General features: G+C 34.7%; 13 protein-coding genes, 2 long non-coding RNA genes and 2 pseudogenes across 39 annotated transcripts; 7 read left to right on the top strand and 10 right to left on the bottom strand.

The window, feature by feature from the left end:
• Positions 1–3,367: 3,367 nt before the first annotated feature.
• On the bottom strand, positions 3,368–6,078 carry LOC125219473 (Serine carboxypeptidase S28 family protein). Of its 2 annotated transcripts, XM_048121450.2 has the most exons (9): positions 5,661–6,077; positions 5,379–5,565; positions 5,152–5,285; positions 4,958–5,070; positions 4,632–4,872; positions 4,410–4,562; positions 4,056–4,135; positions 3,901–3,950; positions 3,368–3,673 (listed from the first exon to the last, which is right to left on the bottom strand). In XM_048121450.2, exons 1-9 carry the CDS (start codon positions 6,048–6,050, stop codon positions 3,546–3,548), a joined length of 1,476 nt encoding a protein of 491 aa, XP_047977407.1. In that variant the 5' UTR covers positions 6,051–6,077; the 3' UTR covers positions 3,368–3,545. The 2 variants fall into 2 exon arrangements, with proteins under 2 accessions (XP_047977407.1, XP_047977408.1); XM_048121451.2 differs by lacking the exon at positions 4,410–4,562 and having other exon boundaries at positions 5,661–6,078.
• A 15,339-nt stretch (positions 6,079–21,417) lies between these two features.
• Positions 21,418–26,832, bottom strand: LOC125221296 (vacuolar protein sorting-associated protein 41 homolog; annotated as a pseudogene). The gene is made up of 9 exons (XR_016130876.1): positions 26,627–26,832; positions 25,792–26,065; positions 25,510–25,688; positions 25,139–25,399; positions 22,971–23,090; positions 22,814–22,894; positions 22,663–22,723; positions 22,175–22,256; positions 21,418–22,096 (listed from the first exon to the last, which is right to left on the bottom strand). The product of XR_016130876.1 is annotated as a vacuolar protein sorting-associated protein 41 homolog (transcript).
• An 8,333-nt stretch (positions 26,833–35,165) lies between these two features.
• Positions 35,166–35,630, top strand: LOC125217540 (RING-H2 finger protein ATL57 pseudogene; annotated as a pseudogene).
• A 9,777-nt stretch (positions 35,631–45,407) lies between these two features.
• LOC125219487 (uncharacterized) lies at positions 45,408–50,447 on the bottom strand. Its single transcript, XM_048121471.2, has 8 exons — positions 50,304–50,447; positions 48,972–49,918; positions 48,467–48,585; positions 47,391–48,257; positions 47,009–47,306; positions 46,434–46,599; positions 46,185–46,290; positions 45,408–45,949 (listed from the first exon to the last, which is right to left on the bottom strand). Exons 2-8 carry the CDS (start codon positions 49,752–49,754, stop codon positions 45,832–45,834), a joined length of 2,457 nt encoding a protein of 818 aa, XP_047977428.1. The 5' UTR covers positions 49,755–49,918; positions 50,304–50,447; the 3' UTR covers positions 45,408–45,831.
• Positions 50,448–52,761: 2,314 nt separating this feature from the next.
• On the bottom strand, positions 52,762–53,606 carry LOC125219864 (uncharacterized protein At1g08160-like). Its single transcript, XM_048121949.2, has one exon. It carries the CDS (start codon positions 53,465–53,467, stop codon positions 52,868–52,870), a length of 600 nt encoding a protein of 199 aa, XP_047977906.1. The 5' UTR covers positions 53,468–53,606; the 3' UTR covers positions 52,762–52,867.
• Positions 53,607–57,456: 3,850 nt separating this feature from the next.
• Positions 57,457–66,685, top strand: LOC125222030 (uncharacterized). Of its 11 annotated transcripts, none has more exons than XM_089062492.1 (21): positions 57,463–57,694; positions 57,834–57,958; positions 58,421–58,473; positions 59,694–60,725; positions 60,804–60,890; positions 60,963–61,164; positions 61,299–61,407; positions 62,040–62,162; positions 62,304–62,385; positions 62,827–62,886; positions 62,979–63,031; positions 63,501–63,667; positions 64,050–64,263; positions 64,554–64,611; positions 64,724–64,780; positions 64,875–65,120; positions 65,620–65,687; positions 65,779–65,835; positions 65,918–66,011; positions 66,091–66,231; positions 66,350–66,685. In XM_089062492.1, the coding sequence occupies exons 4-21, from the start codon at positions 59,700–59,702 to the stop codon at positions 66,428–66,430; spliced, it is 2,925 nt and encodes a 974-aa protein (XP_088918618.1). In that variant the 5' UTR covers positions 57,463–57,694; positions 57,834–57,958; positions 58,421–58,473; positions 59,694–59,699; the 3' UTR covers positions 66,431–66,685. The 11 variants fall into 11 exon arrangements, with proteins under 11 accessions (XP_088918623.1, XP_088918618.1, XP_047980380.1 ...); XM_048124420.2 differs by having other exon boundaries at positions 57,464–57,694; positions 58,421–58,541; XM_048124423.2 differs by lacking the exon at positions 57,834–57,958.
• A 4,705-nt stretch (positions 66,686–71,390) lies between these two features.
• LOC125221297 (zinc finger protein ZAT5-like) lies at positions 71,391–72,459 on the bottom strand. Its single transcript, XM_048123419.2, has one exon. The coding sequence runs from the start codon at positions 72,331–72,333 to the stop codon at positions 71,668–71,670; it is 666 nt and encodes a 221-aa protein (XP_047979376.2). The 5' UTR covers positions 72,334–72,459; the 3' UTR covers positions 71,391–71,667.
• A 7,775-nt stretch (positions 72,460–80,234) lies between these two features.
• Positions 80,235–89,743, bottom strand: LOC125222287 (uncharacterized). 7 transcript variants are annotated; one of them, XR_016137424.1, is made up of 5 exons: positions 89,667–89,738; positions 83,901–83,960; positions 81,940–83,789; positions 81,791–81,859; positions 80,235–80,961 (listed from the first exon to the last, which is right to left on the bottom strand). It is a non-coding gene; the product is annotated as an uncharacterized LOC125222287 (long non-coding RNA). The 7 variants fall into 7 exon arrangements; XR_016137423.1 differs by lacking the exon at positions 89,667–89,738 and adding an exon at positions 84,050–84,148; XR_016137422.1 differs by having other exon boundaries at positions 81,940–83,960; positions 89,667–89,743.
• A 518-nt stretch (positions 89,744–90,261) lies between these two features.
• Positions 90,262–92,934, top strand: LOC125222288 (uncharacterized). The gene is made up of 3 exons (XR_016134459.1): positions 90,262–91,786; positions 91,897–92,502; positions 92,696–92,934. It is a non-coding gene; the product is annotated as an uncharacterized LOC125222288 (long non-coding RNA).
• A 2,770-nt stretch (positions 92,935–95,704) lies between these two features.
• Positions 95,705–100,624, bottom strand: LOC125222286 (magnesium transporter MRS2-11, chloroplastic-like). Its single transcript, XM_089063360.1, has 13 exons — positions 100,226–100,624; positions 99,956–100,028; positions 99,705–99,775; positions 99,267–99,352; positions 99,082–99,172; positions 98,477–98,545; positions 97,855–97,935; positions 97,596–97,758; positions 97,439–97,484; positions 96,920–97,000; positions 96,712–96,794; positions 96,301–96,344; positions 95,705–96,213 (listed from the first exon to the last, which is right to left on the bottom strand). Exons 1-13 carry the CDS (start codon positions 100,487–100,489, stop codon positions 96,118–96,120), a joined length of 1,248 nt encoding a protein of 415 aa, XP_088919486.1. The 5' UTR covers positions 100,490–100,624; the 3' UTR covers positions 95,705–96,117.
• Positions 100,625–103,688: 3,064 nt separating this feature from the next.
• Positions 103,689–105,471, bottom strand: LOC125217561 (recQ-mediated instability-like protein). Its single transcript, XM_048119078.2, has 4 exons — positions 105,260–105,471; positions 105,076–105,193; positions 104,921–104,982; positions 103,689–103,961 (listed from the first exon to the last, which is right to left on the bottom strand). The coding sequence occupies exons 1-4, from the start codon at positions 105,377–105,379 to the stop codon at positions 103,854–103,856; spliced, it is 408 nt and encodes a 135-aa protein (XP_047975035.1). The 5' UTR covers positions 105,380–105,471; the 3' UTR covers positions 103,689–103,853.
• Positions 105,472–108,888: 3,417 nt separating this feature from the next.
• LOC125185158 (UDP-D-apiose/UDP-D-xylose synthase 2) lies at positions 108,889–111,687 on the top strand. Its single transcript, XM_048081651.2, has 9 exons — positions 108,889–109,353; positions 109,713–109,805; positions 109,919–110,026; positions 110,231–110,345; positions 110,431–110,564; positions 110,666–110,767; positions 110,850–110,942; positions 111,064–111,199; positions 111,279–111,687. Exons 1-9 carry the CDS (start codon positions 109,084–109,086, stop codon positions 111,389–111,391), a joined length of 1,164 nt encoding a protein of 387 aa, XP_047937608.1. The 5' UTR covers positions 108,889–109,083; the 3' UTR covers positions 111,392–111,687.
• A 564-nt stretch (positions 111,688–112,251) lies between these two features.
• LOC125217804 (protein PYRICULARIA ORYZAE RESISTANCE 21-like) lies at positions 112,252–113,076 on the bottom strand. Its single transcript, XM_089063170.1, has 3 exons — positions 112,945–113,076; positions 112,789–112,870; positions 112,252–112,546 (listed from the first exon to the last, which is right to left on the bottom strand). The coding sequence occupies exons 1-3, from the start codon at positions 112,957–112,959 to the stop codon at positions 112,416–112,418; spliced, it is 228 nt and encodes a 75-aa protein (XP_088919296.1). The 5' UTR covers positions 112,960–113,076; the 3' UTR covers positions 112,252–112,415.
• Positions 113,077–114,067: 991 nt separating this feature from the next.
• Positions 114,068–119,187, top strand: LOC125185168 (BTB/POZ domain-containing protein At3g44820-like). 4 transcript variants are annotated; one of them, XM_089063063.1, is made up of 6 exons: positions 114,068–114,414; positions 114,657–114,843; positions 116,116–116,185; positions 116,447–117,658; positions 117,748–117,877; positions 118,118–119,187. In XM_089063063.1, exons 2-6 carry the CDS (start codon positions 114,797–114,799, stop codon positions 118,669–118,671), a joined length of 2,013 nt encoding a protein of 670 aa, XP_088919189.1. In that variant the 5' UTR covers positions 114,068–114,414; positions 114,657–114,796; the 3' UTR covers positions 118,672–119,187. The 4 variants fall into 4 exon arrangements, with proteins under 4 accessions (XP_088919189.1, XP_088919188.1, XP_088919187.1 ...); XM_089063062.1 differs by having other exon boundaries at positions 114,068–114,568; XM_089063061.1 differs by having other exon boundaries at positions 114,068–114,843.
• A 582-nt stretch (positions 119,188–119,769) lies between these two features.
• Positions 119,770–128,402, top strand: RAD5 (DNA/RNA helicase protein). 3 transcript variants are annotated; one of them, XM_089062440.1, is made up of 20 exons: positions 119,774–120,499; positions 120,773–120,906; positions 121,047–121,182; positions 121,356–121,409; positions 121,489–121,638; positions 121,719–121,870; positions 121,959–122,043; positions 122,136–122,408; positions 122,531–122,677; positions 122,845–123,000; positions 123,429–123,496; positions 124,072–124,194; positions 124,281–124,380; positions 124,454–124,566; positions 125,456–125,734; positions 125,861–126,061; positions 126,964–127,057; positions 127,170–127,241; positions 127,473–127,571; positions 127,711–128,402. In XM_089062440.1, the coding sequence occupies exons 1-20, from the start codon at positions 119,930–119,932 to the stop codon at positions 127,831–127,833; spliced, it is 3,129 nt and encodes a 1,042-aa protein (XP_088918566.1). In that variant the 5' UTR covers positions 119,774–119,929; the 3' UTR covers positions 127,834–128,402. The 3 variants fall into 3 exon arrangements, 2 of the variants coding, with proteins under 2 accessions (XP_088918567.1, XP_088918566.1); XR_016134452.1 differs by lacking the exons at positions 126,964–127,057; positions 127,711–128,402 and having other exon boundaries at positions 119,770–120,499; XM_089062441.1 differs by lacking the exons at positions 126,964–127,057; positions 127,170–127,241; positions 127,473–127,571; positions 127,711–128,402 and having other exon boundaries at positions 119,770–120,499; positions 125,456–125,730; positions 125,861–125,994.
• Positions 128,403–128,736: 334 nt separating this feature from the next.
• Positions 128,737–132,826, bottom strand: LOC125222299 (GABA transporter 1-like). Of its 2 annotated transcripts, none has more exons than XM_089062439.1 (7): positions 132,808–132,826; positions 132,129–132,359; positions 130,301–130,398; positions 129,818–130,004; positions 129,600–129,730; positions 129,294–129,527; positions 128,737–129,219 (listed from the first exon to the last, which is right to left on the bottom strand). In XM_089062439.1, exons 2-7 carry the CDS (start codon positions 132,244–132,246, stop codon positions 128,839–128,841), a joined length of 1,149 nt encoding a protein of 382 aa, XP_088918565.1. In that variant the 5' UTR covers positions 132,247–132,359; positions 132,808–132,826; the 3' UTR covers positions 128,737–128,838. The 2 variants fall into 2 exon arrangements, with proteins under 2 accessions (XP_088918565.1, XP_047980780.1); XM_048124823.2 differs by lacking the exon at positions 132,808–132,826 and adding an exon at positions 132,490–132,800.
• A 4,277-nt stretch (positions 132,827–137,103) lies between these two features.
• LOC125223960 (glucomannan 4-beta-mannosyltransferase 2-like) lies at positions 137,104–139,510 on the top strand. The gene is made up of 7 exons (XM_048127284.2): positions 137,104–137,480; positions 137,549–137,647; positions 137,816–138,068; positions 138,144–138,254; positions 138,329–138,465; positions 138,541–138,654; positions 138,724–139,510. The coding sequence occupies exons 1-7, from the start codon at positions 137,184–137,186 to the stop codon at positions 139,285–139,287; spliced, it is 1,575 nt and encodes a 524-aa protein (XP_047983241.1). The 5' UTR covers positions 137,104–137,183; the 3' UTR covers positions 139,288–139,510.
• The last annotated feature ends 3,054 nt before the right edge of the window (positions 139,511–142,564 follow it).

The raw sequence follows: 142,564 nt of genomic DNA, 5'->3' as shown, positions 1-142,564 counted from the left end.
TCTACTTTATTCTCTCTCTTATTTTACTCTCTCCTCTTACCACACAAAATATAACTGCATAAAATCTCGTGCCGTCCAAGGAAGGGGTCATCTTCCTTGGGACGGAGGGAGTACTTATCAGCAACACGGTCCTAAAATATCCAGAACTTCTAGTTGTTTCCGATGACGGAGTCCTTGGAAATCCTATATAATAGTATATGGTTCTTAATTCCTGTACTAAAGAATGTTAGTATATGATTCTTAATTCATGTAATAAATTGTCAGCAATTTTAATATCAGTTTGAAAATACTACTCCCTGCGTTCTATAATAGATGACACACTTTCCTTTTTTTAGTTTGTCCCATAAAAGATGTCACATTTCCTTTTTTGGAAAAAAGCTCCCTCTCACATTAATATAAATATATTATTTTCTCTCTCCACCTAACACACAAAATAACATCACCTAAAATCTCGTGCTAATCTCAAATGTGACATCTATTATGAGACGGAGGGAATATTATATTAACTAGTGTGAACCCCGCGCTATGCGCGACCTAAAATATTTATTTTATTAATTTGGGATTGTAAATAAAATAAGAAACAACATAATTACATAAAATAAAAAAAAATAAAAAATAATATACTATGTCCTTAACAATATACACACTTCAATACTAAAATACTATTAATATGAAATAGACATAAAATATTTATATACAACTAAAAAATATTAGAAGGACAATGATACCGCCATAAAAAGAGAAGAGATAAACAACCTTTATTATACAATAATACGAATAGCAAAATGAAGAAAAAGAAATAGTGAGTACAAATCCAACCAAACATACCATATCTTGTGTTCTTCATCTTCTTAATTTGCTTTCTCTCGACATTTCGTTAACTTTGAGTGTTTTCCTACTTTAAACTATGAAAGTGACGAAATTGACAACGAATATGAAAAGCATTATCGATACAAATATTATAAAAAATATCTATTATAGCTAAACTTAAAAAAAATAAAACTAAAAAAGAAAAAAATAAACTAACACTAAAAAAAATTTATATATATGAACTAACATCACTCAAACAGAGAATGATCAACAAAATAGCATTTAAAAGTGTTGTTTTTATTTCACTTTCTCTCACATGAGTATCTCTCCACGGCCTATGTCTCGGGCTTCAGGTCGTCGCCTTTCACTCTCTCTCTCACAGGATTATATATCCACCGTCTTTGTTACTCCTTCTCCATTGACATAGTTATGCTGAATTCCATGGTTTTCAGTTTCCTTCCTATAGTAAGACCACTGTGTCAGTAACATAATAATTATACAAAAAAGTGGATAGAATAGATTGAACAAAAATATGCTACTATTGATAAAAGAGCATGAATCCTGCTGATCATTTATGCAATGGGTGAAAGCAAGAAGGAAATGCAAATGGCGTATATTTATAGACAAAAAATATAAAACAAAATATTTGAAACCCACCCATTAGTAGCCATAAATTATTTGACCGTTACTTTACATTTATATAGAGTAAATATTCATATTAAAATCTTGCATTTTTGTAGAAAGTCTTCTTTAAAAAAAACTTAAAAGTTCGCACGTTAATTATGATAAATAAGTTTTAGAAAAAGTTAAAAACTGAATAATTAATTTAAAATTAATTAATGGAGTCTAGGGCTTTATAAGTAACGTGTTTCCTTGCAGCACCCAATTTGATACCAAGAATTAATGCACATAATTATTTTTATCGTTACTTATCATTGAACAAAGATATTAATACTCTTAAAAGTCAATGTCTATAGAAATAAAAGGAAAAAAATTAAAAAATACATTTCATTTTGTAACAAAAACATTTCTTATAAAGCCATGACTGCACCAATCAATTTTTTAAATTAATTTATAACAATAGAATATAAATAATTATAAATAGCATTTAATATAGTTAACAATATAGCCATTAAAATATGCACATTTTATTGCTTTATATGTTTCATAATTTATTTGACATTTGAATATAATATCTGCAAAATTTAGATATCTATTAATCATAATATAATTTGGCGATCATGGATAACGACTTAATTTATACCAACAATTCCAAAAACTCATGTAATAGCTCAATTTATACCAATTACTCCATAAATATTCATATTATTCCATAACTTATAAATATTGCAGAATAACACCAAAACTTATAAATATTTTAAAAGAAGATCAAAACTCACCTTTTATATATGTATAGATAGATGTGACAGGCCTAATTCTAAAGGTTTGTTTTACTAATAATATGAGCCCAGCTCAGCCCATTTTCCTTCAACCGTACCCAATTTCTCAACACAGCTAGATTGAAGGGCCAAGAGTCCAGACCGAATTTCATTTAATTAAATGAAATATTAGAACCTACCAAGTTGCAATCCCGTAAGTTAGGATAAGGAATACTAGTATTGTATTTGTAAGCAAACTTACAAAATTATTGATTTCATACCTATTGATTTTATCCCCTCCAAAACTATTTCTTGAATTCGCTACTGCTCCTTGTAATTAAATCTGTGGGTTGTCAAATAATTAGAGCCTAATGTGAAGGCCAACAATTTACGGTTTTAAAGTTCTTGCACTCTGTTTCTATGAAGTGAATAATATTACTTCATTACACATTTAAGATTTTCATATTGTTTAATAGTATTATCTTTTGTTTTTATAATATATTGCGCCCCGCGCCCCTTTAACCATACCAAATTATTAAAATGATTGTGTTAATAAATAAAAAGTACTTTGTTATTTTAATATTTCCATACCAAAAATTGTATTAATTCTTTCTATAAGAGTGTCATCATGATCCATGATAACGTACCACTATCATACAATATGGATGACACCTTGTGTGCTCTATAACATGCGCGTCCCAATATAATTATTAAAGGCACTATTTAACATCGAAAAAGCATACTACTACTCCGTCCCAACCTAAGCGAGATGTTTCATTTTCACACATATTTTGAGAAAGTAATAATAAATAGGTCAAATGGAGAGAAAGTAAAGTAAGAGAGAAAATAATCTTCTACGTTATTCTTTTTTACTTTACTTTCACTCACCTTTAACTATTTATTACTACCTCCGTCCATAAAAAAAATAGACAAAGCTGTAAATGACAAGGGTTTTAATGCGCAATTGGTAAATTAAGAAAGAGAGGGAAAAAGGTGGTGGAAGTAGTGTTGATAGATTGTGAGATCCACATTTAGAATGATGTGTAGGTTAGTATTGATCTAAAACTTTCCATATTAGAATTAGTCTAATTTTGATACACGACCCAAAATGGTAAAATTGGTCTATCTTTTGTGGACGAATGCAGTATCATTTTTTCAGAGCACGTGCGATGTATTGCTTAGGCTGAGACGGGAGTATTATTCATCAAGTGCATAGCGAAATTTAGAACTAAAATCATTCTTCTACAAGTGTAGGAATTAAGTACTGCATAATTTTGACTATGACGATTAAATTACGTACTTATATAGGAGTACATCGTTATTTTTCACAACAAACTTAGCTTGATTGTCCATGCTTTATGACTTCAGATCGGCATAATATGTCGTAAGCCATTCCTCCATAATCTTAACCTCTGTTTTCCTTTGTGTCACCAGCCATTCTGGATCACTCTCTTTTGCTACAAGTATATCCAAACAATGTGAACCTGCAATATATACCCACCCACTCTATTATAAGATGACCTCAAATTTTATTCTCCAATTTCATGTACACCATATAACTATAGTCTATATATAATGACTTGAACCTCCAACCTATTAATTGAAAGGGAAGCATGCATCTTACTATCTATGACGCTCTTCACCTTCACTCAATAAAGGTTAATGGGGTCTCAATCTCAAAGACATTGAAAAATAATTAAAAAGAAATTACCATTACGTGTAGTCACTGTAAGGATACTTTCAGATATGTCTTCTAGCACCCTGAGAAAGATGGTAGTAGTATACAATATCTGAATTAGTTCAAATACTATATGAAATCATTAAAATTAATAACATTAATATATAACGAAAAATTAGGCCATTTACCCCCCGGTACTGTATGGATCTCTTAGGCCATTTGAGAAAATAATATTGCTCCCAAACCGCTTAAGTACCAATTTAATATCCTGTACACAAATTTAGCTGGAATTAAATCAATAAACCAACTGCTATCCTCTTGCCGATATTATAATTAGAAAATTAGTTAGAAAAAGTTACAGATGATATCGTAAATTATTGGTTATTGTCTAATAAAACAATCTTGAATCTTGATAATTACAACAAAATGTATAAATTATCTTATGGTTTTTAGTTCAAAATATTTTTAAAGTGAGCAGCATTTTAGGATATAAACCTATAATTTATTTCTTATAATAAAAATCAAACAAGTCATAATCTCACATGGCCCCCGTAATAAGTAGTAATCCAATAAGGTCGAGGTGATACACCAAACAATTGTTTGCAGCCTTTAATATATTCAGCTAAATCATATGGATCAGCTTCAAACATTGTGTCGTTTGCTATCCCAATCGGTATCACCAATTCGCTACATGTCTACAAAAAAAAAACAATATTCAAATCACTAATTAATACTAGTATTATCATTCAAATTAACTAACTCACTTGCCATCTCCAGCCGACGCTAGTTTGAGTGTGGCGGGTAGTCATATTATAACAACTTCTTTTCCCACGATAAGACGCCATGCCCGCGAAAATCCGGCCGATAACGTCGCTTCCCTTTTGAGCTCCGTCGATCCCTCTACACACCTCCGTCACCGGATATTCTGGCGGCGCGTTGTATTGTGCTGCCTCCGAGTACATGCCTTCTAAGTAATACTTCAAATCCAATGTACTCGTCAAACTCCTGAAATTACATCACTTTCTACCATTATTTCTTTTATCACTACTTTTATATATATGTATATTAATGTGTTAGTTAGTTTAGTTACGAGCATGTCTTGAATCTTCGACTAAGAATGGAGAGGCCTCCATCTTTTGATGCAATTCTGTCGATTTCAGACCATGATTTTCTAATAGTTTCATAACACTTGTGGCTAACCTCCTGCATTAAATAAAAAATTAAAATTATTTTGAACACTTGTATATTACTAATTTTTACTAAGATATAGTAGTATATATATACCTTGAAGTCCTTGGATACAAGCGAGAAATATGCATATGGTGAGGTGATGTTCTCAAAGTAAAGAATAGGAGCTGATGAAGCAAGAGCACCCACAGCAATGTGTGGATATTTAAGTCTAAACCACGAAGCTAGCACTGAAATTTCATTCAAAAATTAATATTAATTGCATCAAGGAAATTTTAATGTACTACAACTATTATGGCGAAAAATTATACTACTATACTCACTTCCACCATATGAGCCTCCAACAACAATAACCGGAGAATTATGCGCAGAAAATTTTTTCTTGACGTGTAGCACAATTTCTGCATAATCCGCAATTGCTTGAGCTGAATTGAAATATCCGCGTGTTGTTTCATTTTTCATGGCCTCCTCCATCGTTCCATATGGGATCGATTCCCCATAATATCGATGCTAAAAATAAACCAATATGATCATATAGATGTGAAACCACGATTCTTTAACCAATAAAAGATTTACTAATTGTATGTAATGGAGTATATATTGACCTCAATGTAGAGAGACATGGATTTGAAACGAGGAGCGATTTGAGAGAGGAAGCCGATTACAGAGAAGTCTCCATCGAGTGGCGCCTCAGCTCCAAAATAGGCGAAAATGGGGGAGTTGGATTCTGGGCCGCCCCAATGTTTGGTGCTGACGACGTATTTTTGGTTGAACGTTGCATAGCTCTGAGGTGCGAAGTTGAAATGATCAAGTGTTTGCCGGTAATAATATGTCTTCAGATCCTCTGAATCTGCTTCCGATACACTACTCAATGCTTCTTTGTTGTATGGGGAAAGTCTTGGAATTTTGTGTGGAGATATTGTTGAAACATTTTGGAGAAGAACAAGGACAAAGAGAAGGTAATGTTGGAATAAATCTCTTGTGAATGTTTTCATGCTCAAAAACTTTCTTCATTTTTTTTCAATTTCAATTCATGCTACTATTTATAGACAAGCATATGTGTCTATAATTAAGCAAAATGAGTACACTAATTAATTACTACTACTAGTGAACTTTTTCATTTGTTTTACTCATTTCATACACACGAAAGCTTTCATTTTCTGGACGTCCATACACACTGAGTGTTAATTATTTACTTATTTTTTTAATTAGATAAGTTGTCTCGGCCGTCTAACCCAAGTCTTAGTGTTGATTTTTTGCATGTGCGAGTGCCACACACAACACGGTTTAATTTTTTTATTAAAATAATTTAATTTTGCATCATAGACATAAGGCAAAACTAAATTGTATACAATGCAATCCGTGGAAATCATCTACATCATCCACTAATATTTTTTTATCTCTAAAAGTGAAAGGACACTTGTGCTCCTCTAGTGTCCCACTACAAGCAGTGGCGGAGCCAGAATTCTTATACTGGGGGCCCAAATTATTGCTAAAATATGTTGAGTGTTTTATGTGTTTACGACGCGGAAATAGCTTCGGCATAAGTGGTATAGTATGTGCGGGAAACGGATAATGAGATAAAGAATTAGAGCATGAGTAATAAAATTTAGATCTATAGTAACAAGATCAAAATTAAAAAAAATTAATTAACAAATTTTTTTATGATAAAGACTATTCTAATTTATTTTGCTAATAATATATTTATGTATTTATGGAATGAATTAATTATTTTCTTCTATTCTAGATTTTATAAATAAAAAGATACGATTAAAACTTATTTCTAAATAATATTATATGAAATATTTATATATTCATGGAATTAAAGAGATAGGAGTAATTTATATTGTTAAATAATGAAAATCATTTAATTGTAATTACAAAAGAAAAATTATACAAAATTAATAGCTACGTGGTATAAGTACTAAGATTAAAAATTACTAGAGAAAATTAACATGAAAAAATTGTTTATAGTATAAACTAAAATTATTAGCTATAAGATTATAGCATACAATTACTAGAGAAATTACCAAGAAGGCATAAAAAACCAAATAATATTATATGAAATATTTATATGTTCATGGAATTAAAGAGATAGGAGTAAATTATATTGTTAAATAATGAAAATCATTTAATTGTAATTACAAAAGAAATTTTATACAAAATTAATAGCTACGTAGTATAAGTACTAAGATTAAAAATTATTAGAGAAAATTAACATGAAAAATTGTTTATAGTATAAACTAAAATTATTAGCTATAAAATTATAGCATACAATTACTAGAGAAATTACCAAGAAGGCATAAAAAACCAAATACAATGGAAAAGCCAGAAATGGGATTCGCACCTGCGCCAGTTGGAATAATGCACCTATAACTTCCCAATTCAACTCTACTACTGATAGATTTATTAATCACTGTATACCTATATTATATACTCCCTCCGTCCCGGCTAAGATGACACATTGCTTAGTCGGTATGGGATTTTAGGAGTTATTGGTTAAAGTGTTTAATTGGAGAGAGAGAATGTGGGTCTAAGTATTAAAGTAGAGAGATAAAGAAATATGAGTATTTTAATAGGAGTGAGAAAAAGTAGTTGAGTGTATTAATTGGAGAGAGAAAGTTACCAAAAAAGGAAATATGTCATCTTAGTTGGGACAAACTAAAAAGGAAAACGTGTCATCTTAAGCGGGACGAAGAGAGTATAAGAATAAGGCAAATGGGTGAGGGGCCCACGGCCCCCCAGCCCCATCGTGGCTCCGCCACTGACTACAAGTGAGGCGTTTCTTTTTGGCCATTGTTTTGCGAATATGATAATAAATAGTTAAAGTTGAGAGAAAATAAAGTAAGAGAGAGAATAATATAGAAGAGAGTCGTATATACATTATTATTTTAATTACTTTACTTTATCTCAACTCTAACTATTTATTACTATCATTTTTGCAAAACAACGTCCGATTTAGAGCGCCTCACTTGTAGCGGGACGGAGTGAGTATCATGTGTGAAACTAATATAGAGTAAAAGTTGCGATTTTTGGGGATCCAATGGCCCCTCAGTAATCAGTGTAGGTTGACCTCTGGGTATATGATTACATATGTTTAATTATTTGGATTTGGATAGATAAGATCAGGAAGATAGTGTATACTTGAATCAGTAAATCAAGCATAAATTATTTTACCTGATTAGAAATATTTTGGATTTGGTACTTGGAAATTGGGATCAAAGGAATGAGCACAGAGTTTCCCAGTACCTAATTTTCAGCCAAGTTAATGTTTTGTTAGTTTTGTAAAATCCTTAAATTTGCAATGTTAATCAAGTCATCACCAAGTAACGGTTATCATTAAGGTATAATTTGTTTAAACAATCTTGTACTTATATTTTAAAAAATGTATATACTAGTAACATTTTAGAGCATAGTTCACATCTTTCTCATTCGTGAAAGGATTGAAATTTAATAAAGTTCCTGCTCTTTTTATATACTCCCTCTATCCTTAAAGAATATGCACTTTGGGATAGGCATGAGTTTTAATGTAAATTAGTAAAGTAAGAGAGAGGTAGAGAAAAAAAATAATTAAAGTATTGTTAGTGAAAAATGAGTCACACCTTATTAGAGAGAAATATTCTTCAAAATTAGAAAGTGCATATTCTTTGTAGGACGGACTAAAAAGGAAAAAATGCATATTTTTGTGGGACAGAGGGAGTATAATTTAGTAAGATGAGAACATTTTTGGAAGAAGTGAAATGAAATGGGCAACAAAGTTAGAACAGAGAATATATTATTTTGGAAATCATAAAATGTTAATATAAAAATTGGAATTTGTAAATTTACCAGACTAAAGCAGGCTTTGATTGAGGATCTAAAAACAATTTTCTCATCTAGACGGACAGCAAAAAAAGGTCCGGTAGTGCACTATAACTAATTTCGATCATATATTAATTTCTCAAGTAATAGTCGGTCTACAAGTGCCAAAAGAAACTTGATAATAAGAATAGTATAAAAAAGATTGCAAAATATTTTTCTCCAAATTTGTACGCATGGGAAAAAAGTGGACCATGCTTAATTTTCAAGCAAAATTCCACTTCAAATGTATGGTTTACATTATTCTTGATCTCCTGCTTGTGAATTTTTTGTGATTAGTTTTATTTTATCAGTATCTATTTTCTCTCATCACATAGTGATAACAAAGTGGAAATGGGACAAGAGAGTCGTTCCATCAAATTTGACCAATCAAAAACGCATTGCTCTTATGAAAATGATGTTAAATTGATTTTCATTTCAATTAATATTATATTTGCTCGTTTAAATATCACAATCAGGAGTTTAAGACGAAATTGGAGTCCATGTTTTATGTAATTCTATGGTTGTTATGGCATCTTGGTATTGGATAAAAGAGTAGTGCTCAGACTTCCCATTTTCACCGGGTCGAGTGATTAATAGTCTTCGCATTCTTAAAACTCGGTCGGTGGAGGACTGGAGAGAACCAAAGGAGGAACGAGCCATCTTTACCACTTCGGTCTTTAGCCAACTCTCCACAGATAATTGGTCTCCATTATTAACGGTTGATTTATTGTTGATTTGTGGTTGTCTTGTCACTATATTGTGGGTTTGTTAGTTTTTGTGTTAACGTTCTATTTGCTGGTTTATTTTGGATTTTGATTAATACTCACCCTCGTCTGCGAATAGAAGACTCATTTCTTTCATTTTAGTCTGTCTGCAAATAGGATCGATTCACTTATACCATAAATGGTATATGTCACACTTTCCTTTTTAGTTTGTTCCACAAAAGATGTCATATTTTCATTATTGAAAAAAATTCTCTCTCACATAAATATTATATTTTCTCTCTCCATTTAACACAAAAAACAAAACTTCCTAAAATCTCGTATTGTCTCACACGTATGACATCTTTTATGGGACAGAGGGAGTAATAGAGTCAAACATTCTACTAACTCATTTCATATGCATTTCATTTAAAATTAATACGTGAGATTCATATTCCATTAACTTTACATTTCTTGAAATCAGTGCTTCTTAAAAATGAGATTCCCAGTTACAGAGATGAAGTATTATTCTTGTTCACTTTCATGCCTTTCACTCTCTTTTCGCTTTGAACATTTTCTTTTCAATAAAAAAGATCGAAATTGGGGTCAGTTCTTCTAGGAGAACCAATATATTTCCTTGACTCTGACAATAAAACAAAAATATTAACGCGGTCAATACATAGTTTTACGGAATAGTATATGATTTGGACATGTTCAAATTTGATTGAATCACTATCAAGCAAGGACAAAATTGAGGTTGAAAGGGGGACTACACCTAAAAAGTTCCATTCATATTTATTTGATGAATTCTTATCTTCATATGCATTAAAATCATATTTGAAATCAAATAAGCAACAGAACTTCTCAATTAAAATAGATCGACCGAGTTAATTGTAGAAAATAAAAATGTATACACTCAAATTTGCAATTTTTCACATGATTTTTAACGTTACAGACTTACCGTTAGAGGTTCAATTTTTTAATATTTAAAAAAGTTTACAGCATCCGTACATGAATACCCTATTTGCTTAGCTTTGTATACTACTCTCTCTGCCTTATATCATGCTATTGATTTATTTTTTGCATTATTTTAAGAAAATAATATTCCCTCCGTCCATAAAAAATAGACTAGTGGTGTCCATCAAAATTAAACTAAGTCTCAAAAATGGAAACTTTTCAACCACAACTAACCATACACATCATTCTAAATGTGGACCCACAATCCACTAACACTCTGATACGAGCATTATTTAGTTAGTCAAATTAGAAATTTGCGTATCTTTTTCATATCTTTGTTTTCTTGTTCATTAAGTTAGTTATTAGCATTATAAATAGGAGTTAATGTAATCATTTGAGAAATCAATCAAAGAATATCAATATTATCGTTCATCCTCTTCTCCAAAGTGAGAAAACCGTCTTGCTCGACGGGCGAGTCGGGTACTCGCCTGCAACAGATATTTATCGATCGCCGATCTACGGACGCCGATCATCCCGATAGGAGGTCTATCCTATCAAATTGGTGCTTTCATTGCGATCTCACCCTCCAAAACACTAATCGAATCACAGTTGCGTCGCTGTCCGACGAGAATCCACCGCGCACAACAACTAGCCACACTGATCGAACCATAACTACGTCTCTGCCCGACGGGAATCCACCCACGCACAGCAACTAGTTATGCCTTTCCATCGCCGCGAACCAAAGTTGCGTCGTTGCCCGACGGAAGACGTTCCGCGCACAGCACCAGATTTGGTTGTCGAGTCCCGCCTGTCCGCCGAACTCTAGCCGCCGGACGACCCTACTTCCGCAGCCCGACATCACACCTCCAATGGCCCACCAAAGCTGATGTTTTCGACTCTCTTCATGGTGCCATAGTTCCCACCTTGTGGACAAGGTGGATTTCAACCGTAAGGAATTGATACGAGCATTATTTAGTTAGTTAAATTAGGGATTTGCGTATCTTTTACATATCTTTGTTTTCTTGTTCATTAAGGAGTTATTGTAATCATTTGAGAAATCAATCAAGAATATCAATATTATCGTTCATTCTCTTCTCCAAAGTGAGAAAACCCTCTTGCTCGACTGGCAAGTCGGGCACTTGTCCGCGATAGATATTTATCGATTGTTGATCTACGGACGCCGATCAGCCTGATAAGAGGTTTATCCTATCAAATTTAGATATTAAGAGCGCTCTCATGTTAACGGAAAATTTCCACTTCTGCAAACTCCAACGCTCACTCTCCTGCGTCCCCAATAAGGATCGGTGGCTTAAGATCAACTGGCACCGAAGTTCCCCGTCGGCAGTTTAGGGATAGGGTTTGTGAACTTGATACGCATGCCAATGGGAAAATAATATTTCATTCATCGAGAATGCGAAATTAATGAAAGCCCTATTTATAATCTAGGGACCCTAGGGTTCGTTCGACTTAACCAAATCATTCGGGAAAGAACCAACAAAGAAAACCCGAACGGAGCTTATAAAACGTATTGGATTTTCTTGATTACAAGAGATAAACACTAGTCGGGCGTAATACAACACAAAAGAAGGAATAAAGAAAAAGTAAAATGAAATTAAATAACAATGAAGAATTTGAAACAATAAACCGTAAATGCAATAGTAAATCGAGTTGAGGAGTCCTCTTTCAGCAAGACGAGATACGCCCCGGTAGTGCTCCCAGATTGGCGTGTCGTCCCCAGAGATAAAACGACTTTGTCTCTGATGAAGCAGCACCGCTATCAACAGAGCTCCGACGAACTGGATGGAGGTGAGGGCAAAGCTTCGACGGAAGAACAATGCACAAAAGGGAGAGGGAGCTTATGAATGCAAAGAATGCTTGAGTGTTGAGATTTCAAGTATATCTTGAAATGTCTTGGTGTCTAGAATGCAAGAGAATGCACCACTATTTATAGGTCATGGAAGGATGTAGAGTCTAACATGCTATTAAGGCTAATTTGTAACGGTCGGCGGTTACAAACGTTACAGACGTTACAAACGTCAATCACGGAGCATGAACCTGGACGGATGTATCTAGATACCTCTCATGTAGTTGTTCATTCCAGAAATGTATCTAGGCAACACGATCAATGTGCACGCATTTTACGAAGCTTTCTCCGTATGCTCATTTGCCACATTGTTTTATCTACGTGTCCCAAATAAGATTAATTAATTAATTAATTACATATCTCCATATATCGTGACAACTTTAATACTCCCTCCGTCCCACATAATTCGTCCCACTTTGACCGGGCACGAGTTTTAAGAAATGTAATGAAAAGTGGGTTGAAAAAGTTAGTGCAATATGGGTCCTACTTTTATGTATTAGTTTTATAATAAAATGTGAGTAGAAATGAGTTAGTGGAATATGAGGTCTACTACCAAATATGGTAAAAGTGAAATGGGACAAATTATGTGGGACGGACTGTAATACAAAAATGGGACAAATGATGTGGGACTGAGGGAGTATATTATTGATCACTCACAGAGAATCGGTTTAGAGAAAATGAATATACCACAATCATCTACTCGAAGCGTAGATCGATTATAAATTATTTAATTGTTTCAAAATTAAATATCTGTCACTTGTACAACCTGGTCAATGCATTGACCGGACTACGATCCCAATAATTCCTCACATGAGTGGAAATAGCCAAATGCAATATGCATTTAGACACAAGCTCAACCCTCAAGATGTATATAAGCATAAAGATAGGTAGTTGTTGGCTTTGAACCATCTATAGTCAACACCATCGGATACATATGCGGCCTAGTAGCGTGATGCTTTGAACTATTCCTCCACGACGTGCACTGAGACAATGATGTTAACACTTAAACACCTCAACCTCATCTGTTCTCACTTTTTGTGTCCAATGCGGCCTTGGACACCACTTTGGATTCATAGGTGTGTTATGTGAAGCGGCCACACTTCACACTTACATAGGTGATTCCTAGACGAGTATCTTGCCATACTCGGTCTCCTTGAGAACTCATTCTCCTCGAGATCCTTTAGGAATTATTAAAAGTCAAAAACCTAACCTCACCACTAGTCAAGTTTTTCAACACTCTATTGCTCTCTAAATGTGGATGATTGTTTCACACGAACTCTCATAACTTAGTTTTCCTATTGAACCAAGTCCTTGGGATCTCCAGTCATCATGATTGGGTTACCACTATGATAATTCTTTAGTTTGTGGATTTCAAATCCATTCCATCTAGCAGTTTATTCAATTGATCACAGTTTAACCATTTGGTTAGCGGATCCTCTAGATTATCTATTGACTTCTCATAGTCAAATGTAATCACATCTGTTGTGATCAAATGTCTCACGGTATTATGTCGTCGACGAATCTGTCGAGACTTACCATTGTACAAACCATTGTTTGCCCGTCCTATAGCAGCGTAGCTATCACAGTGAATCAACACTGGAGGCACTGGCTTATACCAACATGGAATATCTTCAAAGAAGTTCTTAAGTCACTCGGCTTCTTCACCATCTTTATCTAAAACTATATATTATGATTCCATGGTTGAACGGGCTATGCATGTCTGTTTCGTGGATTTCCACGAGAAAACACCACCTCCAATAGTAAATACATTTCCACTTGTTTAAAGTGATTCTTTGTTATCGGATATCCAGTTCACATCACAGTACCCTTTAAGTACTGGGGAGGGGGGTATCTTGAGAATTGTAGCCCATGATTTTGAATATATTTCAAGTACCTCAAAATTCTTACAAGAGCTTTCCAATGCTCCTTGCTTAGATTGCTCGTGTAACAACTCAACTTATTCACGACGCAAGCAATGTCAAGTCTAGTGCAATTAATCAAATACATAATGCACCAAACGACCCGTGCATAGTCTTCTTGTGCAACGGGCTTGCCCTTGTTTTTTCTCAAGTGAACATTGAGCTCTACAGGCGTCTTAGCCGCCACGCCATCATAGGCGTTGAATCTCTTTAGTACTTTCTCAACATAATGAGATTGTGTCAAGATGATTCCTTCGAATTTTCTTAGATTTTCATTCCAAAAAATCACATCGGCTAGACCCATGTCCTCCATGTCAAAGTTTCTCTTTAACATGGTTTTGTATCATTAATCACTTGCGTGTAACTGCCCATGATTAACATACCATCCAGTAGAAACACACTATAATGTATCCATTATTAGTGTTCTTAATGTAGACACATTTGTCACATTCGTTGATTTTAAACCCATTTGATAACATCACATTATCAAATTTCAAGTGTCATTGCAGTGACGCTTGTTTCAATCCATAGAGGGACTTAACCGGTTTGCATACCTTTCTCTCTTGTCTAGGTACTACAAAATCTTCAGGTTGTTCCATATAGATTTTATCTTCAAGGTCGCCATTTATAAATGCAGTTTTAACATCCATTTGATGAATCTCAAGATTGTGCACAACAGCAATCGCGAGAAACACTCGACTTGATGTAATCCTCGTTACATGTGAATAGGTATCAAAGCAATTGTACCCTTCCATTTGCTTAAAGCATTTGACTACCAGTCGGCTTTATATTTATCAACTGTTTTATCGACCTTAAACTTCTTTTTAAGGACTCATTGGCATCCTAAAGGTTTAACACCTTCAGGTAGATAAACCAGTACCCAAGTGCGGTTTAGCAAAATTGAATCAATTTCGCTTTAAACTGTTTTTCTCAATGCGGCCTGTTTGGGCTAGCAGATGCTACTTTTATTGACATTGGTTCTTCATCTAACATGAAAGCATTGTAGTCATGACCAAAAGACTTTGGTGTTCTGACCCTACTACCACGTCTTAGTATTGTATCATTTGGATCGGGCCTTGTTCGCTTGAGCGATTTTGGCTCTTCATCCATTGATTTAGAACTAGTGGTTTCATTCTCAATTCTCTTCTCAGAATTAGATACAATATTTTCCTTGTCTTTGCGAGGAAATATATTTTCAAAAAATATGTCATTCCTTATCATTTTCAAGAAATATGTCATTCAAGAAAGTAAAATAAGAGAGAATAATGTAAAAGAAGACTTCCTCAGTATTTTACTCTATTTTACTTTATTTTTACTTCATTTATCATTTTTCTAAAATATGCGCCAAAAACCAGTCAATCACTTGAGCTGAGACGAATGGAGTATTACCCTTGTAGTTTATGACACAAATTTAAGATGTTGTAAATGAAAAAGGAATAAGTCATTTTATAAATTGATACCTTATAAAAATCATGTGAATTTTTGGTATATGACTAGTGCTGTAAAGGTTAAAAATTAAAAAATATATATTTGTGAATATGCTTAAAAAAGTTTGGTTGTACTAATTTTTCCCCTAAATACTGTTAAAATTCAAATATCTTGTCCCACATTGGCTTGGTAATGATCCTAGCTCACCTATATAAGTGTGGATAACCCTCCCCCTTATGAGACCTTTTAAGGGGTGAGTGGTCCATTTCTAATATGGTATCAGAGCGGGCCCAAGTCGATGATGGATTTATTTCTTTATCTCTTCTCTTGCCTACCCATGTGATGGAAGTCCGATGTGTCATTCCGGCCCACACGTGAGGGGGCGTGTTAAAATTCAAATATCTTGTCCCACATTGGCTTGGTAACGATCCTAGCTCACCTATATAAGTGTGGATAACCCTCCCCCTTATGAGGCCTTTTAAGGGGTGAGTGGTCCATTTCTAATATGGTCATGACCAAAATACTTCATCATGATCCAACTTAGTAGCTTATTTTGTTTCGGCCCTCAAACATGCAAGTTAAGCATATACTATAACTTTAGAGGCCGAAACTTATCCCATTTCTTGCAAAACTTAAACCACTTAGGCAACTTGTAAAACCACTATTCTTTGTACATTCTATCTTTCCATTCTATAACTCAAACTCTTGTATTGAGATAAACAAAATCTTGAAGGAAATATGATAGTAGTGTTTTTGTTGCCCCATGGAAGTTGGAATCAAAACTATTACCTAAGACAAAGAGATTGATTTGGAATATGGGATCACATGGGGAGTTTAAACCCTTCCTTCCTTCCTTCCTTCTTCTTCTTCTTCTTCTTCTTCTTCTTGAGGTTGATCATTTACTTCAACAACGAAATTTTGAATTTTGTAACTCTTTATTGTCCTTCGCCTAGTAATCTTTTGCAACTTGGGCCTCAGCCTTCCTTTGTTGCCTTTTTCGCATTAATGTTGCACATATTCATGATCTTAACTTACTTCGTGAGGCAGGAGAGGGGCAAGAAAAACCTTCTTCTGGCCCCACGTCAAAGAGAATTTATTGTGAAACTAATCAAATTTCACTTGGTGATCCCTCTGTTATTGTGCACCCAACGAAATATGAGTTGATTGTAAAGATAGAACAACACATAATACCTTTTCTTCATACGTACCAAGATGAGAATAGTAACCATCACCCTTTTTAACCAAAAATCCCTCTAACTCTTTTTGTGGGACGTTGTTAAGCATGCTCCACGAGAGGTAGTCATAGTTTTTCAGCAATAATATCACTAAACGCATGGGCTAGCGTCTTTCCCTTGATGGCCACACTACAAACTTTATCTTTGACTATAACAACTCATGTACAACACATTCTCTCTTTGCCCAGTATCATACTCCCAAATTTGCTCTTTCGAGAATCTACTTTGGAAGACTATAGACATAGTGTAGCATGCCAAAAAAATCGTCAAACAAGTACTCCCTCTGTCCCAAGATATTAGACTTGTATACCACTTTGGGGTGTCCCAACATTCTTGTGACATTTCTATTTATGGTAAAAATTTACTTTATTACCAACTCCACTTACACCACTAAACAACACCTCCTAAATTCTTGTGCCAAAAGAAATGAGTCTAATATCTTCGGACTGATGGAGTATTATTTCAGGTAGATAAATTTTCGAATGAAAAAATTGTCCAAATTTTTATTTTTTTTACTGTAATTTTTTTTATAGAATTAAAAAATTATCTAAAAAAGTTTTTTATTTTATTTTATTTTATTTTATAAAACACGAAAAATTCCAAAAACAAAGAAAAAATTGATAAAAAAATCACCTTGATCAAAACTTACTCATGCTATCAAATGATATGATCCTCGTCATAGATTTAAAGCTTGACGAGGAATTTGCGAAGAACGCGCCAGAAGTCTTGTAACTTTGGATGAATGACACCATAAATGAGATGAATGAACCGTTTGATAAGTCATGATATGGAGAGTAATTGCGCCATAAACGATTATGAATGATCGTTTGATAAGTTGGATAAAATAACTCAACGAATTGTGAACTCAAGAGAGATAAAACTCATAATTATATTATTCTCCAAAGGTGTGTCTTTATATAGGCGAAAATAAATCTTAAACTCAACAATGATGTCTTTATAGGCAAAAGTAAATCTTAAACTTATAAAAAAAATAAAACTAAAAGAAAATACAGAGAAACTAGAATGAAAATATACAAGAAAATAAACCCCAATTCGGTAAACGAAAAAATAATTAATACTACTATCTTTCTATCTACTAATTCTACTAACTAGGAAATATACGAAATAAACTTATTTAGCCTTAAGTCTTGTATGCATTACAAAAAGCAAAAACACAAGTAACATAAACTAATAAACATATGAGTTATTTACTTAAATCTAAACAATGTGTATAAAGTATGTGGGCACTGGAAAATACCAAACAAAAGACTTTACTATAATTTTTTAATATAATTTACAAAAAGTGATAACTATATATACGCAATAATACTCCTTCCGTCCGCAAATAGGAGTCTCGTTTTTTCTATTTAGTCCGTCCGTGAGAAAATGTCCCAGTTCATTTTTACTATAAATGGTAATATGGTCTCACACTCCACTAACTCATGCCACTCACATTTCATTTAAAACTATATACAAGTGAGACTCATATTCCACTAACTTTTTTCTATTCACTTTTTTTAATATTTTTTAAAATTTGTGCCGTCAAAAGATGAGACTCTTAATGATTGACCGACGAAGTAATACGCAATATAGCGAGTTATTGTTGAGCTTAAAAATATATAAAGAAAAGCACACAAACGTGCTGACTAATCATGAATTCAAATTTATTTCAAGCTCTAAAACATGTATATGAATAAAAATATATGTGTGGTGAGTCTGGTGACCTAATTGTTAAAAGTAAGTGGGAAAGCAATAAAAAGTAAGTGGGAAAGCAATTGCTTTAATGAATGAGATAAGCTTGTCATTGTATACGAAAGAGAGATTTTAATTTTGGGATAAAAAATAACATGAAACTATAACTACCAAAATTTGCAAGTTAACGACTTTTTGGATGAAGACTTAAATTTTGGGACATATGGGACATGAAACTATAATTATGGGAAGAGCGAATTTCAAATTGGTCTCTGAAAAATAAATTTTGCTCTTTGAATTTGAAAAATTAGGGCCATAGATCTTCGGAGAACTTAAAATATTACTCTATTTATCCATGATTAATTGACACCAATTTTTCTTTTCCGTCTGTCCACAATCAATTAACACCCTTAACTTTTACTTTTGTTAATAATGGACCCTACATTTTACTATATTACATTCACATTTTATTATAAAACTATATAAAAATATTTTACTAACTTTTTCAACTCATTTTTCACTATATTTCTTAAAACTTGTGTTAAGTCAAATGGGCTCAATTAATTGTGGACGAAGGGAGTATTAGAGATCATTTTTATCTTTGTTTTACCTATAAGCTTTAAAATGGTACAAATGTCAAATTCATTTACACACGTGGAATTAAGATTGAAAAAAAACTATTGAACTTTGTGGCACATGAAAACTACAACCTTACGGGTTGATACGCAACTTAATTGGGTCAATCTGTTTAACCCGCCAATCCTAATGGGATAACCCATTTTTATATTCAGATTGCAAAATTGCAGTCCTTATACACTAATTTATCGGACTATTTCAAACATCCTGGATTAGAATGACATCCTTACAAACTAGTAATAAATGTCATTTTTGTAAAAACAAAAAAAACCATCAGCAATAATTTCCTATTAATTTAAGTTGACTCAGAAACCCATCATACCATTCATACTTGTATCATTTTTCCTCGCAATCTTTCAAGAATGCAATTACTCCATAATTGACGTTAGTTTATGAAACATGATGACAAATGACAGTTGTCAATTTAATCACACTTTTTTGAGCTAAAATAAAATTGTTGGCCGATTGCAATTTTGGTCACATACAGATAGCTTCGTAGCATGGTCCATCCATCATTAAATATTCCATTTTTTCTTGTTAGTCCGTCCACCAATAAATATCTCATTTTACTTTTACTATATTTGTTAAGCAGATCTCACATTCCACTAACTCATTTCACCCACATTTTATTATAAGAGTGAACTACCCTAATAGTCTCCGATCTTGTCGAAAAATACATAAACGGTCCTTAAAAATATTTTATAATAGCATTTTTGGTACCATAAGATTAAAATAACCCCAGATACCAAAATTGTGAATTTTTAATGTTTGAGGGTATTTTGGACCTTAAATACTACTAGTATACTATTTTTGTAATTTTAGTTACTAAAAATAGATTATATTCATTAAGTTTTAAAAATAAATACAGCCATAAAATGTAATTATACTTTATTTATTTTTAAAATTAAATATTATACGTTGTAAAACTCATACAATCGATACGAGAAAAAAAAAATTAATATAACTTTTTTTAATAAAAATATTAAAGTGAATTATAGAAAATTCTTTTTGCATGAGGGATTTATTTTAACTAAAAAATTTAATTAAATTTTTTTGAATTTGAGAAAAAAAATATTATAATAAACTATAGTAATTTTTTACTTATAAAATGTTACTTAAATTTTTAAATGTTACTATACTTAAGTGAAAAATAAATATTTTAATTAATTAGTTAAAATATAGTATAGTGGAAAAATATTTTTATGTGTATCTACCCTAAATTAAATCAATCTCTTGCATGTAACATTTTTAATATTAATATTGTAGTAAAATAAAGTAACTTTTTATTATAAAGCTCAATTTATACCTTATTCAAGTAATTATTGAATTATAATTCAAAAGAAAATGTTTTATGTTGTAAAAATATAAATTAACTAGTGTACTGGAAATGCAAAATTTTTCTGTCCGAAAAGATGCTTTATATATGTTAAAAAAATTGCAAGACTGAAGAGGTACAAAAATTGTGATTTCCAAAGACAAAAATGCCCTCCATGGTATTTAAGGGATTTTTCAAATGTAGAGGGGTATAAAAAGACCGACAGGTAATGTAATTTTTAGGGACCAAAAAGGCTATAAAAATTTTTTGGGGATCATTGGTGTATTTTTCAACAAGATCAGGGACAATTAGGGTAGTTCACTCTTATTATAAAACCAATATATAAAGTAGACCCCCACATTCTACCAATTTTTCTACCCACTTTACTTCATAATAAAGCCAAACAATTTCTTAAAACTCGCGCCGATCAAATATGGGACATTTAATGATGGACATAATCCTTGTATCCACAAAAAATAATTTTGTTTTATCATTTTAGGTATTCACAAAAAATAGTCTCATTTTAAAAGTAGAATCACTTTTTCTCATCCCTCTCATTTTATGTAATTTTTATCATTTCTTTTTAATTTACTAATTTTTTATTAAAACTTGTGTCGTCCACAAGTGAAACTACTTTTAACTAATGGAGAGTATGCAAATATTTGTTTTGTCTTATCATTTTGACATTCTATACAAAAATATCTCAGTCTTAATCTGAAACAATGGGATAATTCGATGACATAAAAATTTTGAAACAATAAGACGAAATCGTATATCCACGTAAAATAACATAACGTTGATTAGAGTTTACAAATACTACAAATAAAAATGGGGAAACTTTCACACCAGGATAAAATTCAACTGAAATTAGGTAAATGTATGCCGCTCAAGGCAGATTCAATCTAGAAAAAGAATCAGTGGTAAAATGTTAACGACACACGAAGGCACATTTCCTCAGATATACGAGGAAGACAGCAAATTAGGGATAGGCTCGTACGATATGCACACAACACCATACATAAGTTTTAAGTACAAAATATATGATGCTCGACAAGCAGCAGTCGTGTACACAGGATGCAACGTACCCAGGCATCGTTGACGCATGACATCATCATCATCATCCGTTTTCCCTGAGAAGGGCGGGTTGCTGGCTTTGTTTGTCTGCTAATCGAAATTATGGAATCCGAGAGGCACGTTTCACGGTATGCATGACAGCAAAAGAAAGCATATATGGCCACATCCTGTATGGAGAATGGGTCGAAGCAAATGCAACACCTTGTGCCACACCTGCTTTTTGACTTGACCTCTATGGTCCCTGACGCTGACAGATCTCTTGGCTGGCCGAGAAGCCCTGTCTCTTGTTGCTTTTGTTGTGGGACTCGTCTTCTTCATTGCCCAAGTATAGCTCGCCTTGCTTCCTTGTAGCACTTGATCAGCAGGTTAACGCAATCTGCCTGCACATTTATCATAACTAATCCATCAATCATGAATAGCGATCGTCCCCTGGAATTGTGAGTGGATGAGATTATTACTTTGAGAATATCGTTACACCCATGTCTGAGAGAGGTTTCAGTCCTGTAGTCAGTGATGATTTTGACTAGACGGTATCGCAGCCTGAAACAAAATGCATTTCAATTCAATAATTTAGTAATTGAACGAATAGAAGTGAGTAGCAGTGATTAAGTAATTTGACTACACATGTGCATTTCATTTCAACTAACAGATCGGATAAATATGCTTTAGTCCATGGATAGACCCCTTGTTCTTAGTCTGGTTTTTTCAGAGTGCCTTTTTTTTGGATCCTTGTGGGTGAGCTGTTGTGTTTTGCATAATTCTTGTCGATGCTACAGAGACTAAGCTCACCAATCATAAAAAAAACCCTTGTTCTTAACAAAGTCATTGGATCATTTATATCCTCCTTTTAAATGTGCTACACTCCGGAAAAATGAGAAGTTTCACCTAAGTTTCAGGTTGAGCACCAAGGACAAATCAAAATAAATAAAAGTTGGAACCAACTTACCGAGGTATCTCCAATAAAGGGGATCAAGATTGCCAACAGTATTCTCCAATAATACACCTACCTGCGAAAGATGAGACCAAGCAAAGAATTCATAGCTTTTCTTGGTGCAGACTCATGTTTCATTGATCAGCAAGCTCGGTTTAAAACTTACCATATCAGGTTTGTTCATACACTGCTTAATTAGCTCTTCCCAGAGGTCATCATCGTGTTGATTACTTACAAATTCTATGGCCTGCAAAAAATACCAGATACTTAATCTAAACTCTGCTTCAGAACTCTTTCAAATATATGAGTATCAAGGTGAGCACCTCTTCTATGTCACCCAATTTGTTAATGATTACTGTCAATGCTTGTTTTGCATTTCCCATTCTCCCAAGTATGAAAACTTGCTCCTTAAAAAGTCCTCTTCTGACACATATTTCATGAGCCTGAAATGAAATTTGCATCATTTTTGGATGAAACAATCGAAGAGAACGTACCCAATTAAAAGTCCTCCATAGAAAGGGAAGCAGCATTTTTGGATCATAATCCACATACAGTTCAACCTTTTGACAACCATCAGAAATGGAACCAAGTTTTGACAAACAAATTCTATTAACAAAAGGTCACATTATGTGTCATAAGGCAAACAAGAGATAAAGCAAGTAAGCATAATAGACAGACCTAATCAAGAAGCCAAAACTCTTTCTCAAGCTACTTTTACATCATTCATGATGAATTCACATTATAACAGATATTTACCACATGGCCAAACAGTAAAATCAACCGGAGAAGAATCAGATTCAGAAATAAATATCAGTAAACAATGAAAAGCAATCAGTTCAATCAACCAAAAAGAAAAGGTTAGATAACGCTTAACAACAAGACAAACTTCACCATGTACTAGTTCAAATAAATATCAGTTGGACCCATAAGTGTCTTCAGGGTAGTCTAAGATCATTCGAAGGAAATTAGATGATGAATGTTACCAGAAATGAACTGATAATTAATAACGGAAGAGAAACTAGTGGGCTAAATATGACAGTCAAATACAACATCTTTTATGTTGCTTAGTTTGTCACAATAACTTTAAATCACATCCTCTGCTTGTTCTAGTTCATCAGCATAACTTTAAATCATATAGACACCCTTCCTTACGCGACCACAAATTTCATAAGTTAAGCCCTCACTACTTTGGCCCTTGCATAATTCTTGACAGAATGGGCACTGTCACTTACAAAATGTAGCTCCCAACTTCTTCGAAACTACATCATGTGTTTCACGTTTCTCAGCTCAAGCGCATCGTGGGAACTTATCATACCATATCCACTGATCTCCCTACAGCTGGAAAATCTTCCTCGATTGATTTGAATCAGTAAGGATTTTGGATAGGAGGATAGAAATTATTGTATGATTAATGCCTTCAACACCCTCAATTCCAACCATGAGGTCAAGTGTTTATTTGGGGAGGAAGATTTGATGTGTTGGAACAGAAGGAAGCATTGGAGGGGAAGAATTGGAGAAGTTGTTGAAAAAGGCAGCTGGAAGTCATTAAACTGTTAGAAGGTTAGCAGCAGTTAATTAGTTAGAGCAGTTAAATATCGTGGCAATTGTACTAGTTAGAGAGTTGGTATAAAGTGTCTATCATCCATTCATTACGCTTCTTATGAAATGAACTAGTCATTTCACACCATTCACTCTTTTCTTAGCTCTATCTCTCTCCGCACAAACATATCACCTAAAATACTTCTCGCCCGGCCACCACCTCTCCCATCAGTGGCATCTCTGAGCGGTAATACCTTGCATCATAAATTATGCACCAGAAGGATTTCACCACTTGAATTAATGTGTTCTATAATATTTACAAAGCCTCTTTTTTAGATTACTTCCAAGCACAAGTGGAGTCCTTAATGGTGAAATTATCACTATCATTTTATATTTACATGTGAGTGCAGCTAATGATGCCATAAAAAACATGAAACCTATTTTCTGAATTTCTAATAAAACAAGATGGAATCAAAATAGAAGACATAGCAAGGAAAGGTCCTCCTCGCCCTCCCGGGTGCATGAAACTACCAGCAAAAGATGAGTATAAATCTCTTCCTACAATAAGTCACCAACTAATGAAACCCAATATGGATGTATGGTCAAGTGAGAGATACCAACGCCATTGTTGACTCTCGTCAAAATTGTTAACATCTACATATCAAAGAGAGAGCAGAAAAAGCAAGCATCACTCTTCTTGGTGTAAAAAACAGTAGCATGCTTATTAATTGGACAAAACAAAGGCACGAAGAGGGAGGGATGGACACAAACATAATTTGCAAGTTTAAATATTACCACTAGTACACAGTCAACTAGCTCAAATATGATGGATAATATGCATCTCTAAATTAATGTATAACCCACATAACGAAAGGACGTAGAAGACCATGCACGAGTAAAAGTAAATCAACCAGATAACTCCATCAGGATTTAATATACTTAAGGCAAATACCTGACGTGAAGGAGCTGCACTGCTGAAGTCCTTCTCCCGATCTTCTTCCACAGGTATATATGCCAGAACAACCAAAGAGTCACCAAAAGGTGCAATGCCTGAAATGTAATAGCTGGTTTGAAAAGATGCCACAACATCCACCTTGTTCAAGATAGACAATTGCAAATGATTATAAGTGACATTGGCACCTCTATTCTGATTGTTTCTTATTGATATTATTTTAATCGATGTTCCCCACCCAATGACCAGCAAATTGTCATCCTGAATGAAGTGCAAAGTATGTGTAAGAACTTAGCTGTAGTTTTTGTTTCTTCAAAGCATAACAGCAGCTGAAATTTTATAGCTATCTCCATAACCGGTATTCACTTAACTGCCAAACTAAATGGGGAAGCAGAAGCTCAGGACGTGGGCTTCCTCTTGGTCTTTCTATGAACGTCAACAGTCGATCGTTAGCGGCATCATAAACTTTTACACCTGTGTCATTAACCCAGGCGATGAGATTATTTCTCCACTTGACTGAATGAATTGGGCCTTCCCCGGAGTGCAAAACCTGGACAGGGAAAACGATTCATGAAAGAACAAAGTTTTAAATACTTTCCAGGGTTCTACAAGGAAGAAACCGAAATAACATATATAAAAAAAGATAAATAAACCTGGTTTCGATAGCCTATCCATTTCTTCTTGTTATAATACAAATGCCCAGCTAAACCTCCAGTAACAAATCCTCTGGATGCTTTTCTCATGTACTCCGGGTCTAAAGCAATTGCCTTCATAGAACGATGATACTCAAATTTGAATCTTTCCTCAGTAAAAAGATTATTTATTAGTACAACAGAACCATCATCGGAGCAGCTTCCAATAGTGAATACGTTCGATATCGAAGCAAAGATCATTAACTGCTGCAGTATGAGCAATGAATTCTTTAACCTGGAGAAGAAGAATTAGTTAGAAACGCTGCATATATCTCCTGGTTTGTACAATATAAGGGTGATAGAATGATGAGGGAATAAAACATATCCATGTCTACCTGAAAGAGGAATACTAACTTGCTCATGGTAACACAGTTGAAATTGATAAACAAAATGATAAAGATACAACTGTCCATTATAATTCGTGTTCATAGTCAACTCAATCAATTGCAGGGAGAAATAAGCTGGAGATTACATGCAACTCTGGACGCATTTTGCAGTGCCAGAACCAGTAAGCATCAAAAAGCTACGTACTCCAAAAATTGCTAGATAGCAAGTTGTAGAATAGGTTATTGCTATCAAAGCTGTGGCTCTAGTTCATTATGGTCCAGCTTTGTGTACTCAACTTCTACTTTAATTGACTCTTTAATCATCACACCAGAACTGAAACATGCCAACATTTCAATACACTCTCACGGGGACGATTACAAAAGCCACCAATCTCAAGCAAAAAAAAAATATTATAAAACCATTCAAATTACACAATTCAGTAGGATGAGAAATTCCAACTTAGACTCACTTGCATCCCGAGGAAATCGAGAATGTGAGTGAGTGCCGAGAGCGATCGGCAATGCAGGAGGCCGTCACCGCCGTCGCTTGTAGGAGAGTAGGTACGCTTCCGCCCATACGCCGGTACTTGAGGCGTGGCTCCTCCTCTTCTTCCTCTTCGTCAGAGTTGTCTTCTTCAGATTCCTCTTCGTCGGCGACATTCTGGAAATTTTTTATTTAGAAATATGAAACTTGAATGGTTGATTGAAGATATGTATACAAGCATTTTTTATACTAAGGAGAAATTCCAATTTAGGCGAGATTTCATATCATCAATGCGATCGTGAAGATAAGACAATGATTCAAGTGCATGAGGAAAAAAAAGGATATGCGAGAAGGAGATAAAGATGGATCGAAGATAAACATGAAAAGCTTACTGCGCCGTGCTCGGAACATCCAAGCAGCCTACAAGAAGCTCTTGACCACTAGATAGGAGAGAAAATAGTTGATTAACAACTGCTTCCACACTCCCTAATAATTTTGATCAAATGAACATTTATGCAAAAATAAAAATACTACTCCAAAAGTAGAATGGATTAGCTTCATTGATATACCTTGGAATGATTATTTCATTATATATCCAAAAATATTTATAAGTTATTATTCCCTTTGTTGTATGCTACTTGCACTTTTCTATTTTGCATAGTCTCAAACTATTTACAGTATTTATATTTTTATTTAAAATTAATATATTTAATTAATAGTCTATATTAGAGTTTATTAAGTATTTTTTTATTAAGTGATTTGTCATTATTTTTAAAATATTAATTTGATTATACTAAAAATTAATCATAAATTTACAATCTAAAATGAAAAATATACTACTACTAAATAAGATGAGATGAAGGAGTATTATACTTTCATTATAGCTGCTGCAGAATTCGTTATCATATTTCATTACACTAAATGTCAACATCAAGGGGATTTGAGTTTGGGCTTGATCAATGATTTCTTGTGAGCCTGTGTTTTTGAAAGCCCAATTTATATTGCAGCCAGTAATTCGATGCCTTATAAAAATGTTAAGTCTTTCTTATTTCTTTTATATAAAAAAGAGTTTTTTTTTTCTTCTCTTATATAAAGTGTACGCGTACACTATGTGTTACATAAAATAACGGAAGATAACGATTAATAATAATAATAATTGACATTTTATAGTATATACTACTATATGATATCCCTACGAATAAGCCACATTAACATGAATTTTATATACTCTAAACCATAATTTTTTTTATTCGAATCACTAGTATAATTATCTTTAGAACAACAAATAAATCTTGAAATTGCATCGACAATGTAGCTATTTACAATATTATATTTTGTGTGATGGATACTCATGCGTATATTCACTATTCCACGAAGTTTAAAGAAGATAATCATGCATGTAACATAGTCTTAAAATAATGATTTTTTGGGGCAAGATTCGCTTCCAAACAAATACACAAAATCACATAGCAGCGTTATGTTCTTGATAGATAATGATGTGGTTGTGAATTGACTTGTGGTAGAATTTATGGATAAGCAATGAATGAATGAGCGCGATCCAATTCTATATTCGAGTAGTCATGAATCAAAGTTGAGCGAACGTAACCTCTCATTCAACTAATACGATTCATACTTGTAGTAGTTATTACATTGAATAGTTAAAAGAAATAGTAATATCATTGGTTGTTAAAGAAGAAGTATTCAAACTTTATGTACTGTCCACCACCCTGTTGACAAACCATTATGATTTTATATAGACTGCAAAATACAAATCTTATTAGGAAATTATAAAGCCATCAGAAATAATAAATCCCAATTTATTAAACAAGAATACGTGACTTAAGAATAAGAATAAAAAGATAATAATCAAATTGCCTATTTAATCTTACCTCCATCGCCCATGTATTCATTCATTAATTTTTCATGACTTCATCTTGATATGTGAGTCTATAATTGCAAAACAGAGCCAGCTGTTAGAAATATTTTAGATATCAAAACTGATTTGTAGTTTCATTTAAAATAATCAAGACAATTATAATTGCAGATCACGATTTCATGTTGGCTGTTGTCGTACATATTCTCCTTTTCAAATAAATTCATCCATTTTCAATTTTCAAACATAATCGTTATTATCAAAATTATAATTATTGTGTATACACACATCAAGTTGTCGTAATACTCCCAAAAATAGTCGTGGATGAAGAAACGGTGTGGGGATGGAAAATAAGGAATATTTTATTTGTGAAAAGGAATTCCATGCCTACCAATTTATACAATACCACGCCTCTCTCTACGTATATAAAAAAATCTTTGCAAATTCAAGAGGATCCTATGCAAGTTTATGCATATGGACAATCTAGAGAGAGGGATAAGGCCACACTTGCCGTTAGATTCGGAGGATGCCCCTTCAATTCCTAGACTTCAATAGCCCCTTTCCTTTTTGTCGTCGAAATATATTTACTGTTATAGATGCCAGTAAATATAAATTGTGTTTTCGGTAAAAATTTCAAGAATTTATAATGAAGTAAAGCTTCAATATGATTTTTACTTTAGGCTAAGTTTGAGGTAATCTACGTTTAATTCTTTTTTTGAGGTGGGTCTATTAGTTCAATTACGTATATACTCCGTATATATTAAATATTTGGTGCAACTGTTTTTGGACAATAATATAACTAGTGAATAGAATGGTGGGAAAAAAACAAAAGAAAGCCATGTATTAAAAGTTAAAACCCTATATATAATAATTTTATTTCTCATCCGTGAATTTCATACACCTTTTCCAAATACTACTACTATAACTCTAGACGATAGGAGTATTAAGTAAGATAACAAAAAAAATATATAAAAGGCCATATATACCTACACAATTTTTTTCATTAAAATAAAGGGTAATGGTCGCGCTTCAGTCCCATAAAGTACTCGTCATTTAATTTTTAAGAATAAAATATACTGAAAAAAAATTTCGACGTCACAGTTAAAATTATAAGTCAATTGAGTAATTGTTGTGTGATTAACATATGCTGTAGTTGTCACATTGATTTCAGATTGCTAGGATTTTTTTATTTTTATTTTTTTCATGACAAAAATAGGTAATAATAAATGATAATTATCTAAACAGTGGGATATTTTCAAGTAAGTCTAGAATAAAATCGACCATATACTGTAACAAAAGTATTTAAATATGCATGGGACAAACATCTACTACTTACCTAAGGGTGAGTATTTGTTTGCCATATATTGCACGAGAGGGAGGGAATAAGGATAGATACACAACCCTATATTTCCGCAAGATAGGATGTACTGTACTTACTTGGGACTATTTATTAGTACTTGTCAAACCCCCCTAAAAGCTGCAAAACATATCTCGTCAAAATCCTCTGCAAATATTTCAACCATGTCCCAGGAAGAGCAAGATCAAGATCAAACACAAGAAGAAAACCATGGGGCAATCGAAGTTGGGTACGAAACTCCAACATCGGAGGAGCACAAGATTCCGCCGGTGTGTTTGAGATGCCCGCCTCCCGCGCCAAAGAAGCGGACCAGAATTCTCTTGGATAATAATAGAAGAATTCGTAATCGGAAACTCATGTTAAGTGGTGAGCTTCTAGATGTTGAATTTCAATCGTTCCTCTTGCTGCGATCTCAACCTCAACCTCAACCCCAATCCCAATCCCAACCCCAACCCCAACCTCAAACCCAGTCTCCCCCGATGCCGGAGCAGGAGCAGGAGCAGGAGCCCGAGCCAGACCAGGGTACAAGTACGAACTAGATACGGGCTAATTAGTGAATTTTATTTGATTTTTAGACGAGAGGTATATATATATATATTTAATTAATTTATTTATTTTGATTAGGTTTTGGAGTTTATGTGAACAACTATATATTACTAGTATACTCCTAGTAATTACGTATTCTTTTCAGTAGTGATTTTTTGGAATTGATCAACTATATATATGTGGTAATATGAAATAGATATTGGAGCATTCTCCAATTATATGTATGAGGGAACTTATGTAATTAGCTAAGTAGAGATTTTATATGCACACTAGTGATTTGAATTTGAGTTTCTTCACCCTTTATCTTTTCCGTACGTGCTGATTTGCGTAGATCAGACTGAAATAGTGTTTTGGGAGGGACGAGTCTTCAAAGGGAAAACTGTAATTAAGATTGCACTTCTATTCTATCTATTTGAGGCTATGTATATTTTTGTCTATATAGTTAAGAATGGCCAGTTTCTATCTTCGAGTTCGAGTCAGAGATAGAGTAAATCAGTAAATCATAGTAGAAAAAAATGAAGGTGAGCTTTGAAAAACAGAATCACATGCACAAACGAAATTGGTTGTTTGTTGATGCTACATTATTACCTACGCGTTACCTCGGATTCCATTGTCTTACATCCACACCCATTCTCAATCTGACTGTAAAAATCACCCCAAATATTTTTAGCAAACTGTTACTACTATCTATACATATTCATTATATGTAACTAAACAAAATTTCTAAGAATATTTTTTAATCAATTAAGAAAGAAAATTTGTATTTCTAAATAGCCATATCATTTACTGTCCAACTAAAATTAAAGACCCTTTTTTGCATTCTCGGATTGGTTATTTTTAGACAATATCTGTACCCATGTATTCAGATAATATGGTTGAACATTCAAGTACGACTAATCCATTCGTTTGGACGTTTTTAAGGTTGGCTTGGTTTCATAATTCAGTTAGTTCTACCGTCGTTGACAATATTACGGGCAGTAGCATCCATCAGTAGTTTTCATGCTAAAAGTTGTCTTAATTAATAGGTTTAGTTGTGGGGTCAATTGAGATTAACCGTTCCGTTTGACAAATGTAACAAAAAGACGTTATTATAATTAAATTTGTATGATGTGATATCTATATAGTAGTCGGCTATACATCTTAAACGATGTACTGAATTAATTATCCATCATATTGACTTAGTTTTACAAGGAACTCGTCATCAAACTTTATCTATGTCACTATGTTCACAAGTCTTATTAAATCACACTCTTTCCTAGTCTTTAAATACCTAAATATAGTCTATAACTAATTTAAAATATAACAAATCTTATAAGTATCTAATTAAATCTTGATACATAAAATAATATAGTTTGAGTTCCGTGTGGATGAGTGCGTGCGTGCTTGTTTTGGGAGAATCTTCAATTAATGCAGATTTGGATTATGCTATAGTTGGCAACAAGCAGTACACACTACCGTTTTGGCCTCTTGGATTGCGACTGTTTTGGCCATCTTACTTTTAACAAAAATTTTCTTCTAAATCTCCCCTTTAGATTTTACATTTTCAGGTATAGTCAAAGTTTTACTTTCCAGTAATTAAAATTTATTATGGTAGAATTAAGACTTAGTATTTCCTTCTTCAGTTTTTAATGTATAGATCTATTTATAAGGGTTAATCAAGAGTTTAGAGTTCATTATCATAATATATAGTACTAGTCGTAGAGTTATAATTATTTTATTTTCTCTTTAAATAAGTATAGATAGTATAAAGTACTAACTGTTTTATATAGATGATTTGAAATTAATAATCTATCGAGAGTACCATGAATCCATGATGCTAAAATTAACCAATATACTAGTAGTAGTATATTGTACTTCTAATCTCACGATGTTCCTCTAACTCCTGAACTCTAAATCTCAGATCCTTTATATTTGTAATTTTTGGTGAGTAATTGCGCATTGAAGTTTTCCACCAAATGGAGTATTATATATAGTGTATGCACTTTAAGTCTCGAAAATTTAATCTCTTGAATCTCAAAAATTGACATTCTTATACTTACATAGCTATGATTGTTGCTGGGAAATGTGATTGAGAGTCTGGGAAATGGATCTTTGGTTTCGAGGAATAAGGCCACTCGCAATATTGTACAATCATTCTGACCGATGAGATCGTGGCGATCGTCATCCCTATTGCAGCGCACTGCGCATCCGCCGATCTCCCGCCTGCCCTACACATAATTGGGCGTGCCTATCAACGCTATTGCACGCGACCATCGATCGTGCCCTAGACGTGTTTTCCATATTTTTTATATTTTTTCCTATTTTTCATTCAATAAATACACCCTTTGTGTTGTTTTGATATTTTATTTTATATATATAGTAACATAAAAAATTTAAAAAGATACAAATAGTAGTGATGTGGAAAATGGGGATGGGCGGACTTATAAAGCATACTATTGCAGGTGTATGAAGTAGAAGATAAAATGCTAACGTGACGAAGGAAAAAAAATGGAGATGAGCGAATTTATAGGAAGGACTACTATGAATGCCCTAACTGCAAATTTGATACGAAGCTAAAGTATTGTAGGCAATTAAAATAATAATTAAGTACAATATATTTTTATATTTTTCCATATATAGTTCTATGGTCTAAATATACCATGTTGGTGATCTGATTTGGATCATTCTCTGGTTTGGATCAGTGTCTCTTTCATGAAAATAGTCATATTTTTATCTGAATTGTTCCTTCTTGATTGAAACTACGTTGTTGTAAAAAATGTCCTCGCACCAAACTAAAAAAACACTACAAACTCAATATAGATTCCTAAGATTTAAGAAGAACAAGTAAAAAAGTACTCCCTCCGTTTTTTAAAAATAGCAACTACTTTCATTTTGGACTGTTCCTTAAAAATAGAAATTTTAGAATAAATTTATTTTAGGACATGGACCCCACAGTCCACTAACTCTACTTTTCTTACTTTTTCTCTTCATCACTCTTACTTTACTCATTTTTCTTTTCCTCTCTCTTACTTTACCAATTTTTTTCTCACTTACTTTACCAACTATGCATTAAAACTCATGTCATTTCAAATGTTTCTATTTTTTAAATACGGATGGAGTAAATGAAATTGGGCTCAATCATATACTCCATGGTACGGATTGATTGAATTCACCATACATACCAAATCCGTACACAACGGGCCTTGACACTCCATACATAGGTTTGGTGTGCACTGTATGAATTTGGTCAATTCATACCAAACCTGCTCGTGACTAGCCTTGACATTGTGCTTATAAGTTATGCATGATAAGATTTGCCCGAATTCAGACCATGTATATCAAACTTAGCATAATATGAATTCAATTCATGCATTTCATTTATATCAAACTTGTATGGTGTAAATTCTAACCATGCATGCCAAACCATGAGAATTTGTTATACTATAAGGTAGGAATCGATTAAAATACTCATTCCGTCTGCCATTAGGAGTTTCGACTTATCATTTTAGTCCTTCCGCCATTAGAATTCTGGTTCATTTTCACTATAAATGGTAGGTACATCTCACTTTCCACTAACTCAACTGATCACAATCTATTAGTATAAAACCAATGTATAAAAATGGGTCTCATATTCTTCTATTTTTTTCACACTCATTTTCCTTTATAATATAATCCGAATTTACATGTGCGCTATCTAGATGGATAATAATTGCGAATACTAAATGATGTTTCTTGTTAGGTTAGTTTGAATATTGTAACCAAGTTTTTTTTGGTGATAATAGTTCAATATTTACAATTTTTCGAAAATGAGTCTAGAGCCTACAAGTTTTTTTTTGGTGATACTAGTTCAATATTGTACAAACTCCAAACTCCTCAACATAATATTAACATAGTTTCAACACAATGTCAATACAATGTAAAATTTCAAGATTTTGATATCAATACAGTGTCAACACAATGTCAACACGGCATCAAACGTTGATATTGTGTTGACATTTTTTGTTGCTATTATTTTATCATCTGTTGGCATTTTCTAACGGTCATGATCATAGTTTGGAGTTTGTACAATATTTAAAGTTTGTATTTGATTACATCCCTAACAACTCGTATCTAATCAATGAGTAGGGTAGGTAGGGATTTGTTATATATCACCGCGTGATTATTTAAATACGATAAATCTAATAAATCACAAATTTTAGCATTTTTGTTAGATAAGTGAAAAGAATTCAAAGATCGTATCACGATGGACTTAAATTTGAAATCTTGATACAGGACATAAATCACTCTATCACTACGTCAACTCTCATAGTACAACATAATTATTACTCCCTTCGTCCGTGAATAAGAGTCTCGTTTTTTCATTTTAATCCTTCTGTGAATAAGAGTCTCTATTCACATTTACCATAAATGGTAATAGGGTCTCACCTTCTACTAACGCATTCCACTCACATTTCATTTAAAACTAATTTATACAAGTGAGACTCCTATTCCATTAACTTTTTTCCACCCACTTTTCTTAACATTTCTTAAAACTCGTACCGTTCATGAATGGGACTCCTAAATCCTAACGGCGGAAGGATGGAGTATTACAATTACTACTATTATTATTATTATTGAATATACTACAAAATGTAATTATAGTTCAGTATAGTACAACAAATAGTACAATAGAGTTCAATATATAATGGCGCGCGCTTTGAGCCCCTCGCCGGCAGTCCCCACCATCGGAAACTGCGGAGCTACATACTCGACCACCACCTCCATACGTTCATGAACCCAGTTACGTGCAGAAGGCTTCTCCAACCAAATAATGGGCCAACCGCCGCAGCAAGTCCCCGCGTCATGGACAACTCTGCCGCCGCCATGGCCGCTGCATACAAAAGACAGCTGGACTCCTCCATTGCCTTGACCATTATTGTCCTTCTTACTGCCTTTTTCTTCATAGGATTAGTGTCCTTCTTAATCCGCCGTTCGTCCGCCGAGGCACGGCCGGATGAGCAGGGAGGCGCGGCTGAGGCGGTGGCGTCACTGCCGCTGGTGACGTACACACAGCAGCAGATGATGGAGGAGTGCCCGATCTGCTTGAGCGAGTTCGAAGAGGGAGAGACCGTGAAGCTCATCCCCTATTGTGGTCACGTGTTCCATGCCAAATGCGTTGACACGTGGCTTCATCTGCACGTGACCTGCCCCCTCTGTAGGTCTGACCAACTTTTCAAGACGCCTCAGCAGTCTTGATTCCAATTATTCTACGTTTATGTTGTCTTTCTAAATCATCTACTGTTTCTATATTGTGGGTTGCACATAGGGATGGTGTTTTTAGAGTAGAAATAGATCCACGTGGCACATGCATCGAGAAATATATGAGCTAGTGCAGAATAAGATCATGTACTAATATTAACGTTGATGGTGCATGAAAGATTCACGTACAAAAGACCTATGTCAATTGTCATACAAATACTCATTAAGATTAAGGTAGGATTTTTATATACTAAACCCCACCAATCACTCATTCAAATTTAACCAAAAGATTTATCACATCTAAATGACTAAATCAACGATTTTCAGTTTCTAATGAATTATCTTATCACCAATTTTTATCTTTTTTATGTTACAGAATTTACTAATACGAATATTTATATAGCACTCTCTCCATCAACTAATAGTTAGCTCACTTTGAATGAGCGTTGGACATGTTTTATGAAATGTAATGAAAATAAAATGAAAAAGATAGTGGAAGGTAAATTTTATTCTTATAATAAAATAAAAATGGGATAAAATTAGTAGAACGTGGTCCATTTCTAAAAGTAGTAAAAAATCAAATTAGATTAATATAAATTTCTAATCTTTATAAATTTTTACATTATTTTAATCAATATATGCAAAATTAATTCATAGCGCCAAACCGCACAACCAACGCGAAGTTCATTATTAGTTTATTTTAGCTTATTTTATAAAGCATGAAGTAAAATTATCTAAAAAGGAACTCCATAATTTTAAAATTTGGATTTTCTAAAATGAATTAAAGATGAAGGTTCAGGGGTTTTGACACTTAAAATTAGTTTGAATTTAATCATAATCCTTCCACTATAATATTATGGGATATTGGTTCCTAAAATTGTAAAGGAATTTTCACAAGTGAAATTAAGTATAAATTATTTTGCAAAACTAATGGAATATTTTGCAAATTTCATACCAAACCTTAGCTTCAGCATTTTTCAAATTAAATCCAAATTTACAATGCTACAATAACCTTTCACCCTTTCAACAATTGGAACAAAGTCTCTTATGCGAAAGTTATAGGAACTGAAAATTGATTGAGTAGTTTTGAAATCCATTGTCCAATTTGTCTTCTTATATTTTGTCATCGCATGTCAGAATCGTCTCGAAATTTGGTGTGGTAGCTTTGAATCTTCCCAATGGCTGAAGTTGCAATTATTTTAGGGAAGCAATTATTCCTGCAAAACTGGCCAATTACTTTTTTTTTTCTATGTGCTCCCTAATTAGTACTAGTACAAACTTAATCATTAATTTAAATGCTACCGTCATGCAATTGTCCGATCCAATTATATTTTTTATTACACAAAATTATCGGCTGAAATCCAAAAGTGCACATTTAATCAGTACGTACTCCAATTTCTTACTACCTCCCTCCATCCCGACTAAGATCGTCCCGACTAAGATGCTACATTTCTTAATCGGATTGGATTTTTAGAGTTTTTTGTTAATGTATTTAATTGGAGAGAGAAAATGTGGTGTAAATATTACATGAAGGGAAAAATAGAATTGAATATTTAATTGGTGAGAGAAAAAAATAGTTGGGTGTATTAATTGAAAAGAGACGGAGAGAGTATAGTAGTTTTTTGTAATATGCGTATTCACTATATTCACAAAGGAACTATAGTTAAAACTACTCCCTACTCCGTCCCAAATTAAAGAATATGCACTTTGGATTCAGCAAGAGTTTTAATGCAAAAATTGGTAAATTAAGAGAGAGGTATAGAGAAACAATAATGAAAGTATTATTAGTGGAGGGGTCTCACCTCATTAGAAATAGAATAATTTCTAAAATTAGAAAGCGTATATTTTTGTGGTACGAAGTAAAAAGATAAGTGTATATTTTTATGAGACGGGAGAGTATATTTAAATCGCGCAACTTAAATGATAAAAATAAATTAATTTTTGACCATGGAGTTAGTAAGAATGTAAGATAACATTTCCCTTATAACTAATAAGTTAGGGATTTAATAGATATGAAACCAATATTAATCCATCTACGGGGTACATCAAATGAATTACTCCACTTTACTAAACATAAAATGAATCTACTCATTATCTGCATTAAATATATCTATGAGTACACCTCCTATGGGACTGACATCTTGATGTGTTGGCAAGCATATTGAATTGCAATTGGTATCGATTATTCAGTTCTATCCAAACCATCCAATCCGATCCAATGATTTCACTACGTACATACCATATGAATTATGACATATCCATTTCCATTTCCATTTTTATGACCAAAGAAATTTGCAGCCTTATTCGAATGCAAACCAGATAAATAAACTCCACTCTCATATAATAATAGTGCGAACCAAATAACTAGCTAATCAAAATTGATAAATCATCTATAAAATTAAATACGACAACTTAGAGCTGCGGTTAAATAGCTTAAATTAATTATAAGGCGCCTATATATGATGAACAACTCCAAAATAATTCTGTTACTCTACGACAATCGGTTAAATTCAAGATCATTCACAAATTCACAATCTTAAACGACAGTCAAACAATAGTAAAGGTCTTACAACATAAAGATTAAAACTAAACTTATTAATTTAACTATATTTCAATCTTCAATGTTTGAATAAATACTAGCTAGTACTACAATATAATATTAATTATGTCACTAAATCATGAATTTAGATCAAATTTTAGTTAATTTTATAACTTTTTAAAAAAAATTAAGAAAAATTATGAAATTTGGATTTGTTTTCAATTATGACGCCAAAAAAAGTTACAGTAGCCTATTTATAATATATATATTGATGGTGTATTTAACCAAATGACGTCATTTTAAATAGACGACATCAGATAACTTACAGGAGTTGTGCATGACTTTTGAGTATCATATTAGATTCAACTACACCTAACTTTTTGCTATGGAACAATTAAAAACAAATTCAAATTTCATGTATTTTTCTAATTGTTTCTTAAAATTGCGGGACTGATCTGAATTTGACCAAACTTCATAATTTTTCCAATCTTATTCAATATTAATTCTAAAAAATAATTTTACATATAGTCTTGTTTATATGATATACAAATCATTACTTATATTTTTGTTATAAGCTAGTTATAGACTATCCCATCCGCCCCACTTTAGGAGTCTCGGTTTATCATTTTTTGAATGTCCCACTTTAGAAGTTCCGGTTGGAATATTCCATAAATGGTAATAGACCCCACATTCCACTAATATTTTTTCACTCACATTTTATTATAAAGCTAATATATAAAAGTAAAACTCACACTCCATTAACTTTTATATACTCCCCTCCCTTCCAGGTAGAGTCATTTTTTTCATTTTTGGCATTCCATAGTAGTACAGTCATTTCCTTTTTTTTAGTAAAAGTATCACATTTTCTCACTCTTACTTTTTCTTATCTTTATTTTTATTCTCTCTACTTTTTCCTCTCTTCTACCTTGTATCTTTTTATTTAATACATTGCACACATTTTTCTTAATCTCCGTTGTGACATCTATGATCCAAAACATGCATCATTTTATATATTAAAATAGTTTTATTTATCATTACATTTTTTTAGTATTATTTGCATAATAAATATTATATCTACGTATATTACTTTAAGTATTATATACTTAATTTAAGTGTATACATATGTAATAATATACATATGTGAATGGATGTTCTTAAAACTATTATTTTTGAATATTTATATATACACGTGTTCTTAGTATATGTACATAAATAAGCAATAGTTTGTTTAATTAGGAATATAGGTAGGAGCACTACTTACAACATGTTAATTTATAAACATTTGTATAATTAGTTTTACTAACTATGAGATATATATAAAAGTTTTATGCATGGATACGTGTAAGAATTTAGCAACTCTCATCATGATTTCTAATTTCAAGAATTATTGGAAATGCAGCTTAGGCCAAATGGATACACATAACTATATATTATTAGTATTAGTATCATCATTCCTGCCGTAATATTTATAAGTTATTCTGAGTACAAAATTAATTAGCATAAATATTAATTGTTTTATAGTATTAGTTAGTGCCTAAATAAGAATCGGTCTATTACACCGCCATATGCATCTATATATTTACGAGGAAGCTTAGGTTTGAAAGTGAGTAGAAAAATACGGAAGAAGATAAAGAAAAGAAAAATAGACTTGGAGGGTCATAGTGCAGGAGGCGGAATTGGTGTTAAGAGCACTCCCAATGGAGTTCCCTTATTTCTCCCTTATTTCTCCCTAACTCCTGCCACATCAGCGCCACATCAGCATCACATTTTATCCCCAGTTTTTAGCCAACCCCTACAATGGTTTCTCCCTTATTTCTCCCTTATTTCTCCCTAACTCAACATTTCATTTTTACATCATCACTAATTTAATTGTTTTATTTTTATATATAATAAAGCTAGCTTATTTAATTTATAAAGATAAATCAAATAAATAGTAATAAAGTTCGTTGTATTAAACACGGGTACACATTACAACGAAGAAAATTAAAAAAAAAAAAAGTACACGAATGGAAATAAAAAATCAAAAAAAAAATTCAAAGAAAAAAAAATTCAAGGGCGGTGGGCGCGGTTTCTATTTGCCCACAATTCTTCGATGATATCGTGTTGTAGTGCTTGATGGGCCTCCTTCTGGTGTATGTCCATGAACGCCTGGAACCGTTCATGTTCGTTGTGCGGTACACCCTGGCGGGCGGACTCGGTTGAGACACCGTGACTCGATGATGCAACACTTGGGTCGTTGGTGACGTCGAGGACGCCTTCGTGTTCATCTTCGATGATCATGTTATGCATGATGATGCACGCATACATGATATCGGCAATATCCCCCTGGTAGAAAAAGCGCGTCGGACCCTTTACCAGTGCAAATCGCGATTGGAGCACCCCAAATGCCCTCTCCACATCCTTGCGCGCAGACTCTTGCGCTCGGGCAAAATACCTTCTTCTATCTCCGAGTGGGCATCTGATCGTCTTCAGAAACACGGGCCATTGCGGATAGATGCCGTCAGCCAGGTAGTACCCCATGTTATGCACATTGCCATTGGCCGTGAATTCGATGGAGGGGCCTAATCCGTTGATCCGCTCGTTGAAAAGGGGCGAGGAATTGAGAACATTTAGGTCGTTGTTCGACCCGGCTATACCAAAATAAGCATGCCAAATCCAAAGCCGTTGGTCGGCAACGGCTTCAAGAATGATGGTGGGATGCGTACCTTTGTAGCCGGTAGTAAACTGGCCTCGCCACGCGGTTGGGCAGTTCTTCCACTGCCAGTGCATACAGTCGATGCTGCCGAGCATCCCCGGAAAGCCGTGGGTCCTCCAGTGCCAATCCAGTAGGAACTGGCAGTCAGCTGCGTCCGGCGAGCGAAGGTAGTGCTCCCCAAATATCTCTCGCACGCCCTGACAGAAATTCTTCAGGCACTCGTTGCCAGTCGTCTCGCCGCATTGCAGATACTCATCGAACATGTCGGCGGACCCTCCATATGCCAACTGCCGGATGGCAACAGTGCATTTCTGTAGGGGCGATAGTCCGGGCTTCCCTGCTGCGTCTCGCTGGAGCCGGAACTCGGGGTAACGCGCGGACAACGCATTAACAATGCGCAGGAAGAGGGAGCGGCGCATTCTGAACCGGCGACGAAATACATCTGCCGGATAACGTGGTTCCTCCGCGAAATAATCGGCGAACAGCCGATCGTGCGCACCAGTGTGGTTGCGAGGGATGTATCGGCGCCGCCGGCGGATTGGCCGTTGGGGGGGTGGCTGCTGCATTCGAGCGATCTCGCTTTGTATGCAGCGGGAGATATAGTTGTTGATTGGGTTGTTGGCGAAACCCGCTACATCCCATCCGGTGGGAGCGGGAGGTACCTCTTCTTCGGAAGAAGAATGTGATATTTCCTCGTCGGACTGAGCACGAGACGATGAATCAGAACTCATTTAATAAAGATGGAGAGAAAAAAGATTGAAAATTTGTGTGAATGAAGTTTGTGGGTGATGAATGGAGGAAGAGGATGAAATATTTATAGGGGTGGGATAAAATAGCCGTTCGGCCAAAAAAAAAAAAAAAAATTTTAAAAATCGCCGATTATCGCCGAGCGTCGCCCACAGTGGCCGGCGATCGCTCGGCGATAATCCGGCGATAAATCGCCACTCGGCGAAGCAACGGTAACATTATCGCCGAATTATCGCCGACTTCGCCACAATGGCCGGCGATAATTCGGCGATAATCGGCGATTTATCGCCGAGAATTCGCCACCTCCATTGGGAGTGCTCTAAAAGCAAGATTATCTATCTTAATCAGGTGTGTATAAATCACACTTTTAATTTTACACGCGTTATATGGTTAATTGTTATGTATTAAATTGAAGTGAATAATTGGATTATACGATGTGATACTGATATGATATGTGTTTAACTGTGATGATGGGGATGTATGCTTGGTGCAATAAATATATTAATAGTATATTAAATTGGAATTATTGAGTGGAATATGATATGGATATGTGATTGGTGCAATAGATATGTTTTGCATATGATATTAGAATTAATTGAATCATTTGATTAAAGAGGATCAATCATGTCTTGGATCTGAAATCATAGTGGACATATTGGAACCTTCGGGTCAATCATATTGGGACCTACGGGTCAATTCACAGTGGGACCTACGGGTCAAATCATAGTGGGACCTTCGGGTCAAATTATAGTGGCATATTGGAAATTTCGGGCAGATACCAGGCTTGAACTGTCACAGAATAATAAAATGAACAGAGGGGCATATGCATATTTATATGGAATTATTTTAAGATTTGTTGATTATTGTTTTATATATTGGTTAAAGAATATGTTTGATTGATGGGCAGTTGAATTAAAGGTAAGGTTTATATACACTGAGTTGTGGCTCATATAAACCATTAATATTTTTCAGGAATAAGATATCAGTGAAGTTTTTCATTGACATGGGTCGTAGGAATTGCACATGTTATCGGGGTCGGCAACTGATGCGTTTTAGCAACCTTCTCCTCCTCATCATATTTTTGCATGTAGATAAATGTATAGTATATAGAGTGATGAGAGGGTCCCACTACTGTTCAGAATATTTTGAATATGTATTTGATAAAAGAGTGGTTTTGAAATTTTATAATATGTGTGCTTTTGAAAATTTGAATTTATTTATAGTAAGTGCATAAGTCATAAGGGTTGAGGTGTGACATCCGTGCCAGAAAAAAAAATGCATCCACTACTATTAAAAGGATGAAGTATTAGTTTTATAATAAAATTTGAGTTTAATGAGTTAGTGAAATGTGAGTTCTATATATTAAAAAGAGTGAACTACATAAATGTTACCTGATCTTTCACTTTCGCACATAAATGGTACATGATCTTTATTTTATATCGTTTTTGGTACTCCATGACAAAAATAACCCTAGGTACCAAACATGTGATTTTTTTGTTATGAAGAATATTTTTGGAAATTTCAATTAAATAGAACCAAATATGTAATTTTTTTCCTTCCATTCTTATTTCTTTTTTTCTTCTTTAGTTTATTCGTATTCCTTTTTTCTTCATTTTCTTCTTTCTTTTTAGTATTTTATCTTCCTTTCTTCTTTCTTTTTTTTCCTTAGTTTTTGTTTCCTCTTTTTTTTTTCTTTCTTTTTTTCTTTTTCTCCTTTCTTTTTAGTGTTTTATACGTACATCTAATTGCATTCATAATATAAATCAATAACAAAACACCTAATTAAATTAATTATTTAAAGTAATTTAATCAATTAAATATTTTTAATTTAATTATTTATACTTATTTTAGGGTTCACCTAACTAAAAATATTCAACTCTTTATCATTACGAATGCCATTCACAATTTTAAATTTTGATTAAGACTATATTGATTAGTTATTAATTTAATATAAAATAATAATTATTTATTAATTACTACTAGTTTTTACTATTATAATATTATTATTATTATTATAATTAAATATAATTAATAATTATGACTATATAAATTTAAATGATATTAAAAAGTAAATTAATTTTTAATTTATAACATCAAAATAATAATAATACTATTAATTAATAATAATAGTATAAAAAGTGAGAAGAATGAGAGAAGGTATTATAATATCACTTTTGGTACTAGTTTTGTCAATTTTCAAAATACCTTTTATGACACAAATGGAAAAATGAATTTGTTTAGAGGGTATTTTGGGATGAAAATTGAATTAGGTATCAAAAATGTGATTAATAGGTACCAAAAACGATATAAAATAAAGATCAGATACCATTTATGTGGGAAAGTGAAAAATCATGTACCGTTTATGTAGTTCACTCTATTAAAAATAGTAAAAACAAAATGAGATATTTATTGGAGAACAGATGAAAAAGAAAAAAATTAAATATTTAACGACGCACCGTTTCGATTAATGGTAGTGATTGGATGAGATCGTTCCTATCTGTGCTCTCAGCAGAATCTCAAACAGTCACAATTATGAAATTCTATCATTTCCACCAGCTGGATTGCTGAAATACAACATGACATAATAAGCAACATGGAGTAGTAATTAAGTATGATAGCGACCCGATCACGAATATTTCCCGTGTCTGACATGAACTACATAAAATAAACAATTATCTCTAGAAATCATATATAGGTAATACATAAATTAGGAAATGTAACTACGATATATATATAAATTAAAGTATAATAAACAATTTCATCGTGTTTAAAGGATAAGATGTGATAATATCAAATGGTGACGCAAACACAATAAGTTTTGATGAGGTATTCATGATTTTAAATGAGTTTAAAATTTAAAATCATGAAATAGTTAGATGAAATTTCTAGGACTATATTGTTTGTAGTGATTAAATCCACATCCGTTATACTCGATCAATATTGTGCTCCGATCCTATATAATATAGTAACTTGCAAACGATATGTATATATGAAATATAGATATTTGGAAAAAGGTTGACAGCCAAAAAATATTTGGTGGCATAGGAATTTGCATGATGGCCACGTCGCCGTGTGTGCTCCGGCTCAGAATGATGGACCACACCACACTTAAATTCTTCAATTTTGATCTCATCTATAACTATAACAAAGCAACATTTAATTAATGGGACAAAAATTCTCCAATACATACATGACTTTCACACCAGCCAAGTACTCTAAATATTCTCTGTCACTATCTGCGATTCGAATTGCTCTTATTATCAATACCTTCATCAACTAATCAAGTGCACTTCGTTTCATGGGCGTAAAATTGTTATCCCCAACTCAAATCCAATTTGTAAATGTAAAATCACTTTTAAAATATTGTAAATTCATAACTAACCTCTTATTGCTACAATTTGAACTACCACCAACTTTTAATTCAAACTTATACTCATTGCTCAAGTATTTGATTTTAAAATATTACTACTAGCAAGTACTAAATGTTCATCGCCATCAAATATGTCGTTACTCGACCTAGATTCACTTCGGTTACCAAATCTTAGAGTTCGACCCATGTAAAAATATTTTCTATTAAAGCCCATCAAATTGTAGTATTGTTATTGAGAATAAAACACGTTTAAATAGTCTCTGGGCAATGTAGGATGCAACTTGGATAAAAATTTGCAGCACTTTGAAAGTTAGATTGCGATTTGAACCTGAAGCGGTAATTTGATTTGCATTTAATTTGATTAAAAATCATGACTTTCACTTTGAATATTTTTTATGCTTGAGCTAAAAAGCCACCATGGAATCAAAATGAAGACTATAATTATTTAAGAATAACAAACAACTGAACAAGTATCACCATTTCCAAACTGCTTTCATATAATAATTTTACAAAAAATATACATATGCATATATTCATGAAAGTACATTTGGCATCAATTCCGGGCCTTGAACGGCCACCTGAATCGCCTCATCGATATACTGGCCATGAAATACTTCCAAGAAATGACTGTAGATATGCTTCAGCTCTTGTAATAATCAGGGACAAATCAGATGAGTCGTCTGCTGAAGAAAACACCAATTGATATTCAACTCTAGTGTGTAAGGTGTTACCTAAATGCTTGTTAGTATATTTTCAGATTTAGGTTATCTTAGTAGGTTTGTAGACCAGGAAGGATTTGCGTGATTCAAATCCTATGCAGTTTACATGTATGTTGAATTTCCTTTCTTTACTGGATGAAGAAGGCGCGTACAGCCTCTACTGCTGGAGCACAACACATCGGACACTTCCCGTGAGACTGGACCAGATTTTCTGCACAATTTGTACAGGTGCACATGTGCCCACACCTGTACGAATGTTTCAAACCATCAAATTACAATAGCTAATGTTTTCAAAAAAAATGTTCTATGAGGAGTCATAGGTTTCAATCAACGGTGTTCTCAAGAACGATGAGGCGTGTTACAGATTTATTTGGAATCGTGTTAACTGTTGAATATAGAATATTGGATAAGATGCAAATCAGGTGGTATTTTTGTAATGTATTTCTGCACAACTGAGTGTAAGCAGGTTCATCTTGCATACCTGTAGAGCAAGGAATCAATTTTACTGTGCTGACATACGCAGCAAATTCCTCTCTTGACGTGATCCAGTTGAGATTCATCATGAACCCTGTTATCCTTGGGTGCATCTGCATCACATAGTATTGTTTACAGGTTAAGTAACCAGACATGGGAGTACTACATTGCAGGAACAAGAAAAAAAAAAGAAAGGCAAAACAACACAAGATCATTTTATATGAAGGGTGCATCATAGCTGGGATTACAAGCTAACCTTCTGAAGAGATTGGCCGATTTAAAGCTGCAGAAACCTCTTGATGCAATAACCGCTGCAACTCTATTTGCAAATCCATGCAAGCTTCAAGCATACCTTTCATATTGTTCATCCTTTGCAGAAGCCTAGCCATGTCAATCCGTAATATATTGATGACCTCCCACTCCTGACAACCATGTACAGAAAGGGAGGTCAGTGGAAGGCATAAAAGTATATGATTTGACAAACAGAAGGAACATTGGGGTTGTCGGATAGGAATATTTTATGGCAAGTCAGAATCAAATCCAACAAAGTATCAAATAAATAGTTGATCTGCCTAACAATAATAGAGAAATTGATGAATCAATAACCTACCAATTTAATATTTCAATTTTTATCATGAAGTGATCTTCTACCAATAACATTTCATTTCTATCATCGGGGTCTAAATTCCGTTGTCTTGAAAATCTCTTCATAAACATATAAACTGCCTTCAAGAATTACTTTTGCATGAACAAATAAAAAATGCAATAAATGCATGCAATAACTGAATAATGCAATTATGGGAACTAATATAAGTAATGATCTTTGCTTACTGTTCCAAACTGCTGATTTAAGTGATGGCGTGCACAATCTGTAACTTGCAAATCTTCATCCCACAGTTGTTGTGATGCCTCAAAAAGTGTTGAAGACTGCATAAATGAGTTTCTCTCAGATGGAGCCAGAGATTGCTCACTATCTACCTGTTCAGGGTCTTGCTCAATGTGAGGAGGAAAGGATGCACTGTCCGGTTCCCAATCAACAGAAGCATGACCAAGCCTTTCCATGTGAGACTGTAACACGTGATTTAGACTCTCACGGAAACTGCTATGAAGAAGGCTAGATACACATCTCCTGAAGCAAAAAAAACAATTTAATCCAAACACCTTCATTGATTATGGGATATCATTTTGATACAATAGTGATTAGATAGCGTACCGTCTGAAAAGCTCTCTTAGTTCCACAGTGTTAACTTTATCATCATCTGGGAAATAAGCAGTTGCAACTTCTCTAACAGATTCTCCAGCCTCACTAGAAGGCATGTCTCGCCAACTGTCAATAGCCTCTTGGCAATCATGGCCCAGCCAGTCATAAGATTCTTGCATCTGATCTTGCTCTTCAACATTGTTACCAGATGGTCCGGGAAATGATTGACTAGAGGCTCTTTCTTGCCAACTTCTGTCACTGTTTTGTCTGCTACTGTCGGCCCATTCAGTAAATGCAACAGTATTTACATTTTGCGCCATACTTTCATTAAATGCAGTTACCGACCCTTGATATTCTTCAGGTGAGGCATCATATGAATTGAATTCCTCATTTGTGTTTCCTTCCAAACCAGTAGTATTATCATCTACTTCATGAACAGAAGTTTCACCACTTGTGGATTTATAAAAGGATCCACTGCAATCTATGTCTGCAGATTCTAGCAAAGATTCATTTCTAAATGTGAGATTCATATCTTCATCTTCAGCACGACTACATGCTCCATGCTGTCTTGCTTCAGTCACCAAAACTAACTCCTCTATACCACTAGCACTTTCAGCACAAACTGACACATCTTCTGGGCTTCTTTCATCAACCAAAACAGGTTCCTCTGCTTCATCAATTACTTCAAGATCCTGCGTATTGCAATTCCCACCTACCGTGGTACTTTCCAAGTCTGCAGCTATATGATTTCCAGTAACCGTCCCTTCAGTGCAAGTACACTTTCCTTCACCCTTATTCCCATCATTATAACAAGAAATGGACCCAGCACTGTTCATTGAAGCAGAACCTGCATTGTCCAACTTGGAGAGGAACCCTTCCCTATATAAATAAGTAGTACTATGCTTTAAGAATGAGATCGGTAATGAAGTAAGCAAAGATACATATAAAGCTACTATCAAGATATCGAGTTGAACTTAATTTAGCATACACTATAAAGCTGATTTTTACATGTTAGACAACATAGAAGTTTTATAACAGCAGTTATCAATTTGAGATCTCAGTATCTTAAATGGATTGATAAAAATTACCTAAGATCCGATACCGTCTGTCTTTGTCTAAGAAAACCCAGTTCAGTGGCAGCCACTGAATATGGTCTTTCATCCACCGCAGAACTTCCATTTCTTAGGAACCTACCTCTTAGAAGCGCCTGCAGCGTGGTTCAAAAATTAGTAATAGCACATCAGATTCTATACTACTAATCAGATACGGAAAAGCTTTGCATGTTCAAAATAAAAATTAACAACCTAAAGCGATCTAGTATACTTACAGGCTACATGATCTATCTTGCTCAATGTAAAATGTAAATTAATTATTATTGTTTCTAAAGAGAGGTTTTCAGTTGAAATGTCGCATCCAAACATTAAAAAATCCCTAGTGAAGCTGGGAGTAGGCAAGTGACTATTTTTTTGCACATTAATAACCCGTTGCAACACAAAAATTTGAGGTATCCCAAATAGCTAGATCATTGAGTAGGCAAAGCATCCACTAAGTAGGAAAATACGTACAGCTTAAACATACTATCAATATTATCACCTGAATGCGATTATGGTAAGCAAAATTAGACACAGGTTTCTGCTCTGACAGGCATAGAAGTTCTCTTTTTCTTTCACTTTGAGCCTTTACGAGAAGGTCAAGAAGAGTCTGTCTCCCATATAACCTACGAAGGGGCCTTCGTGCACAAAACTCTGTATGGTTAATCACCAATCTATCACCCACCTGCACAGTTTGAGATGCAACTTCAGAACCTCCCTCTCCAGACGATGCACAGCCACTTCTCTGCTGGGAAGTATTTGGTGCTCGTTCCCTGAGAATCCTTACCCTTTCAGATTCAGTATCTCCAACACATTTCCGTGCACGATTTTTACTATTAAATCCATCAGATGGATGACGCTTAGGAGAACTATTCAACCACTCTCGAAAAATTTGCCTCACCCTTTCCCGTTCAATCTCTCTGAAGTCACTAGATTGCTCTGATATTACACTATTATTATCCTCATGTTCACTCTCCGAACCACCACTAAATCCTTGGTTTTCAGACTCGTTAGAAACTTGAGACATAGCATCAACATTCTCGCTCCTGTCTCCTACAGATGTGACTGTGCTTCTGCACTCAGAATCGGAACCGTTTCTCTGTTGCCTTGACCTGTACGATTGACTGAACGAATGTTCGCCCTCAATCTCCCGCCACATCTGAAAGAGAGTGGATGGCGTTGTGCTACGCCTACAATGGTCACCATCCCACCTGCCTGGGTCTCTTTTCAGTGGCTCACCAGACCAAGCAAAATCCGGGACATTGTGTAAACCGGAAACGGCCATATCTAAACCTGTTATCACCGACAAATGTAACTCACAGCTTTGATAGAGGTTTCCTACCTCAAATAGACTACACAACTGAACAGAATTAGCACAAAGCCACTTCTAATAATCACAGCCAAAAACATCCTCAGCTCAATGTAACAATCAAACTACCTGCAGAAGATCTGCGGAAAGAAGAATATACATCATTATTCACATTCAAATAAAAATAGCAAACTCATACTAAAATTGTAACAATGAATCCACCCTAATATGATTGAAAAATCAACAAATTGAATTTAAAATAAACGAAAATAAAAGGTTGGTAACTAGCAGATCCATCTCTCCTAACAAATAGAACCCCACACCCAACAACACCAATTGGTAAATCCTTCAACAAGTGGAAACCCAAAACATATGGTGTTGAGGAAAAGCTAACACTGATTTTGAACCAAATTCCTTAACAAGAAGTTGGCAAATACTAAAACTCCACGGAACAAAGATACGACAGCCGCAGACACAACCAAGTTCTTCACACAACAAAAAGATCGAAACATACATCATTCTCACCTAATACTATATAATCCAGCAGCTTTGATCTACAAAACCAGTCCTTGACAGCAAATGTAACAGGATGGCGGAGAGGAATGATCAATTGCACAAAATAAATAGCAACAGCGAAAAATTAGGGGGTGATGATGGGACACGGCCGCGGCGCCATTTAATTTGTAATTAATTTATTAACATTTCGTTTTGAAAAATTTTCCGCGACTCTAACGTCTATTTTCCCCTGGACCGCCGCGTCTGCTAAATCACGTAATTAGCCTTTTGAGGACATGGGTTTAACGGTGAACATAGGAGTATTATCGTAAAGGATGTCTTTTAAATACCCTTATTGATTTATTTATTTATTTTGGTATTAAATTGATTTTAAATTGCGATTTAAATTCCTACATCACCCCAAAAATAAATAAATTACCAAAATACTGGGGTTGGGACACTTGGGTTGTCTGTGTTTTGTTGTTGTCATTTAGCATATCATTGAATCGACAGCAATTTGTGTTAAATTGCGATTTAAATTCCTACAGCACCAAAATTAAATAAATTACCAAAATATTGGGGTTGGGACACTTAGGTTTTTTGTACTTTGTTGTTGTCATTTAGTATATCATTGAATTGACAGCAATGAGTGTTAAATTGCAATTTAAATTCCCACATCACCAAAATTACATAAATTACCAAAATATTGGGGTTGTCATATAGCATATCATTGATTGAAAGAAATTTTAGTTGTAAAAAGTAGTACTAGTATCTAATATGGTTTGTTGGAGAGATTTCATGAAAAAAAAAAAATGACTCACTTCGTAAATCTATTAGAATTTGAGTTAAATTTGCTGAACTTTCAAAATATGAGATCGTAGCATCCAAAAATTCCGGAATAAGAGAATTTCAAATTTTCATCTACTTTCTCTTCTTTCGAGTATGAGAGAGAGGAAAAAAATGGATAAAGTATAAAAGAGAAGTTCTCTATTTTAAAAAATGAGAATATTTTTTATGAATATCCAAAAATAACAAAATAAGACTATTTTTTATAGACGGATAAATACTACTACTAGTATATATTACCTATATATTTTATATTTCATTCAAAATAAATATACTTTTGTATCATAGTATTATTATTATAGAGTAAATGACAAATGTGGTCATAAATATATGGTCGTTTTATCAATTTGATCCTGAAGATTATTTTTTTATTATTTGGTCCCTCACAAATGAACTCGGACCGGAATCGGTCCTATATTAACAGAACCGTCTAAACTCTAAAATAGACTGTCAATGACATTTAAGCAGGTTTTGACCAGAATTCAATTACTAATTATAATTAGTTACATTTAATTAAAGTTCTTAATTTGTATTAGCAAAAAAGTAAAAGAAACATAATATATGAAAACAAATACATCCAAAATTAAACCTAATCGTTCAAACCCTTTGCAACCTTCGCCGACTCAAAACCCACCGCCTGAACACCCCCCGCCTCAAAACCCTCATGTACGAACTCCGACTCAAAATCAAGTCTAAACGATCAGTTTCGGTCTCACCCAACGACGGTGAAGAGGTCACGACATCGTCGTCGTCCTCGATTGAGTCGATTGGCTTGCATCACCTAAAAAATTGGCAATCTTTTCTCTCACAAACAAAGTGGAGCTTCCCTTTACTCGTTTTGACATTGCTTCTCACGATTCGGAGTGAAGCAAGTTTCTTGCAATCACAAAACTCGTACCAGAATCGGAGGTCGCGACCACTGCCACCGCTACTCTCGCCGGACCTTCTGTTGTACAAAGAACGCTCCATAACTTGTTCACGAACTGCAGCCGTCGCCGGAAGAGAGGAGAATGAAGAAAGGAGAAAATTGAATGAAGGAATGAGAATGAAGAAGTGTTCTTCGTCATTTTATGTGTTTTTAACAATTACATTATTATTTTTCTGAAATAATTAAAAATATTACTCCCTCCGTTCCATAATAATGGAAGCGTTTCTTTTCGGCACGGAGATTAAGAAAAATTGTGTTAGGTGAGTTAAGTAAATGGAGAGTAAAGTAGAAAATGAAAAAGTTATAGAGATGAAGAGAGAATAAAGTAAGAGAGAGTAAAGTAGGTGTGGAAAAATGTGTTGACTTTTACTAGAAAGAGAAATGACTCTATTACTATAGAACGTACCAAAATGGCAAAATGACTCTATTATTATGGAACAGATGGAGTAATTAAAATGGTTAATTTTGGTCAAAACCTGATTAAAAGACGTTGACCGTCTATTTTGGACGGTTCTGCTAATTTAAGACTGATTCCGGTCCGAGTTCATTTGTGAGGGACCAAATAATCAAAAGGATAATGTTCATGACCAAATTGATAAAACGACCATATGTTTAGGACCAGACCTTTATTCATTATTATATAACTATATTTTGTTTTGTAGTACTAGTATATTAACAACATTGAATTGAAATCATGCATTTAACACTCAAAGCTCGTCAAATCCAATATCAGGCACTCACAAATTGAACAAACACTTACAAATTGATATTTAAATAAAAAAGTAGTAAAAAAGAATCAAACACAACAAATGAATTAATCTCAATTATCCATATCCGTGTGACAGACCACCCTCTGAAAACCCCTGTGGAAATTAAATGGCACCACCACCGATTCACAATCCACCTTGAGCGTCCGATGTATCTTAAACACCCCAACCTTGAGCCTAATCTTGGCCCGAACCTTGACGTTCAAGTTCACCTCCCCCGCGGCCCGCTCCATCCTCAAATCCCGGGCCGTGGCCCCGTACACCGTCGCGTTCTTGGCCACCAGCGCCAAGTCCACGAACGTCACGTTCCTCTTGGGCTGGTGGAACGGGTGCACGTTGTTCACGGACAGCTTCTGATCCTCGTACCACACCGTTACCTCGATCCGGTCGTAGTAGAGCGACACGTGGCGATTGGGGTTGTTGGCCCTGAGCGCGAAGTCGAAGTCCGAATTGAGCTTGTCGTCGGTGAGGTTGAACCCCTTCACCGACCCGTGCTCGATTGAGTAATGGAGCTTCTTCGGCTGCACCGACGCCCATATGATCAGGACTGCCAGCCCCGTCATGGCGATCAGGGCGATCACCACCAGCACCACGCATTGGAGCACGGGGCGCCGCGGCGGCGCCTGCCCCGGCGGTAGTGGGGTTTGGGGCATGCTTGAGAGGATTTATTTAATTAGGGTTTGTTGAGATTGATTGGGATTGTGTTGTTTTTTGGGGCTGTTTGAGTTGGTTTATATAAATTTGAACAGAAATATATTCCTTCGTTGTTGTGATGCATTGTTTATATGTTTCTTTCACTTTCTTGTTTTGTTTTATGAAGTAGGTTTCTTGGATGAAACTCAAGAAATATACTACGAGTATGAAATTGGGGGTGTAATAAAAGGGGATAGATGATGATGAATATTCTTATCTTGTAGAGTTTGAACTTTAAAGAAGAGGTTGGAATTGCTTCATGATCAAGGTATTCTTAAACCATCTTTAATTAAAGCTCTTCTCTTTTCCATATTTTCATTTTTAGCTTTTTTATGTGCTAAAGGAATGGAGTTTTCTTAAGTGTTCGTGGATTGTTTTTTCAGTTGTGTGGTTTTCTCATTCAATTCAAGTTTATGGAGTATCATTATTTGAATAGTTAGCAGTATGTTTTACTAACGGAGTATTACGCTTAGGGCCCGGAATCTAATGCAAAAAACTGATTTTAAAGTAAGCATATAATGAATAATATAAGCTTACGATTAATTCAATGAATATAAATGTAATGCATAACAAAATTATGTCTAATGTAGTGTAAACTATAGATTGTTGTGATGCAAATTAAATGATTGTGAATAAAATAAAATGATACTATTAATTAATATTTACCCAAAATTGGGCAAAATCGAGACTTACGTTGGGGAAAAAACAAAAATATCATTCATGTTTGTAGCTTTCGCAAATGAAGGAGAAAAACCGAATGCACACTCATCTTATGTGTGATGCATATTATAGATTGTTATGATTCAAAGTGAACGAAATAAGATAACACTATGAAGTTATTAACAAAGAAAATAATGTTATTAAAAATAGGCAAACTCGATATTTACTACTATGTGACTATATAATTCATGGCGAAAAATAGGATGTACAAATAGCTGAAAATATTATGCATGCATAAAAGCTTTTATAAGAAAAAAATTAATGCAGAACTGACTTATGTGTAATGGTATAGTACTTAGTAGTATTAAAGATTGCTGTGATGCAAATATTATCACGATAAAAATAAGATATTGTTATAATAATACTATTAATTAAGGAAATAATATCATGCATATACAAAATTTAAGGAAATAAAAAATATCATACAAAAAGGTTAAAACCCCAACCTTAAGGGCCCCACACATCCCGGTTCGACAGTTTTACGGGGGATGTTAAATCAGGGTCTGCAGTAACCCGCTAAGGGGGAGGGCCTAACTCATTGCCTGCCAGAAGCCCACCTCCCAAGGCCTGATCACACTAGTGAGATTTGATCATGCCCAATCATACAAATCTACCCTTCCAAAACTAACTGCGGTCTGCCCCTGCGGACTGGAAAACAAAAATATGATAAAAGAAATAGATGTCGATACTCAGGAAAAATATACTTACCTTGTACTCCTTCCATCCCACAAAAGATGTCACACTTGTGGGATGACACGAGATTTTAGGAGGTTTTGTTTTGTGTGTTAGATGGAGAGAAAAAATATAATTTTTATATTAATGTGAGAGAGAATTTTTTCCAAAAATGAAAATGTGACATCTTTTATGGGACGGGGGTAAGAAAATCTGTTAGTGGCTTGTAAACACGACAAGTTATTTTACAATTATACCCTTACTGCAAAATTTACATGATTTAAAACATTATCTCATTTGCATATTTTGGTATATTAGATTTAGAACATCTTCGCCCATTTATACTAGATTCAAATCCATTTACATGTAAATATATTACACTAAATAGTGGATTTTCTCTAACCATTTACATTAAAATAAAAAGCTTAAACTTAAAAGAATATTTTCTGTTTTTAGTATAAACCTAAATATGAATATATTTTACTCAAAAACCAAAAATGCTATTGATTTTGAAATACCATTAGAACTAATTACCTATACCATTTTGAGTTTTACTGTTTTAGTGTATTAGATGATCTAGATCGCTATATCTAATGAACAAAATTGAATACTCCTTCCGTCCCACATAATTTTACGCAGTTTGACTTGACACGAATTTTAAGAAATGTAATAGAAAGTGAGTTGAAAAAGTTGGTGGAATGTGGGTCCTACTTTTAAAGTATTGCTTTTATAATAAAATGTGAGTAGGAATGAGTTAGTGGAATATGAGGTCCACTATCAAAAACGGTAAAAGTGAAATGAGTAAAATTATATGGGACGGACTAAAATAAAATACTAGATAAAATTATATGGGACGGAGGGAGTACTATAATGCAAAGACATAATAATTCGTAGTACTTGTTACTTTTGCGATGTAAACCGAAATGCCAATTACAATGTAAAAATATTACTATTAATTTTCCAGCGGATACTATATCAGTGCTATAAAATATATCAATATCGATTATTTAACTATATTTTTTAAAAAGTACTATATGAACATGATATAAGCGTATTTAAGGGAGTAGAAAACAAAATGGATATCGGGTATTGGATACCCGATATCCGAACCGAAAAAGTCGGGTAATTGGATACCCGAAACTCGAAAATCGGGTTTCGAATCGGAATCGGGTATTGAGAATTTTGGATGTTCGGGTATACCCGAATTATCCGATTTTATTAAAAAATTAATAAATAGTGTGTTAATTCTAATTTGCATATTCTTACTTATTTACAAACCCAAATATGAAATACTCCATCCGTCCCACATTTGTAGTAACATTTAGTTATGACACGGATTTTAAGGAATTGGTGGAGTGTGTAATTAATGAAGTGAGAGGTGGAGTGTGTAATAAATGAAATGAGATGGTGGAGTGAGATGATGGAGTGTGTAATAAATTAAGTGAGTTGATTGAAGGTGGGTCCCTCTTTGACTTTTTGGTTTTTTTATTTTTATTTTAATTTATTTTAATATAGATAATGACATTTTGGTGTAATTTTAGTAAATAATGGGGTAAAATTTTATGTGCAAATATGGTAAATTCCAAATGTTACTCCAAATATGAGACGGACTTTTATGGCAAAATGTTACTACAAATCTGGGACGAAGGGAGTACTAAACCGTCCGCTTGCTAATATATTAGTTCTAACGTTTAAAGTTTAAGTAGTTAAATATTAGTGTTAATGGTAATTAATTACTGACTTACAAACTAGCAGCTGACACGCCTCCCTCCCCTCTTCTACTCTCTCGCCCGCGCCTCCCTCCGCCGACACCCACCGCCGGCGCCGTCTCCTCTCCTAGCGCTGCCGCTCCCCTCTTCTGCCTAGCTCTCCTAATTGAAATTGAAATTGGGATTGGATACCCGATTATTCGGGACTGGATACCCGAGTCGGGTATCCGAGTATCCGAAATCAAAATCGGATCGGATATCTGATACTAGATTTTGGGAAATTCGGGATCGGGTACCCGAAATTTTCGGATCAGATATCCGCGGATACCCGATTTGACCGGCATGGTCAAATGAACTCAAAATTAGTTGATTAGTTCAATCCACTTCATCCCTCGAAGTCAACACCCATTCATTATATTTATCATCAATAGTATCCATGTTTTAAAAGTAATCGTGGTAATCGTAATTTTTTCTTAAACTTATTGTCGATTAACGTATGATTGATTATATGGAAAGTCGTCTCAATCTAGCTACTACCATAATGTAATTAATACTCCTGTGTAGAATAAAAGGGTCGTATATACTAGAATAAATAATTCATTATGATAGGCTAAATTTTGCACTTCCAATATGATAACTTTATTAGTAGATTCCTAAAATGGAGTATCTGAATAATAAGAAAAAAAGCAAATTTAGAACACAACTAGATTGCCTACCATTGTTACCCATCTGTGTCGAATCAAATTTTTGATCGAAAATGAGAACTTAGACGGCCGTTGCCCGTTTTTAGATTTTAGTATGCTTTAATCTTTATTTTCTTATTTATAATTTCTTAGATTTTTTACATCCAAAACTAATACTCCTACTCCAATAATAAAATTAAATGGGAATTGAGTAATGAGAATGCAAATCGCTGCAGAAAGGCAGAAACCCTTCCCCCTTTGGCCTTCGGCCCTTCCCCGCTCGCATCCCCACCGCGTCGCCGCCACTGTCGCCGGACCTTTTCCTTTCTTCACTGCGACAGTCCTACCCAGACCTCATCGTTCCGCCCCCACTAATTGTTTGAAGTAATTTGTCAATTTTCAGGTAGGTCTATATGTTTCAATCTCGATCTGAATACAAATTAGTATTTTGGAAGAGTTAACTTCAAAGAATAGAGCCCCAAATCAAATAAATCAACAGAAAAAATTCCAATTGATTCAAAACTTGTTTGAATTGCAAACAGTTACGTTCATTGCTAGGAACAGTGAGTTTCTAAGACACGTCCGAAAAATTCGAGATGCTTCCTACTGCACTGGTTTCAATTCATAAGGGTGCCTATAGTAATCTGTTATAGAATTTGCTCTGCAGGTACTTGTTTATCAATTGCTGCTGTAAGCATGTATGAAGTATATCTTTTATTTATAGTCTACTATTCTCAATGTGGCTATCGTTCTGTAAGCCTAAGAACCTTTAACCTAAAATCGCCGAGTACTCGTCTAGGATTAGAGCACAACAAAATAAGTAAATGGGATTTTTTTAGGCTGCCCTCTTAACCTACGCCCAAGCTGCGTTAAGCTAGGTTAGGTTGAGGCTGTAGTTACCTGTTAAAATGGCAAGCTAGCTTGCTCCAGTCAGATAGTTCGTTATGGCGGTCGGCAGGCTGGCCTGCCCCACTAGCTCAATTTGAGAACCCTACTCAATGCTGCAAATTGTGGAAATTTCTGTTCAATTCAATCATTATCTGCAAGTTCTACACTGTGACTTCCGCTAACAATTTAAATTCCCGAATATCTGCTAGGATAATTATTTAGACGGTGTTACTGCTAACAGGTGAAACAGAGCCCCTTGGCCTCAAGGTCCAACTATTCAGCATGTACTAACTGGTGGGTATCTGGGAATTTTGACTGCAAACCAGAGGATATCACTGAAATCTGTTATAGCAAAGAACTAGGTTTTGAATTTCTGACACCTCTCTCTAAATTTCAATATTTCATGCATTCTCATCACCTCAATTTTGCATTTTTAGAGATTCTAATATTGTTATTTGTATCTGTGTGTTTAATAGTTGGGTTTTGTTCTATTTATTGCTGGTGTTCTGATTGTCTTCTTTTGAGTAGATCTTCATGCATTTTTTAATTTTCACTTTTCAGTAACTCTAGGAAGGTTATGTTGATCTTAGCAATATATCGATGTTGAAAATATGCTGGGTAGCTTGATTAGGATTCTGATGTCCTTATTGTTTTTTACTGAGGTTAATAGGAGTTCTTAATATTAATCAATATCTTGGTGAAGTGAGAACAATATATCCTTGTATCGTACCACATATATGGTATTCATCTTCATTCTGCGGCTTGTGCTGAAGAATGAGTTCTGAAAATGAAACCTAACACAATGAGAACCTTTGATGGACCTGAAAGATTATGGTAGAGCCGTAGCATGCTCTATAGTCTATAGCCACTGTGCTACAGTTACAGTTGAACTAAGTACTACTAGGCTGGTCTTTTGACCTTATTACATAGTATTTGATAGAAAGGAGTAGTTATCATTGGAAAATTAGAAACTGTTTCACTTATGTCTAATACCATGTTGCAAGGTAGCATGAAATTTGTTTTGTGCAACTTGTTCATGTAATTTATGTTAAGACAGCACAGGCAAGGAAGTTGTCATCTTGAATCTTTCTGGAGTATAGTCTATGCCTGATTAGATTCAGTTTGAGGCCCCACATTTTTATTTTTCCTTAACCGGAACTCTTAGTAAAAGCAAGTTTTTTTGAAGACACTCTCAGCCAATCCTGTGATGGAAGAGTGAGATGTACCAACAAGTAAACGTGATTCTTTATTGCAACCTTTTAGTTCTTGTGTCTGTATTTGTTGATTTTTGTGGTTCATTAGTCATTACATAATGTCAACATACACAACTATGAGCACATAATGTTTCTTTTATTATGAAATACTAGGTTAACATGCTAGTTCAGAATCAAGAAAGTCTTGTACTGTTCTCACATTATTTATATTTATGATTTATGATTCTGCCAGTCTTAGCTTGTTGGTAGGAAGTACCCTCAATTGACTATACTTTCTGTTACTTTTGCATTTCAATGTAGAAGAATATGGATACCAGTGACATAGTGGTATCATCTATTCGTGCTGGGATGAAGAGGGAGTTTGCCTACCTGATGAAGGCTCAGTCTGAAATGGGGGGGCTTCCAGCAGGCAGGAGAGTAACCAGGTCCCAGGGAGGCGGTAGTTCCAGCAGAAACTATGTGGTAAGTGGTAATAAGATTAATAAGAAAATGAAGGTGTATGCTTCTAAGAAATCGAAAAAGATTGAAGAAGAGAAACCAGAAACAGATGATGTAGTCAAGTTGGAGCCAACTAATGTTTTGGATAGTCAAGTTGTAGTTGACATTGAATCTGATATGGGCAACTGTTCAAGAAATTTAGATGCTGACTTAGTCAATGCAATTGGCGATGAAACAGAAGAAAAAGTAGGTGCAATAAATTTAGATGTTGAGTCAGTTGCTGTAGTGGTCAATGGAGCAGAAGAGAAAGTCGGCCCAAGAAATTTAGAGGCCGACTCAGTTGCTGTAGTGAGCGATGAGGCAGAACAGAAAGTGGGTGCAAGAAATTTAGAGGCTGAATCAGTTGCTGTGGTGAGCGATGAAGCAAGGCAGAAAGTGGGCGCAAGAAATTTAGTGGTTGGCTTAGTTGCTATAGTGGGCAATGAAGCAGACGAGAAAGTGGCCGCTGATTCAAGGGAATGCATTATCCAGCCTTTGTGCACAGATTCACCTGTGGATCAGGTTGGAGGTTGTGATAGAGTTTCTCTTCATAAAGATGATATACAACTAAGCAGTGTCTCTGATTTGGGATATGAGAGTACTGCAGAGCGTACAAGCTTGTCTTTGGCAAAGCCACCTAGGAGATTTACACGCTCAGCTTTGAAGATGCAGGATGGGGCGATAGAGTTAGGATCGGTGGCTGGATCTGTGGAGAGTATGACTACAAGTCCGTCAAAGCTTGAAATGAAAATGTCAAAAAAGATTGGGTTTAAAAGGGCCCCGATTAAATTAAAGGACCTTCTTGAGACAGGATTGCTCGAGGGTCTTCATGTCCGCTATATAAATGGATCAAAGGTAGTCATATTTGACAATTAGATTTTTCCATGTTAACTTTTTATACGGTTGATGACATCTTTTCTTTGAAATTTCCAGGGGAGGAGGAGGCCTGAATCTGAACTTCAGGGAGTTATTAAGGGGAGTGGGATATTATGTTCATGTGATGAATGTGAGGGGAAAAAGGTAAATTTTGTTGATCATTGACTTGTGTTGATCTGAATGATTCTTTTCACTAACTACTAGTTGTTGGTGTAGGTTGTTACCCCTAATCAATTTGAATTCCATGCACATAGTAGCAATAAGCGTCCACCAGAGTATATATATTTGGAGAATGGAAAAAGTCTTAGAGATGTGCTTAAAGCATGCAAGGCTAATCCTTCAGATCCGCTGGAAGGTGTCATCCATAATGCAATTGGCCGGTCAAATTATACAACCGCCTTCTGTCTCAATTGCAGAGGTGATGTCCGTGTTCATTATTTTTTGATATTTCATAGGTTGCTTATGTGCTTAAAAAGGATATTTAAAATTGTTTATTTTTTGATTTTTCTCTCCCTCTTTTCTTTTTCCTTCACCAGCTTTTTATGCTTTCAGGGTTGATTCCTGAAACTGGTGCTGGCCGAGCAATGCTTCTTTGTGACTCCTGTGTGCTACCAAAGGAGTCTGTCCCCAGTCAAGCTCAGATCAGTGATGTCACCCTCAGGTAGTTCCATATGTAGCTAGGTTGAGAACTAAACTGGAACAACATTTTGTTTGGCATTCTTTTTGTAGAATGAATGTTAGCATGGTATCCTTAACATTTTATGAGAACGCAAGGACATCATTTAAATTTAGAGAATAAATTTAGATTGTTAGGATACATTATTTACTTTTTCCATAGAACCTGGATATTGAATGCAGAATGCAAGGACGTGAAACAAAGTAGCAGGTGATATAGGGAAAAGGACACTGCAGAAATTTGGTTTATCTCTATCGTGAAGATAATATTTTCTTAGATATAAAACATTGATAGTGTTTTGCTCAGATCGGTGCTGTATATGATGTTAACATACCCAAACACTTATGTTGTCTTGTGGAAAATAATGCAATTATGCTTACCTATAATTTAAATAGTTGATGGTGTGATAAAAAGACATGTAAGTTTAGGCTTCCAAGATGAGCATAGAGTTGGTCTGTGCAAAATGTGTCATTGTAGGCAGATAGGCTTGAGTGTTAATTACTTCTCCTTTTAGCTCATGACGGTGGTATATCTTCACAATCAACATACCCTATTAGCTAGTTATTTTATCTTGTTGTCAGTGTGTATTGATATGGTCTTTTCTGATGATAATTTAGGTCTCCTTTAGCTGTTTCACCAGCTCCTGTGTCTTCTATTTGTCTTCCTGAAGTTCTAGATAGTGTTCAAGCTTCTCCACATAGCCAACCTCAAGCTAAGAGTCAGGGGAAGCTGACACGGAAGTAAGTTCCATTTGATTCTGTAGTACTACTATGCATATTCTTTGGATTCAGTCACAACTGCTGGCCATCTTCAAATTATGCATGCGTTTGGTATATAGCTATCTCTATTACAATGTTAATTCTAGTGTTTCCTCTCTGCAGGGATCTGAGGATGCATAAGTCTGTTTTAGCAGAAGATCTGCTCCCTGATGGCACTGCTTTGTCGTATGTTATGCATGGAAAGGTGAATGGGTACCACCATTAACACTCTTCATAGACCCCTATTCTTTATACTCCCTCTGTCCCATAAAAATATGTGTCATATGATATGGCACGGGAATTAAGACAAAATTGGTAAAGTAAGTCAGAGTAAGAGAACCGTAGTTAAAGTAGTGTTAGTGGAGAGTGGAACCCATATTGTTATTAGTGTTATAATGGTGGTATAAGTTGTAGATAACTTGATGTATATGGGTAATATATTAGAATAACGTTCCATAAATGGAAATGCCCATATTTTTATGAGACGGACGAAAATGGAAAGTGCACATATTTTTATGGACAGAGGGAGTATATTGTTTCCAGAATGTTCATGGACAGTAAGGTAGTTCTAGCTTTCTGGAAATGATTTAATGATTTTCTTTTTAAATGATTTTTCACATTCTCGTCAATTACTCCTCCTGAGCAGATAAGGCTTGAGGGTTACAAGAAAGATGGTTCAATCTTCTGTTTCTGTTGCAAGAAAGTGGTATGTTTCTCTTTTATTTGAAAGTTGAAACTCAGTTCTTGTTACCTCTAGTCACTCACCTTTAATGATGCTGCCTTGCTCTTTATGAAAAGGTGAGCCCCTCCCAGTTCGAGGCTCATGCTGGTTTTGCTTCACGTCGGAAGCCGTGAGTATTACTTTTCCTCTTGTTTCATAATTTTATGGGGAAACATTATTGCTAATAGCACTTGGTCATCCGTATTCCGTAGCATTCAATACTTCCTGATCTGTAGACTGAAGCTGTTGTATAAGCCGTTTAATAACTCTCTTCATTTCAAGTTGATTGCGGTGTTTCTTTTTGGCACATGATTTAAGAAAGTAATGTTTAGTGAGTTAAGTGGAGAGAAAAAAAAGTAGGAGAGACAATAAAGTAGATAAGTGAAAGAGAGAATAAGTAAGATTATAAGTGTTGAATTTCGGCAAAAGGGATACAAATCGATTAACTTTGGACAGAGGGAGTATATCACATTTTTTGAGGCCTAGTAGTCGTATCTGAGACAACAAGAGGACGAGTCGGGTGCCTGGGGGACAAGTAAAAAATTTTAAAAACTTAATTTCTGGTAATTTTTGTTAACTCAGGGTTGCTTGGCTTGCAGGTACATGAGTATATACACTTCCAATGGAGTTTCTCTGCATCAGCTATCCCTTGAACTTTCCAGAAGTCGTAAATCATCTACTGAAGAAAATGATGATCTTTGTTCTATTTGTGAGGATGGAGGAGATCTGTTATGCTGTGAAAATTGCCCACGAGCTTTCCACATTGGTGAGGATATTTCAACAAGTTAGACAACTGTATAGTATATTCTGCTCGGGTTAGTTTCACGTGATGACGGTGATTGTATAATATAGTATATAATCATATTGAAACTGCAGTGCTTTGAAGTTCAGTCTGTTATGATATGTTGATTTGTCCTACTATATTAAAAACTAAAATACGGTAATCACGAGAGTCTTTGTATTTGCTCATCTTTTCTTCTCTATCTCATTTCCACCTGATTTTTAGATGATTGGTTTTTCTGCTGAAGTTAATGCCTAAATGATTATGTTCATAACTTGCTGCCTGCTACTAAACCCGCAATCCTTCATTGTTCAATTCCTTCCTCCTGCTTCTTACATATCTATTTTGGTCTCTTGGTTTACTGCAGAATGTGTTGATCTCTTGAATATTCCTCAGGGAATATGGTACTGCAACTACTGCCAGAATATGTTTGAAAAGGAAAAGTTTGCAGAGAATGATGCTAATGCAATCGCAGCTGGTAGAGTCCCTGGTGTAGATCCACTAGAGGACATCACCCGGAGGTGCATTCGTATTGTTGCAAATGTTGAAAAATATATTGGGGGTGGATGTGTTATTTGCAGGTTGTTTATCTTTGGCATTTATATTTCTGCTTTCACTTTTCTTTTCCTGTACTGCTTATATTTGGCATCCACATCAAACCTTTGAGTGTTTTCTTAATGAGATAAATGTGCCTGGAATCCCAAAAAAGTGAAATGCTTTTATAAAGCTGAAAAACATGTTTATGTGTAGAATATTAATCTAGTGATCACATGATTCATAACGATTATTATGGCATCCATTCTATCCAAAGACCTCTATTTTGGTTATCTTTTCTCATTTTTTCTGTTTTTCATTTATGTGGTTCTTGCAGAGTAGATGAGTTCAGCAAGTCAGGTTTTAATGACCATACAGTTATGATCTGTGATCAGGTATTAGCCTTTGCTCTTATATATTGAGAAAGGTTTGGAATTGGAAGTCATGTCAAAATGCTTGCTGTTTTGTTAATGGGAGCATGATTAACTATGTTTATGGTTTTTGTAGTGTGAGAGAGAATATCATGTCAAATGTCTAAGGGAGCTAGAGATCGAGGATTTGAAGGTTTGCACAGTGATTACCTTTCTTTCGAAGTTCCCAAAAATCCTAACGCACCATGTGGCTTAATTAGGACTAAGGATTGCAATCAAAACTGCAGGCACTTCCAGAAACTGAATGGTTCTGCAGCAAAGAGTGCAGCAGTATCCATTCTATACTTCACAAGATGATTGGTGATGGTGACCAAATGCTTCCAGAAGCTGTCCTTAATGTCCTGGAGAAGAAAGGCGATGGACAAGGTTCAGAGGAGAATCCTAAGCTAGATGTGAGATGGAGGCTACTCAGAGGAAAAGTATCTTCAGAGGACACCAGGGTTTGGCTTTCTGGTGCTGTCACTATATTTCATGTGAGTACCTAAGTCATTTGCTATTGCTTCGATCTTTGTATTGTTTACAGTATTTATGTACCTCACGATTCGATATGCCATTCCCTGTTAATAAGACCTCCATCTTTACTAATTTTATGACTTGATTTCTTAGAATTGTTGACACCATGTGGTAGATTTTTCTTCCCTGCATATGATTGCTACTCCCTTTGGCCTTTATTGACGTTACAATTTGACGATCCTGGAAATTGTTGTTTTTTCCTATGTTTGAAATGCATGCATTCAATAATTTTTTTCTATTTATTTGCCATGTCACCGCCGACATGATGATAGATGCTCGTATTAACAATATCCTTGGGCGTCTATAAATGTTGGGGGACAGGCTTAACTGCAATTTTATCACATGTGCATATAAAAAAATGCTACATATGTTGTAATGTTGCTTTCTTCTGGTGGCATTGTTCTGAGCCTAAGTAAATTACCTGAGTGTTGTTGATCACTGTGACCAAAATTTCTTCAGGACCGATTTGATCCTATAGCTGATGCCAGCACCAGCCGCCTCGACCTTATTCCAACAATGGTTTATGGGTAAATGAGTCTCATACTTCTCACATGGCTTATTTATGCTAAGACTTTTTATTGATTGGACATAGCTTCAATTATTGCTGATTATTTGCAGGAGGAAATTCAAAGACCAAGAATTTTATGGCATGTATTGTGCTATATTGACAGTCGGGTAAGAAATATTATAACTTTCCATATGCTTTTTATCTCCTTAATTATATGTTTCCTTTTGAAATGAACCATCATTTCTACAGCTCTGCAGTAGTATCAGCTGCCATAGTGCGGGTTTTTGGGGAGGAAGTTGCAGAGCTTCCTTTAGTTGCAACAAGGAGTGATTGTCAAGGAAAGGTGGGTCATTTAATGGAGTCGAACAATATCATCCTTTTGCTTTCTCAATCGTAAGACGATTTATAATATCCATCTACAGGGATACTTTCAGGCGCTCTTTGCCTGTATTGAGCATCTTTTGCTGTCACTCAATATCAAGGATCTGGTGCTTCCTGCAGCAGATGAAGCAGAATCACTGTGGAAAACCAGATTTGGGTTTGAAAAACTTGACCAGGAAAAGGTTAGTTAATTACTTATCTTAATTATACTACTACACATCATTGCATATGTTCAAGGCCAACAACATTGAAGAAAGGCTTACTTTCTACATTGGGTGTATCTTCTCTCTTGCCTCACAGTTAGATGAATACAAGAAGAGTTACCAGTTGATGATCTTCGAGGGAACTTCGGTTCTGCACAAGTCAATGTCAAAGTCTTGAAGTATCAACTGGAGTGTATGTAGCAAGATTTTTGAAGAGATGGTTTTTCCCCAGCGTAGGCCATTTTAAAATTATTTGGATGGTTTTGTTCATCTTATAGAATGTGAAAATGCCAAAGTACATATAGGTATACTTACACCTAGGTAGGCTGTAGCTCAATTGTTTATTACAGGATTATGTGGTTGGAGTAGAATCATCTCCTGTGTAATTTCCATCTATTTTTGTTCTACTACAAGTCTTTTTTTTTTCTTCTAATTATCACCATTCTGTCTTAATTCCTTCTTTAGCAGGCTCCCAACACTTTTTATGAAAGTTTATCAAGCAGCATTTTATAAGAATATTCTTACAGCATCAAAATATAAATATAGACTTGTGCATCCTTGATTAGAGTTACAATATCCTTCCAACCTTATGCTGCCACGTGACAGACATGTAACATGCAGCATTGTAATCACTTCAATGCAATACATATTTGTGAAAGTCGTAGATGGATTTCTGCAGATTGCATTATAGTTATATGAAGATTAACTATAATAAGGTTGTATTTTATATATTAACTATAATAAGGGTCTATGAAAATTTGTCCCGGTTTGATCGGGCACGAGTTTTAAGAAATATAATGGAAGTGAGTTGAAAAAGTTAGTGGATTGTGAGTCCTATTTTTATATATTAGTTTTATAATAAAATGTGAATAGGAATGAGTTAGTCCACTGCTAAAAATAGTAAAAGTGAAATGAGACAAATTTTGGGGGACAGACGGAAATGGAAAAATGGGACAAATTTTCAGGGAAGGGGAAAATATTTTATATTGTTGAGTTTTGCATTTTCATTAGAACTTTTTTAAAAATAGGAACTCTTTCCTTGTTGGTCCATCCTCTAAAAATAAAAACTTTCTATTTAGGAAATTTCTTTTCCTTTAATGAAGTGAGATTCATTTTCTCTAAACATACTTTCTTTCCACCTCGCTCTTACTTTAATAATTGTGCGTTAAAACTCGTGTTTTTTCAAGAGTTTTTGTTTTTATGGAATGAAGGGAGTATTAAATATCATCCCATTTGGGGCATGAGATATATATGAAAAAAAACCTCTAAGTTGATCTTCCATTCTGAAAATTTCGAGTATTGTTGTTATATTTTGGTGTATGTTCCCTTTAGCCTAAAACCGTTCTTTCAATACTTAAGTTGGTTTGCTATGCTAGTTATTGCTTTTCTCTTAGACATGCTTTTAAATCTTTGATTGCATCACTCTAATTGTTGGAATTTTATATTGAGATTGAGTGGTTTCTAGCCACAATATATCTACGAGCCTTCCGAAAAGACATTAATGGTGAGTGATTTTGTAAAAGGGACATAAATGGGAAGTGAACACTTTTCTATAAACTCGACTTCTTGTTTTAAAAAGACTCAAAAATCAAATTTTGTTATAAAGAGAATCAAAATGTAGTTTTTTTGGTAATTTAATTATCACTCCTACCACAATTTCTTCATGCATTTTTTTTATGTGGGATAGAATATAGTAATTTATATATATGTAGGACCAAAATATATGAGATGCTTTACATTTTAAAAAAGAAAACACTTCTTATGGAGTATTCCAGGAGTTGAAAATAGAGTATGAGGTAATGGAGTTATTTTTCATTCTCATGATTAAGACTTTATAAGACTTCTAACGGGCAGAATTTTAAAAATGCCTTACAAATATATTAGTAGTTGGAAATATGCCTTAAATTTTCAAGACTTCTTATGGCGAATTAAGACTTGCTTTTACGAATATTTTAAAGACAATTGCTTTTTCTTTCGTGATTCTGTGCATTTGTATTCCACTTTCAGAAAATTATGAATTTGATTGATTATTATCATTTATAAAAATTTTATAAGATGAATTTGACTGATTAATTATCAATTTTTTTTACTAAAAGTCGTATTTTTTAATTGTGCATCAAATTAAATACTTACAATATATAATTTTGAATTAAAAAAATTAATGAAAGTTTGACTCCATATACCAAAAAGTAAAAAATGAACTGAAGTGTGAAGTGCTCCACTATTGTGGCTGTGTGTACACAGATAACTTTTATGGAGTATGTCTAAGAGGATTCGTAGTGCAACGTAACTGTGAAGTGATTATAGTGCTCCGCTGTTATGACTTATGAATACCACTGACTCTAAGAACCTCTGCATAGTTACTAGACTACGCCACACTACACTACACTACTCTCTCATACACACACAACAAATACCTACAATTCATTTGGTTAATTTATTTGGGAAAACAAAGATTAGCTTAATACAATCCACTAATTTTGTCTAACAGGGAGTTTGACGTGAATCCGGGTGTCCTAGAGAATAATCGAAGAACCGGATTTGAGGACAAATCCTTTCATAAAGAAGGAGAGGATGATGTGAATCCGAGTATTCACAATCATAGGATGCAACAACATCGAGGGCCATGGGTTGATTGGGGTCCGAAAAGAAGGTGGAGATATGACAAGGAGCCGAGCTTGATTCGGAGGTCTGACTCAAACCAGAATTTGCCTATCACAATGATGTCCAAATGCTGTTCTAAGACCACCATTATCTTAAGAGATCTTCGCGTGAGTACCTTACACGTCTCAATCGGAGCTCGGATGAGGAAGTTATGGCCGTTTGACGAAAGTCGCGCAGAGCTGCCAAAAATGCCCGGCCACAGAGAAAACGCCCGGTCAATGCCCCAAAACGCCCGGGCGTTTAGCCCGAAAATGCCATTTTTTAAGATTTTAAAGACTATTTTCCCTATTACTTTTGTTTAGTATAAATACTCTTTTGTAGGGTTTTCATTCTCAGCTTTTGAATATTTGTAAGAGACAATTTCTCCATATTTGAGAGCTCACCTTCTTCATCTTTTGAAGACTTATCAAATTCCTTTGGGTTGCATTCGATCTTTTGCCGGGCTAAGGTTGATTGTAAAGGTATGCTTGCTAGTTCTTGTGTTGCTAGTTTGTGGAGCCATTAGGTGTTTGTATGTGAAAGTGCCTTTGGGATTTCTTTCTTGTTCTTCACCTAAATCATAACACTAATCCATCCTCTATCCTTTTATCCATTTTTCTTGTTCCATTTCTTGGTTTATCTTATTTATTTACTGGGTTTATTTACAAGAACAAGTTCGGGGCAAATTCATGAGTCTTCAATCTAAAAGATTCACATTAGAGTTTGTGACAACTGGTACAGAAGTAGGCCTAGCATTAAAAAACATTCCATCTTTCTCTTGTACACTTCTATACACACTTTTTTTATAGTAAAAATTCAGCACATCTTATTTATAATCCTTTGGCAGTTGTTTCCTTAATTTGGCTGTGGAAAAATATATCAACCACCAAATCACAAGAAACTAACTCAAATTTGACATAATTTAGCTCATCACCACAGCATGCATAATAGATTAATTAGAAAGCACATATAAAATCGAAATACAATCAAGAAAAAATCTCGAAATCTTATCCTTAGCAAGAAGTGGATTGCTTAATTTGATTAAAAGAACAAATAAGATTATACTTAGTAATTAAGAGGTATTAATTAATTAGAGGGCGGAGTAGATGATTAATAGACAGAGTAGCGCCCACTAGCATGTGGGCACGAATTACTTATAAGTGGGCACATGGCTTAGAAAATAATCACCGAAACGTGCACATAACAAACACACACAACCAACAACAACTTGACAACCTAATTAGTCCCTTAACCCTTCCCACATAGCTGCAATTAATTATTGGATATTACATTTAATTGCAGAATATGACTGTTTCATTTGATTAAATTCAAGATAAGATGGCTGAACTATATTATAGATTGATCATGAGGTTATGCTCTACCTAATTGGTTGTACCTTGAGTTTTTTTGTTTTTTTGATCTGAAACTAACCCAGATACAAATACTTTTACCTATGTATATATCAAGCGAATTTTCCTTTATCTTTTTTCATTCTAACTTTAGATCTATGTTCCCAAAATATAACACGTCTAGCCATTTTAATTTTGATAAATTTGATCAGTCACATTTTACAAAATTATAGCTTAGGCTGTTGGAACAAGAATCGTTTGCATACACCTGTCATGAGTTAAAAGTATCAATAAAAAAGCTTTGCCATGAATGACAAATATTACATAATACAAAGATCTAAATACTAGATATTCCATCTTTTAATTCTCAATATCTTAATATGTACTCTCTCCGCTTAAAAAAAAATCTTATTTTGTTATTCCGGAATGCCCGTGATTTAAAGTCTTACTTTTTTTCAATTTTAAGTAAGTGCACCTCATCATTCCATTGAATCGCATTCTATTATGAAACTAATATATGAAAATGGGTCCATATCCACGAACTTCTTTTTCTTCTATTTTTTTTTTCAGAATTGATCAATTTCTTAAAATAGCGTATTAATTCAAAATAAAACTATACAAATTAATAATATTGGTTACAATCATCAGACGTGGATAATAGGTTTAGTTAGTTAGATTATAAGCTTTAAAGTGAGGTGTCAAGAGAAACAGGTTCGAATATGTGAATATTAAAAGATGAATAAAAGATGGGAATACAGGTGGGTTGGTTTGGCAGTTACCAGACCTATCTTTCATATCCATTTATTCCTCGTCATTTATTGGAAAGTCGAAACACACACTCAAACAAAACCTTTTATTCATTTTGTAATCTAAGTTGCAAACGCAACCTAATCCATCACTTTTGCTTGTGGTGCTCCTTATCCTCATGCCTTAACCCAGTCACTCTCCCACCCATAACTACTACTACTAGTATTCATCTCTCAAGTTTTACTCTATCAGACTATATATCGATATTATTGATAATTTTATTATTTACTAATAAACGATATTCCATAAAATAAAATATTGTACTACTAGCTAGTTGAATTGCTTGAAATTAACATTTTGTTACTATCCTTGGAATTAGATAAACAAAACAAAAACACATGAAAAGATGGCCACATCACTTACTTTTCGTGAATGAAAGGCAACCATGAATAGTAACCACTTACTCACTCAAAGAATTCAACTTAAACTTCATCACTGAAAAAATGAACACAACCAAAATGTTTAATCGGCCTCGTTCAAATCTCAATGTGTTTATTACAGGAAACAATAATGAATAATGTAGCTCATAAATTTATAGTAATAGAAAAAAACAAAAACAAATATTGTTGGTATAATTATTCACATGATCAAATGTCAACCCCAATTATCCTCCTATCTAGTAGTGGCAATCCACAAGCGCGGCGGCGGAGAAGACTACATGCGGCGGCGGCTGTAGTTTCTCCTCCTCCGGCGGAGCCGGGAGGTTGAGATCCAATGCCAATATATTTCTGGGCTTCTCATCCGCAGCTTCATTCCTAGGCCTATGCCGCCGCATGTGGCCGCCGAGGGCTTGGCCCGATCCGAATTCGGAGCCGCAGATGGAGCACTCATGCATTTTGGGCTTGTTGGGATCATTATGTGCTGGACAAATGGTGGTTAATTTTCTGAAATCAGTTCCTCTTTCCTCTTCTTGATCAGTTTCGGCGGCGGTTTTGGGCTTCTTGTGGCTGGCTCTGTGGCCCCCCAATGCTTGGAAAGATGGGAAGGTTCTGTTGCAGGTCTTGCACTCATAGACGTAGATGCCTACTTTTCCGGCTGAGGCGAATTTCCGGCTGCTGAATTTATTGTCCGGCACCGCTGCCTGTGGAGGAGACTTCCCACGTGCGAGGAGAATCAAACAGTTGGCCATGTCCTCGTCTTCTTCGGTGCTTGTCGATATCCCACTTGAGGTCGCCGGAGATGATACCAATGAATTGTTTGAGGAGGTGGACGAAGACGGCCTTGGCCGCTTCGTTCGCTTCCCCTTCGCGATCATATTCTGATCACTCAACTCCTCCAACATCTCCAATTCAATTAAGTAAATCAAGTGAAGAAGAGAGAGAGTTGGAAACGAACACACTATTATTGAGTGGAAGTGTGATAAAGTGAGAATGAAATAGTGAGGCCCAAAATAAACTTAGATTTATATTATGGTAAAGAATAAGAAATATGGTGGTGTTAAAAGCCGCCCCTCGTGAATACTCAACTGTTTAGGTTAAGCCAACCAATCTTTCTTGCTGCAGTTTCCAATTTAAAGTTTATATGAATCTCTTTCTCTACTTTCTTAACTAATTAAACATACTTATGTTTTTTTTTAATCGATCTTTATTATGAATACAGTTTAAGTACTTATGTATTTGAGTTAAAATGTTGAAATATGGTTTTTTGTTGAGGTGGTAATATAGATCAAAATCGAGTGGCATTTAATAAGCTTATTGATGGTTAGTCCAAGTCAGAGGCTTTAAAATACGTTACAATGAAATAAATTGCAGGCTCATTATCTATTTCAATATGCAGGGAATAGTGTGCGATATGGTCCCTCAAATTTATTAATGCTATTTTCTTTGAATGACATAATAAATAAATACTAGTACTCCCTATTCATTATAATAGTATGGTTTTCTGTTATAGCCATAGGAATATATAAAAAGAGTGCTTCTAATTTTGTATAGCTATTAAGGATTGAAAAATAAGGGGGTCATTTAGACACGCAAGTGATTCTTAGCACACGCAGTTTCAATCCTTTATTTTCCAAAAAATTAGAGTAGTAAGTACTACTACTTACTTATCCAAATCGTTGGACTGACTCCAAGTCTCAATTCTCAATTATGTATACTCGATGAAAGTCCCATCAAAATAGTACTAGTAGTAAGCAATAAAAATAAACATCCAAGTGTAATTGTCTTTTCCAAAATATGAAGGTTAACTATATATATTATTATAATTCGAATATTTAATGTTGGGCGTATAATTTAGGTTCTCACTTGTCGTCACAATTTGCCAGCTAAAGTGAGAAATAAACACAAGCATTAAAGCAAGGAGATTGCACGTTAAAGGCATGCTCCACCACATTCACTCCATCTCTTCTTAAACTTAAAGAAAAGTGTATACTTTAGAGAGAGAGAGCAAACAAGATTCGGTTGGGTATCAAGCAAAACCCATCACCATTTTTCATCAACACTCTATTCCTTTTTAATAATTTATCAATATGCCTGGTCTGTTTATCCAAATAGACTATAAAGCATTTATATTCATGAAAATGTAGAAATCAGATGTAGAGTAATTTTCATAATTTAAATAGCTCTTAGAAGAAAGTAATAAATGAAGTTGTCAAAATTAAATACTCCCTATTGGCCCATACATATTTCCAAGGGTTGCAAGAAAAGGACTTGTGTAGGGACACTTAAGAAGAAGGCCAGGATGTGAAGAGAGTAACTGTCGTATGGACAATTTTGTGACATGTGACTATTCATTCACCGCTTCTAAATTCTATGGAAAATTAATTTTTAAATGATATTTATTTCGTATTTCATGTTATAAAGTACTAGACGTCATGCATTTTTTGTGATGGTATACTATTTAGGACACTAGAAAAAACTTGTGTTAGTATCAGTGAAGTTAGCAAAGTTGGGTAGTTGTAAGAACACTATTTTAGGATAAATTTTTAAGAATATTTGATTCATGGGTGTGTTATCAACTGGCCTTGCAATCCACGCTTCCAAGATTACTTATAATTAAGTGGAGTGACTGCTTTAGGCTTTCTGGGACAACCAACAATTATCAGAAATTAACAACTTAGAACAACCTGTTTAATTTCCAGGTACTTTTCATCGTTAGTTACCAATAAATAAATAAATAAATATTTGTTGTATTTTATCTGCTACAGATAATATTTTCAACTTATTAAAATATATGACGACCCTGGATTAAGTTGTCCCTTTTCTCAAATTTTTTAAACTTTGACATACATTTTCCAAATGTGGATGAGTTTTTATCACTCGGTTACTTAAATCATTTAAAAGTAGATGTATAATTTTTGTTGACTAAAACTCATCGATGTTGCGCGGTTGGTATATCAACTTTGGATAAAACGTTGAATCCAAAAAATAGCGAGGAATAGCTAGGTATAATCTATATTTGGTTTTTATATTATATTTTTTAATTTTCGTAAAAATTAATTACAATTATTTACAGAATTATAGAAACAAAACAAATGAAAGAAAGAGAGGAGTGATGAAACGGAAGAACAAATATGTGGTCCCAAAATGTAGTTAATTTGACCATTATACTACTACTATATAAGGGCCAATCAACATAGCTGTTTCTTTCACGTATGAATATCCTAATAATTAAAAAATAAATTTTGCATTCTTGAAAATCGGCAAGATGTAGTAATTACTAATGTCACTCGCTGCATAATAGGACAATTTCACTAAGTCTAATACTTCAATGTGCAAAATATTGTTTTGAGTTTGTGATCTATACTTTGTGCTCAACCTTTTAACAAGTGTTTGCTAATAAACTTAGAAATGAACTGAACAAAAGATGTTTTAAGAAGCAAGTATATGGTTAGAATCGTCGACTACGCATTAATTAGTGTGATATTATCCGTTTTGAGTCAAACCTGCATGAATTTGTTTTTCGGATTTATAATATTTGTCTTTCAGCAACTTTCAAGGCAACTTAGGGAAGAAGCGTATCCAGAGTATGTGATGTTTAAAATAAAAGGAGAATTTACTGAGATACAGAAAAAAAATATTGCGGCGCAAAAACATAAAAAGAGGGCTCATATTATTAAGCATAACAAATTCAAGTTAACTTGACTAGCAGTGTGAGGCACGTTAGGAAACTACATCACCCATGCCAATGGGATGTCAATCGGGCCAGCCCACCGGGTTTCGGGCCAATCCTATTCGGGTTGCGGGTCAATCGGGTGCGGGCTAATCGGACTGTGACTTTTTCGGGTTATGAAAGTTCAACCCTAACCCTAAAAGCTCGAGTTTCGGGCTAGCCCAGCGGGCTAATCGGATTGCTATCGATAAAATTAACATGCGTTCAATCCAATAAATAATGGTAAAAATTAGTTATATTTATGAAATGTAAAATATTTAATTATGATAAATTTGAGATTTATGCAAAATAAAACATAAACATCAAGAAATTTCAAAGCATGTTTTAAAAATTTAAATATATTTTTAGTGAATTTGAAGTTTCTAATTTATATATCTATTATTATATTGATAAAATTTTAATATATAATTTATATATTTAATATATAAAATTGAAAGTTATTTTTTTAGTAATCTATATTATAAAATAACCAATGAAGTGTCAAATTAGAGTCAAACAAATAGAACGATAGAAATTTTATCGGGTTTTCGGGCCAGCCCATTGGGTTTTCGGGTCTGGCCCTAACGGGTTGCGGGTTAATCGGGTGCGGGCTAATCGGGCTGTGATTTTATCGGGCTAGAAGACCCTGTAAATTTGGCGGGCTATTCGGGCCGGTCCACGGGTTGCGGGCTACATTGACATCCCCAATGACTAATCATTTTAAAGAAACTGCCAATTGAAAATAGAGTGAACTACGTAAATGATGTCTGATCTTTCACTTTCGCACATAAATGATATCTGATCTTTATTTTATATCGTTTTTGGTACTCAGTGACAAAAATAACCCTAGGTACCAAATATGTGATTTTTTTCATAGAGGATATTTTTGGAAATTTCCATTAAATAATACCAAATATGTGATTATTTTTTCTTCCGTTCTTATTTCTCTTTTTCTTCTTTAGTTTCTTCTTTTCTTTTTTTTCTTCCTTTTCTTCTTTCTTTTTAGTATTTTATCTTCCTTTCTTTTATCCTTTTTTCTCCTTAGTTTATGTTTCTTCTTCCTTATTTTCTCTTCTTTCGTTTTAGTGTTATATACATACATCTAATTGCATTCATAATATAAATAAAAAATAAAAATACCTAATTAAGTTAATTATTTAAAGTAATTAAATCAATTGAATATTTTTTATTAAATTATTTTATACTCATTTTAAGGTTGAAATACCTAACTAAAAATATTCAACTTTTTATATCATTATGAATACAATTCACAATATTAAATTTTTATTAAGGCTATATTGATTAGTTACTAATTTAATGTTAAATAATAATAATTATTACATAATATTATGTGATTCATAATTTATATAATTATACTACGATTATTTATTAATTACTATCGATTTTTAGTATTATAACAATAATAATCTATATTGATTGGTTACTAATTTAATGTAAAATAATAATTAATAATTATTACATAATATTATGTAATTCATAGTTTATATAATTACACTACAATTATTTATTAATTACTATCAAATTTTTAGTATTATAACAATAATAATTAAATATAATTATAACTATAATTATATTTAAATATATTTGAATGATATTAAAAATAAATTAATTATTAATTTATAACATCAAAATAATAATATTAATATTGATTAATAATAATAGTATAAAGAATTAGGAGAATGAGAGAAAATATTATAATATCACTTTTGGTACAAATTTTATGTATGCCCAAAATACCCTCTATGATATAAATGGAAAAATATATTTGTTTAAAGGACATTTTGGGAAGAAAATTGCATCAGGTACCAAAAATGTGATTTATAAGTATCAAAAACGATATAAAATAAAGATCAGGTACCATTTACGTGCGAAAGTGAAAGATCAAGTACCATTTTTTTAGATCACTCTTAAAAATATATCGCTTCAAACATACATTTCCACTTTATTTCATTAGTAACAATCTCATCAAGCTACAAACATGTACAAAGGGTTAATTATATAAAATTTGGTCAAATTTGGTTCGTCCCATAAATTTAAAAATCAACTAAAAAAACTATATTAAGTTTGAATTTGTTTGCAATCGTACCATGGAAAAATTTGGTGAAATTATACTTCCCCCATCCCATAAAAATATGGACTTTAGGGACGACACATATTTTAATGAGAAATTAGTAAAGTGAGAGATAGACAAAAAAATGGTTGGAGTATTCTTATTGGAGAATGCGACTCACTTTATAAAAGAGAACAACTTGCCAAAATGGAAGTGAACTAATTTTGTGGAACAGACTAAAATGAAAAAAAAAAAGAGACTATTTTTATGGAACATAGTAAGTACTACTCACTCCGTCCCGCTTAAGATGACACGTTTTCCTTTTTAGTTTGTCCCAATTAAGATGACACATTTCATTTTTTTAGAAATTTTCTCTCTCCAATTAATACACCCAACTGACAAACTCATAGTTTAGGATGGTCTTAGAGGTGTTCAACCCATGTTTTTGTTGAATTAAGGTGTTTATAATAGGTTTCCACTCATATAGTCATCAATTAGATGAAGTAATGAGTTTGTCGGAGTTTTGAAGTAAAAACAGGTCAAAACGGAGCAAAGTGGAGCAAATGGCTGATTCCAGAGAAAAAACCCGGTCGGGTGTTTCGTGCAACTAGCGGGTTCCAGAGAGAAAACCCGGTCGGGTGTTTTGCCACCTGCAAATCACCCGGTCGGGTGTTTTTGACAGCTTCAAATATAAAAGGGGTTCTCACTCATTTTCGAACCCCAACTTTCCCCATGGCAAATTGAGAGAAAAATCGAGAGATCCAAGAGGATGGAAGGCAAGGAGGCTTCCATCTTCAAGAGATTGAAGAAGAAAGATTCTCCCCAACATCAAGTCCACCTTAGGGAGTTCTATTATGTTCCTTGGGTAGAATGATAGTAGGGTGAGAGAAAGTGAAGTTTGAATGAGTGTGAGACATGTTGGAGGAGTTGCCAATGATGATTTTGTGCAAAAATTTTCAAAAATCTTGTTTTCCTTTGATGTTTTTGTATTTTCCTTTGTCTTAGCTTCCACTATGAGTGACTAAGTCTTTATTAGGGATATTGGTGAAGTTTGTATGGAATCCATGGGTTAAGCCTTGATTTATACTTATCTATCTCTTTTGTGGTGGTTTTGTTGGTTATTGTGCTTTTTCATTGTCTAATTGATTAGCTACCAATTGGATATGTTTTGTTCTAATTATTTCCATTGAGAGATGCTTGATTAGATTGTTAAATAACCAACAACTTCATGCGTTGTATGTGCTCAAGAGAGGCATAGCTAGAGAGAGGGCTTGGGTCCGTAGGTTTTAGGAGTCGGTTTCGAAGTGTAGGGAGGAGACTCCGACATTAGAGGCCGATCAACGCGTTAGGTGCACCCGAGAGGGGGTCTAACCAATTAATCCGACCTTCCTAGCCACACATAAGACCATTTAGATGAGCATGATCCCTAGGTGAACACCCGTGATCCATACCCACGGATCCATATCCCTACCTTCTCAATTTGAGTGAATTCTATCCTTTATTTGCTTTATTTTCCTAATTTACTATTTGTTTACTTGTTCTTTGATCTTAGTTAAGAAAAACCAAAAACCCCTTCTATTAGTCTAGATAATGTTCAAAGTTGCATCGTAGTACTCAAGCCGGCATTTAGTCTTCGAGGATCGATAATTTCAACTTGCCACGTGCTACATACCCCATACACTTGTGGGTGACATATTTGTTGCAAATTTAGCATAAGTCAAGTTTTTGACCACTTTTTCTCATTCCTATTAAAATATTCATCCTTCTTTCTCTCTCTATTTTAAGACCATGTTTATCTGTTAAAATAGGTCGATCGCCACCTCATATCACATTTTTAAAAAAATACTCCCTCCGTCCCCTACACTTTGACCGGGCACGGATTTTAAGAAATGCAAAGAAAAGTTGGTTGAAAAAGTTAGTGGAATGTGAGACCCATTTTTTTATATTGGTTTTATAATAAAATGTGAGTGAATTGAGTTAGTGGAATGTGGGACCTACTTACTATTTATGGTAAAAATGAAGTGTGACTCTTAATTGGGGACGGACCGAAATGGAAAAGTGTGACTCTTAATCGGGGACGGAGGGAGTAAAAAATTGATTTAAAGGTCTGTCTCTCTCTCCTAAACATTGGTTGGTTTGGAGGCAACCACCAACCGCTTGGTTGGTCAAACATATTCAATGAGTCAGCCAATGAGATTGTGCCAAATGACACATTCTCATTGGTTGATAATTTTTTTAATTAAAATTTATATATGTTTAATATATTATATTAAAAATATATAAAAATTATACCTAAGTTTATAATTTTTCATCCTCTATAAATAGAGACCACGTTTTGCATACCAAAAAAATCTCATTTTTCCTCCTCATATAATCCTTCTTTTTTGGTAAAATAAAAAATCTCCTTTTATTCTCTACAAATATTGTAACTTATGTTTTCTATTTGTTTATTTTTATAAATTTTAGTCTGTCATTTATTGTATTTTTTTATAAATTTTATTGTGCAATAATAAATATTTCATGTAATAATAATATTATTAAAAAAATATATAAAAATAAATATATATTGAAGTGGTTGGGTGGTCATTGATAAACCATCAAAAAAGAATATGGTTGGGTTGGATGAATATTGATGATGTGAAAGATGATATGGAGGAGATAGAAATGAATTAAATATTGAAAAAGAGGATGGTTGGGTTGGGTGGTTGCTGATAAACATGGTCTAATACTTACATCCACATTTTCTCTCTCCAATTAAACACTTTAACCAACAACTTTTAAAATCCCGTGCCGGCCAAGGAATGTGTCATCTTAGCCGGGACGGAGGGAGTATATGATATGACAAACATATCATCTATTTATAAAGAAAATAATGTTGATTCGTTAAAAATATAAATAATTGAAAATAAATCAAAACTTCGTGGGTTTTTTCTTTTTTTCTTCTTATTTTCAAAGTTGCGGATCAAACCAAAACCTGACCAAATTTCATAGTTTTACCTGCAATTTATGTTATAAATGCCATTTCTCTCGACTTGGCAAATACTTTCTTTCCTCCATACTATTTTTATTATCTATGTCATTTAATTTGATGAGGGAGAGTTTTGTCATGGCTTTGTTGAGTCAGTCAGTCAGGTGTGCTTTATTTTGATATATCCTTTCTTTATCTTGGTTAGTGGAGTTTTTTTATTTGTGGTGGTATGTTTTTTCTTTTGCTTTGCTAAGGGTGTAGGATTTTGTACTTACAAAAAAAAGTAAGAGAGTTGTATGGATTAAACCAGAGACTATTTGATCACACAAGGGAAGTACGATTCTTGCAATATTTTTCCTTTGTCCATATATTAATAGCATAAATTTATGCAGTATATTAACTGCGTATTGCATATTATGCAGATCGTATAGCATAATATTTAAATGTTTTTCTCAAAGACATCTGTAAAATATTCTGATAGTATTAATTAGTGAGGTGCACTCACATGCTTACACTCGGTGATCCAGCCTTGTTAAAACTGTGCAGACGCATAATTGCAATGCACTTAATTCCCACTTCCCTCTAATCCTCTCTAAAGATGCTCCTTCCTCTTATGAAAAGAAAGAGAACAGCTACTATAGTAACAATTTTACATATCCAACTTGATAAAGCCCTATGGATGGGACTGGGAGGCAGAGACGGTCACCCCTACTCCCACCTATGCATCCCCGTTCCGTCCTCGTCCTCGTCTCCACCACCCAGCCAACTCTCAAAAGTAGCTCCTACAAATGACTATTCATCTGTTAGTTTGGTTAACAGTCTCTTACAAAATACTTTGATGGATTGAATAATGTTCAAATACTCAATCATATTTACCATAAGTAAAACCATCCTAAATCTCTCTGTGGAACAGTAGATACAAGTGGATCTAGTGATGGATGGGTATAGTGAACCCACTTGTGGAGTGGAGGTTGTAACCAATGCGCACAAAAGAAGGCCAAAAATAGGTACATAAGTTGGCTGTTTAAACTCCCTACTTTCTCTGACGCTGACTTTATGCCAACTCTACTTACAACCACACCTCACTTGCACTTATCAATTCTTAACCAATCCTTAAAAACTACCTCTACCTACACACACGTTCCCCAATTATTTTCCTAATTCTGACATATAATCATTAGTTTCTTCACCTCGTATACTTCTATTCCCCATAAAGATCTTAAAGGATTGACATCCACTTAAAAACATATATAGGGAAATGTAAATATTGTGTGGCCAATATCCGTTGCTTGAAAATGAAATGTAAGCTCCACTAGAATCATAAATTTCACAGAATGTTTCTAATAGTACTTAATTAAGTTTGCCACTCTTATAAATTATAGTCCTACCTAAAACAGTTGCTCATAAAATGCAGGCATTGGTAGATTTTAGGTGAGTTGATTTTACTTGCCTTTATCAAGACTAATCTAAATTAAACCAAACTAGTTGCACACTTTCACTATTTGCAATAAATCTCAGAGATTTGACAATAGATCACCAAAAGTCAGCATGCATTATTAATGTGCTAGTATACTACTAGTATGAAAATTAAAATTGACTTTTGGAGTTTACCTAGCCCAAAGAGAGGAATCTCTCAATTTACTTGCAAGGATCTGCATTTCCTAACAGATTTTCGATTTCCTGCAAGTTGTTCACGTCAACTAAAAAGTCTCAGATAATGAAATGCACATTATGGCCCCCAACAAGTTCAGGCCTCATACCTGGATTAAGCAAACCACGTGCAACACGCTATGTGCCAAGAATTAATTTCTGGATAATGAAGAAGAGCAAGATTTCTTATGTATATAATACTCCACCTAACTGTCGTCATGACAATCTTTAACAGTCTAGGAAGCAGTCTGTAAAGATTGGAACTAGAAACACATCTCTTTCGGCTCATACTATAATTGGAAACTAGAAAACAAAGGCTCCACATCTTGCTCCTAAATATAGTAAGTAGTAACTATGTTTTCCACCACAAACTTCAACTACATTTAGGTATTCACTTTGTTCTGCTTTAGTTATGCAATGAAAAGCAGCCATTGTGTTTGGAAAGCTCCTAGACACCAACAAGTAGCTCCCAACATTTTTCAAGAAAAAGAAACCTAGCCACTGCGATTCCTTGGTGCATGTTCAAAACATGCTTTGTTGCATCAGATGCAACAAAGAATGATTACAAAGCTGAAGCTCTGGGCTCTTATTCTTAATAAGGAACTGCTTTGTTGCATCAGATGCAATAACGACAACGATAAGCTCGGGATATACTTGCTCGCTGTGCCATGGCGGTGGCATTTAGTCAGAAATCCGCCAACACCATCCAACATGGCGGCGCCATAGCTGTTATTTATTAACCTTGGCCCAAACCAATAACCGATCTAACAGATTTAGATATCATAATCCAGTGCTAACTGCTGTGGCATTTAGTCAGAAATCCGCCAACACCATCCAACATGGCGGCGCCATAGCTGTTATTTATTAACCTTGGCCCAAACCAATAACCGATCTAACAGATTTAGATATCATAATCCAGTGCTAACTGCTGCTAATATCTATGTACTATCAATCTGTAGGCAGTTGATAGCCTTCAGGCTCCGGCTCTTTCTGTCCATATTCTCTCAAGTTCTTTCACTAAGTAATAGTCGAACAAGTAAGTACGGAGTATTAAAATTGTGAATACTAAAAACCACTTTGAACTATTTCAAAATATCTCTTTATAATTTGCAAATACCTTTTATAAAACCTTTTGAAACTACTATAGCTTGAGCTACTTGAAATTTATATCGATTGTGCAAACCAGACCTTGAAAATAAAATTTGCAGGATAATGACACACTTCAAGAGGTGTAGTAGTTTCTGTCATGAGTAGCATTTTACTTACTTTTTTTTTATTTACTGAAAGAAAGCAATGATCTGTTTTCGTTCATAATATCCAAAACTGATAGGAATCAAGAAGCTAGATAAGCGAGAAGAAGTTGTAGATTCATATTGAATGCACTCACTATTAGCATCTAAATTGATAACCAATCATCATGTCATATGGTTGTCAACTCATTCGCATACCAAGTTACAACTTCAAAGTTCACATTGTGCCTATGCTTACTTTACATCTTTGATCCTTTTCTACCTACCTTGTTGCATTTTCAAAAGACCCTCCACATGCAGTGACCATGACAAAATTTGTTTAGTACTTGGTATCATGTCCAAATCTCCCCGGTAGTTATGGAATTCTTAGAAGTTTGGACATGTAAAGATTTCAGTACTTGAAATAAAGCTTAGTTCAAGATGATAACTGGATATTGAGACTACACAATTAAGTTCCTAATCCTTAATTATGAGCATCAAATTTAGACAGGTCCAAACGTTCAATGGAAAATGTCCCAAGAAATAGAACTTGACAGCCCATTTGAAATTAGAACTTATAATAGAAATAGTAACAAGCTTTATGTTAATGACAAACACACTAGGGGAGCGTGAATTTGTTCATAGAAACAGTAAATAAAAAGCTCTTAACTCATAGATGGCTGACTATCTCCAAAAAGTAAGAATAGCAGAGACCAGCAGAGTTCGATTCACTTGCAACAAATCAATGATTACCGGAATTAGAGTGTGAATTTCAAATCTATGGGATGAAAAAAGTAAATTGAGTAGAGGCGAAAAAAGCACAAATTAAGAAAGCAGCATACCTCTAGGCTCTAACACAAGCCAATTGGCTTTGCAAGTACAAAGACTGAGTCCCTGACAGCCTGCATAACACACAATGTACGCGCAATATAAGGCTCACTCACATTATCATAAAATTGGAAGTAAATGATAATTAACAAACGAAATTAACTTCAGAATAATATTGAAAGGAATGCCAAAGGTGCGATATGCAGAGGATTGGGCTGTTAGCAAAAAAATCGATAATCTGAATATTTCAATCGAAATGTTAATATTGGTTCAGAATATTCAGTTTGGTTTGAACAAGTATAAAGAAATCAGATTTTTGAATATTATTTCATTTACATTAAAATTTGAATTTTCGAATTAGGCAAAATCCAATGTAATTTTTTAAACCGGGTTTTATTTAAACCGATTTTATTATTTTCTTACTAATTTACCCTCTATATATATATATATGGAAAATTATGAATATGTGGAAGATCAATACAATATTTAAGGAAAATTCATAAATTAAGATAATTAAAATTTATCTAGCCAAGATTGTTGCTTATACTATGTTTTAAACAAATAAATATACTACTACTAATATTTAGCACTAATCTATCGTTAAATTCAAAATTATAAGATTACATATCTTAAATTTTTTATACATATTTCTTGTGTATTAACAGTAAAGTGATGAAAACAAAAAAAAATTACTTTATAATTTTTAATTAATATTATATAATATAAATTTAAGGGAAAAGAACCAAAAGTTTAAAAGAACCAGCTCCAATACAGTACTCCTCAATTATATACGAATAGAATAGTAAAGGGTCATATTATTAATTTTCTTAATTAAAAATATAATCCATGTAGCATTATTTCAACCACTAGATCTTCTATTCTAATTTAATGGCTAAGATTTAGCCTTAGTTTGAAATTGTTAATTAGTTAGCAATTGATCACTCTCCGAATAGTAAAGACTAAAAAGAAGATACTATGTATAATTATTAGTATTATTTTAGTTAATGATCATATTAGAAAATGTATACACATCTAGTTGTTTATATAGCTTAAAATTTTAGTGATAAGTTAATAATAAAATAATTAAATGTGAATGATAATTATTTTTTTGTTTAATTAAATATAAAATATTTTTTTTCCTCACAGGATTTTTTGTGATAGTACTATTATTGTTTTGTGAGTTAAATAAAAAGAGAAAAAAGTAAAAGAGAAAAAAAAATAGAGATAATGTTATTTCTATTTTAGCAAATGTGTCATTTTTGTGGGAAAATTCAAAAAAAAAATTTCTTTTCTAATAGAACATGTGGAATACTTTTGTTGGATGATAACACTAAGAAATGAAGTATATATATATACAATCGCTTGTATGACTTAGAATTTTAAGAATTATTTTAAAATAAAATAATTGGATGAGAATGATTGTTATTATTTCATTGGATGATAACACTTAAAAGTAAAGTATGTGTACATCAGCACATGTAGTTGTTTTTATTAACTTAGAATTTTAAAGATTATTTCCTTGGACGATGACACTAAAAAATTAAATATTCATCCACGTAGTCATCATTTTTATAACTTAAAATTTTATTGATTATTTAATAAGCATTATTCTAGGAAGCGAATGACTAATATTATTTCGTTAGATGATAACACTAGTATATATACATGTAATCATTTTTATAACTTTTAGGTTTAAGAATTATTTAACAAAAAATAATTACATGTGAATGACTAATATTATTTCATTGGATGATAACAATAAGAAATTAGTACTATATATACATGTCGTTTTTATAACTTAGATAATGAATTTTTATTAATAAAATAATTAGATGTAAATGACTATGATTATTATGTTGAATGATAACACTAAGAAATTAAATATATGCTTTTTCATAATTTAGAATTTTACATAATATTAAAGTAATTATTTGATGACTATGATTATTTCGTTGGATGGTAACACTAAGTATATATACATGTAGTCGTTTTATAACTTAGAATTTTAAATAATTTAAATAAAATAATTGAATAAGAATGACTATGATCATTTCGTTGGATGACAACACTGAGAAATGAAGTATATATACATGTAGTTATTTTTATAACTCGAAATTTTTATAGATAATTTTATAATAAAATAATTTGATGCGAATGATTATGATTATTCCGTTGGATAATAACACTAAGAAATTAAGTATATATAGATGCAATCGTTTTATAACTTAAAATTTTAAAAATTATAAATAATTGGATGAGTATGACTATGATTATTTCGTTGGATGATAATACTAAGAAATGAAGTATATTTACATGTATTTGTTTTTATAAACTTAGAATTTTAAAGATTATTTAATAGCAACACAATTAGATGCTAATGATAATCATTTTTTCGTTCGAGTATAATATTAAGAATATATATATAGGGTTTTGATCTATGAAGACCAGATTTAAATACAGAAACGCAGAACAGAGTCATACGTAGGGCATTTTTAGGTCATAGTTAGTTTATTTCAAGGTCATGCTAACAAAGCATGTCCTAAAATGATCTTAACATGACATAAAACCAAATCTTATAATATGACCTAAAACTACTTATTTATGACCTTCCGTATTTTTGGTTAATTATTGACCATTAGATCATCTAATCCTAGGGCCAAGATTTGGGCTGCATTTCTGAATTTAAATGCATTCTTATTTTGATCATCTCCCTATATATATATATATAGGGTTTTGATCTATGAAGACCAGATTTAAATACAGAAACGCAGAACGCGGTCATACGTAGGGCATTTTTAGGTCATAGTTAGTTTATTTTTAGGTCATGCTAACAAAGCATGACCTAAAATGATCTTAGCATGACATAAACCCAAATCTTATAATATGACCTAAAACTGCTTAATTATGACCTTCCGTGTTTTGGGTTAATTATTGACCATTAGATCATCTAATCCTAGGGCCAAGATTTGGGCTGCTTTTCTGGATTTAAACACATACTTATTTTGATCATCTCCCTATATATATATATATATATATATATATATAGATCAAAACCCTATATATATATATATATAGAGAGAGAGAGAGAGAGAGTTGTGATTAATGTCGAACCCTTCTTAAAGACCGAACTAGACACCAAATTTGGGCCACTCATATTTCTTAATCTTATGGTTATGATTAATTTAGAATTTATTTAATATTTTATTAAATAAAAACTTTTTTAATTTATTTTTTATTTTTTAAAAAAAATTTAAAAAAAAATTATTATTATTTTAAATCTTTTAAAAAAAATTTGGAATTTTTTTTGTTATTCGATAAAAACTTGCTGGAGTAAATAATGAACTATATTCACTACATAATGAACTAAATGAATGTATGTTATGAAGTAACATACATTCATTTAGGGGTAATGCAAAATAGTAGTAGGGGTAAGCAAACATGGTTTCAACATGTCAAAGCCCGAGTTTATCAGTCATGGAAGAGTTTAGAAATACAGGCAATTGCCACGAATCAATGTTTATCATGGTTTAACGACATCCTAATGTGATATTGTGGAATCAAGTCAATGGGTTCGCAAGTTTGGTTAGAGGCAACCAAGGTGAAAGAAACTTTTTGGAACAATCAAATAGGTCCAATACATCAAGGGATATGCAATACACTAGCCTTAACTCAGTGTTTCAGAAAGAAACCATGAGCTAGAAACAATGCATGTAGTGGAACTGGGCAAAACAAATTCACCCATATAAGAACGAAATAGTCACAATATGGTTGCCAAATAAGGGGGTGAACAAAAGTTCCACTTTTTGTGCCATTCTCTGAGGAGAAATGTCTGAACAATAAGCAACTTAAGGATGAAGTTATATCGTGAGAGTTAAAGAAACCAAGATATTGATCTTATAAATGATGGGGCGTAGGAGACAACAACCCACAAAGATAATTGAGAACATATGAGTTCTTCTGAATTTAGGATTTGAAAGTGAGTCACCACTTTCGTTGAAGAAAAATGATAGCGACTTATTACTTGTAAAAATACGACTCAAACCAAGGTCTAAAATAGACAAGGGCATTTGCCAAGGAGGTTCAGAATCCAAGCAAGTACTGTTGATTTTAATCGTCTACTGTGACTACGAAGGTGACACTCCTCTATTCGTCCCTCCAGAGTCTGAGCATGATAGGATCGTTATAGAAAATCCTAAGTTCTAAATTGAGATTCATCGCATTAAAACAACTAGTATTACAGTTGGGGGTGAAATCTCCGTAATTTTCTTAGCAAGTCATGAAATCTCATAGCTCTCGCGTGCCCTCGACTTGTTATAAAGAGGCATTCCTATGATGCATCACCACTTGTGACTTAAAAATGAGAGATTGGAATATTTTATTAGCTTGCTTGGTACGATCGTAGTTATAGGGACACACCGCTTAGCATATCTCCATGTCTCAAATTCCAAATCGTATGCCACTTATTTTCGTATTCTCAGTGTTCTTATCGTTCATGGAAAGCGATAGGGAATTGTAATCATTAAGTTAAGTTCGAGTTCGAACCAAAATCTTCGCTTGTCCCATCACTCGGGAAAGTGATGTTATAATTTTCAACTTACAACTAAGTTCAAAAGTGCTAGTATATACTTCCTTGGTACTCTATGTTGGCATGTACTAGTCATGGTCTCACACCTCACGTTTTTTTTTGAGCATGTATAACAATATAGCATGTTGGCATCTAATGCATATAATCAAATTTTGCATAACAAGCTTAGTATCTAAGTAACTGAAAGAGATACAATATTCCCCTTTGAAATTTGAAATAATTTTTCAAAAATTCTCATATCTGAAATATTTTGAAAGAGATACGAGTTTACCTCATTGTTGCGGTTGAACGTGACGAGTCGAGGTGTTGGGATTCTTTAAGTTTTAACATTTTAGTCATATTCTAATCTAGTACTATCATTCTAGAAAAAGTCTTGAAAGAAGGTTCTTGGGTCCAGAGCGAAAGAACGGTGCTCTGATACCACTCTGTCACGACCACAACTCCCTAGTGCTAGTGAGCGTAGCTATTTCGCGACTAAACAATTCTCAGTAATCAAGGGACAACAATAAAAAGGATGAAATCACTTAAATCAATAGTATCAAAGGCATATGGGTACATAGTCAAAACGTGTTCAGAGTATCAAGACTAAGTTCATAGCTTTCTAGCACATAATTCTAGATTTGCAGCGGAAGAGTCCAAGACAAAATAGCACGTATGAAGACATGCTACTTTGGGCTACCTAACTACTTATTTAAAAAGCTTGTCCCAACACCTTCGCCTGCTCGTCCACGTTCAACCTGCACATTTGAAAATAACATGCAGGGCTGAGTATTTGATATACTCAGTGGGCACATTGCCAAAAATGGTTCTATCTTTAATTGTCAATGCCACAGTTGAGTGATCACGGGATTTTACTTAAAAGACCCGAGTCACTAAAATACTTTTCCTTATAGTAAAGATTTGATTGCGCAATCACATAACATAGATATACCATATCTGAAACTGATGTGAACCGGGAATGTGGCCACATTCCACGACGGTCACTGGACCGGCCAACTCCTTTGTTAGCTCACGGTCCCCTCATGTGTACACTAGTCCGAGTAGGGTTTGCGGCCCTACTGGGACCCGAATTCGATTTAACTAAATTGGCATAGCCAAGCAGATAGGTAATCATAAAACAAAACATGGCATGACAATATACTTGAGCAAAGATTCACATTTTCATACTGAAATCACGTTTTGAAAGAATGCCCACCTCAAAAGCTAAAGCTCCTTCCGAAATTTCCTTAACTTGGTCTTAGATGACGTTCGAAGACGTCCCTTTAGGAAATAAAATGATACTTAATTAGATTTTGAGATATCCGTTAAGCTTAAACATGAATGCATCTTAAGTGCGTGATCATTTTATTCTTCCTCTAATTTTTCTAGAAGAGTTCTAAAATTCATGAATATTAATTAAATCAGTAGATTTAATTAAATTGGGAAAAAATTATTCGCTTAACTTGAGGGTGATTCCTCCTAAGCCATTCATTTAAGTACTAAAAATTTGGCTCGAGGTCTATTCATCGTTAAAGCATCACAATTTCATAAAATTAATCATTTGAGCTCTCATTCTAAATTCCGGAAAGAAAATTCAGACTTATCCTCGTGGAAATAAATTGCGAACCATTAATTATTAAATCCATAATATAGTAAGGCCCATGATTTAATTAGATTCCTCACACCTACTTTAATTTAATTAGTGGCCCAAATAAAAAAATGCTTACACCACTAGCCCATCTCATTAACTAATATGAGGCCCAAAACAAAAGAAATAAGGAGAGGCCCAAATCTAACCATAACCCATCGACCTCTCCCTCTCTCTCCCTCATTCTCCCAACCGAAACCCTAAGCGGAGAGAAGTGTGGCGGCGCCTCCTCGTCGCCCGCCGCTAGATGCTCCGGTCGGCGCCTCCCTTGCGCCGCCGGAGAATCTGATGTCCTCCCCCCACAAACCCTCGGTCTCACTCTCTTTCAAGAACGAAAACCCCAAAAATTGATTCTCTAAATCAAAACTCAAATCTCTACACATCCCATCTCTCCGCCGTCGACCGCTCTTCTCCGGCGAATTCTTTCTCAAATCTGAAATTCCTAGACCGGAGAGCCGAAAGGCAGCGCCTCCCTCCTTCTTGCCGCGACGCAGCGCTCCAGGCTGCTCTTCTTCGTGTAGCGCTCGAGGTGGCTGCTGTCCGAGAGCTTGGAAGCTGCTCGTCGCTGCCTCCCGTCGCCGTCGCCGACGTCTCCAACTGCAGCCGGCGCTGCTCGGTCCGCTTCTCAGACCAGCGCTGCTGCCGCCTCTCCCATCCTCCTCTCCTCCGTCGAGTTCGCGTCGTCCTGACGGATTTCCGGAGCTCCTTTGCTCGCGGTCGGCCACAGCCTCCGTCGCCGCCGGTTCGTCGCCGGACAGTCCTTCGGTTGTCGGCCTAAAGCTAAGTCTTCTGTCATAAAGCCTATTTCCCTTTTTGTTTACTTCGATTCTTATTAAGTGTGAGCTAGTTTCTGGTCTTAAACGTGAGTTTCAAAAAGAGGCAAAAAGTGAAACTGCTGGGCAAAAATAAAAAAAAGGGCTTAAGCCTATTGTTCTTGTGCTTGCTCTAATGTGTGAAGTGGACTAAAATTCTGCAACTTGCATTCATGATTCATAAGCGTAGGGGTGAGGGTTAGCTATGGGGTTGCTACTGTGTTTAGATAAGAGCAGTATTCCCTTGTTTCATTATGATGTAAGATTGTTAAGTGATGGTGTTCTACATGAATGATATGAACTAATATTTGGAAGAAAAAGATGGAAGTGTATTACCTCTTGGAAGTAGCTACTGCTTTCTATTGATCCCCTGCTCTTAACACTCAAACTATCTCACTTTCCAACTTGCTATTTTCACTCACAAATTCTGATTGAAGTGTTTGGGGTGAAGAAATGAGGCTAAGTGGAGACACACATATTTATGGTGCGAAAAGTTGGGTCAAGAATTTGTTAGCTGCAAAAATCTGGAACTCCTTGATTCTGACCAAGATTTGAATTGGCTTCTTGTTTGTATATGTAGGGAGAGCAAGAGGTTGTTCGGCTTGGCCTGATTTTGTGTACCTTAGGGGAGTTAATGAGGCTGACCTTGTTTGGTTTATTGCCCAGCATATCTCTTGTTCTTGATCCCCAAAGCAGCCTTTTACTTGACACATTTTGGTGCTACTTGGTGTACTAGAGTTTGACTAATTAATTTAACTTGTTCTCACATGCTCTCATAGTACTTTGGTTCATAACTCCCATTGTTTGCTTGTGGCTGGTGAGAAACAGGTGCTGCATTAGGGTGGAGGATTTGCGGGCTTGACTTTTCCCCTTTTGGTAAGTCTTTGGTCCTCCATAGCAAAAGAAAGGTTGTTTCTTCCCTTCTAATAGTAGTCCCTTAATTACTCTTTGTTCCTTAGCCATTAAAACTTGTTTTTATCTTGCAGGTGAGAGTGAAATCTCGGCTACTACCTGGCTGCACCGCGAGCGGGCCTGGGTTCGTGGTCTGGGCCGACGGGTCTGCTCGAAACGGGCCCTAATTTGGGCCTGGAGAAAAGGCCCGAAGTGCACTCCAAAGTTTATTTTCCTTTCCTTGTTTTCTTTCATAGAGGACTTTGATCCATGTAATCTATTTTATTAGTTGTTCATTTTATTGAACACGAAATACCATTCGAAACACTTTATTTTTCCGAAGTGTATCTTTAGTCTGTTTTAACTCGCTCACTTACTTCTTTAGCTTTTACTTTGCAACTAAAAAGATTAAGTTTCATTAAAGGCTCGAGTTCCACTAAAACTTCACGAAAAGAGAGGACGTTACATTTCTAGTTCCACATTAATATATCGAAAGCAAACTAATGGTGCGGGTATGACATTAATGTTACTATTATTTTTAATGGTTTCGTATCAGAAATTAGTCTGACAAAAAATATCTTGCAATCATTACTCTTAACATTTTATTCCGTGGTATATATTTGAACTAATTCTGATATATATCTTTCACAGTGTGCTAGAAGACTTGTCTGAAAGTATCCTTGCAGTGACCACGCGTAATGGTATGTCTTTTTAAATACTTCGTTTGTCCCAGCCTAAATGACACATTTATTTTCCATACGTGTTTTGTAAAAATGAAAATGACAATAAATAGTTAAAGTGAAAAGAAAATAGAGTAAGAGGGAGAATAATGTGGACGAGAGATTGAGATTGAGATTGAGATATGAGAATTAAGATAGTGGATATATTTTGCAGGTTCACATTGTTTGGATATAGTTGGTGCAAAAGACAGTGATCCAGAATGGCTGGTGACGCAAAGAAAAACAGAGGTTAAGATTATGGAAGGATGGCTTACAACATATTATGCCGATCTGAAGGCATAAAATATGGACAATCGTGGAGTCAAAATGTACTTAATTCCTACACTTATAGTAGGATTTGAATTAAGTTCTAAATTTCCCACTTGATAAATAAAGTAATATGCTTATTCGATATGAGTTTGTGTCCTTAAAATATTAAAGTTATCTATCTCATGTTATAGAGCATACGAGGTGCCATCCACATTCTATGATAGTGGTTCAACTTTATGGGTACGCTATTATACTTAAATTCATAGCGACACTCTTAATAGAATGAATGTAGAGAATATAATATTAAAATAATATACGTAGTTTTATATATTAACACAATCTTTTTTACATTTAGTATGGTTAAATAGATGCAATATAATATAAAAAGAAAAGGAGTAGTATTTAAAATCTTACATGTATAATTGTATATTATTCACTTTTTCAAGAATTGAATCGTAAACAAATACGGCAATGAAGAATTTACGGAAAAAGATGGAACTTCTTTATTGAAAAACAAGCAAGAAGAGATTTTATAAGTCTCAATTGAACCAGCTTATACGATCGAAAAGACTCTCAAGCTCGATCTCTCTGTTCACTCTCTCACTTTCTATACAAAAATGACTAGGCCCAACTAACCCGTTGGAACATAACGTAACAAACTATTGTGGGCTCTTGGGCCTGACTTTCTGTTGGGCGTCCAAGAAACAATTCAGCCGTATTCATATTATTGGCGATTTCAGCAAATAATTTTGGAGGGATGGAATCAAAATAATTCTGCATGGTGCCTTTTTTACGGCAAACATCTTTTTCTATACTATTCATTGTTCCAGTATAACTCTCCGTTTCATCTCTTTCTATTGAACAAGTTAATAATACCTGACGGATGTTGCTACATATTGTATTTTTTTCAATTAAAATAAGCAAGCATGTTGATGTTGCTACATATGATTTTAGTGGATGTTGGATTATATCTTGATTTTTCCTGTATCACTGCATTAATTCGGTGACATTCTAGGAAGAGTGATTTTGCTTAAATGTGGAGAATCACACGCCCATTTTTGAAAATTTCTACCCTGCCAATACCTCATACCTCTGTTATATTCTTATCATTTGTAACTTCACTTGCTAAGCTCCATTATTGTTTTCATGAATCTGGTGATAGATATATGTAGCTTTGAAGGTCCAAAAGAGTGCACAGCACTACACTGAAGCAGCAATGCATTGGTTCAGATGTAAGCTGTCTTTTTGTTATCCCCTATATCCGTGTTCTGCTTCATGTCATGATTAGTTGTGGAACTTGTTTAACTTCTCCGAAGCTGCCTGCATTGGTTCAGATTTAACATTGGCATGTTTTTCTTTCTTGTCAATTGCACACAACTCTGTTGTTAAGTGGCTTTCAACTCCTTGGTTTCAAGTTTCAACTCTATTTTCTTTTTGTGCTTAGTTTTCTTCCTTTGTCTTTTGTTGATACCACAATCTCTGAAATCATTTCATGGCCATCAATTTTCATAATTCCAATCAATCAACATCTGTTGTTATTGATGAAGATGATTAATTATATATTGTCCCCTACTTGTAGGATCATTTGGCCCTGATGATGGAACTTCTTGGAATGATGCCCAAAACTAAAAATTATTAAATCTCTATCACAATATGTTCAGTCAATTTTTTGAACCTTGGCCATGTATTTACTCGAAATTCTTGTTTTCCTACGCGATAAAAATAGATGATGTATAGTAGCACTAGCACCTCATGCTGTCCGAGAAGAGTTGTACACCTGACCGACATTATTTCATTGTAAGAGGAGTTGAGCTCTCATATTTTCATGTGATTTTTCAACTTTGATTGTAATAGCGAAATTATTTCTATGCGAGTAATGATCAAGATAAATAGTGAACTATAAAAATAGTCGCTACGTATGTTAGGTCAAACGCTAGAGGTACCTATGTTTCAAAAAATGCAACATACCCCTCTACGTATGGATATAATATCATTTGAGGTCCTTATTCACTATTTCCAGTCATTCATGCCCTTTTCCCCTTCACTTCTTATCCAAAATGCCACTCCAAGGGTGTTTTGGTCTTTCTTATTTTTATAATTATTATAATTATTACTTCTTTTTCTATTATGCATTTTTTTTTATTTAAATACTTAAAGTTTAGATTTATAAATTAGTCTACTTACAAATTAGATTTAAGAGTATTACGTATTTATTTTTTACACTTTTTACCTTTCTATATAATATTACTATGATATGATTTTATTTTCAAAAATACTTTTTGTAATTAGAATTTTTAAAAATAAATATTACACTGAAAAAGAAAAGGTGCAAAATACAAAATATTGAACAAATAAATAAATACATATAAAATTTGATATTTTAATTAGAATTTGTAAGTATATTAATTTATGAATCTAAATTTTAAGTATTTAAATAATAAATGAAAATAGTATACAAAAAGTAAAGAAAAGTAAGAGGAATTGCGTTTCATTCCTTATTTTTTTGGCACATTTAAAGACAAAAATGCCCTTAGTGGCATAAATGTAAAAAAGAGAAAGAAAAAAGGACATGGATGACCAAAAATAGTGTAAAAGGACCTCAAATGATATTATATCTATACGTAGAGGGGTTTGTTGTATTTTTTTAAACATAGATACCTCTAGCGTTCGACCTGATATACGTAGATACTATTTTTGTAGTTCACCCCAACATAAATTAGCCCCTTGTTTAACTAATGTTGCTCAGGTGTTGTTCAAAGTTATCTTATTACAGTTAAATCTCTTTTATGTGATTTGCAAGCTGCTAGACACTAACAAAATATAGCAAATACAGTATTAGCAACATCACGAGCATCTTCATTCCAAGTCACAAAAAAGTTTTTAAAAAAATAATTGGAGAGTTGATGAAAGTAGGTTCAAGTTGGGAAAATAGAAGATATCTAGAAATGAGAGAGCAATACTCATCCTAAGCTACATACAAACATAATATCGCAATCAGCACTAATAATCATTATTTAGCTAAGAGATAAATATCTACCCTCGGATATGAGTAAGCAATGAATTAGGTACCTACTCACCACCACCACCTACAACAATGCATTATTATGAGTTCTCTTGTTCACTAGTCTCGTGCTTCACATGAAAATGTTACATACTGATACAGCCTCCAGTTGGGTCACACTCAGAAGATGAAGCATCGCACGTCATAAGCAACTGACTACCGCAGGGGCTCTTTAACTGTATATATATACCAACACCTTCATATAATCCTGTATTTGTCCACATCCGAAATTGCATTTGGTGCCGATTATGGCGTTTCTCTGATGTTTACAAGATCTTCTTTTGCCTGAGGTATGCATACATGATAAAGAATCCAAGCAGAGCACCCACAAAAATTGCTGATGTTGTTAGCCAAAAGGCGAACTGCAAAACAAGTTTTCACCAGATGAAATGATATGATAGTGCCTGAGTGAGGATGATACCACGTAAGGGAGAACAAGTTGATCATACCACACGTTCTTCAAGATGCGATCTCAAGTTCATGCCAAATATACCTGCCACGTTTGGTGTAATGTTATGACAATAACCAAAACTATAGCATCCAACAAATGTATCTTCAACTGAATTTCTGTTTGTAATAAGCTACTACTTGATTTAGGCACAATTCAGTTTTCACCTTCTAAAGGGCATTGAAACTGAATACAGATTCCATGGTTTTTTTTCACTTTGTTCATTGACCATACCAAATACTACTACTATTATGTATCATGTGCTTATGCAAAGAGCTTAATTGTAGAATTTCAAGGAGAAACTCCATCATAAGCTTCCAGTGTTCGACATCATTTTGCAAACTAAAAGAAAACCAGTTTCATCAAATTACCAAGATAATGTATAACTAAGATAACTCTCATCGGCCAATACCTGCAAATAGGGCACCAACTCCCACACATAATGCCCCAACCTGAAGGAGAAGTTCTACTCGACTTACCTCAAGTCTCCGAGAACTGATAACATAAAAAGATAGCAATACAGTTAAGGCAGTTACAAGAAAAACCATTAGTGTTGGCATTATAATGATAACAAATACTACAAAAAAATGAAGAAAAAGAAGTAATTGCAAATAGCAAACCTCAGGTTAACGGCAATTGAATCTTCCATTTCCTTTGCTGAATCAAGAAGCCTCTCTGCTTGACCATGACAAGATTCACATCTGCCATTACATGAAATAATTTAGTCTGTAACTACTACAATATGACTGAACCGCCTACTGCAGCCTCAACTGTTAAAAAAAGGTGGCTCAGCAGAATAAATGAAGTAAGGAGATAAGGAAGTATATGGTCAAAGAAAACAGACTCTTCTTTCCTCATCAAGGTTAAGCTAAAACAAAGGATTGTTTGGTACGGAAAACCCAATAATAGGACATTCTTGAACACAGTTTCTCAAAGATAACTATACCACCTCCCCCACACCCACCCCGGGCCGCGGCCCGCGATCTACGAGTTTATAGACATGAGGGGTAGCACTAACGTAACAGAGTAAAAAGCTTCAAATATGAAAAGATCTCCTACACTGTCATAATAGGCACCACCAATGTAACCCCCTTCCATTCCAATGAACTGATGGATGTCAAGGAATGTCAAGGAATTACCTTTGGAGATAATTTTCCAAAAGCATTTCAATCTCTTCTTCCTCTTCTGAGAAATCCAAGGACCAATACTTAGATCACAAGTTGTACAATTTCAAGTGATTTGTGCAGATTATAGATGTAATTTATATTTTCATGAATCAAACTTGACGAGACTTACCCTCAGCTATCTCCTTCTCTAAGGGAACAGAGCATTCCATATCATCATTTTTTGTCAGAGTGCAGTTTCTTCCCATGATACATATTCTCCGTATTTCATGGGTGTCCTCAAGGATATCAAGCAACATTTGCTTCAAAGCCCCGGCCTTTGAGCCCAATTCTACCTTTAGTCATAAAAAAGTGTGTGAGTAGCTAGTTATGAGTTGATAAATACATTTTAGCCAATACCAAGATAGCCAGAACTAAGTTGAAAACTATACTAGTGTTTGTTTGCTAATTCGAAGTTCTTCCAGTATGTTGGCAGTCAATCGATTAGGAAGAACCTCAAGCAAACCCTGGACCTGCAAGAAGAGTAATAGTTACAGAAAATAACAGACAGTCACACAATAGCTGTATATACAACTATACAAGTAAGCTTTGAATATTCTGCTATATATAGCAAGAGGATATATACATTTTGTTTTTGTAAAACAGTTTAGATAAATATCTATGTTGGACCTGGCAGTAGAAAGCATTGCTTTCTGATTCCTTCTGGAATGCACATATGAATGAGAACTGCTGTAGCTCAAAACTAGTATGACGAAATAGAGGTTCCAGGCACCAACCTGTTAATAAAGGTTTAGGTATTCTTTATCTAGGAAGTTGGGCACAGAATTGTTGGATGATGTTCAAAAGTGAAAATTCTCATGTCACCCAGGCTTTGGAATGAAACTATTTAAGTTTACACATATTTTATGACACTAATAGCATGGCAGGGATGAATAGTTGAAACTCAATGGCTTCAACTTAGAAAAAGTAGATTAAGACAAAACAAACTAAGGTTTCAGCATAGATGGAGTAGTAATTACCAATAACATTCAGTTACTAGTATTTCTTACTTACACGTGGTTCTAAATCCAATAGTCTCTGTTCCATGCCTTGTATTCGAGAATGTAGTGCTGCCTCAACTACCTGCAAGCATCTCAGTGAACAAATGTCAGGCTATTTCAGCAAAAAGCTTTTATTGAAGCATTTTGTTAAGTAATGAAATGATGACCAGGACTGAACTACATGTAGGACTAAGTGCCTAGACATGTTAAAAATCTTTATGAATTTTAACTTGCAAGAAAGAATACAAGTTTTCAAAATTTTCTTCAGTGCCATGATTCAATCATAGCCCTCCAAGAGAGAAAACTATTGACAGGTCAACAATACCCTAAGAAGTAAGAAACATCAACCAAGCCAATAATTCCCTTACAGAATTAGCTCTTGTGATTCAAACTATGAGTTTCTCGAGGATCTAGGACTGTGATAGTACCTACAGTTGATTGCATTGAATCAACTTGAACCTCTAAACCATTGCAAAGAATGTGTGTGAGAATGACTGTAATCCACACGCCGGGATTTACTCATGGAGAAAAAATTTATTCGCAAAGAGTGAAGTGCTCTGATTCAAAAAAGCAACACCGAAGTTATTAATTGTTGAAATGATTCATGAAGAAATCTACCTCAAGCACAAATGGCATTGAGGGCCCTCCATGCATGTTCTTCGGGTTTAAGCGGGGTAACAACGCATCAATAAAAGCTTTTCCTGCTCTCCTGTAAGTTACCAAGAAGTACATTTTGGTTCACTGAGAGAATGTGAGAACTTATAAAGAATTGACAAGAAAAGTTGATAGAGGAGGGGGAATACCGGTTATAGTTGAATATATAAACACGTTCTTGCATTGCAATCGCACGTAAAGATCCCAAGTTCAGCAAAATTGCATATTCCCGTACCTTGTTGAGTTAGAAATTAGACATGCAATCATTATGAACCAGTTGATTTGTGAATTCAAAAACTGGTTTCCATGATTAAACCTGAAACATATGTTTAACCATTCAATTGAAAAGTACGGGAAAAATGAAAACCAGCACCTATATGATTATTTATCATTGAAATTACAGTTTTCTAAATCCGAAGTGATTTACACACAGAACTTTATATATAAGTGAGGCAGGCAGATCCAGTTTTGTGCCAATGCAAATTACGTTTAATACTTGAAATTTAGACCGCATGGCTAACAATCTGAAGTGAGGACTTATCATAAGTAATTACACAATATGAACAATAGCGATAGTAGTTTAGTACCAATATTGAAGGCATTGTATTGGTTAACCACAATGATGGATCAACGCTTCTAACATCTCGTGGTCGGAGACCTGAAAAATATGTTCCCAGAGAAGAGAAACAGAGTTTATCAGAAAGAGTCCACAAGTGGTTACTTTAGTAACAAGTAACAACAATCTTAATAGTGAATAGACATGCATAGGATTCTCTGTTTCTCTTATTGCTTACTGTATTTAGCAAATTAGGTTACCATGAATGAAACGTGTACTCACCACTTGATTTTAACAAGTGTCTCCGATTAATTTTCCGCGTGGAAACGATCCCAATAGACTTAACTTCCACGACCTGTTGAAGTGAAGAAAGAGCAGAAAACAGGTCCTTCCGTTGAATGAAATTCAAGTGACAATAATATTGAGAAGAAAAACTACATACTAGTAGTAGCATTTAGGTTGAATAAATTATTGTGATCCACCCAAAATGTATGTTGTTTTCTTATCATCCAATTAAAAACCAAATTCGCATATAAAAAACAAAGCGGCGACCTCATACACTGGCTCGCGAATCCCAAGTGAGAGAGAATCCGGGATCCTCTGCGGAACAGCAGCACCGATATTGACCTCCTCCCCGTCCTTATCGAATACAGCTTCACCTGAAGTTTCTCTCTCCTCGGCCAAACACTTAAGCAGGGGACGCGGCTGACACAAGAACAATTTGCGGGAAAAATCTTGCTTGGACTGCGATAGCGAAATTCCAGTGAAGATAAGGCGGAATTGAGGGGGCAATTGCAGGAGAATTGGAGAAGGCATTGTTGTAGAATGTAGAGAGAGATGAATAGAAGCATAGTCAAGATTCTGAGGCTACATCCGAATATATAGCTACATGAAAATCCAACAAGTGAAATCTATATTGACGATATCAGTATAATGTGTATGTGTAGGTGGGGAATAGGAGTGACAGCGAGAGACGATGTAAGTGGTGGTTTGAAATGATTTTGTTGTTGGCTGTGGTCGAAAATTCAGTAGCGAGGGCCGTGTCGTTTTGTCCGTTACCACGTTCAAACCTCTCGTCTCTGAAGCTACAACAAATTTGGACCAATTAAAACCCGTCTTAGTAGTACTCCATAATATTTCATGTTTTCTACTAATTTCTAAAATACTGATAAACAACGAATATAAAAAATAAAATAATACTAGTACTATTATTAAATCAGTAATGCCTATTCCAGCCACATCAATTGATTAAATATAGTAGTACAAACAAACTTTGTTCATCTTCAATTAGAAAGGCTAAGAAATTTCGTTTAAATATTCATTTCTAATCTACCTTTTTCAACAATTTATTTGACTACCAATCTATCATTGAATCTATCATGAGAATATGGAGTAGTTATTTTTATAAAGGAAACGTGAAACGAAATTTTATTTATGGCAAATACAAATTGTTAGTTATTTTTACAAAGAGTGAACTTCAAAATTGGTCCATGGACTATGAGTTTATGAGTTTATCTCGAAAATGGTCCTTGGACTTTAAAAATATCACCAGTCGTCCCTGGACTAAGGGTTAATATCAAAAACGGTGCTTTTGCTCTGTTTCGAGACAAAAAAAGCCCTTTAGAGGGGTTTTGAGGGATTTGGGCAATTTGGTCTTTTTACACTTTAACATTTTAAATCTGATACTCCCTCCGTCCGCGAATAGGAGTCCCGTTTTTCCATTTTAGTCCGTCCGCGAATAGGAGTCCCGGTTCACTTTTACCATAAATGGTAATAGGGTCCCACATTCACCTTACTCATTCCACTCACATTTCATTTAAAAATAATATATACAAGTGGGACCCCTATTCCACTAATTTTTTTCCACCAACTTTTCTTAACATTTCTTAAAACCCGTGCCGCCAAGAAATGGGACTCCTAATGGCGGACGGAGGGAGTATTATTTAAGTTATGTACTAAATCTGATATTATTTCAAAATTATCATTCTTCTTCCCTTTTGCTATCCTTCACTTTGTTTCTTTATTTCAATATTAGATTTAATTTATAAAATTAAATTTTAAATTTTGATTTTTAAATATCAATTAATTTTTTTAATTAAAACTATTAATTCATGGACACTATTAATATTAATTAAAACTATTAATTTTTGTTATTTAATATAATATTCAGCTGAATTGAAGAAGTACAGAAAAATAATATTAATCATGATGGAAAAATAAGAACTATTCTATTTAGCCTTCGTTCGGTTGTTATAATTGCTTGTGATTGAATATTATGAAGTTGACTAAAAATTTTATATAGGATTATTTTTGTTGAAATTTTCTAGTCATTTTGATTGTTTTCAAATTAATAAACAAAGATTATATTAGTCTTACATTAGATGCATATTTATTTCAGAATAAATCGTGTTATATGATCTATTTATGATTAAAGCTATTAAATATTGATTAAAACTAAGGCGTTGTCATATCTTATTGATTAAATATTAGACACTATTAAATATTGATTATGACTATTAATTTTTGTTATTTATTAATTTTTATAATTAAAAAAATTTATTGATATTTAAAAATTGAAATTTAAAATTTAATTTTTTAAAATTAAATCTAATATTGAAATGAAGAAACAAAGTGAAGGATGACAAAAGGAAAGATGAATGATAATTTTGAAATAATATCAGATTTAGTATATAACTAAAATAATATCATATTTAAAATGTTAAAAGTGTAAAAAGACCAAATTGCCCAAACCCCCCAAAACCCCTCAAAGGGGCATTTTCATCTCGAAACAGTGCAAAAAGGACCGTTTTTTATATTAACCCTTAATTCAGGGACTACTGGTGATATTTTTAAAGTTCAGGGACCATTTTCAAGATAAACCCATAGTCGAGGGACCATTTTCGAAGTTCACTCTTTTATAAATGGACTCAACTGTATTACCAAAGGATCTTATAGAGAAGAGTGAGATTCAGCATGTCTAGTTAACGCAGCAAGCGCTTTCCTGATAAGTAGTTTGATAAAATTCTGTAGACTTGGAAGAGCTATGAGTCTATGCCAGAGGGCAAGGTACTATTGAATCAACAGGATATTAGTAAAAGGCTTTGGGAATTAAAGATGTCAGCTTCTACAAACTTACTTTGATCAAGTGCTCCCATTGCCTACTTTTACTTTGATCCATACTCTCTTCCCGCTTACCAATCACAAATATTGTTTGCAACAAGGGACAAGCCAAGTCTCATGACCATAGTTCAGAAGCTTCAGATTCCATTTTAAAGCTCACATTTTCTCTTGTCGTGTTGATTAACCAGTGAATCAATGAGCTTGAGGCGCTATTCCATGATTTTGGCCACACGTTTCAGCATATAGTAACCAAACAATATGAAGGCCTAGTATCCGGCAATCAGCTAAAAGTGTGTGGCTGTGTACTTTGACATGGTATGGGGTCTACAGCTGCATTATGCTGCTGTGGATTTGGAACTACACTAACCTCTTCCAGGTGTACTTGATGAGTCTATACTCTATATATGATGTCGATCAAGAAATAGGTTAGAGGACTCATCCTATTCCGATCAGAATGGCTTACTTGTTTTGACACAAATTTATTATGTGTATCGCCCCCATAATATTGGGTCCTTTATTTCTTCTAAATCATAACACCCTTCAACACTCACACCAACTCTATCAAGTCTTCCTGGAGTTTTGAGGTCGTGAACCTACACCTTATGCATTTCTCCGTTACAATGGCTTGTTGCCCATCATTGCTGCTACCTGATGCTCACATTTTCTCACATGTCTATAGAGTAGTTGAGGTAAACTCATGTGGAATTCAAAATGGTAGTATGAGTTAATGATGTATAAACTAGTATCCAGACGAACAAGTTAGTTTTATTCAATTATATGCAGATTGAGTACAAGTTATGATAAAATCCACTAATTCAAACAGCTTCATTGTGACTATTATATCATACTTAGTCGATATAGAAAAATAAATAATCATCTTTAAGGCGCCTTTAACTGAAGCAAATTCTTGCATATAAAAACTGAGATGAATTCTAGGTTCAATTCAAAACTCCCTTCTCAGAAGAAGTAAAGACATGGGTCAAAACCCAGGTGAAAAATGGAATATACAATAGCATACACTGACAACAAAGAAGGGGTCAATATCTCTCCTACTCTGGCATCATTCTTGAAATAATGGTTCATAAAACAGTTTGAAAGCTTCAATGACTTCCAGATACCACATTGATTCCCTGTCTGGAAATGGTGAAAGATCAACAATTTTGTGAACCTGTGAAACCGGCCATATCACATTTGTTAGCCCAAAGTTCAAAGCTCTTTCAAGAAATGAATTACAACGAGCATCAAGAAACATGGTTGTTCATCACATAAGGAATCGATGCACTGCCCTCGTTTAAGGGTGCGAATGCAGTGAGGCAGATACTAACCCTAGAGTATGATAACATATATTGCAAACAAATATACCAAGGTTACGTTTGCTTTGAGGTAAATGGGGGACAGCCGAACAGGAGTATATTCACCCTTTAAATTTGTCCCTTGTTTTCCATCTTATCTTTTAAAAAGGATTTAACAAATTCGTATTGCTCATCTTCCCTCCAAAAAGGAATAATATTATCACAATGTATTAGTGTGGTAGCAATATCCCTCCCTCAGTTCACTTGGACAGCATTGCAACCAATACTAAGTTAAAGAAAGTAGAGCTTACCAAGCATTAGCTTTTTAGGTCTGAAATTAACAACCTACCACTGCACCCATTGACCCTCTATGCATATTTTTACTTGACCGAAATCTAGATTGTATGGATCAGAAACAAAGAACACTAATTTTCAACCAGAATTTGCAACAAAGACCAACAATCATCTACAGCAGTTACTTTCAAAAGCATATTTACATAGGGATGTATTCATATCAAAACACTGAGTATAAGTAAAACTCAAAACACTTGCAATCCACTTGATCTTGTGACGGTCAGATTAATGTCATGTGTCATCTAATAATGTAGATTTTTAGCCTAATAATGTAGCTCGGATAATAATGTACATTTCCAGTCTAATAATGTACCTCGGCTAATAATGTAAATTTTTAGTATAATAATGTAGCATATTACAACCATTTAATCTAAGGATCCTGTGATTTGTGCTGTGTTTTACACTAAGATGCTGTAAGGACAAAAGAACTAAACCAGCTACTCAGTAAAGAAAAAAGTAAAATGGAGAGTTAAATTTTTACCTTAATAAATGGAAGATCACCTGCGCGGACATTATACGCTCCAATCACCATTAGGTACATCCCTAATCGAAACAAACACGCAGCAAAGAAGCAAATTCATGACTTATTTATAAGAGAGTAAAGCAAAATTAAAAATAAAAATGAAGAAAGCAGACCAGATTCCCATTGGCGGTCGCGGGAGAGCAATAGTTCAATGACACCGGTGCCGTCGTCTAGAAGGAACCGGCCGCTCTCACCATCCTCGGATGCCGAAGGTACGGAGACTAAAACCCCCTGAAAATCAGCTGATTTAGGATTTGGCATTGCAAATGTAAATGGAGCTGCACCATAAAATTAAACCTGAATCCAAGCGCGTTGGAAGAGGATGCCACCGAGACTGAAGGCGTTCTGTGACGGCGTTTGGCGGGCGTTTTTCAGTTGCGCGCACATCAGTTTTAATGCTCCTAAATTGTAATCCATCTTCTTCTTTCCTTCTCTTCTTCCCTCTATCAATTTTTTTTCAAATTAGTAGTACACTTAAAACTTTAATATACTCCAACACAGCGACGATTGAATTTTGAATTCAGTTTATTGCCAAAACTAAATAGAAACCAAAAATCAATTTTTTCTAAAATATAAAATTTAATTAAATCAAAATCCGGATAAATCGAAACCCAAAAAGTTAAAACCGAATAATAAAATTTGAACCAAATCAAAGAATGACAATTGTATGCTATATTATATACTATATATTTCAACGGTGAAAAATGATGTAAAAAATTGTTTTGCAAATTGTTAAATTTAACTTTTAGCTTATACTTTAATTAGTACTTGCATGTTAATAGTATATTATAATATTTTAAAAAATAGTTTAAATTTTTTTATTTATTTGACTTTTTTATATATTCGAAGCGAACTAAAAATAAAAAAAATTCATTTTGGTTCCGTTCGAATATTAGGTTTCGTATTTAAATTAGATTAAAAAATTTTAATCCCAAAAAATTTCAACCCTAGTAAGATTGACCCCAAAACCGATGCTGTATTGTCTTGCAATCTTAGTGATAAAAGCTGGTATACATTTAATCGAATAACACTAGACATACAAAATGTTTTATCAATGTTTCAAATTAGTACAAAAAATTTTAAGTTTACATATATCATATAAAAAAAAATTATTAGTGTTTTATATTGATGCATCCTGTCTAAATTAGATTAATACCGTTAGTTTTCTTATATCTAAGTATGTTAAATTCATCATATTCACTATGTTTTACTGCGTTCAGTTTGATAATGGGAAATTTGTTCCTCCTCATTGAATGTATATATATGTATTAATATGCTCTAGATGTATCATTAAATTATAGTATTCTGAGAGTTGCAGTTGGTTCCATGTTCATGAATATATTGTCATTTGTGTTCTCATCGGTGACATTTATTTGTATGGATTATGAGAAGTGAGACTCGTTTTTGGAAATTTAATACTTTCTCCGTCTGTGAAATGTTGTCCGATTTTGTCATTTTAGTCCGTCCGTAAAAAATTGTTCACTTTATTTTTTTTCTATTTTTGGTATATGACCCCACTTTCCAATAAAATTTTACCCTCACATTACTATAAAACTAGGAGTATGTAAATGTGTAACCCTTGTTCCACTAATTTTTTCAATTCATTTTTTTTCACATTTCTTAAAACTCATACCGAGTCAAACTTGGCCAATATTTCTTAGAGTGAGGAAATATGTGACACAAATGGTATCTCCATTTCACCATTTGTGTTCGGTGTTCCCATGTTATCTTCTACAATCTGACTGGGCGGAGAGGAGCTGACTCGTGCTCCATAACATCCCAGAATTCCTCCTCGTTAACATGGCCAGTAGAACCCTTCGTATCTTCTCTTTTCCAATAGAATGTTACGGACGCACCGGCTACCCCGGCTGAGCAGACGATAGATGTCGCAGTAGAAGATACAAACTGGAGCCAAGCGATGATAGGAGAAGAGGTGTCACCGCCCGGAAAGGGGTGAGATACCGGTCGAAGCAGAATAGCCGAAGGGAGTGGAGTTCGAGGAGAGCACGGCTACGAGAAAGCTCTGACCAAGAGAGCAAATTAAGCCACCAGAGAGGTTCCAGAATGACACCGCCAAATTGTCTCCCGCCACCGCGGCCAGTTGCTGCAGCTTCCCGAATAATGCCTGTGAAGATATATGTAAAACGTAGTGAGACTCGCTCTGCGAACTTTCACTTGTCCTAATCCATACAAACAATGCAAAATAGTAAGAAAACTAAGGCCCTACTAGTGGATGAAATGGAACAAGGAGGGAATGGAATGGAGATGAGAACGGAATGAAGGTGGGAATGAAATGACAATTCCATTCCATTCTTTTGCTTGGTAAGCACAAGGAATGAAATTGTTATTCCTTGATTGATTCCATTCCTATGTTTAATATTTACAAATTAATACAGAAATGGAATGGAATGGAATATGAATAATTAATATGTTGATTCGACCAAAAAAAACATTACACACATTTCACACACTTCACACACTGCACACACTACACGCATTTCACACACTTTACACATTTCACACACTACACACATTTCACACATTTAATACACTACACACATTTCGCATATTTCATGCACTACACACACTACACATATTTCACACAAGACACACATTTCACAAACTGCACACATTTCACACAATTACACACATTTCACACACTACACATACTTTACACAATACACACATTTCACACACTACACACATTTAATACACTACACACATTTCACACATTTCAAGCATCTTATTTTTGAATTTGTGTATTGTGTGTAGTGTGTGAAATGTGTGTAGTGCGTGTATTGTGTGAAATGTGTGGAGTGTGTGAAAATGTGTGTAGTGTGTGAAATGTGTGAAGTGTGTGTAGTATGTGAACTGTGTGTAGTGGGTGTAGTGTGTGAAATGTGTGTAGTGGGTGTAGTGTGTGTAGTATGTGAACTGTGTGTAGTGGGTGTAGTGTGTGAAATGTGTGTAGTGGGTGTAGTGTGTGTAGTATGTGAACTGTGTGTAGTGGGTGTAGTGTGTGAAATGTGTGTAGTGTGTGAAATGTGTGTAGTGTGTGTATGTGGATTTTTCAATTATTTAAATAATTTAAATTTTAATTCTATTGTAAATTGTGGTGATATTAAATTTAAATATAATATAAAATAATATATATATAATTTTGTTAAATTTTAAAATAAGAAGAAAGGAAAATAGAATGACCATTCCTTAGCTAAATGGATGGAATGGGTATTCCCATGTGGAATGGAATGGCCATTCCAAAAGGAATGATGATTCTTAATAAAAATATTTACCAAGCAAAGGATCGAATGGAGATAGGAATGTCATTCCACTCCACCATACCAAGAAGGGCCTAACGGTGTTAAACTAATTTAGATGGAATGTATCAATATGAAACACTAATTAAACATTTTGTATAATTTATATAAACTTACAACTTATTGTACTAACTTGAAACATTTATAAAACATTTTGCATGTGTGATGTAATTATCCATCAAAAGTTAAATACACAATACTAGTAGATATCCGACAATGATTTACCGCATTGATATACAGATATACAATCAATATAATCCTTTCAATATTTAAAGGTAACATCTGATAAAATTGATACTCCATCCGTTCCATAGTAATAGAGTCATTTTATTTTGGTACGTTCTATAGTAATAGAGTCATTTCTCTTTTAAGCAACACATTTTTCCACACGTACTTTACTATTTCTTACTTTTTTTTCTCTTCATCTATCTATCTTTTTCATTTTCTATTTTTTTTCCTTTACTTAACTCACCTAACACGATTTTTCTTAATCTTCGTGCTGAAAAAAAACGCCTTCATAACTATGGAACGGAGGGAGTACTTCATAAATGATCGAGCTCACCAAATTTTTGTGGAATAGCAGTTGAAGAGTGAGAGTGAGAGTGAGAGTGAGAGTGAAGTCAATAATATCTAACGGCAAAACAAAACGCCACCTCCCTCCGTTCCCACCTTTAAATACCACATCTCTTCCGAATCAACCCAAATCCATTAATCATTTGCGCTTAAACCCCTAACATTCTCTCGCTCTATTAACAATCATCCAATTCATCTCGATCAGCGCCGAAGAAACTGTCGGTGTAAATAATGGCGAGCGCCAGAGTAGATCTCGACGGAAATCCGATTAAGCCGATCACCATATGCATGATCGGTGCCGGCGGCTTCATCGGCTCGCACCTCTGCGAGAAGCTGATGGCCGAGACGCCGCACAAGGTTCTGGCGGTGGATGTCTACAGCGACAAGATCAAACACCTCCTCGAGCCGTCGTCGCTGCCCTGGGCTGATCGCATCCAGTTCCACCGCCTCAACATTAAGAACGATTCTCGCCTCGAAGGCCTCATTCGGATGGCGGATCTTGTAATTTTTGTTTCTCTCCACTTTTATGTTATGTTCTCGAGGTTTAGTTTTAGCCTGTGCTTAAGTAGGATCTTGCATCTCCTGTTGTTCAAGTTCCTTTTCCTTTTTCGTTTTTTTTCGGTTTAAGATAGCGACATTGAACTGGAATTCGCTTCCAATGTAGGAATGGAGTATCTGATAATCGTAATTAATTGAAGTGAAATTAGGTGCTGCTGCTGGAGTAAATCTAGAGTGGTCTACTAAGATCTCGATAGATTTTTATTTACTCCATCTATTGATGTATTTCTTTCCTGATTTTCAGCTTGACTGATTGTTTAAATAGATATAATCCATGTGTTAATTCCAATTTTTGACCTTAGATCATAAATCTTGCTGCTATATGCACTCCAGCAGACTACAATACGCGCCCACTTGACACGATCTACAGCAACTTCATTGATGCTCTCCCCGTGGTAAGTCTTTGCGTGTCATAACTGATTTGCACTTTTGTTTTTCTAATTTGTCATAAAAACCTTTAACCAAATTAATCTTGCTAGTTTGAAATTGATTGATTGCTCTGGTTTAGATTAAATACTGCTCGGAAAATGGAAAGCGCCTCATTCATTTCTCCACTTGTGAAGTATATGGGAAAACAATTGGTTGCTTTTTACCCAAAGATAGCCCACTGCGGCAGGTGAGCGTTTGCTTTGAATCTATTACCATTGTTTAGCTAGATGCACATGTAAGCTCATTTCTCACTTGATTGTTTACTATTATATCCAATTATATTTATACAGTTGCTTCTTGTATTGTGATCCATCAAGTTATAAACAAGGGGAACATTTCTTTTCTGTTTGGATTTTTTTATTATTCACCATCTTCTTGCATGATGCATCAGGATCCTGCTTACTATGTTCTATCGGAAGATTCCTCCCCTTGCATCTTTGGCCCCATTGAGAAACAGAGATGGTCATATGCATGTGCAAAGCAGTTAGTTGAAAGGTTGATATATGGTGAGCTGTGTGTTTATATTTTTGTGGGACTTAAGTAAAATATGAAGCTTCATATTTATTGTATTCTTATATTCTTGTGCTACAGCCGAGGGGGCGGAAAACGGTCTTGAGTTTACAATTGTGAGGCCCTTCAACTGGATTGGACCCAGGATGGACTTTATACCTGGGATTGATGGCCCAAGTGAGGGTGTTCCTAGAGTTCTTGCCTGCTTTAGCAATGTACTAATACTGATTTTCTTTTGACTTTTCTGTCTATTATATACTGTTATGACTTATGAACTCGACTCATTTTCCATATTGCTGGTTTTTCGTATCCCCAGAACCTCTTAAGGCGTGAACCGCTGAAGCTTGTCGATGGTGGTGAATCACAGAGAACTTTTGTTTACATCAAAGATGCCATTGAAGCTGTCCTGTTGATGATTGTATGTTTTAGTTATGCCTTCCAAATTCTGTGTATTAGTACATCATTTATGTGCAAATTTGTTAAATTAAGTGAATTTTCAGGAAAATCCATCCAGGGCTAATGGTCAGATATTTAACGTTGGCAATCCTAACAATGAAGTTACAGTCAGGCAGCTTGCTGAAATGATGACTCAGGTAAATTCAACTTGTTTTTGAACTGTTGAGCCTTTCCTCTTGTGCACTTGTCCTCTTTTTATTCCGGTGTGTAACCTTTGAATAATTTTCTGAAAATCTACTGTTTAATGCTTGCATGCAGGTTTACTCAAAGGTTAGTAAAGAACCTTCACTGAGTACACCTACGATTGATATAAGCTCCAAAGAATTTTATGGTGAAGGATACGATGATAGTGACAAGAGAATTCCTGACATGACCATAATCAACAAACAACTTGGTAGAGAACTGTTGTTTTAGGAAAAACTCAATTCAATTTACAGATGCCCTTGTCCTAACCTTTTATCTGTATATCTCAGGTTGGAACCCAAAGACATCGCTTTGGGACTTGCTCGAGTCGACTCTTACATATCAACACCGAACATACGCAGAAGCTGTAAAGAAGGCTACTTCAAAGCCGGTGGCAAGTTAAGAAGTATGAAATGAGATTTGCTGCTTCCTTCGTGTCTCGTTTCGGAGTGATCATTGTATGGTTTCTTGTCTAATGTGTCATAGTACTAAAAATGAGAGCTTAAAACGTTGGATGTGGAGATAGGGTTGGTTTGTTACGTTGGATCTACTTTTGGGGCAGTAGTGTATCATATTCGAGTAAATCATAGAGGGGAAATCTACAAGAATATTTTTTTAAGGCCTACAAGAGAGGAGGGAGGATGTTGTGTCTTGTTACTTTTATGACTTTAACATTAATTAATATTGCTATTTTTACCACTGCCGGATATGGATAATTGGATATCACTAAAGCATGCTCCTTCACTCGAATTTTGATATTGTTATTGTTTAGATTTTAGGTTTCATTGGACATGTTTGTCCTTTTTCCTTGGTCTTTTTGTTTGTTCGTAAATATACTGTTTAGTATTTGAAGATATGTATTATATCTGGTAATCATGTGTCATTAATTTCCTTTCAGTCCATTCTTTGTACTATTAATGTTAAAATCAATATTAGTTTGATATTGCTATTTTTTCTTAGATTTTCTTATTTTAGTGACAGAAATTCGTGCATTAGCATTTAACAGATACTATTTCAATTTGGAATAGTACTTTTTTTTTTTTTTTTTTTTAATTGAGACGTTACCATTCCCTAACATAATCATGTATTAGTATTTTTTTTCCTTCAAATACATACTCACTTTGAAATAAAATATCGGTCCCAACAATGTGATTCTTTATTCTCAACAGTTTCTGTTTGACACACATAGAGCAACCATTTGAGTAGAGTGGTTAGTTTGTGAACTTATCTGTTTATTGGAAATGTTTTGCATTCACTCAGAAGTCAGAACTCAAGCAAAGTATATACAAAGGTTAAATACACAGTAAATACAAGCAACATGTATGAAATGAAAAAATGAAACATAGTTGGAATTGAAGGAATAGACCTTTTGAGATGATAAAGTTGGTAGTGGAAAGATTTGATCTTCCTCTTTAGGATCAGATCTACTACATGATGATACTTTTTATAACTTTACGACCCTTGCTACACAATTTGTCACGAATTTTCTCTGGATTGCAGCTTGCGACCGTGATCATCACTTGATTTGCGTTCATATCATACACTCGATCTATAACTTCTGTTTTGGCATAAAGAATTATCTTAGAAAGACATTTGCATCAACTACATCTATAACTATTAAAAAAAAGTGTCAACTTAAGGATTATAAAAAACTAATATTTTCATACTACTAAATTCCTTAATACTATATAATTACATGTTATTGTATATAATTATTTAGCTATAATCTGAAATATTTATATTCATAACACTAGAATGAATATATGTGAAGTGAAGCAAGGGATTTGGTGAGAGACTCACGGGGAATATGGCAAAGAATTTTCCTTAGCTTCTTGTAGCAGTATGGGCAGTGGAGATCAACATTTAATGTCATTATAGTCAGCTGCAAACATTAACCAAATCAGTCAGCATAACATTGTTCTTCACCAGAATGGTGACTTAAAAAGGGGGCCGCACATTCTCAGTTGCCATGGATGAGTGTTGATGTCTATATGGATGCCGCCGCTGCTCTTCCTCCCCTAATAGATAATGAGAGAAAGAGGTTGACTGGTTGCTTTGCAGTTTGGAATGAATGAAGATGAATATATGTATCATGTATGTGTACAGAGTTGTCTGAGAATTGAAAATTGAAGTCCTTATACCAGAGGAGATAGACAACGAAAGAGACCTATTTTTTATGTGCATTGATTGGCACGATTCCCTTTCCTCTTAGTATGTAGTTTGATTAGGTCAATGGTGGGCAACTATGAATTCATTTTATTATATAATTGGATTAACCTACACTTAATTGGTTTTGGAGTTTGGTGTTTATACTGGATTGTAGTGGTTTGAGCTGTTAGATTTAAGATACTTGCAAAACTTGTAGTATTTGGGTGGCCCCCCAAATACTATTAAGAAACAACGTTTTGGAGCGTTGTACCATACCTAATACATATATAAATCAACCGCAAATTTGATATCTAGTGAAACATATTTACAGTGTTTTATGAAAATAAAAAATCATTCTACAAATATTTTAATTCGTTTTAAATACTTTTTATTTTTGGATTTTTTTCTTTTTACATCTTTTTTGTTTCAAGAACAAATTTGATCAGTTCTATTTATTCAGGTTGTTCCCTCTATTGTTCTTTCTTAATAGTACTCCATGTGCTATGAAAAAAACTTTAAGACTTTCCCATGTTCTACTCCCTCCGTCTAAAAAATATTTATTTATAAAAATTTCATATACTACTCCATTATTACTCACTCCGTCCGCAAATAGAAGTCTCGATTCACTTTTTTTAGCATAAATGTTAGAGTCTCACGTTCCACTAATTCATTTTACTAACATTTTATTTGAAATCAAAATATACAAGTAAGACTCATATTCAATTAACTTTTTTTCCACTTATTTTTCTTAACATTTTTTAAAATTCATGCCACCAAAAAATTAGGACTTCTAATGACGGATAAAGAGATTTGAAAAAATAATACAATGGCTTTATTGATGATGTATGACTCGTGTAGGGAAATAGTATACAGTAGTTTATAGTAGAGATCAAATATCTTCACCAATTTAAAACACTTGAGAAACGCCAAAACTCTATTAAGTGGATCAAAAGCCATAGGCGATAGAATGGGAGTCTAAACCCAGATTTTTGTTAAAAATTGAGTATTGAAAACCGAAGAATGTGAGTTGAATGAGTGTTTTTCAAGAAAGAAACGCCACTTTCCTCAATCTATTTCTCTTCGACTTGGCAACATCGGCTCATGTCACACAACAGTTTTCCCAATGTCAACATATGATTGCTTTTGTTTTATTTGCTCTCCAACCCACGGAATATATCACCACTGTACAATCAAATTGATTCTTGTCTTCTCGGGATCTGTCTTTAGGAGTAAAGTATGTCACACATGCACCAAAACACAGACAACGGGGCTGTAAAGGTGGAGTCTTTATGAGTTATAATTGCTGCTTGTTTTAGCTATCCATGATAATGCCCCAAATTAGACCGGGGTCTTCTTATTTTCCATTTTTGTTTTTTTAAAAGAAAAACCGGGGATCAATCAATTATCAATCTGTGGTTGTGACTTGTGATAGGTTGGTGGCCTGCACTTGTGTTTTGGTAGGGTTTATTATTTATGGATGTGTGCTTAATTAATGGTTTGCTGAGCTGTGAAATTATCAGGGTCTCTCATGTTTCTCAAGTGAACTCAAAATTGAAATGATAGGAGCCCTCTGCATTTATTTTTATTTGAAGGGGGGGAATGAATTTGAATTCAATTCAATAGAAGAAAAGGACTTTTATTGAAGAGCCTTCTCCGACTGATGGCTCCTGGGAGAACTTCCGGATTCCATCGCCAAGGAGATGACTGGTAACTCTCTCTTTCTCTTTCTCTCTCCGATTATTTTTTCCTTGATCACTGAGAGCTTCTAATCACCCAGGCAGAAGGAGTAGCTCTCTTTGTATTGTTATTAGCGTGCATGAACTCAAGTTAGTTATATTTTATACTATTACCAAATACTACTATTAACTAAATTATAGCACCAACTTCTATGATTGTCAAAAGAATCGCAATTTTTGGCTCTCTATCCTTCTCTGACCAAACATCCATAACATCTCTGTAGATATGCTAAGTAGCAAAGGTTCAGACACATTTTAAATCAAAGGCTCTGTGCCTATTTCAGCTATTACCCACTGGTTAAGGTAATGGTAGACCCTAAATGAGGTTCTTGTTAACTTTGTTGAGATTTTAGCCAGAAAGGTAAGGGGGTAGTCACAACTGATTCAATGGCATTGTGGCACTGTTCCTAATGGTTAGTCTCTATGATTTTTGGAAGGGGCACTGATAACAAATGGTCTAACTATAAGATTGTATGCACTATGTCAATTTCATCCTTTGTTAACTTACAATGTTCAGTCTAGTGTGTTTGAGCATACCCGTATACATTCCTCACTAGAAACTATGTGATTCAGCTTATCCCTTTCTTTCAGTTTACTTGGTTGAGTATAAATATATGAAGATGTTGACTTTTTTTGTAGTTATTCGGATGATAGTATGATTCTAGTGGCAAATGGATACAGGCATGCTGAATAATGATATGTATAGCATGTCATACGGAGAGCGTAAGTGTAGGCTAGTTGGTATGCAATTTGAGTGAGTGTTACGGCTAAAAGGTGCATGTGGGCAGTATTGATCCTATTGAATGAGTTAATCACCAAATCAGGTCTTCCTCTATAAACCATTATATCAGGTTAAGAAGGACCTCTCAGTCTAGAGCTTTAGTTTATTTCATAAATTGATTACCTTCACCTGTTTATCCATAAGTTTTGTGAAACTTTGCTGAAACTACTGTCACTCAGTTGAATTTGTAAATTGCTTTAGTACTAAAATTTAACTGACCCAGATCTTGAGCCATTTAATTCACGTCAGATCTGGTATTGCAATCCAGGTTGTGAATCAGTGCTGCTACATACATTAGTGAAATGCTGAAGGCTCTGGCAAGTATAATAAAATATGTTGTTCTTAGCCTTGCATTTTCATTTGTATCACATAAGTCTTGTATTAGCTTGTGTATCATTTTCTCTCTCTAAGAACATGCTATTTGATTTGAAAATTTCTCAGTTTGATTTCTTTTTTTATCAGGTTCAGCAGTTCAAGTTTGCAAAGTGATATAACAGTAGTGGTGGATGAAGTGAAGTTCCATCTCCACAAGGTATCTTTTTCTCTCTTTTTTTGAAGCTGTTCACAAGTATCTTACGTATGTGTTGGCATTGGATGTGCAACGAAAACTAGGTATATTTTCTGTTTGTTTGTATGCTAGAATCTTATACAGTACTACTAACTAAGATTATTAAAACATCTGTGTGTATTTCTTTAGCATTTTGTGTAGCATTTTGGCAGCCTAGACTTCGAATTACCATTCTCTTCTGTGCCATATTATATTTGGACTCTAATAGAAGTGTATGTGCTCCAGTTTCCTCTTATTTCTAGGTGTGGGAAGATAGCAACTATTGTTGAAGAGTCTGAAAGTTCCACTGAGAGGACATTGCAAGTTCATCTTGAAGAGTTTCCTGGTGGTGCCGACACGTTTTTCATAGTAGTAAAATTCTGCTATGGTGGGAGGCTAGAGTTCACACCCAAAAACATAGTAATTTTGTATTGTGCTGCAGATTATCTTTCGATGACTGATGTTTATGGTGAAGAAAATTTATTGTCCAAATCGAAAAGTTATTTCCATAAGCATATCCTAAAAGATTGGAAGGATTGCGTTTTGGCTCTCCAAAGCTGTGAATTAGTTATCCCAAGAGCCGACAAACTTCAAATTATAAGTAAATGTATTAACGCGTTGTCTGTAATGATCAGCACAGATCCCTCATTGTTCGGATGGCCTATGATGATGTATGGTAGCCTACAGAGTCCTGGAGGGAGCATTCTGTGGAATGGGATAAATACTGGTGCAAAGATCCATAGTAATGAATCTAACTGGTGGTTTGAGGATGTATCGTATCTCTGTGTCAAGTTATTTGAGAGGCTGATTCAGACATTGGAAGCCAAAGGAATAAGTCCGGAGAACTTAGTACGTGCCATAATGTACTATTGTAAAAAGTATCTTCCAGGACTGGGCCGCCGATGGCAGGGAGGACAGAGTAGTTTGTCGAGGACTGTTACTAGTTTCAGCATGATTCCTGCCAATGTTAATCAAGTTGCTCTTTTGCACAGTGTTATCAAACTTCTGCCAGAGAAGCAAGGAAAATCTTTTTGCCGTTTTCTGCTGGGACTTTTGCGTGTTGCATTGATCTTGGGAGTTAACAATACATATCGGGATTCTCTGGAAAGGAGAATAGGCGTGCAGCTCGATTTGGCAACCCTGGATGGTCTACTGATACCTAATTATTCTGATTCTGATAATTTGTACAACACCGATTGTGTTGAAAGGATGATTCGTCATTTTGTATCTTCGGAGTCTAATGTAGCTTCAATATCTCCATTATCTACCGACCTTAATACATCACCCTTATCTGGGAGTTTCATGAGAGTTGCTAAATTGGTAGATAATTATGCAGCAGAGGTTGCTTCTGATGTAAACCTGAAACCTGGAAAATTACGTGGACTGGCAGAAGCGTTGCCAGAATCTTCAAGATCTTTGCACGATGGGCTATACCGAGCACTGGATATATACTTTAAGGTTTGATTCTGAATGACCTCCTTGGCATTGTTCTGTGTTTTCTTTGTGTTTATTAATGTCAGAAATCTCATCTGTTCTTGTTTATCCAGAAAAAATTTATGCCCTGTTCACATATCTTGTTGATTGGTACGCTAGCATTTCTGAAAGTCTTATCTTGTTTCATTTGGATGACTAGATCGTTCGTTTTTAAAGGTGTTATGCTGCCCCCCATGAAACTGGGTAATGAGTTTCTTTCGACGATTTAAACATTTTAAAGATCATAGAATAGGATTTTGATTTTCTGTACCATGATCTATTTATTGCAGTTGGACATGATTCTATGATCTTTTTGGTATTTGCATTTTACTTTTAAGATATTGTGATTTGGAATTATTTTTCTACTGCAACACAAGAAAATTATCTTTTTTTTGTATTTCTTGAAAAATGATCATGAACTGCAGGCACATCCCTGGCTTTCAGATAAAGAGAGGGAGCAGCTTTGCAACATTATTGATTTTCAGAAACTCTCAATTGATGCTTGTGCACACGCATCTCAAAACGAGAGGCTCCCACTCAGAGTCGTACTACAGGTCCTGTTCTTTGAGCAGATGCAGCTGCGGACGGCCTTAGCTGGCTGCCTAAATGTTCTCGATGCTGAAAGTGCGCCTACAGCTTCTCTGGCCATTCCTAACGAAACAGCTGGGCAAAGTGTCCGTCAAGATGGATGGGTAACAGTTGTTCGCGAGAACCAGGTGCTAAAAGTAGATATGGAACGGATGAGGTCGAGAGTTGGTGAACTGGAAGAAGAGTTCAGTAAAATCAAGGAAGAGATGAAAAATGCAACCAATTCAAACAGTTACCTTAGCTCTCCACTTCTTGTTCCGAGAGGGACTGGAGGCAATCTACTTCCTCAGGCTTCAGATGCCCAACAAGACGTCGTCGAGAGTGGGACACCAACTCCAAGAGCATCAGTCGAGCAGGCGCAACCATCCATCCAGAATCCTAGACATGGAAAAAGTTCCTCCCTGTTTTGAGATTTCTTTTTAGTATAAGTTTGTATTTCTCGTTCATGCTCTTACAAAGCTGGACGCGGCTGCTTTTCTTGCAGCGAGGGGGCAACCATGGAATAGGGACTAGTCAGCACAAGGTGGCAATGCTAGGTTTTCTTCTCTTGCAGTATGTGTGAAGCAAACGTTGAGAAAATGGTGCTTGTCCATGTCTTGTGCGATGGTGTTTGTCCATGTCCAGTGCCATAGCTGGAGAAGGTAAAGAAGCTTCTTTAAATGTAGCAAAACATAGCTTTAGATGGTGAATGGGGCTGGGGAAAAAATTCTAGCAGATGAGTATGAGCTTAGGTTTTTCTGTAATAATGTAGCAACACGTAGCTTTAGATGATGTACGGGATGATATACACTAGACTACTAGAGTTATTTCCTCGGTTACACAGCATTCACAAAAGCTGAATGTATAATGTATAGTTTGTATCTTATGATGTTATAGTTGTATACACTTAACAAGCATAGATATTGACAGATTCTTGATTCGTTCTGTGTTTTTAGTGTGAATATTGGTAACTTTATTTTTATCGAAACCAAACTCTCTGGAAGATTGGGATCAGAGGACTATCCATCGGGCCGATGAAACAATGATGCAACTTACTCATTAATGTAAAACAAATAATCTCACTCTTCAGTTAATTATTTTTTAAAAATGACCAATTATATCACAATTTCGACTCTTTTTTTTAATTGACAATGATGAAAAATATAGGTGTGCTACTGTGCATGAATTTATTGAGATGATATATACATGTGTAAAATTTAAAACATGATTGACTAGGTGTATTAAACGATTAACATTTAAGTAGCCGAACGTTTTGTTCACATAGTATTTTCCATAGGTACATATACATAAATTTCTTCAATTTTGAGATTATAAAATGAGATAATTGAATTAAAGTTATGAAATTGAAAAAAAGTTACTCAAATTTAGTGACTTATGCAGTAATTTGGTGTATGATAATAGAGCGTTTTCATTTACCTGTCAGTCGAGGGAGGGATATATAATTTGGCGGGAACGGTGCCGTAGTTGGCAAACTAATCATCTAAATTTCAATCAACCCGCCACTTGGACTCATTTCTTTTTAAAAAGTATAATAAAATTCTAGGGTTCATAAATTTCTAAATTTTAAACCCAAAATCAGTCTCTGCGTGGTTCTAATCAATTGCACAACCACCCAAGTGATTACATGTTTGATTTCTCCATTTTCTATTCCAATTGCTGGCGCTCGTGATGGGAAATAAGGCCACTGAAGAAATCATCTCGACTGTTCGGTCCATCGTCGGCGGCGAATTTGCCGACATGGACATAATTCGAGCCCTCCACTTGGCCAACAATGACCCAACCGCCGCGATTAATATCATCTTTGACACGCCAAAGAGCTTCCGGAAGCCTGATTTCCCCAAGAAGTCCGAGAGCACTCTTAATTCGGAGCCTCCGGTTGTTGTCGACTCTATTGTAAAGCAGAATGTTAGTCGGTTAGATCATTCTGATTCTGCTGCGAGACCGGACGTGAATTTAAAGAGTATAAGTGGAAGCAACCAGTGTGGGGGGGATGGTTGTACTGATAGCGCAAAGTTAGAAGAAAGGGGGAGTGAGTGGTGGTTTGTTGGAAGCGCTGAGGTCACTGGGTTGTCCACTTGTAAAGGGAGGGCCTTGAAGCCTGGCGACGAGGTGAATTTTACATTCCCTGCTCAGAAAAAATTGATAACGCCCTCACCTGGGAAGATTGGGGGTGGGCGAGGCCGCCAGGTGGCCACGTGCTCTGAGATTATAAGGTTTTCTACCAGCGCCTGTGGAGAGGTAATGTTGAGTCTTCTTCTTAAGAATATACTGTACTACTATAAAAGAGATGCTTCTATCTGAAAGTCTATTACAATATGGTCTATCATAATGTGGCGACTAAGATCATTTAGTGTATCTACATGCTTGAAAGTTTTATTTTGCTAAAATTTGGAAAATATCTTATGTCTATATAATGTTAATATTTAATAAAGAGAAGGGTTCAGTAGCTATCTTGATGATAAGTATGGCATATTACTTGTCATTTGACACAATATTGATTGAATGGCGCAGATTGGTCGTATTCCAAATGAATGGGGCCGGTGTCTTTTACCTCTTGTAAGGGATAAGAAGGTTTGCGTTAAGGGATGTTGCAAGTCTGCTCCTCCTGTGCTGGGAATCATGGATTCTGTTGTTTTGTCGATTAGGTAAGTTGGTGACTGTGTAGGGAGTTTGTATCCAACTCACATTTTCTATGAACTACTTAAACCGTGTGCTTGTTGCCATTGCTATTCAATTACATTTACACTGCGAAATAATTAGCTCACTTTTTTTAATGGTTGTGTAGCATTTACGTAAACAGTTCCATGTTCCAAAAGAGCCAACATATGTCACTTAAGGTAGCCAGTAATTCAGCTGATGAATCAATTCTTCACCCCCTGCCAACTTTGTTTAAATTGTTGGGACTTATTCCTTTCAAGAAGGTGAACTTTCTTATCCTTAAATAAATGACAGTTTTTATTTGTTTTTTTATAAATTTTAATAATATAATGTAGTACTATTAATTTAACCCTAGAACTAAGTAGTCTTGTTTTGCCAACAATTGTGTATATGTCATGTCAGCTCCTCCTGGAATCTGACCTTTACATTGGTTTAGGCAGAATTTACTCCTGGCGATCTGTATACAAGGAAGAGGCCTTTAGATTCTGAGGTACTAACCGTACTATAAGAAACTCTACCAGATAAGTATGTATAATTAAGTATTTATAGTGTTAGTTTCAATTGAACAGGAAAGCTCTATTTTACCTCCGTCAATCTCACATATAAATAAATTCAAGAGTGCATCTTCTGGCAACGAAAATAATGATGAAAATGAAGAATCGGTTTCTGAGAATGACCTTGACAATATTGTAGGTGTAACTGACAGCTCTGAAATAGAGGTAAGGGCATTCAATGATCTCTGTTGTCTCTTTGTGGTGCTCTCCTTAGGCTTTGCATAATTTAATTCAAGATGTCTTAGGAAATGGAGCCTCCTAGTACTCTACTATGTGAGCTTCGCCCTTACCAGAAGCAGGCTCTCAGCTGGATGATCCAACTTGAGAGGGGACACCGTGGGGATGAGGCTGCAACAACTATGCACCCATGTTGGGATGCTTATCAACTTGCTGACAAGTATGTTATAATATTAAGTTGCAATATGCTCAGTATTACCAATTAAATAATTGAATTTTAATTGCCAGTTGGTTTTATTTGTTTGTAGGAGGGGTTTGGTCATATACATAAATGCCTTTTCAGGTGATGCAACGGTTGAATTCCCTAGCACGCTTCAAATGGCTAGAGGAGGAGTATGTTGATACTCTTTACTTGTTCTATTTTATTCATACCTGCATTTCCTTTTGTTGGAACATACATATCTGAACAGAGCATTCAATTCTAGATTTTGGCAGATTCTATGGGACTTGGGAAGACTATAATGACTCTATCTCTCCTTCTCACAAATTCCGAAAGAGATGGGTCTCTGAGTTGTTCATCTACCAGTCAGTCTCCCAATGGCAATTGTGAAGCAAACTTGAGTTCTGATAAATCACCAGTACCTCAGAAAAAATCTTCAAAATTTACTGGTTTTGAGAAGCTTATGAAGAAAAGAGCCCCGCTTGTTGGTGGTGGCAATCTCATTATATGCCCAATGACACTTATTGGCCAGTGGAAGGTATGGGCCTCACTTGTTGGTATTTAGTGATATGTGCAGGGGTTAAAGTGAAACAGTATTAGCCATCTGATTTGTTTGAATACAAAGCTTATGTTGATTATATTGCTTTTTTTCTTTCTTAGACAGAAATTGAAACTCATGCGCAGCCTGGGACTTTGTCACTATATGTTCATTATGGGCAAAGTAGATCAAAGGATGCAAAAGTTCTTGCACAAAGTGATGTTGTATTAACTACATACGGAGTGCTGGCTTCTGAGTTTTCAGTAGAGGTACTCTACATTTCTTGAATAATAGGATTTATCCCACGAAGATTTTCCCCCACCCCTCTTCATTCTTGATTGTGTGTAGTTTCTCAAAAAATTGCTTCTATGTACCCCTACAGTATGCAAAGGATACCTTTTCTTTTCTTTGATTTTAATTTTAGTTTCATTCATAGGGTGCTGAAGAGAATGGAGGATTATATTCAGTTCGATGGTTCAGAGTGGTGCTTGATGAGGCGCATACTATAAAATCACCCAAAAGCCAAATTTCAATTGCTGCTGCTGCCCTTGCTGCCGATCGTAGATGGTGTCTAACTGGAACACCTATCCAGGTTAATGATTATTATTGGTTTTTGGTACCTCTACATGCTCAGTGAATAACGTCAGTGTATTATCATATCTACAAATACAATTCCTCTATATGTTTTTCTTCCTTTATTCCTTACGGCTTACGCTGCTTGAGTTCTTTTTATTCAAGATTCCAACGATGAAACCTCCTGGCATGTCAGTTGGAATTTCGTTAACTAATGTTTTCATTTTTATGCTATTGCTATTACACTGGTATTGGGGCATGTTTGCTTACTGTCAGGGAATTTATTTTCTAGAAGTTGTGAACTTCATCGGTCTGGAGTATCTTTGATGTCAAAATGTAGATAATTTTTTCTGCACTATGCCTTTAGTTTATTCAGTCGAGATACTTGTATAAATTTCCTTACCTGTGCAATCTAGTAATGTACCAGACTGTATCTCCTTGTAACAGAACAGCTTGGAGGATGTCTATAGTCTACTTCGATTTTTGAAGATTGAACCATGGGGAAGCTGGGCTTGGTAGGTCTTTATGTTTTAATAAGGTTTTTAACAATCTTATAGTTCTAAATGTGTCTGTCCCTAATCAGTTACTATTTGACTGCGTGTTTCATTGAACTTTCCAGATAAATCAGATCATATATGCCCTGTTTCCCGTCTGTTATCTGAATAGTTTCTTTCTATGTGTTTTTAATGGTCCTGTAACCCAATAATGCATCATGCGTTTGTAGAAGGTAGGGATTTCTGGAAGTTGAATAAAATTTTTATGAGAATTGCTTCCTCTCTGCTCATTGGGCCATTTCAACTCTTTAAGTGGCCAGTCTTAATTGGTCTCATCTGGACTAGCTCTTAAATCCCTTGTTCTGGGAACCAGAACTAATTGGTTTATGTTATTTTTCTTATGTTACAAACTAAGCTAAGCATTCTTCCCGCTCTTACTTATTGAGTGCCTCAATCGTTGAACTGCTTCACATGTTACTGGGTTGATGAACTTATGATGTGGTTATTATTGTTAAGCTGTATTCTTTTGCGTATGAGTTACTGGTGAATTCTCAATAAAGTACCATGGTGATAAACACACGCCTGTTCAATTTCAGGTGGAATAAGCTTGTGCAGAAACCTTTTGAGGCGGGTGATGGGAGGGGATTAAAGTTGGTTCAATCTATCCTAAAGCCAATTATGCTAAGAAGAACCAAGTCTAGCACAGATAGAGAAGGCAGGTGGGTTTCCTGAAGTTATTGTGTTTTAGTAATTTCTTCTTTTCTTATACAGCTTGGGATTTTCTAAAAATTTGATTGGTCTGCAGGCCAATTTTAGTTTTGCCGCCTGCGGATATTCAAGTAGTATATTGCAATCTGACTGAAGCTGAAAAAGATTTTTATGAAGCATTGTTTAAAAAATCAAAGGTACAAGTCTCTTATGTCTCAAAGTCACATTTGGTATTGCTGCTTCACTTATATTTTATTTGTGCATCAATAGGTAAAGTTTAACCAATTTGTGGAGCAAGGCCGGGTTCTTCACAACTATGCTTCTATACTGGAATTGCTTTTACGTCTTCGTCAATGCTGTGATCATCCATTCCTTGTCATGAGGTGAAGATATTTTATGGCTATCCTGGGATTTTACAGTCAATCTGGCCACTTTTTTTCATGGCAGTCATCCCTAGATTCTTCATACTCCCTCCATTCACCACCTATTTGCTACAGTTTCCTTTTCAATGCGTACACAAATAATTTTTCATGTCCATTTTGTTGTAATGCACAACTAATCTTTAATCTTCTATATCTCATTATTTGCAAAGAATGCTTTGTTGGTTGGACCCATCACAAAACCTACTCACAACACACTCTACCAACTAAGTGGGACCCTTATTTCACTCATGACACTTTTCAGCAACTAAGTCAACCAGATTATTAAACCCGTTCCGGTCCAAAGGTGGCAAATAGGTGGCGGAGGAGTATCTACTTAGTATATGAAAACCATGTGTTCACCTACAAGCCTCTGAGAAATAAAATTGGAAAGCTCTGCATTTTTAAGTTTTAAATCTTGTAAATCATGATATAGTCCTGAATCCGTTTTTTAGAAAACTAACCTTTATTTTGGGAAACACTTTGTTGGTTTGACGGTTTGACCAAAAATTTCTGGTACTTCTTGCCAATGAACTGGCAGGAAAATAAGCTATTCAGACTTTCTTAATTTTAATATTGCATATGGCTCAGGCTTATGCCACCTGCTTCTGGAGGTTCTTGGTTTATAGTATCTGGTGTATTTGAGATGCATTTATCATCAATATAGTCATTTATAATGGACTTACTTTTACTTTTGTGGCCATTCATGTATGTACACATGCACAAGTCCATGCTATTACTTGCATAATTAAGATTGGTACCTATTTCCTGATACATTTTGATACACCCTCACATGCATAAACTAGTCAGTTTCATGTTAACTTACGCTGTGAATTTGTTGATCATCTATCAGCCGAGGCGACACTCAAGAGTACTCTGATTTGAATAAACTGGCAAGGCGGTTCTTGAAGGATGGGCCGGACAATGTGAATGGACAAACCAAAGATATACCTTCACGTGCCTATATTCAGGAAGTTGTGGAGGAGTTGAGCAAAGGGGAAGAAGGAGAATGTCCTATATGTTTGGAAGCTTTTGAAGATGCAGTATTGACACCTTGTGCTCATCGACTGTGCCGAGAGTGTCTATTGTCAAGCTGGAGAGGCTCTATGTCTGGCCTTTGTCCAGTGTGTAGGTAGCAATACATTGTCTTGCTAACTAATCCTATGTAGTGAGATCGTAAAATACAAAGCAGTGAATATAGGAGAGCTACGTAGTCAACATCTTATAAGAACTGATGTGTATCTTTGACTTTTTACAGGAAGACAGTTAGCAAGCAGGAGCTGATCACTGCCCCAACTGATAGTCGCTTCCAGGTTGATGTTGAAAAAAACTGGGTGGAATCTTCCAAAGTTTCTGCTCTTATGGGTGAATTAGGAAATCTGGAATCTGCAGGCTCAAAAAGCATCGTCTTCAGTCAATGGACTGCCTTTTTGGATCTATTGCAAATTCCTCTCTCTCGGTATTGCTTCAACCCCCTTTCTCGCATTCCAGTTTTTATTTTCAAATAATGTTTTTTTCTCAGCCTGTTAATGTCCCATCTCATATTATGATTTGCCCCTTTCCTCTGAAGACCAAACTTTCCTGTGATTTATTGATTCACATTGATAGAATTCCTCTGCCATTGGTGTTGGAGGCATAAGCGCAGCTATTTCATATGCTGCAAAGTCAGTAGTACTCTTTATATACTGGGAAATGGGACTTCTCTTTCCTAGGGGACGAGCAAAAGGGTGATTAGTCTTTTCAAAAGAAAGTTGCTTGACATGCTAGCATCTTAAATAAATGGCAGCTTAGTCTTGGAGGATTAAAATGGTCATGAGGGTAGTATTTTATCATGGTTTAGGATCCTAAGTTTTTATGGATTCCTTTTTCGGTATTGTTACCTGGTTCACTCAAAAGCCACAATGTCTCAAAACGAGGAGGTGTGGTGGTAAATCAGTACCTTTATGCAGACATATGACTGAGCCTTCTATTTGTATTTGATGAGACTTCTAATATCAGAAACCTCGAATGAGTTAGATTTATTCATTTATCTTTGTCGCTTTGCTCTCTCATAGCAGTCCCAACATCCACAATTACTTCTGAACATAATCAGCTAATTGTATAATCTCTTCTTCCCCTCACCTTGGCAGGGGAATCTAAGAATCAAATTATCTGTGAAATGGACACAAAATGAATATAAGATATCAAGGCAGTGCATAACTGACTTAATGGCCCTGCCTTTTTGAAAGCATCTTTTATGACTGAAGCCTCTTACTAGGATTTCATTTTACTGTAATGTCCTTTATCCTTTTTGGTCAGTCACGTTCATCCATGTTATTCTCTTGGTTTGATTATAGATTGATTTGTTTATGTTATCCATAGGAGTAATATTACATTCCTTCGACTAGATGGAACCCTGAACCAACAACAGCGAGAAAAAGTAATAAAACAGTTTTCTGAGGATGTTAACATTAAGGTGTGCTGTCTATTCTTTGATTTTGTTTAATATTTTGTTGTATTTTCTTTTACCCTCAAGTTAAAGAGCTGAGATCCTCACCATCATCATGTTTACGTTTGTTTTCTCACAGGTGTTACTCATGTCACTGAAGGCTGGTGGAGTCGGAATTAATCTCACTGCAGCATCTAATGCATTCGTCATGGTAAGGGTTCAGGCATATTTTAAGATTCCTATGCAGTTTTTGACAAATATGTAAAAATGTTTTCCCTATGTTCTACTCCTATTATCTATGGTATAAGCTGTAAGATCTAATGCATTATTGCATTAATTTGCCTCTAAGGCTAGGTGAGGAATCATTTATGTTTTTTGCTTAGTAGCTACTATCAATGCAAGGACATTTTATATTTGCTTGCATATAATTTACTTTGTATAGGATCCATGGTGGAATCCAGCAGTTGAAGAACAAGCAGTCATGCGGATTCATCGCATTGGACAAACTAATAAAGTCGTAATCAAACGATTTATTGTGAAGGTATTTTATGGCACAATTTGCTGTTGATGGGGATCTCTAGTATGTGTTGCAGACTGAATCTTGATATCTGAAAGTCTTGAAGCTGGTGTTGGTTGTGGGGCAAGTTATATATGCTAATGTGAATATCATCATGTGGCAGGATAGTGTTGAGGAGAGAATGGAAGCAGTGCAGGCTAGGAAGCAGAGAATGATATCTGGTGCTCTAACTGACCAAGAAGTGCGAACTGCACGAATAGAGGAACTAAAAATGCTCTTCACTTAGACGAGCTTTTGAATGATGCATCTAACAGTGTCAATTTCCCAAGGAACCTCTCCTGCGGATTCCCCATTATATGACTGGATTCTGATTCATTATGGTATAATATTACGAGCAATATCATGTTCCCTCGGAAGACCTTTGGGGTTCATTGGAAGCTAGTGAGAAGTTGAAGCATGTGGAATAATTGTTCCAATCTTTGGTGGAGTTGTTACAAAATGGCTTATGCTCTCTGAAGAACAATCAAACAATCACTGCTTTCAGTGAGGAGCTCCAAAGGTGAAGATTTGTCATCATAAAACAGGTGAATATTCAATTATTCAATGGAGCAGGAGAAAGTTATGTTGTGAAGCATTTACATATAACCCTCTTTCATTGATAGTTATATGATGGAGTAACGTCGCATGTTGTATTTATCTTGAACATAGTAGATGGTATAATGGTAGAGTACTTCATGTAAGTTAATTAAAGAAACGGTATAACGAAGAAATAGGTGCTAAAGTGCGCTTTGTTGAATTTCTGGATTGTGGAAATTGATGGCAATTTTAACACAAGGGAAATCCGCCATTGTATCACTGCGAATTAGCTTTTGTGAGCACTCATTTTTACCAAGGAAGTTGTCTAGTGCTTAGCTTTTAACACCAAATGATTTTGATTGAGATTTGCAGTTCAAATTTTGTTTATCTTGATGCATACCATATGTCTTGGGGTTTTATTGTCCTCTGCTGTATTATTGAAACTAACACGATTTTTATTCTTATTCACGTTGAGAGGTTTGTGGGGGTGAATCAATTTACGGAAATGACTTCATGATTGATAAGACAGAAGCTCTAAGCTTCTCCAAATGTTGTGGCAAGGGCAGCTTCTTTATTTGACTTGGTTAGATGGATAATCTTTCTCGATAAAAGCTTTATTAATTATGCATTTGGTTGAATTGAATCACGATCGAGTAGCAATATTTGATATCAACTAACTACTATATATGTATAACACAAGTTAGAAAACATGTGATCAGACATTGGCAAACAATCGGTATGTTTTGGCATCGAGAATGATCTGCCTCACTGCTGCCACTGCCGCTACAACCCCTATTACTGAGAACACCACAGCAATGGAAGTATTCACCCAAAAGGTAAGCCCCCTTTTCGATGGTTTGAACGTTGCGTTGAACAACACAAAAGGAAGCACAAAGTCAAGAGGCATGAAGCCAAATGCACCAATGAGTGCATTGATGTCCCCAAAAAAGGGGAGCATTGCAGCGATGGTGGTTGCCACTGCCACAGAGAGCGACCTCGAGATCAGCCTCGGAACCACGTTGCGTGCAGAGAACTCCCCCTTCTTGGCATCTGCGAATGTTCTTTCAAGAATCTCGTTTGTTGGTTGCAAGTACACCTGCACACATTCAGCTTTAGAATTTCTTATTTAATGTGTGCGCGCAAATATACTTCAGGAGTGTGTGATCTCACCACGGCAACAGCTGATAACTGCAGAATTGTGAAGGCATTGGTCATCAAAATGAACCATTCGGGCAACAGCGGTTTGCCATCTTCTATGAAGTTGGCGAGAACTAGGCCTTGAGCTAGGTTGCCAAATGCCCAATATCCAGAAATGGAAACACTGAAGAAAGTTGTCAACACGACTGCGTAGCAAATGCATAGCCCCTTGAACATCTTCCCCTTCACAGGAGGCGCTAGTGTCGCCTACAAATGTTGCATGTTGTTAGGCCCCGTATTTCATTTTTGAAACCCAATCCTTGATTATATATATATGACCTGTATCTCTGGGATGATCCCATTACCATAAGTGGTTGCGATAATGGCCATTGCATTGAAGATACCAAAAATTCGAGTTTCGTGGTCGCTGTTTAAAGAGTAATCTTTTCTTGGTCCCTTAGATGAGGTCCCTTGGAAATTTGATCAGCTAATAATAGTAAGAATTCCAAATAAAAATGATGTGATAATTGAAATGGAAGTGAAAAAGTAACACTCACCAATATATACAGAACCAGCAGTAGCACATGCACTGTAGGTGAGGGATAGTACCAAAGAAACCAAGTTGACATGTCTCAACGAATGAAAAGATGGGATTTGAGCTAAAATAAGCATTAGCCCACCAAATATTATCACAAATTCGTAGAGTTTCATGTTTCCTTCGGGTTTTGACAGCAAGTATATAGCCTAAAAAAATCAAGATTAATCCCAATTACTAGATGCAAAAAATCCTATGTACACTATACAGAATGTCACTTCTTGCATTTTGATTTTACGGTAATATAGATATAGATTCGTTATATTCATTTAAGGTTTTACTACAATGGAATTCCAGGCCAGCTGAGTTAAAACATAAAGTGAATATTTTATTAATATAGACTGCAAAAATAATTATCATGATGGGTATAGTTCATTTGACTTATCTAAATTATTAATGCGATAATAATTGAAAAGTAGATTAATGTGGAAGAGTGGGAAATGACCTTGATGCACTGTCCTCCCAAAAGCGTACACCCAACCACAGCACCATAGCATACCAGAAATTGAATTGGTCCAACGTAATATTTGCCCCACCTTGCTCCTGTTAATCAATTCACATTTCCTTTTAATCTTCAAAAAGATATGGACTACTTTTTTATTTTATTTTTTTCATTCAGATGATCGCCTTTGACATTTTATCGCCATTTCAACCTATCTCGCAGGAATAGTATAATAGAGGTAGTATATAGTTTTATGAGAAATATAAACTTCAAGCTGACATTCGATTTGATAGACACAGTGATACTCCTATAAGTTAGATATGATAGGGGATAAAGCCAAAATTAGGGTTGTCTAGGATTAGATTAGTCATGGGAATCTAGGATGAGAGTAGAGATAAGATGGTTAATCATGTAATACAATGTAATTTTGGCATTGTAGAGATAGATTCATATACATTTTACATGTCTGAGTTTTTGAAAAGACAAACGAATAAGAGATAATATTTGTCACATGTTGAGTTTGTTTATCTTTTTCGAGAACTCTACATGTGACAATGTATTTGAACCCCTTTCCATAATGCGAAAATTAGAACTTTAGTCACAACTCACAAGAAAACTTCTAAATATCCTAAAGGAGTGTAAAAAAGGACCATTATCGAGCCGTTTAATTTATTCGAGATCAAAGATCCAAATGATAATATTTTGAACTAAAATTATAAAATAACCATTAAAAATGAACTTTAGTCCATAAATCATTTGAACCGGGCCCAAATTTCTAAGGTTAAAACTTAAAACTTCCAAATTTTCAAATTTCTAAATATAAACAATTTAGAACGTCCCCAAATATTTAGGGTTAAAATAGTATACGATCTTTCCATATAATACATAGACATTATTAAAATAGACACACATAAGATAAAACATTTTATGGGGAAAAGTCCAAGTTCTGGACCAGCAATAAATTTTTTAAAATCGATCTCTATACGGCTCTGACTACAGATCCGCTCCACGTTTCTCCTCATCATTTTCCATCAATTTAATTCCTAACAAAAATTAAATAGCTAAAAGTGTCGGCTATATATTTGATTGGATTTGTATTTTATATTTAGACGACTCCATGCATATTAATTGTAACAGAACCTGATTTATGACTGACAATAAAATTCAATCATAATATTTTAATTCAGATATTAATTTATGAAAATTTCAGTGGGAATCAGCACCATAAATCGTCATCACCAATTAACCAATTTAATTTTAAAATTTGGTTGCCATCCTACTCCGTACAGGCTGGAACGGTAAACCTTCTATTTTCTATGTTCTAGTTGAGGTAAAATTTTTTGTCACGAAATTTAAAAAATAAATGTTTGATATGTTAAATAAATAGATAAAAAAAAAATAAGAGAGAGAAAAAAGTACCAAGAGAAAATAGAATAGAATAGAAAATAAATAAAATAATAATGAGAAAAAGTGTTACCATATATAGCAGTAATAACTTAACTATAAGGAAACTTCTCAAAATAGAAAAATGATTCAACTATACGGGAACAAAGGGAGTAGGAGTAATGATTAATGCATTCATTAATGCGGAAAGTAAGCTGCTAAAATTGACTTAGTATAAAGGATGTGGGAGACAAATTGAATTAAGAAATTCTCATGTTGTTCACGGTAAAACTATTGCAATCAACTCATCTAAATTGGTTAATGTCAAACAGAATAAATATTGTATACACCTAACACATGAATTGTGTAGTCTTATAATCATACCTATATGCATTAATTAAATAGATATAGATAGATAAAGATTGCAGATAGAGAAAGAGAGAGATACCTAAGGTGTGATTGGCCATATCTCGAAATCGGAGGTGGCGGTGGCCCAATTGAGCATTGTGTTCCAGCACCAGAGACAGCAAGTTATAAGCGTAGAATGTCACCAGCGCTCCGATCATCAGGCATAAAATCCCAGCCGTCCATCCCAATGAACCAAACGCAAATGGAAGGCTCAACAACGCCGGAGCTACGATCGACGTCGACAAATGGTACCCGCAGTGAATCCACGATCCTACAATTATTTTTTTTAAATTAAAAAAAGAAAAAAAACTACTCAATCTCAACCTACCATCTTAACTCTCAAAGGGATGAAGATAAGATCAAAATATTGCAGAAATGATCAAATTTGTGTGATCGATCACCTCTGGATTTGAGGACAAATTGTGCACCGGCGTCTAGTTCCGTTTCGGCAGCGGCGGCGAGAGGAGGAGGTTTGCCGTCATGAACAACCTCATCGGAAGTTGGTTGAGCACCTCCCATGGAAATGGAATGCTTTTGCTATGCTCTGATTTTGAGTTTGGTTTACTACTTTTGATTTGTTCACATAATAATATATAGTGATGTGAATCTTTTATCCATGTTCTAGGCTCAATCATAAAGAAATGAGTAATAATGAAAAAATAAGTACTAGAAAATTAGGAAAATAAAGGAAGCTGGTGTATTGAGTTTGGAATCCCGACCTTTGGATATGATCCCTATGTATATAGTGTAATTTGGTGAGCAATTAACATGCCACCGAAAATCACCCAGCCGAGTGGAATTATGTGCCCAAATCCATCCGAAAATCTCTGTTTTGTACTATGAATATCTATTAAGTATGATATTTAGGTATATTTTTAATGGTAGATAATCAAAATATAACTAGTATTAAGTGCATAACAAATTTCAGCCATTAGATCAAAACGATCTAGTTCACTATATGAGCATTTTAGTTCACTATATGAATTTGAAAACAAGGAGTGAATCAAAATACCATTATAGTGAAATATTTACTCCGTGAAGGATTTAGTTCAATGTAATGGTGTTTTAGTTCACTTCTTTGTGTAGTGAACTAAATCCCTCTTTATAGTGAACTAAATTCGTGTTTTCTAGTTATACATTTAAGTAGTGGTTTCCCTAGATCACTACTCTATTTTTAAATACTCATATATGATATATTTGAAATGTGAAAATGTATAAAAATGATTTTCGTGCGTTGAGGTGCATTTTGGTAACGAAAAAGTAAAACTTCTAAAATATAAATACATCAACGTCCAAGGGCTTCACAAATTATTTTTTTTCTAGGGTCCGTAAATATACAACATGCAAAGTTCAAGGACTATATATATAGTTCATTCTTTAACAAAAAAAAAGAAGAAAAAAAAGAAACAAAGAAAATAATAATCTATAAATTCACAAATCGGGGCCGGACAATAAATAAATAAAGATAAGTGGGGACTATATTTCCAAAATTTATTACTACAAATTTGTACTCAGATAATTAAAAATTTAAAATTATTAACAGCGACTTTTATAGTACATTAATTTGCATAAGATTTGCGTAATTTTGACATCACTATAAAAGAAAATTATTTAAAATATTATGGTAGTCTACCAATAAGCATTATGTCAACTGTCAACAAGAACTTTATGACTTTTACTCAATTCTATTAAAATCCCAATTAATTATACTAATTAATTATACTAATGGTCAAAGATCACTGTATCTTAGGAGTACTTTATTTTGAGGGAGTATCATAGTTGGACATATATTTTACACATAGTTGGACACATGTTGGACACATGTTGCAACAGGTATCTTATTTGTTTCTTGACACATTTCTTAGACACATTTCTTAGCTGTTACTTGATTTTAGAATTAAATTATTGATTAATATGTTTAAATAGAGAGAAAAAATATAGATGTTGGTATTAAATGAAGAGAAAGTTGAATATTTTGATTCAAGAGAGAAAAGTTCGTTGAATATATTAAATAAAAAGAGAGTTTTCAAAAATAAAAATATTCCATCTATTTTGATAATAGAAATTAAAAAAGAAAGTGTGTCCCTTAGTTAGAAATTAGAGTTGAGAGAGTAATATGTAACACAGGAGTATTTGTAATTATTTGATTTTTGAAATTTTCAGTTTTGTGGATATTGCTACACAATTTCTGTTTGTTGGTTTGGTTCAATTTTATTGTCTGATTTTCTTCTATTTTTCTGGTTTGGTTTTATTTGAATTTCTGTTTCGATCGATTTTATTTTAGTTGAAAAAAAATCAAATTTTCAGATATACTTTGATTTTGGCAAAGAAAAATCGAATCGATGCTCACCCCTACTACATTTCACGTCACCCCAATATGAAAAATCTTTCATAATTAAAATAAATCGGGTAATTATTAAATAAAGAGGTTTTAAGCTTTGTAAAATACTCGTACAAAAGTGAATATATCCCCACTTGTAAAACCAGATCGGGTTAATTGGGCACGGACCGAATCGGACCAAGAGGTGGGCTAAGGCCTAAGGTTATAGTTGGGCTCCTCATTGATGGGCTTTCTTTATTTAAATTATTAGGGTCTAGTTTAATTCATTTTGAACTAAAATTACATCCTTGTGGGCTGGTTTTTAAATTGGCCAGGCTAGATTTAATTAATCATATGCTAAGATTAATTAAGTATTTAGCTTGAATTAAATTAATTATTGGAGTTCGAATCCCTTTCACTTATTTGTCATTTGAAATAATAATTTTTGAAATAAAAATAGTTTTAATGTACAATTAGTAAATAAGAGAGAAATAAAAAAAAATGATTAAAGTATTGTTAGTAGAGAATGAGTCTCATCATATTAGAGAAAAAAAAATTACTACAATATAAAGTGCATAATTTGAAGTGCATATGGAAATGAAAATAGTTGCTATTTTTAAAAGACGGATGAAGTATTACTTAACGAATGTAATTTGTATATATTTATGCAAGTTGCAGTTTGTATATTTGGTATTAATAATAATTTAATTAAATAAAAAATATATATAGATATTACAATAATTGAACAAATCACTTCTCATGCCTTTTCTTGTTCATCCAAAAAAAAAATCTTCTTTCATCGTCACCAATCTCCTCCCTATCTTATTCTCTGCTCTCTCTCTCTCCTTGTAGTCGTCACACACATACTACGCACAATCAGAAAAACACACTTTTGATTAATCAAAAATCTAATTTATTAAATAAGTAAATTCATCACACCAATCCAATCCATCATATAAATATAAATGTTTGTTATATTCTCATTAACGAATACTCGTTTAAATTACTTACCTAAATAATTTGACAAACTAATTAAAAAGTCCATTACTAATAAAAGTTCATTAGGTATAATTTAGAATCATTTAGGTTAAAACGTCAGCTTTCTCTTCTCTTTTCCTACAATATGACACCATCCTATCATTTCCCTCAACCTCTTCTGTCTGCCTTCATCTATCTTCGGCATCCTTAATCTTCTCCAGTCATCGTCTCTTGCACTTCCCTCGTCCTGCATCGGCACTACCTTTTCCATCAGTCAGTTGTATTAAACCCTCAATCTATCACCCCTAAATAGTTGTAGATCTCTTCGTAGATAGAGTTGGGGCATAAGTCATTTACATTTGCAAAATTAAATATGACATGCTCGAATCAATAAAATACTTATCTGTAAAATTCGAACCTAGTGGCATTTTTACCTCTAAAATTATCAATTCCGTGTAAAACTGCAGCATGTACCTTTCCGAAGTAATGTAGGAAATTAAACCAGGCTACAATTACTAACCCTTGATTTGATCCTTTTAGCTAATTCTAATTAGGAATGTTTCTCAAAATAACAAAACGTGCAGAAAATTGAGTCCTCATAACTTGAGATCAATTCTTAATTAATTACGACTAACTATATTCTTTATTTTGATAATATACACTAACACAAAATTCTCACCTATGAATTAATGTGCTATCATTTATTGATACGGTGAAAGCCTTTCAATTTGGCATTTGATAAATTCATAAAAACTTGCATTGACTAAAGTCCATACCAAGTTCAAGAAATAAAATAAATAACGACAAAGACTGGGTGAGGCCGTCACACACTGATTAATCATTAATTAAATACTAGTACTAGTTAAACAGAATTATAAGTTAGAATTGTTGATATCATTTAGAATTTGTATAAGTTAGAATTGTTGATATCATTTAGAATTTGTATAAGTTAGAATTGTTGATATCATTTAGAATTTGTTAATGCCAAATGAATTATAAGAGGTTACTATCGTTTATAAAACAATCATGTACTATATAGAATTAACTTTGCGTGTTTTGATTCAATTATATATTTACTGTACTGTTAATATTTAATAAAATAATTTGATACTCAATAAGAATCTATTTTTATTATTTGGATCGTCCTATCAGAAAAATCCCTTTTCTTTTTCCCCCTAAATCCTAAAGAATGCTTTATATTTTATTTATTCATTTCATTCGCATTTTATTATAAAATTATTTTATGAAATTGTGAATTATATTAATTAACTTCTCCTTTTTTTTTGTCATATTTCTTTACCTTTTTAAGAATCCATGTTGACTCAATTATGGTTTCTTATGCGGGAATGGAGGGAGGAGTGTAAAATATGTGCTACTACTTACATACATTTTTTAAAGAGTAAAGATTAAAATTGATCCTAAATATATGATCATTTTACGATTTTGGTCACAGACATTATATTTTGAAATTTTGTATCCCAAACATTTTAACTCAGATCACAATCAGTCCAAAACTGACGGATCCATCAAATTTTAACGGTTAACGTTTTTAAATCGAATTTTGACTAATTTTTTCAACCTATCTTCCATAACAGTAGTAGTATTTCTTAAAAATCGTGTTAAGTCAAAATATGCCAAATTAATATACCTTGTTATGTATGACTATATAAACAGACTTCATTTGTGATTACCACTCTGCTCAACTTCTCCTCGCCATATCTTCACCCTCGGCTTACCATACTAACAAACCATCCACAAGTTTTGATACCAGAAAACAGAGCATTCCCCTGCATAAAAATGGGTGAAATTTATGGAAAGATTTTGATACCAGAATCTTATTCTTCAGACATATGGGTGGTGTGGGAGCTAATGATAGTTCCGCTGCTAACAATCTGTGTATACATTTGCTTGGCCATGTCTGCGATGGTTTTCATCGAGCGGGTTTACATGGGCGCTGTCATCCTTGTGGTCAAGCTTTTTGGGATGAAGCCTCAAAACAGATACAAATGGGAGGCCATCAAAGATGATTCCGAAGACGCCAATGCCACTTTCCCTATGGTTCTTGTTCAGATTCCCATGTGCAACGAAAAAGAGGTTCGTTTTCGTTAGATGCTACACCTGATGAAATATGTTTAATCGAGTTTGTTTTATTGTATATACAGGTTTACAAGATCTCAATTGGTGCAGCGTCTAATCTTTCGTGGCCTTCTCACAGGCTACTCATTCAAGTTCTTGATGACTCCACTGATTTACTAATCAAGGTATATAATTTTAATCATGCATGACTTTTTGTAAGTACTAATGTTAACAAGAATATGATTGAACAATTTTTGGACTTTATAAGCTTTTATTTTTAGGTATTACTTGATGATCAAAGATGTAAATTATAAATATTAGTGTAGTAATGATTGATTTTGATGGGCGGATAGGACATGATTGAGAAGGAATGTTTAAGGTGGGGAAGCAAAGGGGTTAACATAAGATACCAAATTAGAGAGAGGCAAGGTGGGTATAAGGCTGGATTGCTAAAGCAAGGATTGGAACACGACTACGTCAAGGAATGCGAATACGTGGCCATCTTCGACTCTGATTTCCGACCCGAACCGGATTTTCTGCGACGATCTGTCCCTTTTCTGATTCACAATCCCGAGCTTGCACTTGTACAAGCCCGTTGGAGATTCGGTAATGTTAGTATTATTTCTTTCCTTATTAATTAATGAACACTTAATTAACAGAATTGTAGTGGTATGCATGCAGTTAATGCAGATGAGTGCTTGCTGACTAGAATGCAAGAAATGTCATTTGATTATCATTTCATGGTGGAGCAAGAAGCGGGTTCAGCAACTCATGCTTTTTTTGGGTTCAACGGTAACAAATTCAAGCTTTTAATTAAATATGGTTTTTAGTCTTTGTGCTAAGAAATTAAATATGTTATGCAACAGGAACTGGTGGAATTTGGAGGATTGCAGCAATCAACGACGCGGGAGGATGGAACGACAGAACAACGGTGGAGGACATGGATCTTGCTGTTCGTGCGAGTCTCAAAGGCTGGAAATTTCTCTACCTTGGTGATCTACAGGTCTAATAAATTTTCAATAATAAATTAAGTTAAAAGAGGAGAGTGAGAGATGAATGATGTGTGTTGTTGTTGTAGGTATATAGCGAGCTTCCGAGTACTTTTAAAGCGTTCAGGTTGCAGCAGCACCGGTGGTCTAGTGGGCCGGCTAATCTGTTTAGGAAAACGGTTATGAGAATCGCAACAAACAAGGTTGATTTGGTATTCATTTATTCATGGTGATTGACTATCTATGTAAACAAAATTATATTTGGATGGCAGAAAATAAGCTTGTACAAGAAGATGCATGTGATGTACAGCTTCTTCTTGGTGCGAAAGGTGATCGTCCACTTCTTCACATTCTTCTTCTACTGTGTGATTCTGCCTCTCTCTGTTTTGGTGCCTCAAGTGAACGTCCCCAAATGGGGAGCCATTTACCTTCCCTCCATCATTACCATTCTCAACTCCGTTGGAACTCCGAGGTCGTTCCATCTGCTGTTCTATTGGGTGCTGTTCGAGAACGTGATGTCGTTCCACCGCACCAAGGCGACGGTGATCGGGCTGTTGGAGGCGAAGACAGCGAACGAGTGGGTGGTGACGGAGAAGCTGGGTGATAAGCTGAACAACAAGGGGAGCAAGAGCAAGAGATCTTTTGTAAGTCTGGGGAAGCTGGTGGGAGAGAGGATACACATGCAGGAGCTTGGAATTGCCATGTTTCTATTCGTCTGTGGATGCTACGATTTCCTCTATGGGAAAGACAACTATTTCGTCTACCTATTTCTTCAAGTCATCACTTTTACAATCGTCGGATTTGGCTACATTGGCACCTTCCTTCCCACTCCCTAGCTAATTACTATTCCTTGCTTTCTTTTCATCAATAATTTGTTTTAATTTTTAAACCTCTTATGTATGCTCAATAAAACACATCGCCCGCACCCGCTCTAAATTACTTATGTATAAAAACATAAGATCCTTTTTACTATATCGGATATTCTTGGTCCCAGCCTGCAAGTGCTGTAACAATAAAAGTAATTATTTTTCAAGTAATTAAATAATGTTATTTGTAACCTTCAACACGATTTAATCTCTCTTTATGATGTGACGTATTTGGTAGACGTACTCTTGGCCTATAACTGTAATTTTCATCAAATTAATGTCATGTAATTATAATGCCATCAATGGGTTTCTTTACTTATTTTGTTAAAGAACTCAAATTTGCTTATTTTTAGATGGATGGAGTATATAGAGTGTTTAGAATTTTAATATGTGCTAATTGTCAGGAAAGCCGTGATCAAAATGTGAGCGTAACGAGTTATTTATCATAAAAAAATATTAGTAAAAATTAAGTGTGATAAATATTAGTTGACATACTAAAAAGAAAATTAGTGACAAATATTAACGGATGAGGGGGAGTATTATTTTTTCAAATCATATGCTAGTATTTCACTAATACTACAAGATAAAATAGAATCAGTAAAGCAAATTTCACAATTTTCTGCGCTTACCTTCACATCTACTTTTGACCAAAGAAAAAAGAAATTGAGGATTCCTATTAACAGTAAATAAAATTGAATTATGCTAATATTGTGATCATTCATTTTATGATGGATATTGCATATTTTACTTGGAATATATTTACACGAAAGTACATATAATATCTAAGCTAAGAAAGAGAAAAAAATGAGCTCAACGTCTATGAAAATTCATTTCTTGCATAACATGTTTCGGTGAAATTTGAGGAGTGAATTTACCATAGCATGATATGAATTTTGTATATTAATAATATTAATTGGCCATATTAAACCCATTTGCCATATGAATTTCATAGCATGTTGTAATTAAGGGTCTTACAGTTGTTCAAATATTATTATTATTAATAGTTATGTAAGGACTGATACACTTTCCATCTTCTGGAGTTTTCCCCATCATGAATCTTGATCCCTTCAAACTTTTTATTCAATTGATTCAAAATGTATGGTTGTCTTTTTTGGAATATTTCTTTGGTACCAAAAAGTTTCTATAAATTGATGGTAGCTAATAACTTCCCAGAGTTAAATACACATACTAAGTACTCCTTCCGTCCCACTTTAGGAGTCCCGGTTGAGTTCGGCACAGGTATTAAGAAATGTAAAGGAAAGTTGGTGAAAAAATATAGTAGAATGCGGGTCCTACTATTTTATACTATTAGTTTTATAATAAAATGTGAGTGGAGTGGAATGCATGACCTAATACCATTTATGAAATATTTCAATCGGGACTTCTAAAGTGGGACATCCAAAAATAGTAAACCAGAACTCCGAAAGTGGGACGGAGAGAGTACTAAATAGTTGGACTGAGTCTAATCTGATTCTATTATATTGAAATATCATTTAAGTAACATTAATACTATTTAAACATTTATACTATTTAAACATTTACCTTAACATTTTCGACACGCATACTTGCCCAACAATATCTACATTCTCAAAATTAAATCACAACTTGACAAATTTTCATCAAAGATACAAAATTATAAGAATAAATATCCTCAGGCCTCAGAACACCCTAAAAAGCACTGTAAGTCTAAAACTTCAAGTATTATTGATATTACAATCATCAATCTACAGTCATGGGAACACCCCACATTTGGCATCAAGTTAATTATTTGAGTAGGGGAACTCCGACGTCGGAATCTGGATCCAACCACCGGAAGTTTTACTCCGGTTTGGTCTCTTAATTAAGTGGGTCCTTACTATCATCACAAAAATTATTGGGGACAATTTTATTAATTTCTCTTTTCCGGGTTGGTGGGTCAACCCCAACTATTTTTATTGAGGTGTTTACTGTTTAATAGTACTCGAATATTCCTCTAGAATTTAAGGGCAAAATTTAAAACAAGAAACTAGTAAAAGATAGTGATACGGAGTACTAGAAAAAGGAAAGAATTCAATATCATCTAGAACTTGCAGACACAGGAGGCTCATGTGAGATCTCGTGGATAGTATGCTCTCAAAATTAATTTTCTTTCCGATTAGAGCATCCACAATGCAAATAGGCCAATTATAGGTCAACCATTCTCTCTCCCTGCCACGTCAGCAGCACTACAAATCCACCTTCCACATCAGATTTAGGTCAGCCATAGACCGGCCGCAATAAAAATAATTAAAAAAATACTACATTTACGGAATTAAAATTACGATTAAATTATGGAATTAAATTTACGAGACATATACAAAAAAATTCATTAATTGCATTAAAAAAGGTACATAGATAGAAAAAAATAACATTATAAAGAAAAAAAACTATCACCGTGCAGTCCTCCGTGCCCACAACTCTTCAATTATATCCTTTTGGAGTTGAATATGAGCATCCACTTGGCGCATGTCGGCATATTCCTTGAGGCGGCCGACTTCATCAAGAGGTACCCCACGTCGTACACTAGGGGTGGCCGTTCTGTGGCTTGGACCGGCTTCATCGTCATTGGCCCAACTAGTCAGTTGTACGCCTTCGTCTTCGACGATCATGTTGTGCATGATAATGCAGGCGTACATTATTTGGGAAACGCATTTGACATCCCACAAATGCGTTGGACCCTTAATTGCCGCCCATCGAGACTGGAGCTCGCCAAATGCACGCTCCACGTCCTTGCGCGCCGACTCCTGCCGTTACGCAAAGTAGGCCTTCCTTTCATCACTTGTGTGCCTGATCGTCTTCACAAAGACAGGCCACCTAGGGTATATCTCATCCGCCAAGTAGTAGCCCATATCATGCCGGTTGCCGTTGGCCACAAATGAGACGGCCGGACCAATGCCCTAACACTTCTCGTTGCAAAGGGGCGACGAGTTGAGGACGTTGAGGTCGTTGTTCGACCCGGCTACCCCAAAATACGCATGCCAGATCCACGGCCGGTAATCAGCTATGGCCTCGAGGATCATCGTGGGATTCTTTGACTTCCAGGCAGTCGGACAGATCTTCCACTCCCAATGGATACAATCTATGCTGCCTAACATCCCGGGGAACCCATGCTGCTCCCCGTGCATCTGCATCAAATTCTGACAATCTTGGGGAGTAGGGCTTCGAAGGTACTCCTCACCGAAAATGTTTATCACGCTCTGACAGAAAAACTTCAGACATTCCAGAGCAG

The sequence above is a fragment of the Salvia hispanica genome, chromosome 1 (assembly GCF_029641045.1).
Source record: "Salvia hispanica isolate PSC_SH4W2 chromosome 1, Shi_PSC_v1, whole genome shotgun sequence".
NCBI classification, from domain to species: domain Eukaryota; kingdom Viridiplantae; phylum Streptophyta; class Magnoliopsida; order Lamiales; family Lamiaceae; genus Salvia; species Salvia hispanica.
Note: the sequence above shows the minus strand (reverse complement) of the source record. Positions and strands in the feature narration are given on the sequence as shown.

Coding starts and splice junctions, on each gene's coding strand:
- LOC125222030 (XM_089062495.1), top strand. CDS start 59,700: ATGGATACCAGTGACATAGTGGTATCATCTATTCGTGCTGGGATGAAG. Junction 64,612..64,723: donor CAGTTATGATCTGTGATCAG/GTATTAGCCTTT, acceptor TGGTTTTTGTAG/TGTGAGAGAGAATATCATGT. Junction 65,121..65,619: donor GTGCTGTCACTATATTTCAT/GTGAGTACCTAA, acceptor AAATTTCTTCAG/GACCGATTTGATCCTATAGC.
- LOC125217561 (XM_048119078.2), bottom strand. CDS start 105,379: ATGGATTACAATTTAGGAGCATTAAAACTGATGTGCGCGCAACTGAAA. Junction 105,194..105,259: donor TCCAACGCGCTTGGATTCAG/GTTTAATTTTAT, acceptor GCTGATTTTCAG/GGGGTTTTAGTCTCCGTACC. Junction 103,962..104,920: donor GTGATCTTCCATTTATTAAG/GTAAAAATTTAA, acceptor CCGGTTTCACAG/GTTCACAAAATTGTTGATCT.
- LOC125223960 (XM_048127284.2), top strand. CDS start 137,184: ATGGGTGAAATTTATGGAAAGATTTTGATACCAGAATCTTATTCTTCA. Junction 138,255..138,328: donor TGCTTTTTTTGGGTTCAACG/GTAACAAATTCA, acceptor GTTATGCAACAG/GAACTGGTGGAATTTGGAGG. Junction 138,466..138,540: donor TCTACCTTGGTGATCTACAG/GTCTAATAAATT, acceptor TTGTTGTTGTAG/GTATATAGCGAGCTTCCGAG.
- LOC125222299 (XM_048124823.2), bottom strand. CDS start 132,607: ATGGGAGGTGCTCAACCAACTTCCGATGAGGTTGTTCATGACGGCAAA. Junction 132,360..132,489: donor ATTTGTCCTCAAATCCAGAG/GTGATCGATCAC, acceptor AAATAATTGTAG/GATCGTGGATTCACTGCGGG. Junction 129,528..129,599: donor GGATCATCCCAGAGATACAG/GTCATATATATA, acceptor CAACATTTGTAG/GCGACACTAGCGCCTCCTGT.
- LOC125219864 (XM_048121949.2), bottom strand. CDS start 53,467: ATGCCCCAAACCCCACTACCGCCGGGGCAGGCGCCGCCGCGGCGCCCC.
- LOC125185168 (XM_089063063.1), top strand. CDS start 114,797: ATGGCTCCTGGGAGAACTTCCGGATTCCATCGCCAAGGAGATGACTG. Junction 114,844..116,115: donor CATCGCCAAGGAGATGACTG/GTAACTCTCTCT, acceptor TTTTTTTATCAG/GTTCAGCAGTTCAAGTTTGC. Junction 117,659..117,747: donor CACTGGATATATACTTTAAG/GTTTGATTCTGA, acceptor TTGTTTATCCAG/AAAAAATTTATGCCCTGTTC.
- RAD5 (XM_089062440.1), top strand. CDS start 119,930: ATGGGAAATAAGGCCACTGAAGAAATCATCTCGACTGTTCGGTCCATC. Junction 121,183..121,355: donor GACTTATTCCTTTCAAGAAG/GTGAACTTTCTT, acceptor ACATTGGTTTAG/GCAGAATTTACTCCTGGCGA. Junction 124,567..125,455: donor CATCCATTCCTTGTCATGAG/GTGAAGATATTT, acceptor ATCATCTATCAG/CCGAGGCGACACTCAAGAGT.
- LOC125221297 (XM_048123419.2), bottom strand. CDS start 72,333: ATGTTGGAGGAGTTGAGTGATCAGAATATGATCGCGAAGGGGAAGCGA.
- LOC125219473 (XM_048121450.2), bottom strand. CDS start 6,050: ATGAAAACATTCACAAGAGATTTATTCCAACATTACCTTCTCTTTGTC. Junction 5,286..5,378: donor TGGAGGCTCATATGGTGGAA/GTGAGTATAGTA, acceptor ATGAAATTTCAG/TGCTAGCTTCGTGGTTTAGA. Junction 4,563..4,631: donor GCGTCGGCTGGAGATGGCAA/GTGAGTTAGTTA, acceptor TTTTTTTTGTAG/ACATGTAGCGAATTGGTGAT.
- LOC125217804 (XM_089063170.1), bottom strand. Junction 112,547..112,788: donor AATTCTTTGCCATATTCCCC/GTGAGTCTCTCA, acceptor ATGCCAAAACAG/AAGTTATAGATCGAGTGTAT.
- LOC125219487 (XM_048121471.2), bottom strand. CDS start 49,754: ATGGCCGTTTCCGGTTTACACAATGTCCCGGATTTTGCTTGGTCTGGT. Junction 48,258..48,466: donor CAGACGGTATCGGATCTTAG/GTAATTTTTATC, acceptor TTATTTATATAG/GGAAGGGTTCCTCTCCAAGT. Junction 46,291..46,433: donor TCGGCCAATCTCTTCAGAAG/GTTAGCTTGTAA, acceptor TATGTGATGCAG/ATGCACCCAAGGATAACAGG.
- LOC125185158 (XM_048081651.2), top strand. CDS start 109,084: ATGGCGAGCGCCAGAGTAGATCTCGACGGAAATCCGATTAAGCCGATC. Junction 110,768..110,849: donor AAGCTGTCCTGTTGATGATT/GTATGTTTTAGT, acceptor GTGAATTTTCAG/GAAAATCCATCCAGGGCTAA. Junction 111,200..111,278: donor CATAATCAACAAACAACTTG/GTAGAGAACTGT, acceptor TGTATATCTCAG/GTTGGAACCCAAAGACATCG.
- LOC125222286 (XM_089063360.1), bottom strand. CDS start 100,489: ATGCCTTCTCCAATTCTCCTGCAATTGCCCCCTCAATTCCGCCTTATC. Junction 98,546..99,081: donor CAATGCCATTTGTGCTTGAG/GTAGATTTCTTC, acceptor AGATGCTTGCAG/GTAGTTGAGGCAGCACTACA. Junction 97,936..98,476: donor TATTGGATTTAGAACCACGT/GTAAGTAAGAAA, acceptor CTCTTCTTGCAG/GTCCAGGGTTTGCTTGAGGT.